Source organism: Phyllostomus discolor, chromosome 6, assembly GCF_004126475.2.
Source record: "Phyllostomus discolor isolate MPI-MPIP mPhyDis1 chromosome 6, mPhyDis1.pri.v3, whole genome shotgun sequence".
Taxonomy (NCBI): Eukaryota; Metazoa; Chordata; class Mammalia; order Chiroptera; family Phyllostomidae; genus Phyllostomus; species Phyllostomus discolor.
The window spans coordinates 131,957,781-132,101,959 of record NC_040908.2 but is presented as its reverse complement, the minus strand read 5'-3'; the positions used below and the strand labels follow the sequence as shown (position 1 = coordinate 132,101,959).

The 144,179-nt window shown below is 39.5% G+C and overlaps 1 protein-coding gene and 1 pseudogene across 3 annotated transcripts; both read right to left on the bottom strand.

Annotated features, from left to right (window-relative positions):
• Nucleotides 1-70,994: 70,994 nt before the first annotated feature.
• FAR1 (fatty acyl-CoA reductase 1) lies at nt 70,995-129,052 on the bottom strand. 3 transcript variants are annotated; one of them, XM_028517712.2, is made up of 13 exons: nt 128,875-129,052; nt 127,085-127,162; nt 108,979-109,174; nt 102,393-102,568; nt 97,099-97,278; nt 93,739-93,916; nt 92,587-92,631; nt 92,354-92,472; nt 91,141-91,208; nt 89,429-89,600; nt 82,510-82,639; nt 75,916-76,043; nt 70,995-74,396 (listed from the first exon to the last, which is right to left on the bottom strand). In XM_028517712.2, the coding sequence occupies exons 3-13, from the start codon at nt 109,165-109,167 to the stop codon at nt 74,234-74,236; spliced, it is 1,548 nt and encodes a 515-aa protein (XP_028373513.1). In that variant the 5' UTR covers nt 109,168-109,174; nt 127,085-127,162; nt 128,875-129,052; the 3' UTR covers nt 70,995-74,233. The 3 variants fall into 3 exon arrangements, with proteins under 3 accessions (XP_028373513.1, XP_028373512.1, XP_035884956.1); XM_028517711.2 differs by lacking the exon at nt 127,085-127,162 and having other exon boundaries at nt 128,875-129,020; XM_036029063.1 differs by lacking the exons at nt 127,085-127,162; nt 128,875-129,052 and having other exon boundaries at nt 92,345-92,472.
• Nucleotides 129,053-131,608: 2,556 nt separating this feature from the next.
• Nucleotides 131,609-132,418, bottom strand: LOC114498971 (annotated as a pseudogene).
• Between the last annotated feature and the right edge of the window lie 11,761 nt (nt 132,419-144,179).

Genomic DNA, 144,179 nt, shown 5'->3' with positions numbered 1-144,179 from the left:
TGTGTTATTTTGTAAGTGAATCAATCCAAACAAATATGTTTTAAATTCTAAAAAGACTCTGAAAGTCCTTAGTTCTCTAAGTGCAGCCTCAGGATGTACCCAGAACACACCAACACATCAACATCCTAGTGTGATGAGAGGTGGAAGATGGGTTTTTTAACTGTCAGAATTGTCATGCAATTGTCAAAGTACATGAAATTAGCTACATAAATATCACAGGCCTACCTTCCCTGTGACAGCATAAAACATCCAACCTTTTATCCAGTGAGGAAATAAAAATAAAGGAAGATTCTGCATGTATCTTCTCCTGGAGGGTCCGGCCACTTCCACATCCTGACGTCTGTAGTCCTTTCCCCAGACATTTTTTATAATGCCAAATGTATGTCTCCTTTTACTAAACAATTTCTCTCCTCTGGGTCCTCACTTAGTGCTAGAGTTTTGCCTTTTTGAAATGCTAAAGATGTGAAAAGAACAAATAATATATTTGAGGTGGAGTTGCATTGAAAGGCCAATATTCCTGCTGGAGCTTCTATAAGAAAAAATGACACGAACTTTGGTTCATTTCTTGGCAATGCTGAAACACTGTCCCTGGGGTTGATGGGGAGAGAGATCAGATCTTCTGAAATTCAATGTATTCAGCCCATGACCCTGCCCTGCCTCCTCTTGTGCAGTGAACCCAGACACCAGAGCATTGAGGGTGACCGCTGCATAATAACCTGGGACAGCTGTGGCTCTTAGGACTGGTATTTCTCAGAATGACAATAGGATCAGGTTGTTTGGGACAATTTCAGTTAAATCCAACAGATGTTTATTAAATACTTTGAACATGACAAGTTGCTGCCTCAGTTCTGTATCACCTCCTGCAGAGGTCGCTAAAATAAAGATTATTCAGGCTCTATCCTCAAGTGCTTAAGACCTAAAGAGGGAGATGAAACAAGTACACTGATACTCTTAATAAAATGCAGAAAAGGCAAAGTTTCTGTGGGGGTTGAGGAGAAATTTGATCACATGTGGTTGAAGAGTCTCCTGGTCCTGTTGTCTCTAAATCCTGCTTTTCCCACGAATCACCTCTGGTGTAGAACTCAGCATCTTTTCTCATTTCCTCCAACCTCATTCCCCCCCGCCTTGGCACTGGTGAGCAATGTTGAATGAAGATCCCCAAAAAAGATGGAGGGAGATCTCACATCCTGTATCTCCACTGTCCATTCTGGCCAGCAGTTTTATCTTTGATCTGTTTCTTCAGTTTGATGTAATTTGGTCGTTTTCTCTCTCTCTCTCATCCCCACTCAGTTCCTGGGTCCTTGCAGAATCTTAATTTTCGATCTCTTTTATTAAGTAGCTCTGCCCCATTTTTACTATAAAGTTTACATACTGACTCCATTACTGTGCTCTGGAAAAAATGGGTCCTCCGATTAATAGGCTCAACCCTCCCCACCCCCACCCAGAACACACTGTAGTGACCATCTTTTTTTTACTTTAAAATGGTCTAAGGGTCTCTTTTCTCTACTCAAACCCTCCCACATCCCACATCCCCCAATTCCCTTATTCCCCCACATCCCTATTGCCTTAATTCTTCCAAACAAATACAACTCTTCCCATGAAGAATTCCAGCAACAAAATGTCTCCATTTTATTATGTTATTTATATGCACACCCAGAACAAACCACTATTTTAAATTCATCAAAAGGTGTTTCCCATTTCTTAATTAGTAAAGGGGAACTCATCTGTGATAGGCAGAATAATGCTTCCCCCATCTCCCACTCCCACAAAGATGATCACATCCCAATCCCCAGAACCTGGGAATGTTACCTTACATGGCAAAAACAACTTTGTCAATGTGCTTGACAAAGGATCTTGAGATGGGAGATCATCCCAGTTTGCCTGGGTGGACCCACTGTAATCACAAGAATCCTTAACAATGGAAAGGAGGCAGGAAAGTCAGTGGCAAAAGTGGAAGAAATTCAACTGGACATTGCTGGCTTTGAAGATGGAAGGAGACAGCAAGCCAAGGAATGAAGCTGGAGGCCTCTAGAAACTGGAAAAGGCAAGAACTTAGATTCTATCCTAAAGCCTCCGAAAAAGAACTCAGCCCTGCCGACACCTTAATTTTAGCCCTGTGAGGCCCATTTCAGAGTTCTGGCCTCTAGAACTGGAAGATAATCAATTTATGTTGTTTTAAGCCACCAAGTTTGTGGCAATTTGTTATAGCAGCCATAGGAAACTAATATGTCATCTTTAAGGCAAGACGAAATTTTTGTTTGGGAAGGAGAAACACTTCAAGACAGCAATTTGATTAGGCAAAGATAAAGCCTTTTCTACCATTTTTGAATGTTGGCATGTGGAGACATTAAACCACTGTTTATTTAGTAAGAGCTGTTTTTGTGGGGAGAGGGGACACTGACACGGGGAGGAAATGGAACCAAGGCAGATAAAGCCTTTCCCACGCACCCCCCTGGTGGGCCCAAAGGATGTCAGGGGCCTGAACTAGGACGGAAGGGATGGCCATAGGCAGGTCTGTGTACGTGGGCTGACAGCCCCTAGGCTTGGAACAGGTGGCAGCAGGAAGCGGAGAGGAGGGTCGGCCTCTGTGGAAGAGCTAGGTTTTCTGGTAGTTAGGGGCAAAGGCCTGTGATCCCATTATGATTTATTCTCTATATGTCGAGGCTGTCACCAATAAACCTTTAATTAAGTTTTGTTGAAATTTGTGAGTTGAGTGTAGCTGTGTCCTAAACAAGGAGGGAAGGACCTGCGCCGAGGCAGAAGACTGGGAATCTGAAAGACCTGTAGACGGGTTATGAGATGGCAAGGGCTGACCCAGGTGTCAGGGGTGGGCTTTGCAGTGAGATGGCTGGCTGAGGTGACAAGCAATAGTCAAGGCCCATTTCTGACTAACACAAACATTCTTGGGAAATCTCAAAAATACTTCTTGAGGAAAATCCCATGCAAGACAAGAATTCCTATAACAACCAAGAAAGGAATCTTAAACCATTTTGGCTCAATATTTGAAGAAAAGGAGACTCTGTAGGGTAGAAAGTTTGGGGAAACCTGGGATACACATACAGACATATGTGTGTGTATTATTTAATAACCTAATATATATTATTTAAATACACAGGGTAGAGAATATGTAGGTTTACAGTCATGATTATGCAAAATGCTGAATTCATTCTTGTATTATTTATTATTGTGTTATTTTCTATAAGAACAAGTATAAACCTACTTTTGCACCACTCTGTATATATTTAAAGTCTTGTTTTTAGAAACAAGCATGAGCAAAAAAATGAAAGGACTGATGGACATGGACAACAGAGTGGTGATTGCAGGGGGGAGGGAGCGGGTGGAAGTAGAAGAAGGTATAAGGGGATAAATAGTGATGGAAAAATACAGTTAAAAATGCCTGTTTATTCAAAAAGTAAATAAAAACAAGCATGAATGAGAAGAATTTTCATGTGGATAACTCTGTACCTCAGTTGAGTTCCTAGACCAGATATAAATATATTTATTCACTCATTCTGCACATTTATTTAATATTATAAAAAATTAAAGCAGACATGATAGAGGCCCCCAGATTTCCTTGCTTCAACCCTTGTCCCCTCCTTTCCCCTTCCCCCTTCTCTCCCTTTTTCTCTTTCCTCTTTTTTTTTTTGTTACCTTCTCCTCCCCAAACCTTCACTAACAGACAAGCTGCAAAGTTTAAAAAAATAAAAATCAGCACTTGAAAGAACTGTCCTAGGGTTGCACCAGTGGTCCTAAACAAGAGGCACAGCTCCAAGCCCAAGCTTCATGGCAATCAGTGATGAGAATGACTATCTAAGCTAAACCACAAGGACATAGACGCCTCTCTTCTCTTCATCCCATAAAACCACAATCCTGCTTTGACTCAGAGAACCACCTGGCCTTCAGGTGCTCCCTGATGCACATCAGCTGAATAAAGCCTTTAACCTCTACTGAGTCACTTAAACTATCTTTTCCCTTGACCATATGTTGTGCAAGCTAGGTACTTCATTAGGTACTTTACATATACAATTCCGTTTAACCTTCACAAATAACTCTTGAAGCAGAAATATTATTCCCAGTGCACAGATGTCAATACTAAGGCTTAGGCAGATTGATAACCTGCCTAAAGTCAGTACATGGTCCAGCCATGGTTTGAATCCTGATCTGCCTGACCCTCATTATAGGTTCAGACTGAGATGTGGAAACCAGTAGACAGCGGACAGTGATGTCAGGAAGCTGATCAAGAGGGAGGGAAGGAAGGAGTGACTCTCCCCTATGTACTGGGCCCATCTCATTTCACCCTCACAAGCCAGTGAAGTGGGCCCTGTGATGTCCAGTTTACAAATAAAGGCAGGGAGGTTTTCAAGAGGGTGAATAACTTGTCTGAGTTCACACAACCAGGCCGTGCTCTTGACTCCTCTCCTACCCACTCCTTGGGGACCACGTGATACCAACTGCCCTACCTGCACCCACTTTCAGTCTCTCCTTCTCAACTTGTGGGCCACTTCCTCTCTGCCCTCAAACTCATGAATTCTCAAAGAAAATGCTCTCTGAAACTTATGCCCCTCCTTCCCTCAAGGAGGGAAGGAAGGAAGGAGTGACTGCCCCTGCGTACCAGGCCTCATACTATTGAGTTATATCCTTACATCCATTCTAGACAAAAGACCACCTTCACTTCCTCAGCTCTCATCAACTCATTTCAGCCTGGCCTCTGCCCCCACCACTCCTCTGACACTAATCTGAGGCCATGTATTAGCCAAGGTTCTTTAGGGCAACAGAATTAACAGGACTGAGGACCCAGCTCGCAGTCGGGCAGAGACCAAATTCCTCCTTCCTGTCCATTTTGTTCTATCCAGACCCCCAATAGATTGCGTGATGTTCACCCACTTGGGAAGGGCAAGATGCTTTACTCTGTCTACCAATTCACATGCTAATCTCATCCAGAAACACCCTCACAGATACAGCCAGAATGATGTTTAACCGAATATCTGGGCACTCTGTGGTCTGGTCAAGCTGACCCATATAGTTAACCACCAGGCCACTAGAAACTCTAAATGATCAGATTCGATGTTTGTTTTTCAGTGCCCATCGCTGCTAAGCCTCATGTGGATTTGAAAGTGTTTATGTAGAGTTTATATGTAAAACAGATGGAAATGGAACCACTCTGATTGTGGCAGGGGAATGAGGCCTGACTGCTTCTTAGTCTTCCTTTATTCTCCACTCACTCCCCCCCTCCAACACCCTTTCAGGGAAGCCCCAGAGTTCTGAGAGGCAGAGACTGAGTGCCACCCTGGAAAGAAAAATACTCAGGATCTGACAATAGTCTGACAGGCACAGACACTTAACAGCCCCAGATCCACCCCTGTAATCCTGAAGAGTAAAAGAAAGCCAGTGGTTAGACTGATCTAGAGGGGAGCTCTGGCTGGAAGGGAAGATGGGCAGTTCAAGGGAGTTGATTGATGGACAAAGGAAAGAGTCCTGAGGGGCGGACACCACCACAAACTTGGTTCTAGGAATGTGGGTTAAAAAACACCTGTAGGAAGAATGAACAAAAAGCATTAGGATTTGCCCTCCACCCCAAACCATTAAGAGAAAGAACACATATCAGAGTAACTTGTACCTCAATGGGCTGTGAGCTTTTTGAGAGCAAGGACCTGGTCATAGACTTTTCTGTGTCCCCACTGAACTCAGCACTGAGGTGAACTCTCAGGGGAAGCTCCATAAACGCTTGATGGGTAGTATAAAATTGAAGTCCACCCACGTGTCACGTGTATTTTCCTTCCCAGATGAAAGCATACTTAGCTTTGAGCCCACATCTCTCCATGTGTCCAAGGAGCAGCTAGTGGTGGTACTTCTATATTTACATTAGCCATTTCCAGCCAGTTGCCATGGATATCTAGAAGGTAAGCAAGGTACCAATGTGGAGTGATAGGCAAATGAGGCATTTCCTCTCCATTTTACAAATTTTTGACAACACCATCTATTTCCTGTCAAATTAGCACAATACCCTTTTCTACTAGCCTTCTGTTGTGTAAATCTATAGAAAATTTTAATTCTATTGTCCTTGTCTTTATTAAACCGATACCCTCTACTGGATTAAATTAGGTCATAAAAATTGTATCACGTTATTTTATGTTGCATAAATATAATGTCGAGTGTTCAGTGTACTGTCAAGTCTTAGTGGTAATGAATAATTGACTTTTGTTGCCTGCTGAGAATGCTTACTTTCCCTCCCACTTCACAGCTGTGGCTGATACTAGACTATTTTCAAGCTACACCATTTCTGCTATCCCCTGAGAATGACCTGGTGAGACAGTCACCTACTCTAGTCCAACCTATTGTATCATCTCTCCACTGGAAAAAATAAATAAATCCACAGCAGTTCCCCTCTTCCTTCATGACTCAGATTCCCTTGTGAGATTTTTCTTAGGCAATAAGAAATTAAATGCTCTAAGATTTGAGAAATATGTGATCTCCTTGTCAGTGACCTGGCTGATGGGACTTCTTTAATCCTTGGTGTCCTGTGAGGTCTTTTGAGGCCAGTGTCCTAGTAATCAGCCAGGGGCAGCTGCCCCTCACTTAATTCAGTCAGGATGGGGGCCAAATCATAATAAGACAGCGCCCCCAAAGGACAAGTTGGGAATGGCAGAATTTGGGAAAGTGATTCAGTCTGGAAAGGCAAACTGCCCAGGTGAGGCAAGAAATCTCCAATGCCCAGGCTGGGCTAGTCCTTTGGCTAGAGAGAAGCTTCCTAAAGGAGAGAAGTACCCCAATTTTCATTCCTAAACCAGGAGACAGTGGGAAGAGAAGGGAGCTGGTGAGCTCTACTTTCTGAAATAAAAATGGATGTTTGATAGCCACCAGGGTTTTTCTTATCCATCTCACCAGGCATCAGAAACCATAGACTTGAGACAAGGACTGTAAAGACTGCAGAGCTCTTATTTCTGTCACTCCCTCTCTGTGTCCCTGTAGAGACCTGCAGTGAAATCCTTAAAACAAACGTCTAAGTGCCTTTCTTGAGCAGGGAGGAAGCAGGGAACAGAATAAACGGCAGCTCATTGTGCATCCAAGGTTGGGGGCAGAAGACTAGGGCAGGGAGTGATGGAAGCTCCAGAGGTTAACAATTAAAATAAAAAGAAGCCGTTCCAAGTCGCTGGGGTTTGCATCAGGAGAGAGTGGGGAGCTGACCACACCTGAGAAAGCACCCTAGGCGGAGCAGTTGAAATGCCCAGCCTAGAGCTCCTGATAGCTCATGGCTGGCAGACTCCTCACTAGAGAGGGGAGGCCATCTAGGGCCAAAGAGTCCTGAAGTCAAGTCTCTGCCACCATTGGCTGTGTACACATGGACCAGGATCCTCATCTCCCCATGCCTTTGTAAAATGGGCATGATGGTAATTTCAGCCTCTAAAAGTTACAGTGACTTTTATCTCCATGTCTTTCCCCAGTTTTAGTACCAAAATTTCTAAGAAATTTTTAGTTCTCAAAACTCATTTGGGGAAAATATAGAAACAAAAAGCATTTGGAGCACCTAGAGATGGAGTCAGCTTGGTCCTGTCTCCTCTCTGAGCAGTCTGTTCCAAGGGCAGCAGTAATGCCCTGCCAAGCTTGGACCCCTGACCGGGAGGGGTCTTGGGGGCTCATAGCTCATGCTGTTAACTTCCAAGTTAACCTCTGTTTCATTAAACGCAACAAACTGTATCATTTGTCTTTAGACTGGATATGGTGGCATCTGGATTCTGAAGGTGCCATGTGTTCCCAGACACACCCCAACTAACTTAGGAAGGACCAGTTTCAGTGGTGATAATGAAAGAAGGCAGCTCCCAGGCAGAGGTGTCAGTGCCCTGAAAAAGTTTAGGGATCTGGCAGGATGGTGAAACAAGCTGCTGTGCACACAAAGCAGAAACTGAGCTCCCTTGGCCTGGGCAGGTGTGTGTGTGTGTGTGTGTGTGTGTGTGTGTGTGATGAAGATGGGCATGCACAGAGACACTGGGACATTCCTTTCCAATGCATTAGCTTTGCTCAGACCCTCCACCTCCCACCTGGGCTTTGGCAACAGTCTCCTGTAATAAAATGAAAGTAAAATGCAGAACCTCCCAAGTATGAGAAGGGTGGGGAGACTTTGGCAAGTAAAGGTGGCTGGCCGAGGAGCCCCCACCAAAGTCTCTTATTGCCCACCTGGATCACTCCTCCTGCTCTTCCTGTCACTGCCTCCATACAGTGGTTCTGCTAGTCCCATAGGAACTGAGATAGCCAGGTTTCTGGAGTCCCTGTTTCTCTAAGGCAGCAGGAAACCCCTGGCCCCCAGAGAGCTGGCAGGCCTCACCAGCCACGGCCACACCACTTCCTGCCCAACTCCCAGCCTGGCTCCTTCAACACTCACCATTTTGTTTTCTCTCATACAAATTGGGCTCTGATATATCCTATAATCTCTCCAGTTTCCTCCCCAGGTGGGACCAAAAGAGGCCAAGCACTCATCAGTCTTTGTGAGCCCATAGGAATCCTTCCCTCAAGATGTTCCTGAGGGACCTACTTCCTTTCTAGGTATTGACGCGTTTGGCATTGACTGAGATGTCATAATGGGAAAAAAAGAAAATGGCAAAAACGTGGAGAGACGAATCATGGATCAGGCTAAGTATCAGATTAGTGTTGACAATACCCAGGTGAGACTCGGTTGGCATGTCATCCCACAGTTGAAAGGTTGCAGGTTTGATTTCCAATCAGCGAAGACACCTGTGTTACAGCTGGATCCTTGAGCCCTGATCCCCAGTCTGCACAGGTATGATCCCCCATCTGGGCACATATAGGAGGCAACCAATCAATGCTTCTCTTGTGCATAGATGTTCCTTTCTCTCTCCCTTTCTCTCGGTCTAAAAGCAGTGAGAAAATGTCCTTGGTGAGGATAAAAAAAGTTTTCTTCTTCTAAAAAAAGGTTTGTATCAAGACAACAGAGTATCACATCACAGAATCACAAATAACTACTCTGTATGTCTTATCTTTATGCCAAAAGTGAACCATACTTGGTTTTCTGGGTGATGGTAAGAATTGGTGGGATGTAGAGCTTTTATTCATAGAGGCCAGAAGAATAAGTGATTATGCTTAAACAATTTTTGTTTGTTTGTTTAAATAATTTTTTAAAGATTTTATGTATTTATTTTTAGAGAGAAAGGAAGGGAAGGAGAAAGAGAGGGAGAGAAACATCAATATGTGGTTGCTTCTCACACACCCCCTACTAGGGACCTGGCCTGCAACCCAGGCATGTGCCCTGATGGGGAATTGAACCAGCAACCCTTTGGTTCACAGGCCCACGCTCAGTGCACTGAGCTATACCAGCCAAGGCTTCTTGGCCAAGTTAATCATTTCTTTATAATGTTTTACCTGACCTTTGCTCTTTTGTAATCTCAAAAGTTAGCTACCATAAATCCTTTCCATCCATGTACCTTCATAGCACTCCAGTTGTTAAGAAGTGAATTATTTTTCTCTTCCCCATGAATTGGTTCTGGTCTTGTGACCTATTTTGCCAATAGAGTATGGTGAACATGACATTCTTGGATTTTTAAGTCCAGGCCTGAGAATTAGTAGGTTCTGTGTCCTTCTTCTTAGAAGCTACCCAACAAAAGAAGACCACTACCCTGAGGCAGCCATACTACACACAAGTCCAGCAAGCCAGGTAGAAGTGACACATGGTAGGTGAGAGATGCCTGTCAGCACCCAGTTCTTATGGTCTTCCCAGGTGAATAAATCAGACATAAAAGTGAAGAAGCTGTCATAGACTTTCTGCCCAGCAGGCCACGTATAAAGGAGGCCAGTGTCCCAGCTAAGCCAAGATCAGATTATAGACACATGAGATATCATAAATTATTGTTGTTTCAAGCCACTAAATTTTGGGCAGTCCTGTTACATAGCAATAGAAAACTGAAACACCACCCTAGTCCAGAGTAAGTCATCATCACCTCTGTGCTATCTAGGTATTTTTGTATACGCTTTTTGCAGTTGCTGGTTTGCTAATTGGTTAGTCTTCTTTTCAAGTTCTTAAAGACAAGGACACTGTATTAAGCAGCTCTGATTTCCCAAAATAGCAGGTGCTTAATAATTAGCTATTGGATAGCTGACTGGCTAGATGGATGAATGCATGAGAGGTGGTGAATATAGGAATTTATTTTCCTTAAGGGGCCAAAAGGGATGGTTTAACTCAAGAGAAGAGTATCTCCCCAAAACCCTTTGTCTGAAGTTTGAAGGAAAATGAAAAATTTAACACAGATAGAGAGAATTTGGAAACTGAGGGTGTATGAGGGAACCTCCCCATATCAACCAGCTTCCATCTCATCAGTGATGAAGGATGTACATTTACTGAGGACAAAGATGAAACAGCTTCAAGACAGGGACTCAGACAGAGAAAAGTCCTGGGACAGATACTACCAGGTGTCAGAATGGCTACAAAGGGAAAAACATTTCTGAGAACGTCAGTTTTAGGCAAATGTTGAGAGAAACTCCCAAAAGGGAGGATTGCCTTCCTATCCAGGAAGCGATTTAGAAATTAATAGATCCAAGTAAATAAATAAAAGCCTTCACCTACCAAAGAGAGGTGATTAAGATTCAGATTTTAAAGAAATCAGTAGGTTGCCAGAAAGGTCAAATTGAAATTAGCATGATTAAATAATTGTACAATTTTTTTAAAGTAATCAGATTCGAGGTAATTATAGATGAGGTGAGGCATATGCCATCTGTAACAAAAATTGTCACCTGATGTTTTCACACATCCCAGTGTTTAAATGTGTCATGAGGTCAATAGGAGATGGGAGGGGCTTCTCACAAATTGGGACATGCTGCACCAATACAAGAGATTAGGGGAATGACATATTCTGACTGAGGAAGCTTGGGGGTGACCTGAATGGTGACAAGGAGGATGAACTTGACCCAAATCACCTGCCTCTGTCCTTGGGAGGCCCTGTTCAGAAACCCTAACCTTCTGAAAACAAAAGCTATGAAAGGGGGTTGCTATCATGAAATGGATGCTTTCCATTGCCAAACAAATCCCTCCTGAAACAAAAGGAAACAAAAGTCTGACATCTTTTGCTGTCTTGGGAGTGGGACCATGGAGGGAAAAATATAATGACAACAAAATATTAGTTACTCTCAATAGATTAACTTGCTCTGTACCTTAGTGGGTCTCTGATGACTCCTCAGTTTACACTTCCCTTCCAGACTTCCTCCTCCAACTCCATTCATAGCCAATTGCCTCTTGACATTTCTACTTTGATGTCTAATGGACATCTCAAATTAGACATATTCAGACCAAGATCCTGACTCCACAAACATACTCATGCTCCAAATCCAGCCCATTGAGAAATCATGCCAGCCCTTTCCCCAGCAGTCACCTAGAATCCCACCACTTTTCACAACGTCCTGTTGTGCCTGAGTCACCATCATCTCTCACCTCTACTACTGCCTCCAGCCCAGTTTCCCTTGCTTCCTAAGTCTATTTTCAGCACAGTAGACAGAAACTCCTCCTATGCTTTTGAGCACAGGAGGATTTTCTGCATAGGAGAACTTTCTGTCTACTGTGTGGTCCCCCTGAGTAAAAACCTAAATCCTTACAACAACCTAGAAGGTCTTACACAATCTTCTGACACCCAGACCCCCACCACCCCCAGATCTTCTTTTTTTACTCTGTTCTAGACACCCTGGACTTTACCCTCTAACATGCCAGGAAACTCCCCATGTTGGGCCTTAGCGCTGTGTTTCTTCCACGTACAAAGTCTTCCAGCCACCCACTTAGGTAATGACTTTAAGTCTTGGCTTAAATTCCACCTTCTCAATAAGGCCTACTTGCACAGCCCTATTTCAGATGAGAATTGTAGAGCCCCTTCCTGCCCTCCCAAGTTCCTCCTGCCCTATCATATTTTAATTTTTTCTAGCACTTATCATCTTCTATATAATTTACTTAATTATACTTATTGTTTACCATAGCCCCCTGTGCCACATATGTCCTACAAAAACAGGGATCTCTGTATGTCTTTTTCACTGCTGTATCCCAAAATGACTATTGTTCTATGGATTTGGAGCACAGAGTAGGTTCTCAGTAAGTATTTGCAGAGTAAATGAACAGCTGGCTGATGCTCACACCTGTCCCATGACATGAATGAAGCCTCTTTTTGCCCCCCATTGTGGAGTGGTTCAAGAACTTACTGGAGAAACATGATGAGAGGGTTAGGAGCTGGGATTAAAGCCCAGCCCACATTCCTCCCCACAGGAAAAGGCTATAATTAGACCCCTCCTCTTCCCTCAGCTATAACTTGGAGCTTAATTATGGAGATCTTGTTTTTTTAATCAGGGCAGATTTCATTAAGTTAAAGAAAATGTGAAAATTACGAAGATGGCCTGAGGCTAGGAATGCTATCACTGAAATGAGCCTCTTCACTTACGTGATTTGACATTTGGGAAATATATTTAGTAATCACTTTGTCTTGAAATATGCAACAGTGTCCCAAGAAAACATCTTCCTCTTGATTGCTTTCCTCTTTACCCAGGCTTACTAGATCTGTGCACACATGGAAGGAAGGAAGGAAGGAAGGAAGGAAGGAAGGAAGGGGACCAATAAATCTTTGTGTATATTTTTGAAACATTTGTGCTAAATGTTTCTGACCTTGCTCCTTCATTGACTAATCAATAGACAATAAGTGTTTCTATTTTGTCAGCAGAGGCCCAGGAACTTATGACACTCTGAGAAGAAACCTTACCCACTAGAGAAGACCAGTGAACCTGAAATTTGACCACAGTGAAATGTACCCAGGGTCAACTGACCTTCCTACCCCTTCCCACATCCCACCCCACTATCTACTTATTCCCTCCAGGACTACTCAAGACTGGTTCGCCCCACCCACGTATTCCACCCCTGGGGATGATCTGGAAATGAATAACTGGTAAAAACATGGAACCTATTCAAATTTATCCAAGGCAAGTGGAGTTTACATTTAGGTCTAACACGTACCTGAAAAAAAAACACACCAACTTTGATTTCTGGTATTATAATTCAAATAATATTGGGTAGCCCAGCTATGAACATTAATGAGCTCTAATAACTCCCCTAACACGTCATTTGACTCGCTTTGGAATTATAGCTCATTTCCTTGGCTCTATCTTCCTCTACAATAAAGTCCTGGAGAGCAGGACTTTCTCTGACTCATTTACCAATGTGACTATAACCCTTGTGCCCGATGCATAGCAGGCATTCCATAATTACTTTAATGCTTGTTGGATTGAATAAAAAGAATGAATTAATTAATAATGTAATAGAAGAACATTTATAAATAATGCATATAAAAGAAGAAATTGATTAGTAAGACTGCAGCAGAGTTGAATCAGCTGTTTCCATAAGAGAGACTCTGAATTCTGTTCACTAGAGAAGCACCCTGTGCCATATAACTGGCAGCCACTGACCTCATTGAACTGATTACAAATTCTGACAGGAATGCTACTAAAGAAGCTATTGGGATTTCAGTTCAACTAGCCTTAACATTCTATTTATTGAAAAAGACCAAAATGGAATGTCATGACTCTGGGCTGGTAAATGCTGTGTCACTTTGAAGTAGAATGCCATTTTCTGAAAGGCCTCTGCACTGGATAGGGAATTAGATTAAAAATGCTATAAGATCCCTTTAATCTGTCATTTTATAAGTATGGCCTTGAGAGGACTACACTTTAACTAGGAAGCATAATATGATTCTTCTAGAAGCTGCTGCAGAGCTCTGCACCTGGAGCAAGCCTAGAATCAGAAGGCAAGAGGCACTCAATGGCTTTCCCTGGGCAATAACCCATGTCTCAGGGAGCTGCTCCTGGCTGCCACTGCAAGGCAAGACCCCGACAACATTGGGCAATCCATCAGAGCAGCTATTGAAGAAAAATGAAATAACCATTTTTCTTTTGTTTTAGTATTTGGCTGCCAATACCCCAACCTTGCCCCAGGCTGGTATGACTTAGAGGAAACACCCATTACACTTGTTCCCCTTCCTCAGTACTAGCTCTTCAAACTGATGTTGAAACTCATCATATACTTTCTTTGCCCTCCCCTGCCACCAATAAAGTTTCTTTACCTCCTTCTTTCCTTCCTTTCCCCTTTCTATAATTGTCTGTCCTATGTCCTATGTAATCTAAATTATTACACCTAGAAAATGGTAATTTTAGGATTTGTAAGAAATTTCTTCTTTCTGGAACTTGCTCCCAGGGCGGACTTTCCCTTTTGTTTTGTTATCTTTTAATTGTGCAGAAGTCTGGCTGGTATCTACCCAAGAATCCATTCTAATGCAGATGATTTAGACTTTGGACGTTAAGTGTTCAGTTTAGTAAAGGAAATTCACTCATTCATTTACTCATTCATTCAACATATATTTAAATGCCTGTATATCAGGCTCTTATTGAGGGTTTGGTAGGACTTTTGAGGCAGCTAAGGCAATCTTCACAGGGCTGCCTTTTTGCCAACGTTGAAAACCTTCACATTTGTAAGACCACCCTCTTGAACCCTCTATACCTCGATCTTTGGAGTCAAAACAGAGCACCACAGGCTCAGTAGACAACTGACCCTCCAGAGGCCTCCAAACCTCCAGGGGGAGTTTCTGGAAGAAGCACCAGAGCTCAGAATCCTCCTGGATAAGATCCCCACCTTTCTGTCCTCCACAACACCTACAGCTTCACCACAACCATCCATCACACGTCCTTCATCTCCATTTTCATCAGTTATTGCAAGAAGCTTGGGTGCCCCAACTTAACCCTGACCCACAAGAACTAATCCCCAAAATATGCTGTACATTCTGACTCCATCTCATAACCCTCTCCACCTTCTAAAACCATTGACTCTGGAATTCATGGTCATATTAAGCCATGTCTCCCTAACTCCCAAGCCTTCTCTAGAAACTGCCTTTATCTGGCACTTCCCTGGGGACGCTGCTCCTCCTACAGCAGCGGTTAGATCTCCCAAACCCTCCTGTCACTGGAAGTGATGGGGGAGAGGTCCTTCCTGTTCCTTATTGTTGCTTCCTAGACATTCTCCTCTCACCTCCCAAAAAAGCCATAGCTTTGACTCTCACATCATCAGACTTTATCACTCACTATCCTTCAGTGTTGCCACCATCAATGAACCTTTAGTAATTCTTGTTTCTTCAATATTTGGAGTTCTCTCTCAAATGACCAATGTCCATCAATGTCTATTCCTCCAACCCTCTTCCTGCGGCAGGAAAATTAGCACAAGGAACAGAGGCCCTGGGCTCTAACCCTTCCTTTCCTTTCTAAATTAGAGCACTGTGGAAGGGACTTGTGGCTAGACACCTGTCCCCATGATCCCCCTCCCAAATTCCTGGGGTAAGAAACAGTGAGGACAAACAGAAACCAGTCTCAGCAGAATTGGCAGCCATTTCACCTCCATCCTAGTTTTGAAGCCTCACCGCCTTCCAGATCACCATGACAGTTCTGAGAAGACCAACGAAAGAGCCACCACCCAGAGAGGAGGGACTGAGATGAGCTACATTGACAACAGCCCTCCCCCAGCATCAGAGGCCATGGATCACCTGTATTCTCTCCCCTTACCCACAAATAATGAAAACCTCCACCCAGACCCCTCTGCATGACTCACTCTCTGAGTTGTACTCCCTCCCTTTTTGAGTGCCTACTATCACTTCAAAAGATCTGCTGTGCTTTGCTGAATCTCTTCATCTTGCTATTGAATTCTTCCCTTCATGATGACAAGAACCTGGACACTATCATTGGGCTTGATGACAAGAACCTTGACACTATCACAGGGTTGAGTCCTCCCTTGGCCTTCTCATGAGTCCTCAGCATCACTCCTGTCGTAATTCTAGGTGACTTTAATATCCATGCATTTAATCCTTCCACTATCCTGAGCTCCAGTTTCTTGACCTTCCTTCAAATGGTTTTGTCCCTGGAGAAATGAATGAAAAGCTTGAGCTTACTGTTTCTGTAGAGCCAAGGAGTTAGCCAGTGCATCAAAGGCGGGCAGGGAAGTGAGAAAGCTTTATAGAGAAAAATCAGGGAGGCTTCAGGTAATGCCCTGAGGTTGTTGGCATGGGGAAGCTGGAGGAAGGCTAATTAGAAGCAGGCCATCACATGTGATTGATTTGGAAAGGATACACAAAACTGGATATGTTAAAAGAAAGTTTGGCATAGGCAATTTATTGATCTAGTATGCTTTTATTCAGCAATTTGAATAGCATCAAATCCAGCAGGTAGAAAGGATCCCTGTAGAGCTGCACAAGGCATGAGATTTGTACAAACCAAAGTGAGTAGGAATAAGAAAATTACACTGGCATTTGCTGATTGGTTAAAGCAGGGTTACTTTCCTCATATGGAGCAAAGAGATGTCTTGAAACCTATGGGGTAACTTGTACTGAGCAAACCAGTGCTGATTGGTTGACCTAGGACTTCATTTTCTAGGAGAACCAAGCATAGAAACTTAGTAAAGGTTTGGTTTGTTGACATAAGTTTTAGCCTGAGTGACTCTATCTTGGGCCTAATCTGGTTACTTTGACAACTTTAAATGGTCCATGGAAACATTTTATTTTAAAATTAGAAGAAAAAATAAACATAATAATAATAGATTCACTCTAGATTATATTCACCTTAATATAAGGGTGGGCAAAAGTAGGTTTACATATATATGATTTTTTTTTTTTAATGGAGAAAGAGGACCATGTAGGCAAAATTGTGTAGGGCTTACAAAAGCCATAATATGGCCCTGAGTCTCATGGCTTTCACACCATCTAGGCATATGTGATATTGTGATTTATAATAAGAAATATATATTTCATCTTCATCCCTGTTTCTGATACAGAGCACATAAAGCCTTAGAATTTCCTAAGTAATTGGAGTGATAAAAATATCCCTTGTTATGTTAATGCTGTGGCTTTTGGAAAAATGCCTAAGGAGGAGGGCTGGTTGCCAGGAAAATCAACCAAGTGATTAGAGGGCTAGGATTTTTCCATCCCCTGACTTCCTTAAACTGATCACTAGTGGCCAACGATTTAATCAACTGTATCTATGCAATGAAGCCTCCATTAAAAACCTTGGAATTTGGAGAGCCCCCAGACTGGTGAACCAGATACATCTCTACACAGGGCCCCAAATTCCTCAGGGTCAGAAGCTTTTGCAATAGGGACCAAGCTCTATGTATCTCTCCATATGACTATTCACTTGTATCTTTTAATATCCTTTATAATAAACCAGTAATCGAGTAAGTAAACTAGTTTCCTGCATTCTGTGAGCCACTCTAGCTCATGAGAACCTCCCATTTAGAGCCAGCTGGTCAGAAGCACAGGTGACAACCTTAACTTAGGGGTTGGCCTCTGAAGTGGTGAGAGTCTTGTAGAACTGAGACCTTAACCTGTGGAATCTAACACTGGAGAATGTAGAAAATGTCAGAATTGAGTTAAATTTGTGGGGTACCAGGTCAGTGTCCCTGGATAATGTAATTAAATTGTCTGGGGGATATGGAAATAAGACATACATTGGAATATGAATTACATACCACTCACAAATTCATTTCTCCAATTTGAACCTCTGCTGTGAATTCCAAATTTGTGTGGAATTATACAAATTCCATATGTCTCTGCTTAATTTTATGGACATTCAGTTGGTTCATCAATCTCAAAATGCACAAATCAATCTGTTGATTTGTTATGGTAGGTAGTTAATTAGTTATTAACAAGAAGGAAGGGAGCAAACATCTGATTAAGCCAGATTTACTAGAAAGGGGCAGCTTCACGGTCACTCCAGGGAATAGCTGGCATTGTTCCGCCAATCAGATTACATTGAATTGACAGGGCTTTCCAGTCAGTCACCCCAGGGAACAACCAGCACCACCCCCAGAATAACAGGGGGAGGGAGAAGTGCCAGGGCGAACGCATGCGCACGCGCAGTAGGAGCCAAAAGGGGCCCATAGAGAAAGAGACTACCTTGGTGGGGAAAAGACCAATAGGACAAGGGCACAAATTGGGAAATCCCGAAAAGGGGTTGGGTAGGAAGAGGGCACTAGCACAGCCTTGGGAAAAGCCAAGAAAGAGACTGGGTACTTTGAAAGAAAGCTGTTTTCTCTCAAGCCCAAGAAAAGGTATGGAGACACAAACAAAGGTGGTAGGTTGGGGATGGGGAGGGTGGAGCAGCGCAGCTTTGGCGGCAGACGTATATGATGGGGAAATGAGGCACAGAAAGGTTAACTAACTTGCCCAGGGTTACACAGCCAAGAATTTTGATGCCAGCCAGGAGCAGAGATGGAGCTGGACCACTGGAGCCTTGGATGGCTTAGGGCAGGTAGAGGCGGTAGTGATGGTATGGCAACTCTGGGCCATGACCCTACTGGTTCTGGTGGGCACAAGTGCAACTTGTGCCCTGAAGCTAGACTACTTCCAGAGCAGGCTTAGTCCTGGATGAGACAGTGGTCATGGTTTACCTGGGGGCAGACTGGCACCAACAACTTCTGCTGCTGGTCCTGCTGGAAAGCACCTTGTGGAGGACAGTACCTTTTCAAGGCCCTCTGTGCCATGCATGCCCTTTCTTCTCTCTGCGTGTTTATGCCATAGTAAATCTTGCCACTATCACTCATGTCCTTCCCCAGGAGTGTCCCTGAAATTCTTTTCCCACAACACCACAAGAACCTATTTTCTCTGGTATCAGATTGATTACAGTAAATCCAAATCTGGAGGGCCTGAAATTTATACAATTTGTGGGGGATCTCTTTTTTCAAAAACTTCATTAAAAGTAAGCATAAAGTAAATATTTATTTAGAATGTTAAAAGATAAACTGAGGTCCATTAAAAATTCTAAGAGTTTATTTGAGAAAAATCCATTGGAACTGGTCATTGCCAAACTGGAAGTGGTTAGAAACATTCCACTGAAGGAGCTAGAGGAAACTCTTAGAGACAGAAGTGCAGGCCAAGAAAGGGAATTAGTTGATTGGCTATAGCTTAAAGCCAAGTTAACTGTGATTGGTTGTTTTTAAGTATCAACCCTCAGGCATTTACAGGTTTCGATCTGGGCCTGATTATTTAGGATGTCATGGCATTAGAGCCATTGCAGTCTAATGACTTTTTTTGTTTAATTAATTAAACAAAAATAAAGAAAAAATTACAACTAAATCCAAATTTTTAAAAGGTCTCCCTCCCAAAAGCCCACCATGAACATTATAAAGCTTCAGTAATGAGTATAATACCTGACACACCCTTTTCCTACCATTTTGGGGTGTGTATATACACTTTGATCAACTCTTTGCTTTCTATACCTAGAATAAAAAAAGACAACTAGGTTTTGTCCTCTAGCATGGTTAGTGAAAAGCAGGTTTTTAAAAAAGATTTTATTTGTTTTTTAGAGAGGGGAAGGGAAGGAGAAAGAGAGCTAGAGAAACATGAATGTGTGGTTGCCCCTCATGTACCCCCAACTGGGGGCCTGGCCCACAACCCAGGCATGTGCCCTGACTGGGAATCAAACTGGTGACCTTTTGGTTCGCAGGCCTGTACTCAATTCACTGAGCCACACCAGCCAGGGCAAAAGGTAGATTTTTTAATAGTGGTGTTTTAGAAAAGTTGCTTTCAGCTTCATGTTATTGGTAATATCTCATAAGTTTTCAGGATTGTTTCCAAATATGGAATGCCTTTTTAGTTTCATACATAAGCTGTGAAATTTCAGAATATTTTAAGCTTTATGTTCAGTAATCAAATACAAATACTTTTAGAATTGACAACACTCTTTAACCAGTTTTTGCTGATATCTTACTGTGTTGGCATATTTTGAGTTTCATATTATCTTCATTAATATCAACTTTTTTCAAATTGAGAACATGCTCATTAAATAACTTCTATTTGTTAATTAAATTATCAAATTAACTGAATTATCAAGTTTACAGCTTCTATTTTAAATTCATCTCTCTCAGTGAATTACTGCATTTAGTATAATATGAAAAATGTGTTACAACTCACTTCTCATTATCAAAACATTTTCTATTGATTTTATTGTTCACATTTATGGCTTTTGGTTCATATTCCATTAAATTTTATCTAACTGTTCTCTCCATTTTCTAAGAATACATTTAAAGATGACAAATGGTACCCTTCAAAAACATTTGAAACCATAGTCTATAATTTCTCACCCATTTTATTTAAACTCCAAAGCATCTTTCAAAATTGCAGGTATAGTAGTATATTCATGTATTGCCTCATATATTTTTTCCTCAAGAAAGAAGAAAATATCTATTGTGTAATTATATTTATGTCTTGACTTGGCATCAGTGAACAATGAATCCTGTGCTTACAATTGTATGTGTCTGATGACTACAGCTTTCCATAGACTATCTCTCACTCCACGTTTCTGATCTTGACCCTTATGTCTATTTCCAACAATTTAAACCTGTTAAAAAGCATTCAGATCATGTCTATCCTTTGTTCAAAATCATCCAATAGATTCTTGCCTCACTGTTAATAAAACCAGTGGCTTATAAGGCTCTACACAGTCTGGACCAATCACCTCTCTGACCTCACCTCTCTTGTTTTCCCCTTTCACTACGCTCCAGCTATCTGGACTCTGCTTTTCCTTGAATTCTCCCAGGATTCTATGCCTCTCAATCATTGTACATGGTATCCTCTTTTCCTAAAATGCTATTCTGTCAGATATACCCATGGCTCCCTTCCTCACCTCCTTTAGATCTTTACTTAAGCATCACCTCAGTGAGACCTTCCTTGATCAGTATTTATAACTGTCCCCCAATACTTCCTACCACTTGTCTTTATTTTCCCCTAGCTCTTATCATGAAAGGTACTACACAGATGCTCCTTGACTTAAAATTGGGTTAGATCTATAAAAACTCATTATAAGTTAAAAATATCTCAAGTTGAAAATACACTTAATACACCTAACCAGCTGAGCCTGGCCTACCCTAAACGTGTTTGGAACACTTACACTGTTAGCCTACAGTTGGGCAAAATCATCTAACACAATAAATACACGTCAGAGTGCTGTTTGTTTTCCCTCATGATTGTGTGGCTGCCCAATATTGTAAGAATGTGTTCTACCGCAAATCACTAGCCTGGGAAAAGATCAAAATTCAAGGTACAGTTTCCATTGAATGTATATTACTTTCCTACCACAAAAAAAGTCAAAGAATCATAAATTGAGGACCATCTCTCTATTCCTAAGGTCTACATAGGGGTTCAATAAAAATTAGTTGACTGAATGAAAGTCCTAAAGTCAGGGGCTTTTTTATTTTTATTTTTTTGTTTTAAGTACAACTTTGGATGGGACCATTCCAGAATATCATGGTTTATTCTAGGGAAGCGTGTGGTTCACCAAGTGTTTCCTCGTTCCTTTTCCTGATCAGCAAATAACCATATTTGGTGCTTTGTGCACACCCAACACTGCCCCAGGCACTGCATACGCATTGGTAAGGGAACAAGATGGCCCCTGCCCTCCTGAAGTTCATGGCTTCTCAAAAGAGAGAAAGGCTGTGAAAACAAGGTGGCTGGAGTCATAGCACATGACTACCTGAACGTGGATTTACTCATATCTGGCCAGGCTGAGCCCCTGAAAATTTACTTTTGGCGTATTCTGCAGAGGCATTAGTCCCAGACACACAATTAAACCACACAGCAACATCATATGCAATGCCTTTCAAGTCAGGAGGATCAGAAAAGAAAACTTTAAGGAACAATAAACGTCTGCTTAAGTTTCTTTTTAGTCTCATGTGCTATGTTAATAACTGTCATTATTGAGATTTGATGACATCTACATTCCTAAAGAAAGGAAGGGGAGTGGAACTACCACACTGGGGTTTTGGATAGTTTTCAAGCAATAAGATTTAGAACCTATTAAAACAAATATTCAGAGAATATGTGCAGCAACTCCCCAACTCAAGCTGCCACAGATTTTCCACAGCCTTTCTTGCCCTAATCTCAGATGGCCATGATATTTTTTTGAATACGTGCATCCTGTCTACTTTAATACAGAATATTTTGCAAGTTTTAATCATTCCAACTAGCATGTGGGCAAAGGTGGGGGTGGTGTGAGGAAAGAGACTCTCACTATGCAGATATTTGAGATGAGTAGCTATTCAAACTAAAATTGTCTGTATTTCCCCAGAACTCCATAAAAAACACAGCTCCAAGGAAAAGCACATCACAGCATCCAACACATGTGGGTTCCCCAAAACATGCTACTAAATGAATTAACATTTCAAAAATGTTTTAGGATCCATTAACAAATTACTGTAGTTAGTTATTTTAGTTAACTTGTTGTTGTTGTTCAAGTACAGTTGTCTCCATTTCCCCCCACCAACACTTTATGGATACACAATATAAAATAATTAACTAACAACTAACTAAATAAATAAATAAAAATCTATACCCCATCTATATACTGTGTATACTAGTTAATATACTAACTGATAGGTGGTAGAATTTTTGTGTATAAAAAAATATTTTAGGAGATTTGCAAGCAGGACCACACCCTTTCAGGTTAGTAAACAACTGAGAACAGTATGTTATTCCTAATCAACTTAATTATTCTTTCTTTGCTTAGTTCATTTGCTTGTAAATATAAGCAGATGGTCTTAAATCCACTAACCTTCTGGATTTGCTTTTTTCTTTTTTACTTTAAAAAATAATATGTATATGTGCACATATAAGAAATAAACACACATTCAGAAAAGTAAACAAAATAGGGGTATATGATGAATAATTTATCACAAAGTACACACTTTGTAACCAGCATCCAGGTCAAGAAATAGAAGACTGTCATTAAAAATACAGTAAAAACACACATAATGAGTAAACGGCTCCTATTCAGAATATAAACCAGCTCTCTTAAATATTCAATATTTGCATGATATGTCTTTTTTCAATTCTTTTTTTTTCCTCTGTGTCCTTATATTTTATATATATCTCACCTAAAACATGAATTAAGCTTTTAATCAAGTCTAGTAATCTTTGTGTTTACTCTATTTGTTTTTATTACAATTACCTATGTCTGAGGGTTTTAATTTACCATTAATATTTATTTTCTCTTAGTCCGACATATCCCACTTCCTTTTTTCTCTTTTCCTACTTTCTCTTGAAATTTTTTTAATTGCTCAGTTTTTCTTTTCTATTATCTGGAAACCCAAATGCTGCTTTGTAATTCCTTTAATGGTTACCCTAGAGATTATAATATAGTTTATCAATTTATCAAATCAAATATTAATTGGTACTTTTACCTTGTACTCAGATAATGTACAGGATTTTACATTTTGAGTCTCTTTACCTTCTGATTTATATGTGCTTTGTCACATAATTTATTTATATATTTTATTTAAATAGTACTATATAGTACATACTTTAAATGGTTTTATACAGTAAATGGTTTAAACAGCCTTATACAGTAAATATTGTTTATATTTACTGATCTTTATTGCTCTTTATTCCTTCCTATGTTACCAACTGTATATGTGTAATTTAGTATATCCTCTATTTTGGGTTTACTAGTTATGCAGTTCCTCCATTTAGATTAGATAAAGATGTTAGTAAATGTCTTTATTTAATATTTGCTCTTAAAGGGTGTTTTTGATTGGTGTAGAATTCTAAGGTTCAGTTATTTCCTTTTATCACTTTGAAGTTCTTGTTCCACTGTCTAATTATTGTGCCTTTGACAGCAATATATCTTTCTTCTGTTGCTGATTTTAAGATTATTTCCTTGTCTTTAGTTTTTATCATCTTCGCTATGGTGTGCTTAGATGTGGAACTGGTCCTTCAAGAAGTTTGTAGGGAATCTGAAAAGACTGGACTCATCATTCCCATTGGGCGTGAAAATTCTCAGCCACTGTCTCTTCAGATATTGCTTCTTCCCTGTCTCTGTGTCTCTGTCCCTGTTTTTGTCTCTCTCCTTCCCTTCCTCCTACCCTACTCTGCCTACTGAAATATCAGTAAAACTAGTACTGGAACTAGGTAGAATATTCTCATGCCCTTTTATCTCTTGTCTTCTATTCTGTGTTTTTCCTACTTCTGTCTGCCTGTGTTTCAGCCTGGACACTTTCTTTCAGTAAATCTTCTAACATATTAATTCTTTCATTAGTTGTTAAACTCAGCCACTGAATGTTTAATTTACTTTTGATATCTAGGTATTCAACTGTTTTTTTTTTAAATAATAACTTTCAGCTCTCTGCTCAAACTCTAGACTCTGTATTTTATCCCCTTGGATACTCACATGGCCATTATTTAAACTCTGTATCTGATCATTCTAATGATGAAACCCTATTGGCTCTGCCTCGGATGGGTTTCATTTTTGTTGTTTTAACACCTTGTGTTCCTGGCTAGTTTTGATCAAGTCCAGGACACTGTCTTCACTAAGTCACATGTGGAAGTAATTTATGACATACATGATCATATGTTATTCCTGAAGGATTGACATTTGTTACTGCCAGGTGTTTGGCACTGAGTATTCACTTTAATTTTGAAGGCTTATAATAAAGCAAAGCTGAGTTACAGTCCCTCTGATAGGTTTTCAAACTCCATTTCACACTTACTCCTAAAGAACAAAGTTTGGAAACCTAAACCTAAAGCAAGTAGGGCTCACTAAGCTTTCCTCATGCTCATGCCCAGCAAGTGAGCTGGTTATTAGGCTATTATTACCCAGCTTCAAACCCACCCTTTTGAACTCTGCTTTGTGATGCTGGAGCTGGAATTCTGCAAACCACATTGCAAACTGAAAAAAACTGTTATTCTGTGCTTATGACCTTATTATTTTTGTTTGTTAAAATAGCCTAAATCTGGTGTAATCATTGTGCTAATAAGTGAGTGGATGTGTACATTTAATATTCTTACTTGACAAAATAAAAAATGGGCAACCCTATGTTTCTCCTCATTGGGTTTTTTAAATTGTACTGGATCAAAAATGTAGTAGACGTTGTGAGTCTGGATTTCTGTTGGGTGTTTGGCAGGCTTTCACAATGCACTCGTGGCCAAAATGGATATGGGAATTGGATACAGAGCCTGCGGAGGCAGGGTGTCCTGATGGCAATGTTTTGTAACATGTCACCCTGACAACGACGCCTCACACATTTTGTGCCGCTTGTATTGCACTCCAAGTCCCTCCTCGCATGGCTCCTCATCTCCCAAACTCCATCTTACATCCCATTCTCTTTCTGACCCATCGTTTCATGTCCTGTTTACAATTCAGCACCTGTTTTTTTCCTTGGTGTTTGCATTTGAAAATTTGAACATGAATGAGCTACGTATTCAATTTAAAAGATTAGAACAAAACAAAATACACTAAAAGAAATATGAGTGAATTAATAAAGATAAAATGCTGAAAATAATGAATCGCAAAACAAAATGCCAGCAAAGTGATAGATAAGCCCAATACTCTATCAAGTTTGATTATGAAAAAAATGCCAGGAAAATATATATAGTAGGAATCAGAAAGGAGATAAAACCCTTGTTGTGAAAAAAAATAATTATGAAATATCATGTCAAATGTTATCAATAAATTTTCAAATCTAGATGAAATAGATGATTTTTCTAGAACAACATAAATTACTGAAATTGGTTTAAGAAAAAGTAGACTATCTGAATACATTAACCACCATGCAGTGCACTCATTACCAAGGTTTTTTATCAATCCTCCACTTGAAAAAGTCAACATACAAAAGAGCATTAGACCCTGGTTGTTTTAAAGGGGAGGTCTAACTAAACTATCCACCTAGGAACATATAAACCTACTTAAACTACTCAAACTTTTCCAAAATATGTAAGTGGAAAGTTTCCCAAGTCATTTTATAAATCTAACATAAGCTTAGTAACAAAACCTAATAAACAGCATCCAAAAGAAAATAAGCCATTCTTATGAATGTCTATACAAAACTTCTAAAGTAAATAATTGCAGCTGGTATATTAAAAGAATAATATGTATGATCGATGAGAATTTATACCTCAATGAAGCACTGTTAACATTATAGTATGGTTAGTAATATTTCACACACACACACATACACATATGCCTCTGCTGGCTATACTTTTTCCCATCAAGTTGAAATGTGTGTAGAACTATGGAGATGTGTATATTTGGAGTCTCTGCAAATGTCCTCAAAACATCCTACCTGGCCTGCACAAGCCTATTTCCCTGTCCAATCCCCGAAGGGTAGGCTGTGTTGTTAGAGTGTCCATGCCTAGGTCCAAACTGTGGTCAAGGATGGCTTCTTGCCAGAGGAATAAATGATGCTGAGTGCATGAACTACAATATGTGCCAGTTGGGAGGAAGATAAGGGGAGCAGGCCATGGGCCAGGGACTAGCTGTTTCCATACTATCACTTGTGGTCCTGGACTCCAAGGGATACAAAGTTCTAAATTTGAACCTGACCTTCCAGGTTAAAATGGAAATAAAATCATCAAGGTGAAAGGATAGGACACAATTTTTAAAACAGATTATTAGCTTGATTTATAGCTTTTAAATATTTAGTCATATGGTAAGTCAGCCTTCATTTTTACTCTTGCCTCAGGTCCCACAAATCTCAGCGTCAGCCAGCCTACCTCTTCCATGTTTGGCACAGGTGAAAAAAACAGTATCAGGCCAATAAATATAGCATGTATGTGTATATATACCTGTGTGCATGCATATATACACATACATGTGTATATACATCTGTCTATTGAGAGACAGAGAGAATACATATGTATACCTATGTGTGAACAGACACACAAATACACATACATCAGCATAAACATGGGAAAAATTGAAACATCCCGTTATAGGCGAGATAGAAAACTAAAAAGTGCTGCTGTACTCCTTCCTCCTTACCAAACTGGAAATGCCAGAAAAGATATAAGGAGACCAACAAAATACAGAGCCAGTCCCCAAAATCTCATTCTTCACAGATTGGAGGTAGTCATGTTTTAAGAGAGGAAGGGAAGGGCATCCTGAAATTAGTGGAGTCCAAAATCATGGATGAATGTTGAGGCAGATATAAAAGCACTGCACACTAGTAGAAGTTTCTAACTGCACATTCCAGTCCACACTGCCCTGGGCAATCCCAGCAGAAAACTGACTCATCAGGTCCTACCCCACAGCCCCAGTGTCGCTGCCTCTCCTCCAACATCTATGCACTCTCTGAGCAGATGTGACACCCAGGATGCCTAAACCTTTTGTATAGGGACTGTGTCAGGACAACTCCACAAGCACACTTACCAGGCTGACACCCTAACTGATGTCCACTGTCATTGTGCCAAGGGAAGAAAAGTAATGGCAGCCGCTGGAAGTGAGGGGACATAGGCCAGGCCAAGAGATCAGGGAAGCCTGTTGAAATACATACAGACCAGCTGGCTAGGCCTTGGGCATCCATTCAATCACCTGTCACAGAGAGTGGCTGTATCACTTAGTTCACATTGTATAATGAATTCTTCAACACTATCGGGGCCTTAAAACAATGATTTATTTTTTATCATAGATCTGGAGTTGACTAGACTTTTGGTGATTAAGACTAAGCTCTATCTACTCCCTGTGTTTTTCATTGGCCCCCCAAACCACCAGTCTATGCTGGCATGTTCTTTTCATGGGAATAATAAAAGTCTCCAGAAAGAAACTGGGAATATACAAGGCCTCTTGTGCCTACCACCTTGAAACTAGCATGCCATCATCTCTACCTCATTCTATTGGCCACTGCAAGTCACGTAGTCAACTCACAAGTCAAATGGTGGGCAAATGTATTCTATCTCTTTTGCGGGAAAAATGGTGGAGTCACATGGCAAGACCAAAAAATAATTAGTAATAAATATCAAAATACTAGAATCATACAGAGTATGGTCTGTGGCCAGAACAAACAACAAAACTGAATAGAAATCAACAACAATAAAATATCCAGGAAATTCCCCCAAATATTTGCAAATTAAATAACATACTTTGAATAATCCATGTGCCATGAAAGAAATCACAAGAGAAACTGGAAAATGTTTCAATGAATGAAAATGAAAACACAACACATTCAAATGTGTGGAATGCATCAAAAAATGATGCTTAGAATCAAAATTATAGCTTTAATAACTAAAGTAAAAGAGAGAAAAGGCTTAAAATCAAAGATCAGAATTTTCACCTAAGAAACTAAGAGGAAAAAAAAACAAACCCAAAGAAAGAAGAAGGAAAGATATAATAAAGATTAAAGCAGAAAAAAATGGAATAGAAAACAGGCAAATATTAGGAAAAACTCAAAAAGCCAAAAGTTGATTTTTCTAAATATTATCAAAATTGATAAATTTATATAAGAGTAAAATGGAAAGAGAAAGTATTCAAAGTGCCAATGAAAGAAAAAGGACTGATAGACATGGACAACAGGGTGATGATTGCTGGGGGAGGGGGACATAAAGGGACTAAGTGGTAATGGAAAAAATATAATACAGATTATATATACATATAAAATATATAATATAATAACAAAACATTATGAACACATTTATGACAACAAATTTAGTAGCCTAGATAACATGGACAAATTCCTACAAAACACAACATATTAAAAATGACTCAAGATGAAATAAAAAAATTTGAATGGCCACATTTCTCCTAAGGAAAAAGAATTTGTAATTTAAAATCTTCTAACAAAGAAAGTTCTCATTCCAGAGGCTTCACTTGGGACTTCTATCAAACATTGAAGGAAGACGTGTGTACTATCCATCTTGCACAAATTCTTCCAGAAAACAGAAGAGAACACTTCTTAACTCATCTTATGAGGACAGCATTATTCTGAGAACAAAACCAACAAAGATATTATAAGAAAAGAAGAAAAGAAAATAACACTATAACCCATAAACACAGACGTACAAACTCTTCAACTAAATATTAGCAAATTACATTCAGGAATACATAAAAGGATAATACATTATGACTGAATGGAGTGTATCCTAGGAATTCAAGGTGATTCAACATTTTAAAATCAATTAATATAATCCACTACATTAACCAAGTATATGGGAGAAATTACAATGATTGCAAAAGGTACACAAAAACATGGAAAAAAAATCCAACACTTTGGTAGAATGTACATTTGATGTGATGTGATGAGAATAGTAATTTATCTGTATGATCTTCTTCTCCAAAACACACAACCCTAATATCAGTCACATCCAATAGAGGCACTTCCACAAAATATCTGACCACTTCTCAAAACTTTCAAAGTCATAAAAAGCAAAGTAAGTTGAAGAAACTGTCATAGCCAAGAGGAGTCTAAGGAGATATGGTGACTAGATGTGCAGAGTATCCTGGATGGCATGCTGGAACAGTAAAAGCACACCAGGCAAAATGAAGGAAATCAGAAAAAAGTAGGGACTTTAGTTGGTAATAATGTGTCAGTATTGGTTCATTAACTATGACACATGCATGATACTAATATAAGATGTTAATAACAGAGGAAACTGTGTAATATATAGGAACTCTCTGTATTATCTGTATAATATTTCTGTATATCTAAAACTCTTGTCAAATAAAAAGTTTATTTGGAAAAGAGCTGTATCTGGATATTCATCTCAACTTTACTCATCATAGCAAAAACTGGAAACAACCCAAAGGTCCATCAACAAATTAATAGCTAAACAAATTATGGCATATTCATATGATAGCATGATATCCAACAATAAAAGACTGCACTACTGACACATAAAACATGGAGAATAGAAAGTCACATTTGAAAAGATCTATCAGAAGTCTCCAGAACCTTCTCACAGGAGATAACACACTGTCAAGAAGGACCATTATCTCAGTTGCTATCTCCCTCTCCTATCCTCAGGTGTCAAGCCACAGGCTGGGAGTATACAAAATAAGGTCCCTTCTCAGACACCCCCCCACCCACCGCCACCACCAGCAATGACCTTGGTTTCCTTCCTGAGTTGCTTCCTCAACACTTCAGCCCAGACACTTCTAGCTCCTTATGTGGAACAGAAGCAAACTTACTCTGTAAGTATTTTTCCAAACTTATTGTTGAAGTGCAAACTCAGCCTTTAAAACTGTAAAGCCAAAAACAAAACAGATTTATTTTTATTCGTTTTTGCATTTCTGCTGCAACCACCCAACAGTGAGAGTTGGGAATGTTATCTCAGGTCTAATCTGAGATAAGTTAGGAAATAAAACAGGATGAGACTTCGCAGGGGGGAGTACTGTTTGTTATTTTAAAATATAACGCACCCCATTTACTTCTTGGAATACAATGTTTCTTTAACAGAGGCTTACAAAATAAATAATCTATGTGAGAAAGGAAATGTCTTTCTAAATGCTTTCCATTTTATGGCCACACGTCAGTGGGAGATCCGTGGCTAGCGCTCTGTGGGTCCCTACACGGTGTTGTCAGCACTTCCTGTTGGATACATTTGCTTCTCTTTCCCCGAGAAATGCTGTAGCTCTGGGAACAGTCTCGTAGGCAGCCTCGTGCTAATAGAAAGACACAACAATGAAGTGTTGTTAATTGCTTCCCATAAACATCCCCCTGACCCCAAATATGTCAGACTTCTTAAGCGTCCTAAGCAGTAAGGTCCTGATGGGAAAGAAGGGTGATGAAATTTCAAAGAGTTCTCACTAAAAATCTGGAAATTATTCTAGAGCCAAAACAATCCAGCACCTGAAACTAATTTTTTTTGACATCCATGGGCTTTAATGACAGCTTCATTAATTGAATGGAGTCCCATGGGGACAAAATCATGTTTTCCTTAATGACCTGCCTGATGATGGATTTTGGGGGGTTACATACTTTACTCTGAAAAACTTCAGAGGAAGGAAGTTCATTTCACAACTGAGCTTGACCAAGAGACCTCCTGGGGTCTTGATGGTGAGACAACACGAAAACGATGAGGTGAGCTTGGCAGGATAGGGAAGCACTATGGTATCATTGTTAGGAGCCTTACTTCTTAAAGTGAGGTTCACAGGCCAGTAGCATCAGCATCACTGGGAAGCTTATTAGAAATGCAGCATCTCAGGCCCCACCCAATTTTACTGAATAGGAATCAGCATTTAACAGCATCCCTGGGTGATCCTCAGGGACATTAGAGTTTGAGAAACACTGGTTGGGAGCACAAGATTTGGAGTCCAATGAACTTAGGTGAGGATGCAAACTCCACTTAATGCTGACTGCGAATAGGGCTTATTATTTAGCTTGTCTCAGCCTCAATTTTTCATCTGTAAAATAGACGTAATGGTTTCTACCTCATAAAGTTGTGAGGATTAAACAAAATAAGCAATTAGCATATGAGGCCTGTCCAGGAAAAGTCCAGCCATTGTAAATATAACAAGAATAGTTTGTGCCACATTAATATAACCTGGCAGTCAACCCTGATAAAACAGAGAGTGGACTGGAATGCGCATGCGTGAACAATGATGACTTCCCTGTCCTAGTCGGTAGGGGTGGTAGATGACCTTGAGTGAGCATGTGTACTGTGTGGCTTTCACATTCAAAATGACTGAACAAGTGGGGCAAGGAATCTGCATCAAATTTTGCATTAAGCATGAACATTCCTCTGTGCAAACTGTTTGGATGATTCCAAAGACTGCAGCTGTGAGCAACTGGTGATTGGCAGCTTCATCATGACAACATGCCCACTCATGTATCACCTCTCCTGCAGAGTTTTTTGGCGAAACATCAAATAATCCAGGTGACTCAGCCCCCCTACAGCCCAGACTTCTGGCTTTTCCCAAAACTAAAATCACCTTTGAAAGGGAAGAGATCTCAGAGTATGTAATTTCTAGGTATGTAATACATGGTAAAAAGTGATAGGTAATAGTACTATTGTGGCTGTTTCTGTCCATTCCATTTTGGAGAAGAAGTATTTTGGAATCAGAACTGAGTTCAAATCCAAGTTTTACAACTTAATAGCTATGTGATCTGGGTCATGTTATCTAACTTTCTCAGCCTCAGATTCTCTGTCTGTAAAATGGGTATAATTTAATTGTCAGCTAGAGCCTCCCAAGTCGTAAGATATGGAGCAAACTGCACAGCCTAGAAAAGTCATAAAACTTCCCAAGATTTCTGCTACCAAAGGGCTTCCCTTCTCTTACATTTGTGCTGCATCAACAGATGCTGTCCTTGTTCCTCTCAGAGTCTCTCCTGGAGCAAAGTTTGTACCCTTCAGCAGTCTCTCTCTACAAGAAATCCACTTATTCCATATGTTTTGTGAGTTGGGTGGAATTTTCTAAAGATTGTGGGTGTGGGTCACAAGGAAGAATCATATCACATATAGTACAGCCTTATGCCACTTCCTGGCTTTTGCCTTTCTTCTCTCTTCTCTCCCCTCATCACTGCCCCCCTCAGGAATAAGAAAGGGCCTCCCCCTGTCATCCAGGAGAAAGCTTAGCTTCAGCAGTTGCAGTGGAACAGCCGTGAACACGAAGCAAGAAAATGTGTTCTCATCCCACTACCACAGGTTCTATTTACTCTTTCTGGGCCCCTATTCCTCATCCATAAAATAGGCCAAGAATTCCTTGATCACAAGGGTGGCACAAGAACTGAAGGAGATCTCATATTTGAAAATACAGAGTGCTATTTTAGTTATTATTAAGCCATGGTGTCTCGGCTCCAATTTTCCCCTACTCCCCACTGTACTTTCTGATGCTGGGGTTGAGCCTCTGCAAACAGCAATTTTCCTGTGCCAGATGGCTCCTTGTTAGGCTCTGCCTATCAGGGATGCCTCAGGAAGCTGAAAGGCTGGAGGAGGGGAGAGAGACTTCCTCCTTTGTTTGCTTTCTGTTCTGTCAGCATTGCGCCAGCAACATTCTTCACCTTGGCAGCTTCTGGTGGTTCCAGAAGTGCAGGTGGTTCTGGTTCACTGTCCTTCCACAATCTTAGAACCAATCTCACTGAGCCCTGCAGACACACAGCACCAGCCTCTGGTACCTCCTCCTCCCGGGAGCTCAGAGCCTCAGCTCCCAGGAGCCTCATCTCCAGGCTCCAAGCCCCCAGCACAAGTACCATTTGAGCAGCTCTTCCTCCTCAGAGGGCTGAGTCCCAGCTCTGCAGGCCCCTTCTCCATGCTTCTAAATTTCAGTAATCCTGACATCTTCCCTCTGTTCTCCCATCCCTAGGGGAGGCAGCTGCTTCCTGCTGCTAATACCTTTGTGATACCTTGGCACCCCTTTCTACCTGTTCAGTTCTATTTGGAAAACAGTTCTCCTGACAGTAAATTCTCTCTACTGAAGTAATAGCATGGTTTCTGGCCCCTGACAGAACTCTGACAGATATGAAAAGCATGTAAAAGATACTAGTGTCCTTCCAAAACAAAATAAAAATCTACCTTCTAAATAACAAGTTTTGCCACCAATAAGGAAATTGAAAAGAACATGCCAATGGCTTTGAAAGCGATTTCCAAAGAAAAATCTCCAAATTATTTTGGGCCCTGAGAGTCTTGTTGGAATAGAGCAGGAATCCTGAGCAGTTGGAATAAAGAATCAAAACATGTTTCTAGGGAAAGAAAGGCAGTCAGACACAACTGGTGGCAGAGCTGATGCCCAGTGTGGAGAGAAGCCACTGTGTAGAGCCCAGTGTAGGCAAGGAAAGGAGGGAGGGTGCAGGAGACAGGGAAGCACCCCCATGAACCAGGTACAGGATGTCACATGTCCAGAGATCAAGGTCTCGAACCACAGTTGAAATGAATGGGATTTCAAAGAACTCGGAAAGAGCAGTTTAGTTAATGGTGCTTTAAAAGTCTGAGCTTAGTTCTTAGCACTTAAAAAAATCTGAGTTGACCATGCTTTAATAAGAAGCTGTATGTTGAAGATGTTGGCCATGACTTAAATACAAATTGAAATGGAACTGAAAATAGTATTTTATTTAATTAGTAAAGATAAATTGAAAGTCATAGCCCTCGGGGTGGGTGATGTTGCTCCCAAAAAGGCACTATGTATATAGTTGCTGCAGTGTATATAAAACAAGAAAATAATAGCTCGAAGTAGTCATGGTGATATTCATCTCCTTTGACCCAGTCATTCCATTACTGAAAATTAATCCTAAGGAAGTCAAAAGAGTTTTTAAAAATCTATCTCTGTGAAAATATTCATTGAAGTGTTATGTACAAGTCAGAAAATAGCATCCTATAAAAGGAGAATAATTAATTTGTATTTATATTCACTTGTCGAAATATTGTTATAACAATTGTGAAGATCCTGTAAAAAATGAAAGATTTCTGTAGTGTGATAGTAATTGGGTTAAAATCAGAATGCATAATGCAGAGGAGACTGTAGAAAGGAGTGCAAGAAAGACGTTTGGTAATGTTACTTTCGTTAGCAAAGGGACGAGCATATGGAGCATTCTGGGAGTCTCACGCCAGCACAGTGTCAGTGAGAGATGGTTGGGGCAAGTCAGACAGGGTAAGGAGCCGTGAATGAGCCTTCACTGCCCTGTGGATTCTGGACTGGAATCGATACCTTGATCCTAAAATGAAGAACCATTTTAATAATCCTCAGGATTGCATGTGTGTTTGACTAAAGATTAGACAATTTTGTTACAGTCTGCAATCCTTCCGTTGTGTAATAAAGCAACAGAGTTTTAAGATCAGCACTGAGGATGGTTTTGCTCCAGAAGCAGGAGGAAGGAGAGAGGATGAAGGGCAGAATCGGAGCTAGACAGAGAAGACATCTGTGGAAGATTCGGTAGATCTGAAGTAGGGAAGGAAGAGATAGACCGCTGAGTTAACCAAACAGCTGGTCAGTGAGAAAAAACTGTAACTGTAACAGTTAGTGCAAGAGACAATTGGCTGCAGGTGGTAAGTTAAGAGCCCAGGCTGACCTCCAACCAAAGGGATTTTTCCAGGTCTTATTGCTTGACTTTCCAGGGGCCTTGGCTTGCTATAGAAAGGCTTGGAGGACTGACTTCCTGGGAGCCTTAAAGACTGCCGGAGTTGTAGAGGACATGTGTAGCTGGGTTGCTATATAAGCCATAGAAGGAGTTATTGCAGATAGAGGAAGGAATGAAGTGATGGTTTCCAAGTATAGAGAAAAGTACAGTTTCCCTGGGGTAGTTGCTATTACTGCAGAAAATCTATGGAAGTTGGTTTGTTCATTGAGATTATCCATCAGCCTGTATAGAGGGAGAATGACCAGGGTTGGAAGGCCCCATAGGAATGGGCTGGCTTTCTTGATTGCTGAGGGAATAAGAAAATGAAGAGACCCAAATGAGTGAGGGACCTGCCACAAAAAAACACCCATTTGTTCAGCAAGTATTTGCTGAACCTCTGTCCAACCTGAGGCCCACATTCCATTAGGGGAGATAAAAATTCCAATAAGAGGTCCAAATTCAATTAGGGGAGACAATTTCAATTGAAGGTAACTGCTTTTTATAATCACATTATCATGGCTTCAGAAAGAAAAGAAAGGCTAATTTTTTTAGCAAGGGTTTCTGGGGAAGATTCCTAGAAGAGGTACCATTTGAGCTGACTTTTGAAATAAGAATAGATACTTTCTCAACCAGTATTGAAGTTTTGTGTAGCTGAAATGTTCAGTGTGAGGAGAGTAGAAAAAGAGATGATGTCAGAGATGTGGTCCTGGCCAAGGCCATGAAGGCTCTTAACTGCAAAGTTAAGAATTTAGACTTTATCTAGATGTTGAGAAACACTAAAGAGTTTTAAGACAGTAAACAGGTGATTAGACTTGCATTTTAGAAAAAGGATTCTTGTCTGTTTGTAGGATGGAATAGAGTGGAACCAAGCCAGAGGCAGAAAAAGTAACTGGTGGACTCCTTCAAGAGTCAAGATAAGAGCTAAGGAGCACCTAAATTAGACGATGGACATGGCAAAGGAAAACCTGCCTCCCCCACCGCCTAACCTTCCTCCCCTGATGCAGCTGCTCCATACCTTCTTCCCAACTCTAGCAGTCACCCTGGGATCAGACACCTGCCTGCCTGCTCCAGGCTTGCTGCCCAGTGGTCTGGCCCTGGCTTAGGAGATAGATACCAACACATGGAGGGGTCATGTGATGAAACCAAGAGAGACAGGCTTGGGAGCGAGAGGAGAGGAAATCAGATCCCAGCACCAGCATGTTATAGACTGAATTGTGTCCCCTTCAGATTCATATGCTGAAATCCTAATTGCCAATGTGACTCTATTTGGAGATAGGACCTGTAGGGGAGTAATTAAATGAAGTGCCTTGAAAAGGAAAGGGTCATTGAAGAGACAATTGTGCTTATTCAATAAAGAAATCACATAGAAAGACAAAAGGAAGGGAGACATAAAAATAAAGGTTAGCTCTGGCTGGTTTGGCTCAGTGGATTGAGTGCCAGCCTGCAAACCAAAAGGTCGCTGGTTAGATTCCCAGTCACGGCACGTGTCTGGGTTATGGGCCAGGTCCCCAGCTGTGGGTGTGCAAGAGGCAACCAATCAGTGCATCTCTCACACATCAATGTTTCTCTCCCTTTCTTTCTCCCTTCCTTCCCCTCTCTCTAAAGATAATTAAATAAAATCTTTAAAAAAAAGTTAAATGAGGTTATAAGGGTGGGACCCTAGTCTGATAGAATTAGTGCCCTTATAAGAAGAGGAAGAGTCACCAGAGATCTGTTTTTCCCCACAAGTGCATAAAAGAAAGGCCATGTATGGATGCAGTGAGAAGGTGGCCATCTGCCAGCCAGGAAGAGCATCCTCACCAGATACCGACCTGATAGCACCTTGCTCTTGGGCTTCTAGCTCCCAGAGCTGTGAGAAGATAAATTTCTGTTGTTTAAGTCACTGTCAGGTGGAAGAATATGTCACCCCAAAATATGCCACTTTGGCATAAGAAGAGCTGAAGGCAATTGAGAAGAAGCAGATGTAAGACAAGATCTATATGCTACCCCTATTTGCCTAAAAATAGGACATACATTTCCTCCTCTCTCTACCAGGGAAAACAAAAGTTAATCACTGGAGACAGCTTTAGACCCTTATCAGCCTGGAAATGGCACCAGAGGAATCTATACAACATACTCAACTAACTAGTCTTTGTCTACCATTAATTTCCCATATATTTGCCTTCCTCTTGCTGCCCATAGAAACTCCATTTGTTTTCCTTTGTCTTGCCATTTCTCTAGAAATGTGTTGTTTTCCCTTTGCTGCAATGCTATGTAAGCCCACATTCTAATCAATACTTCGAGTTACTCATTTCTGAGTGCTCCCATGTGTAAGTGCAGTGCATGTGATAATAAACTTCTGTTTTTCTCTTGCTAACCTGCCTTCTGTCAGCCTGATTATAGTCCCCAGGGTAGAGGACTAGGAAGGCAAAGGGAAAAACATTTTCCCTTCCCTACACCACCCAGTCTACAGTAATTTGCTCTGGTCACCTGAGCTAATACACACAGTTTGCAGCTAAGTCTTGAACAAATCATTCAAACTGATGGAGCCTCGGTGCCCTCATCTCCTAAAGAAACAGTAAAATAATAATAATGCCTCCTTCACTGGGGCCTTGGTGAGGATCAAATAGGCTACATAATTAGCAAACAGAACTTGTTTGAATGTTGTTTTTAAATTTGCTTGTAAAGTAAAATAATAAATATTCCTTCCATGAATACCCTGGACTGATAAAAAGATAAAATATTTTCAACCACAACATTAGTTTAATTATTACACTTAACTATAATATCTGTCTCTTGGATATATTTGAATGTGTATAATTAGGCAATAATCAAAGGCTAATTGATCACAGATGTCTCAAGGGCTCTCAAATTCAGTTCAAATTCAATGTTGGCAACCAGTGCCAATAGAATCGTTTGGAGAATTTCTATGTTTTTATTTTTAAAAAACCCATAGAGTTCCAAATATATGAAGTACCCCAAATACAGCGTCTTTTAGAGACTTCTTTGAAATGTTTAATATCTGTAGACGTATTCAGAAAGACGAATCTTGAACATTAATTTAGTTTTACTAATATTTCTGTTACATGGAAATCTATTAGTCAGCATAGAAAGATAATCACATAGAAAGTATATTTGTAATCAATATGAATATTCCTTTTATCTTAGGATCATAAGAATATTTTTCAACCTTGTTTCATTATTTAAATAAGAAGCCTAAAAAGTAGCCTTTTAGTCAATTTTTTACAGATCCATGAAATTTTAATGCCATAGATATACTATAAAACACATAACCAAGAACTAATTTTCACCCCCTTGGGATGGCATTGCCCCTGTTGAGAATGACCTTAAGGTGATTCGTATAATAAAATATCTAATTTCTCCACAATAAAGCTGATGGAAAATGCATTCAATCTGAGAAATGAGCCTATTTCTCTGAGGGCATACCTGGACATACCGAAAGACGTGGCTGAAGGGGTCCAACTTGAGGCCCAGCTCTGGTTACCCTAGGACATGGCTAAACATAGAGGGACTGTCTACTGAGAACTTACTTGCATGAGAAGCCCAGGAGTCTTCTGGGAAGAAATCCACCCTGAAGGTAAAGAGCACAGGTTTGCTTCAGAGCCAGTGAGCCAGTGGGCAGGGCAAGCAGAGATCCGTCTATAGCAGGGGTTTCTTGTGTAAAAATTGTCCCCGTTCTCAATGAACTCAGGCAGATTGCCAAGGTAAAGTGCTGCAGTACTGCCAGAGAAAAGCTGAACTATCTTCTGTGCTGCCCACCTGCTATTCCCTGAGCTCACTGAGAAGCAAGTCACCAGCAGCAGCACTAGTGCAAGGACTGCACATGTGCGGGGAGGGCTCTCATGCTTCCTGCGGGTAGGCAAGTGTGACTTGCAACTGTTGTCCTCACATCAATCTCCAGCTCTTAGCTGTGTAGCCTGGGAGTGATGGGTCAGAACCATATTACAGTGGGTATTGTTATGCCTGCCCAATAGCCTGCAGACATTTTAGCACATCATTCAGGGCTCTTTATGAGAGGGGCCGAGCCTATCTTTTGAGCTCTGTTTTTAGAGCCAGTTAGACCCAGATATGACTCCTTTTTCTTCCATCACCAAGCAGGCACATTGCTTAGCCTGAGTTCAGCATTCACCTCTGTAAAATGGGGATAACAATAGTATGGAGGGGGTCACATTAGATCGGGCATGCAATGTGCCCTGCACGCAAGGCCCAGCACACAGTAAACACTCAACAAATGTTAGCCGTTTTCAACCCTTGACCATGATCATTCCACTCACGATTCCAGCTGCATGAAAATGGTGAAAAATTCTCAAATATGTTTCTGTGCCTTTATACATGTTTCTTCTGCCTGGAATGGTTTTTAATGACATTTATCTGTCTGGAGAGTGCCTACCCTCCCTTGAAGCCCCAACTCAAATGTCATCTCCTCTGGGAAGGAGATTTCAGAAAAATCAATGAAGCTCTCAGCAGCTCTTTACTAATCCTCGGTTAGAGCCCTAATCACACTGTAGGTTAATTCCCTTCCTCCCCTCCCCTTTACTGGACTATGAGGCCCTTGAGGGAGCGAGTCTGTCTCATTCACTTTCACATCTCCAGGGCCCAACACGAAGTCTGGACCAAGAAATAGTGCACAAGAATGCATGATGTTAATTCTATTTCTAGAGCAATACCTGACTCTGCTGCCCTCTCTTTGCATAGCCCACTTTTGGCTTCTCTCTGAAGCCTCATAAAGCCTAAGTCATTGGATTTTCTACTGACTTAAAGTCTTCTAGCCCATTTAAATGTTTCTCTTCTTTCAAACCAGGCTGCATGCTGCAGAAACAAGCCTGTGAATGTTAGACCGTGCCTTGACATCAACAGGGTGCAAATGCTGTATTTGATTTCCCAGACACTTATTAACTACCTGCTATAGTCCAGACTGGACACTGTGCCCTTTCAGGGTCCAGTTTTGGGCACTGAGGCTCAGAGAGATGAAGCAGCTTCCCCAAGATCACTCAGCAGCAGAGTGGAGATTCACACCCTAGATCCTCGCCCTTCTGTTACGTCACATTGGCTGGCTCTGACACTGAGGCTGATGTGAGGACTGAGGAATGGTTGTGCCTCACTGTTTTAGGAAGACCTCTGAGGGGAGGGTGGACATGTTTCCTGCTCACAGGACTGGTGTTACAGAGTGAACAAGTGATGATGGGGAGTTCCCTTCCACATACCTGGAGGGCTGCTATCCTTTCCATAGGCACAGGGGCTGAGGCCTCCTCTGATCTCTCCTCACCTGTATCCGCATCCTCCCCAGCCCCAGTGCCACACACACAAAATTCAGGTAAAATCAAAGAAAGAGTATACCTTTGAGCAAACATCCTCTGTAAACTCGAATAAAGCGGAACACACTTCCTAGCATAGGTCGTAAGGGTCCTGCTTCAGTGAAAAGACCAGGTTTGTGATGAACAAGGAACGCGTGTGTGATCAGGGGTGTCCTGAGAGTGAGGGAAGCTGTTTGGAAGCAGGAGGCTCTCTGAAGCAGATCAGAGACCTTCCCACTTACTTCTCCTAGCGTATTTAATCAGCCCAGCAGTACCTTTAGTTAGAAGACACACCCAGTGGAGAGCCACCCTCTCCTGGGCAGTAGAAGCCCACAGTGATGCCTCAGGTCAGGGTGTGCAGGCACCTCCCACAGCGATTCTGAAAGGGCCACTGTACTTGTGAGCTGTGCACCAGAGAGGACTTCTCACAAAGCAGGCAGAGTGAGGCTAGCTGCCCCCACCGGGGCCCCCTTTTAGGCAGCTTAGCTCACAGCCATATGCCTCTGGGAACTTTCATTTTGTGGGCCTCGGGTGGACTGCTGGTAAGACACGGAGTGGAGAACAGGCAGACCGAACCCCAAATCCTGGCAACGCTACTTACTAGCTGTGTGTCCTTGGCAAATGACTTTACCCTCTGAGTCAGTTTTTTCGTCTCTAGAATGGGGATATTAATAGTATCAACTACTTGTAGTTATTATGACAAGGGCATGCTATTTTATATGTGAAATTGCATAACACCCAGTGTGGCACATAGCAGCTGAAATTAAATAACATTAAAACCAGTACAGCACGCTGAGAACATCTCCCGACCTTCGTGACTCACCCACTCACCTCAGCCCACAGCTCAAGAAGGCTTCAGTCTCCTCTGCCTGTGTGTGACTGTCCCCACACCGACGCTGGAGGTCATCGTGCACAGGATTGGGATACATTTCCACGAGCAGCTGCTTTGTCCTGTGCTGTGGTTCAGGAGGGCTTGGCTTCCCCTGACTCCTCCACTTCCCTCTGAGGAATTAACACCAGACTCCATTGCAGCAGAAAAAACTGACGAGGGAGGAAGTGCCGCTGAGCCACACTAGGGCCCCTGGGGAAGCTGGCATCCCCTTGAGACAAAGGAGGCAGCACTGACCACCCAGCCCACCCATCCTAAGAACTCGTGCACCTACTGCTCACCACCTTCCAAGAAGAGCTGCCTCTCAGACCTCCTCATTGTTTGCAGAAAGCCTGGGAGGCGTTTCTGAACAGACTTCCCAGCTTATGATACATGCCTTCAGCAAACATCTATCCTGAGACGGGAGGGTGCTATGTTTGTTTGTTTGTTTGTTTGTTTAACTATGGTAAAATATACGTATCATAAAATGTACCACCTTAGCCATTTTGAAGCGCACCATGCAGCGACACTAAGTGCATCCCCATTGTTTGCAGCCATCACCACCACCCATCTCCAGAACTCATTCATCTTCCCGTTATGAAGCTCTGTGCCTGTTAAACAGCAACTCTCCACCCCCCCACCCCACCCCCACTCTCAGGACCCTGGCAACCACACTCCACTTTCTCTTGTCCCTAGGTACCTAGGATAAGTGAAATCATGTGGTATTTGTCCTTTGTGACAGGCTTATTTCACTCAGCATAGTGTTCTCAAGGTTTGTCCATGCTGGTGTGAGAACGTCCTTCCTTGCTAAGGTGGAAGTGTGCTCTGTCATGAGCACGGGCCACATTTTGTTCATCCAGCTGCCCATCACAGGACACCTGGGTTGTGTCCTCCTTTTGGCTATTGTGAATAACGCTGCTGTGAGCCTAGGTGGACAAATATCTGTTCAGATTTCTGCTTTCAGTTCAATTCCAGAAGTGGAATTTCTGGATCAAATGGTAAGTTTATGTTTAATTGTTTGAGGAACCACCATACTGTTTTCTGAGGTTACTTTTTTTCCTCTTGATTTAGAAATTGTACCCTTTTATGCCTCTACTCTCTATGCCTGTCTCCGACCTCAACGGGGCTCCTGGCAGTGTCTGCCAATACTCACAGGTGCATCCTCTCCACTTTGACCCAGACCCTTGCATTTCGAGGATCCTAATCCCTAAGCTAGTTTCTTTTCTGCCCTTGGGCCACACTGCCTACTTCATACAAGTGAGCCCCAGGACTTTGACCCTAGACTTTCTGCGAAGGCTAACACCCCAGTACCTTCAGACTGGTGAAGGGACAGTTTTGGGGAGGAATTGCTCAAATCCATGGCTCAAAACAAGGGCCCAATAAGAGCAGCTCCAAAAAAGCAGCCATCCTGTTTATCTCACTTGGGGAATGATGGGCAATGACTTTTGAGCTTCCCCATCGTGTAGTAAAACTGAATGCAAAGTAAACTTAGCCTATATATCTTTTTGTAAAATAACTAGGTTCATTTATAGTTGTTCTTTATCACGATGATCCTTTCACTTATCTTGGATTTTCAAATGCCTTGCCTTTTTCACACTGGTAGTGGCCCCACAACTGCCTCCATTCTGCCTCCATTCTAGAGCAGCGATTAATTAAGAATTGACATGAATTCAATGTCCAGGGAACTCAGCCTCTATTCCATTAAGTCAGACCAAAGCAAACCAAAAAGAGAAATGCACTTGGGGGAAGGAACTTCTGACTGAAAAAGAAAGCATATTTCTTAACAAATGTCACAAAATAATGACCCAAGGCATGGAGCGCTTGTGCAAAGTGCGTGTTTGGAGACTTTGTAGGAAATGCTGACACCGTTTTAATGCCAGCTGCAGGAGTCGAAGCCCAGCGGTATTTCCTCCTGGAACAATTATCTACTTTCTTTGGATTTGTAGGAGACAATTAAGCAAGAGCAGCAGAGGATGCAGTCCTCGGGCACCTCAGGATGGAAGAAATGGGGTCAAGGAAAGTCCCATGCGGAGTTTGTGTCAAAGGGGACCCCCACCCCTGGTGGGCACAGACTGGCTAGACTGCCACCCTCTGTAAGAGAGTAGATGCTTCTGTTTGCCCCTCCTGGGCACTCAGATTGTGATTCTGCAGAAAAATTGTGTTGCTCTTCTTACTGATACGTCTGCCAGTCATTGATTCAACAAGCACTTACCGAACATCTGCTCTGTGCCAGGGGGTTGAGGCAATTATGGCCCAGCTAGCACTATCGTTAAGTGCCAGGTCCTGTGTCTACACCTCACATTACCCAGTTAATCCTCAGTACAACGCTGATTGGTTATCATTGTCCCCATTTTACAGACAAGGTCCCTGAAACCTGGAGAGTCTATGTAATTTGCTCAAGGTCACCGTGGGAGTGGCAGAGAGAGAATTTAACCCAGGTACCCACCTGGAGAGCCCATGTTTTTAACCACTTCGCTAGCATGAAGACAACCATTTACCCTACCCCCTGCCAGGGCACTCAGGGTACCATCAGGAAGAATCAAGGCAGTAATATTTCAATACTACGTGGTTGTTCAAGATACATGGTAGACGCCAAAAGCACAACATAAGGAAAAAAAGCAATCAGTTGGACTTCATCTACATTTCAGACTTTTATACTTCAAAGGACACCATCAGGAAAGTAAATAGACAATCCATAGACTGGGAGAAAAAAATGCAAATAGTATATTTGGAACTCATATCTAGATTATAGGAAGAACTCTATACCCAGAGTCCATATAGCCTAATGATTAAAATCATATATCAAGTAATAACAAGACAACCCAAGCAAAGTAGCTGATTAGGCATTTCTCCAAAGAAGGCACATGAATAGCAAAATAAACACATGAAACGAAGCTCACCATCATTAGCCATCAAGGAAGTATGAACAAAACCCCAATGGGATACCACTTCACACCCACCAGTATGGCTGTAATAAAAAAGACAGAGACCCCCGACAGGCGTGGCTCTGTTGGTCGGGTGTCATCCTGCAAACTGAAAGGTCACTGGTTTGATTCCTGGTCAGGTCACAGGCCTGGGTTGCAGGTTTGGTCCCTGTTGGGGCATGTGTGAGAGGCGGCTGATTGATGTTTCTGTGTCACATCAATGTTTCTCTCCCTCTCTCTAAAAATGAATAAATAAAATCTTTAAAAAAAACATAAGCAATTGTGAGGATGTCAGGGAAACTGGAACCCTCACACCCCGCTGGCAGGAATGTGAAGTGCTGCTGCTGCTTCGGAAAGCAGTCTGGCAGTTTCTCGGAAGATGAAACTCAGGCCTGCCATCTGACCCGGTATTCAGGCACAGAAACACTTGAACACGGATGTGCATAGCATATGAACGTTCATATTTATATGTTAATCTTCTTGGAGCCAAAATGTGGGAACAACCTAAATTTCCATCAACTATCGGATAAATAAAATGTGTTTCATCCATAAAATGGAATATTATTTGGCAATAAAAAGAAATGAAGTACTGATACACGCTCCAGCATGGATGAGGCTTGAAAACATTATGCTAAGTAAAAGAAACCCGCCGTGCGTACTGTGTAATTCCACTTCCTGCGAGAGGAGCAGAAGAGGCGAGGCCACAGAGATGGAAGGCAGGCTAGCGGTGGCGAGAGCGGGAGACTGTTGGGAGGATTGGAGAGGCTGAGAATAAGTACAGTGTCCCTTTCTGGGGCGATGAAATGTTCTAAAATTAATTGTGGTGATGACTGCAAAACTCTGCGATATACTAAAACTGGTTGAGTTATACACTTTAATTAGGTACATGTATGGTTTGTGAATTATTTCTCAACCAAGCTGTCATTTTAAAACAGAAATGTTGGTGACAAATGGAAGAGAGCAATTGGGAGAAGACACATCCACTGGGAACATCTTCATTCAGCAAAATGTACTAAGGGGCGCCAGGGGCTGTGCTGGGCGGCACACAAAGGAATCAGATGCCGAGTCTGCCCTCTGGTTGGTCACATTCTGGCCAGAGGGCAAGGGGACTTCAGGGAACTGTGAGGAGGTTTGTATTTGGTGGGGCAAAGGGTGCATGAGGCCGTAGGGGCTCCTGGGAGAGGCAAACCTGAGCCTGAGAGTTTGGAGAGAGGAGTGCAAGGTTGCGTCCTGGGACTGAAACTGGAAATAGACAACCACATCGGAGAGCAGAGAGATGCCAAGTCACAGGGAGTGGGATGAGTCCATGCCCCCGAGCCTCAGCGGGAGCTCATTTCAATGCTTTGCCGTGTCCACAGCGGTGGTTCTCCAAGGGGGTGAACTGGCTGCCCAGGGCACATTTGGCAATGTCTGAAGACATTTTTGATTGTCACAACTCCAGAAGGAGGGAGGGGCAGAGTGCTACTGCCAGGTAGTGACAAGGCACACACAGGTCAGCCTCCCAGCAAAAATGAATTATCTGGTCCAAAATGTCACTGGTGTCAAGAGCTTTAGAATCCTGGTTGGATGCAAGTAAGCATGGATCAACAGGGAATGGTCAGCCATAGAAAAGCTTGGAAAACGGAGAAGAGCAGCAGCCACCTTCAGAGAGACCATGTATTACCGGTCGAATAGTTCCTCCCGCCAACCAGACATGTCGAAACCCTAATCCCCAATACTCCAGAATATAATCTAAGTCAGAAATACAATCATCACAAGTGCATTTAGTTACAATGAGGTCACAATCAAGTTGGGTGGGCCCCTGATGCAACCAGACCTGCATCCTTGTAAAAAGAACGTCATGTGAAGAGACATGTACAAAGGGGGGCGTCATGTAAAGATGACAGTGGATATCAGGGTGATGCATTGACGAGCCAGGGAAGGCTAAAGATGGCAGCAAACCACAGCAGCTAGACAAGAGCCATGGAATAGGGTTTTCTCATATCCTCAGGGACCGACACCTTGATCTCAGACTCCTAGCCTCCAGAACTGCGAGGTCATCAATTTCTGCTGTCTAAGCTACCGAGCATGTGGTGTTTGCTTATGGCAACCCCAGCCAACTGACACAGCGTCTGAGCACTGTTTATGGGACTCTGCCCATCCTGGGCCCCCGGGAGCATCATTCAGCCCCTAGATTCCCCTAATTCTGTTTCCAGGCTTACCAAGTTCTAGGTCATTATGATAGTCACTCCCTCCCCATCCCAGGGAAAGAACAGACTGATTGTTCAGCCCCACTGTGCCAGCCCCGATATCTCCTGAACATTGACTGACAGGAGGGAATCTCTGTGTCAGAGCAGAGAGCCAGGCTCAGCTGGCCTCGCCCTCGGCGGGTGGTTTGCCGTGTACACAGATTGTGCACAGCAAGGAAGGGACGAGACCACCCACTGCAATGCAGGAAGGAAATATTAGGCGTTATTTAAAATTTTTTTAAATTACAAATAAATTAAGGTCCAATAATATTTCATGAATGAACTGACAAGAAAATCTGTAAATAATTCATGAATACATTTTCATGTATCATGGGTTTGTGTTTTAAAAAATGTCAGCGGTGGTCACTGCCTTAGACATGGCCTTCGATAACATCATTGCCGTTTCTCTAACCTGCTCTTGCTTGAAACTGATTCATAAAAGACCTTATGAGAATTTGGTTTCTCTCCTGTGGGCTGTGAAGGCTCTCAGAAGGTTTTAAGTGGAAAAGAGAGTGTAGTAATTCTGGTGGGAGATTAACAGCACAGAAATTTTCGTGGATTCTGGAACCAGCTGCATAATTTACTAGCTGTAATACGTGTTTAACCTTGGGCAAGTTATTTGGCTTTTTTAAGCCTCTGTTTCCCAGAAGGGAGGGGAAAGGAGGATAATGGTGGAAAGACGGGGAAGGGACTAGTCAAAGAACATGTGTGAATGGCCCATCTGCGTGGACAGTGGTGTGGGGACCGACTGTGGGAGCTGGGGGAGGGGGTTGGACTGGGCAGAGGAGGGCAAACTGGGACAAATTGGGGCAGCCGTAATAGAATAAGAATAAAACAAATTTTTAAAGCCTCTGTTTCCTCACTTGTAGACCAAGGCTAATCAGAGTAACCACCTCTTGATACTGCAGTGAGGATTAAAGCAGACACTGCATTCAGGGCACCAAGTCCAAGGCACCTGGCACAAGGCAAGCCAGCGGTAAGTGTTTGTTGTGATTCTATTCTAGAATATCACTCTCTTAGACCCACATCTCAATGTCAGATTCAGACCTCAAACAGCCACATTCTAGAACCAGCTCTTCAAATATAGGTGGAAGCTGCCTAAACAGCAGTATTTGAGACACGGAAACTCTTTGGCTGCAAAAACTCCTGGTTTACTCAGTCCTGGGTATAATGGCTTTGGAGGCCTCCGATGACCTGCAAAGGCATGTCTAGGAGGTACAAGCCATCATATGTGGCCTTTGGGTACAAGATTTAAGTCCAGGCCTGCCACACTGCAGTGCTCCAAGCTGTCTTTTTTCTAATATGGTAGGCTTTAAATCTAGTTCCTCCTTAAATGCCTTATTTTTGTTTTTTACTTCAAAATAGTATTACTTCTTGGCTTAACATCACAGCCTTGGGGCTATACCTGCCTCCACCGCTAATCAGCATTAATTGGATTTTGAAAATCCAAATGAAAAAAAAATGGCAGGTGGTGTTATGTTCTTCACCACTCGACTTCTAGCTGGTTTGAAAATTGCATTCCTCTCCCGCTCAGAAAATCCAAGTCCTTTTCCCCTTTAGGAAGCAAGTTTGTGCAGGTGCTAAATTTGCTCTTGTAGCTGCGCCAAATTACATTCAAGATCGCCATCTCCTGGACAAAGTTGAAAATGAAAAGAAAAGGAAAGAATCAGCAGGTGCCTAAACGGTCTTGTGCATTTAATCAGGGGCTTAACTACTTAACCATGAAAATGAGCTTCCCAGGGTGAAAGAGAGTTGCCCGATTTGCAGAAACTGGGTGTTTATTTTTATAGCACAATCTTCCAGATGTCTGCATCCTGCGTCTTTTACGGTGTGTAGCATCTGCTTATATGGAGTTGCTGGTGCATATGATTTTGCTTAAAGACCCCTCCTGGATTCTGAGGGGTATGGCAGGAGCTAGGTCTCCCAGGTTTGAAAATTGGATTCAGGGATCTAGGAAAACTTCTGGGTTCAACCTATTAGGACCCAGGAATCAGATACAAGTATATTTTTATTTCAATAACATACACCCCCCCCAAAAAAAGACAATCATAAGAAGACAGGTTTAACTTTGATGATACCATATAAAAGCAAGAAAATGAGTGAAAACTGAAGTAATGTGGTCAGCACATCTATGGCCATCTATCACTCTGCTCTCTCTCCCCCTTTTTTTTGTAATGCCAGTGTTTCTGCAATAATGAGATGTATGTGTTCCTGGGAGACTGGGGAAAAACACATGTTCTGCAAAATGGAAAACTAAAAATAATAAGATTTATGGAGAAAGTATGATTTAGACAGACAATTCAAAGCATTGCAACTTTAACTACAGCACTAACAAAAGGAATAACAACCTTTGTTTAAAAATACCAGCAGAGTTTCAAAGGACTGCTCAGCTCCTAATAAATAAAAATTCTGCAGCAAACAAAAGCTTTGCTTTAACAAGGAAAAAGAAGGAAAGGCTCATTGATAAGAGGCAATGTAAGAGAATCTGTAGTCCTGACTTGTGCAGATAAGGAACCCAGGGCAGGTTGGGGAGCCCCGCCCAGGGGGAAGCACTCCTACAGGCACAGACACAGTTTACAGCTCAGCTGAGGCAGCAGGAAGAAAGTAAGCGCTGTGACCGCCCTGCCTCCCTCCTCAGCCTGCTGTGTTCCTGCACATCACCTTCACCTTTGGACAGGCCAGGCCGGGAGCATCACACTCCCAGCCAATGCAACTTCCAGCCAATGCAACTTCCACATCTCACTGACATCGTTCCCCCACTTTTCAACCACATCTGAGCTAATTTATGTTAAAAATCCCTTACAAACACACAAGTGTTATAGCAAAACAGACTGAGTGTGGGATTCGTCCCTGGCACACATTTAATGCTAACCCTTGCTGAAAGGAAGGATCTGTCAGCCCTGCTTCCTCCTCTGGCCCACCTCCCTGCAGCCTCAGGGTTGGATTCACAGACGTCCCCACCTCCCAGCCGCAGAGGCCCTGCAAGGCTCTGGGCTCCCAGGCTTCAGTTACGTCCAAGGTGCAACCAGGTAGTTAGCAAGACAGTATATATTTGCCAAGCTTATTTGGGTTACTAGTGAGTGAACCCATATCAAAATTGTCTTAAGAAAAGAAAATATTTTGCTAACCTGATAAAAAGGCCAGATATAGATGTGACTTCAGGCTTTGCTGGAGTCGGGGCTCTAATTCGTCCCTGTCTGTTTTTGACACCTTCACTCTCCCCACTCTCTGCTCCCCTGAGTAGTAATGTAGTTCTTTGCCAGGCCCTCTCCCACTGGCAGCACCTGGCTCCTCTCTCTGGCTAGCAATCCCAGAGGAAAAAGAGATTCTCTTTCCCAAGAATTTTTTAAAAACAAAAGACAAAAACACACACAAAAAAACCCACAACCCAGGAATTGTCTCCTTGGCATGGCTTGACACACATGCTCCTCACCCTCACCCTCGTCCACTGTGGTTGGAGGATGAAGCCTCTGACTGGCCAGGCCAGGGCTGTGGGCTGACCTTTGGATTCAGGGGCAGAGTCTGCTGCATCCAAATGCATGTAAGTGGAGAGAGAAGGCCCCAAAGGAGATTCCGGCCTGGTACCTGGAAGGAGGAGCAGAGCAACCCAGACACCTGTCTCTCATGGTGGTCCAGCCAGGCACCCATCTAGTAGCTTGTGGGGTTTAGAGAATCTGGTTTCTGATGAACACGACATCTGAGCAACACTGTTTACCTTGGACTTAAACAAAGGAACAGAAAAGGGTGGATCCAGCCTGCTTGTCTGTTTTGTTTGGCTCAACAGTGCCTTTTTTTTTTTTTTTTAAACTGGCTGCCAACAGCTTAGAACCTGCAAAATTCAGGGCTTCTCTGAAACTGGAGCCACTCTGTGTCCATACCCCACATGGCAACTACAGGCTGAGCTGAACAGCGGCTTCCCCTTCACTGAAGAGTCCTCTCCGGCTCCACTATTCCCTGCGCTCTTCCTCCCACCCCCAGTTCAGTCTTTTGTCCCCCACCTGGCCCCTGGAGCCGTTGAATTTGCAGTCTGCCATGTGAGTTTAGCTCCGGGCACCCAGGCTCTGCAGTGGCACTTCCTCTTGGCAAGTGTTCCCTGGTCAGGTGGAGCTGGGTGAGGTGCCTTCTGTCCTGCTGTGCTGTCCTATCATTATGGTGCTTCTCACATGCTTGAAAGAGAGTTGATGGTCAGGAAGTTAACTAGCAGGTAATTTATGGAGGTAGTCATTCTAGATATTCCCCCAGCGGTTGGCAAATGAAAAAGTGAATTTTTCTCTTCCTTATTCCTGGAAGAACAGCCAAGCGTTTGTGCCTGAGAGATCTAAGTGACCTTCTCTTGTGAGAGAATTAACAGGCTTTTGTTTTCAAGGACCTAGTCACATAGAACCTAGAGCTGGATTATTCCAGAAAGTATTCCAAGGGCTGCCAAGAGGGTCCATGCCCAAACCAGAAAATAATTACATTCTTTGAGACTCGAGGATAAAGGAGAGAAGCTGGATTCATAAATGACCTTGACCTTCACCTCACCTAAGTTTCCCCAAGAGGAGCAGGATTCAGTATCTGTTAGGATTCCTTCTACTGTGAAGGACAGAAGACACAGCCAAACAGGCTTAAGGTGGTGAAAAAAGATGAAGGAAGTTGGGTAATTAATTTATTGGTTAGTTACTAATCTCAGGTATGGTTTGATCTAGGGATCTAAAGTATATTCCGGGGACTATTTCTATCCATTTTCCACATTTCATGTCCCTCTCTCTGTTGGTTTCGCTGTCAGGAGCCGTGTACTCTTCCCGCAGCAGCTGTCTCGCACTACAACAAAACACCGTCGTGGCTTCGAGATAGAATGCACAGGGCGGGGCAAAAGTAGGTTTACAGTTATTCATATGGGAAATAATACAATAACTAATAAATAAGTAATACAAAAATAAGCTCTACATTTCACGTACTCACAACTGTAAACATACTCTTGCCCCGCCCTGTATGTCAAGTACTATCTGAGCCAGTCAGTCACTAAAGCCATGAGACACAGAACTTGACTTAGCCAGTCACATGCTTCTCTGAAACTGGGAGGGTCAGGCACTATAACTAGAAGAGGTGGGGACAGATGCTAAGTAGTAGAAACCTACTAGAAACTCCAAGGACACTGGGCACCAGGAACCAGGACTTAGGAATCTTGGCAAAGGTCTGTGTCTGAGCTTGTTATAACATGCCCAGGGCCACTGCTTCTAAATGGATGTGCAGACATGGACAAGGCCTGCCAAGAGCTGCATCCACCTGCAAGGAGCCTTCTCTGGGGGATGCCTTGCACAGTCAGTGGGCAGGAAAGGGGTGCATGCAGGCATCTGCACATGTACACATGTGTGCAATGCACAGGCACCCACAATGATAGTCTTTGCTTTTCTTATTAATTTTTGCAGATAAAGGACTAAGCCAAATCTCTTTGTTTGGGAAAGTGATCTTTGTAACACCCAAATGACCATAGTTGATTCATTTCGTCATACAGACTCTTTGCCTCTGATCTACTGTCTCCTTCCTGCAGTCTCTTAACACCCGCAACTGTATTCCATTACAATCTCCTCTGACTTCTTTCATCTGCTCTACGCCAACTCTCCCCAGGGCTCCTCCATCACCAGGCACTACATTTCACTGGCCACATCTGTCTTTGTTCTGCTGGCATTAAAGCTGGCACCCCGTGCAGTCCTGGCTGATTTACAGTCTCATCCTAACCGACAAAGTCAGAGGAGATAGTTACATCCCTTCAAAAGGCCTCTTCATTTAGGTTAGAAAGAATTATGTTCATATTATGTTCACTTATGTTGGCCCCCTAACCAATACTATTTCCAATCAGAGAATTTTAATATGATAATAAATATATATATGATAAGCTCTGCATGTGGCATTTAAGAACAGTATTTTTTAACCATTTTTAACTTCTTTCTTTTTTCCTAAACCCTCAAATCCCATGCCTTCTTGTTCTAAGTTAGTTTAAAATTTTAAACCAAATATTTTGCCCTAGCTGGTATGGCTCAGTGGATTGAGTGCCACCCTGTGAACCAAAGGGTTGCCTGTTGGATTCCCAGTCGGGGCACATGCCTGGGTCGCAGGCCAGATCCCCAGTAGGGGGCGTGCGAGAGGTAACCACACATTGGTGTTTCTCTCCTTCTCTTTCTCCCTCCTTTCCCCTCTCTAAAACCGAAAAAAAATCTTAAAAATAAATAAATAAACCAATATTTTGACAAAAATTAAACCAAAAAAAGGATACTTTTATATCACACTCTCCCCAGAAAGATTCTGTGCCAGTGGGCTGGGAGGACATGCCCAGCCCTTGCACTGTTTCAAAGCATCCCCTAGCTAGGAGGGAAATAGCACAGACTTCACACCAGCACACACAGAGGTTTTACGGGTTCAACACTTTTTTAAGTCCTTTATGTACTTCACTAAAATTCTGCTGGCCAATGTTACACTGGAAAAACAAGGGTGGACACCGATCAACTAAAGCCTCAACCTTGTGCATATCCACGTGTAGGTTGCATGTATGTCTGTAAATACACACCCACATGCATATGTACATATTCATACAATTTGTTCATTCATTCACTCAACAGGTATGTGCCCCACACCTACTTGTGTCTGACACTGCTGAGTCAAACAGCACAAACCTCTTAAATTAATCTCTTGGAAAGGAAGAAAAGAAAACACTCACTCTGCAAGTTTGCACTGGAATATTCCATCTCTTGCTTAGCCCAGCAACATTTTCTTCTTTGCTTACACTTGAATATCTGCAGGCTTTGTCCCCAGCTCCACAGGGCGGGGCTTCTGTCTAGAGCTTCAGACCCGGCAGGGAAGAGACCTGCAGGGTCCAGCGGAGGAAGTCAGTGAGCACAGAGTGGGGTGGGGAGGAACACGCTCGGGAGCATTTAGAAACAAACACGAGGGAGGCCAGCATGGTGTAGGAGAGTCAGTAATGGGAGACTCGTTTGTGGGGAGTTAAGTGGGATTAAGTGGGCTAAGCCTGGAAGAGAGGAGACCAGTTAGGTCATTAATTAGAGACCAGGAGTGCTGGTTGGAGGGATCTGGGCTACATTTTGCAAGCAGCAGGATGGAGATTGATCGATCTCCTGATTTCCAAGGTGAGCACACTGAGTGGGGAGCAGCGCCATTTGCTGAGATAAGCAATGCTCAGAGAAGAACAAATCGGGGTGAGAGGGAAACAAAAGCGTGTTGACTTGAAGCAGCTGATTTCGGTATTGGATTTCTATCTGCTCATGGTCGCAGTGTGTGCTGTCAGAGGAAAGTGAAAAGGCAGGAAGGAATTTCAACCCTGGCTCCACCACCTACTACTTGTTGACCTTGGGCAAAGTGAGTGACCTCTTGGTATAACACCTGCTTCATCTGCAGGATTAAATGAAACAAAGTGAACTGGATTGCTTGGCTGGGTCCACAGCCAGTACTTAGCAAGTGAAATTAGCTGACACTCTTCCCCAGTATTTGTCTGCTGGAATCAATCATCCTGAGAGGATGAGAGTGTAGGTGGGGTATGGAGGCCCCTAGGGGTGGGGAGCGAGGATGAGGAACAAGGTGAGAGAAGAAAATGCTGGCAGGTCCCCGGTCAGTTTAAGGGACAAGTTTTGAGATCCCCAACCAGGGGTGGAGGATGGAGGGTAGGAAGTGGTGGGGTGGGTAAGGGGCAATAGAGTCACCTTCAATGAGAAGTGGGGTGAGGGTGGGGAGAGGGAAAGGGTAGAATAAGAAGATGAGGACACTCTGTCCTTAAAGACCTGTGTGCTGCTTCAGGAGCCAGGTGACCCTACGTGATTCAGCGCTGGGGCGGGGGATATTCACACCACACTGAACCCCCACTGAGGGTGTAGGGCACCAGCAGCAGAGGACAGACAGCTGCACCTGAAAGAACAGTGTATTCAGCCAAGGGCACCATTAGCAGGGACAGGAGGGTTTGCAGGCACCACACTGTATCGGGGATTAGAAAATCATGAATGGACTCATCCTGAGCACAGGTGAGCAGAAGTACCTGGGGTGACTTTGAGACCATCTGGAACTCCTTGGTGAACAGATGGGACTCATAGCAATCAAGTGCGAGGTTCAGTGTTAATTCAGTTGTATTTTACACTCTCAGGCTGGCACAGCCAGGAGATCTGAGTGGCCAGCAAATGGTAGGTATGGCCTCTGTGGTTCCCCCACTCATTCCTTGGTCCTTTTTATAATACAAGCCCCTCTAGCCCAGATTCTAGAGTTTGTGCGCTTCAATAGGAGCCCTCATTATTTTGCCCATTGACGTTATCTTGCCTATAGCTCCCCCGTGTTACACTATGCATAATGTGCACATATGTTCTCTGTTGCCTGGCAACATGAGGAAAAGATGATATATGAGGCTGAGTGAGTGAGAAGGGATAATGATACGCATTCATTCATTCAGCAAATATTTGTCAAATATGTGCCAGGCATTGTGTTGGTTCCAAATCAAATGGTTTATTTATTTCAAAATAAACCTAATAGTAGAACTAGCACACCTAGAATACATTTTTCCTTCTGTATTATACTTTTTACCTTTCATATGAGATTTTACTGTTGGAATAACTAATATTTACCACTGACATCCAAGCACACGCCCCCGCAAACCTTAGCCACTGCTGGTAAAACATCATAATAGCATACTTTCCTACTTTCAAATGTCATTCACTCTTAAAATCATGGTTGGACAAGCTATCCCTCAAGTGGGTAACTGAGGAGCATGATCTAGGGTCAGACTCAATTCTGGGATGAAGTGTGCAAAAATAACTCTGTCCCAAGAGAGCTTTACCCCAGTCAGAAAGGTGAAAAACATTGAAATAACTACATTTCCCCAAGAGTCAGGCCCCTCCCAGGCACTCAGTAGGACTACTTTTCTGGCCCCCTTGTGGAGAGATGGGGCTTTGTGATAAGTTTGGTGTCATTTTCAAGCCAACCACCTAATTGTCCACACAAGCCCTTCCAAAACCCTCTTTCCCTTTGGCTCAATGACCAGCACTTTTGAGCTGTGGTAGCTCCACCACTTTGGGTCCCTGAGTGTTCACCACCAGCAGAGACCCTGCCAACCCATCATGGACACATAGCAGGAATGAGAAACAAGCCCGTTTTAGTTTAAGCCACTGAGTGTTGGAGGTTGTTTCTTACCACAGCACAACCTGGGTCATTCTGACTGAAACACTAAGGGGATGAAAGGGCCTAACCTCTAGAGCACATTAGCGCCTGGGGAGGATGTTAAAGAATGGAGACTAACAAATGCAGTGGTGTTGTTGTTGTTTTTTTTTAATGGCATTCCCCAGTCTATAGGCTGCCAAGCTTGACATTGACTCTCTACAAGAGTCTAAAAGGAATAGCTGAAGAGAGTGGTCTCTGAACACTTTAAAAAGAAAGAAGAGACCAGAAGGAGTCAGTGCGGTTCAATGACAATCACAACCAACTCATTTCAGTTGCTTTGCAGACAGGTTTTATATCAGTCAGGGTGTTGACAGGTAGCCGTGTACTCAAATTACAATGTCTTTCCAAGACAGCTTTATAGAGGGACTATGCACAAAGACTGTGCACAGGATGTAGGAAAACCACAGGGACTTGGACATGCCTGGGCTAGAGGAGTGGGGATGTCACCACTCCCTAAGCTTGAAGGGGCAAGAATGCAAACCTGGAGGTGGAGTGGCTGTATGCAAACCACACCCTCTTTGATGGAGGGACGGGGCCAGTCTGAAGTAATGTTGTATTAAGGGAGCTTGGAAAATAAATATCCAGCTGAGGATTGTAAGGGAAATTAAATATGCACAATGTACCTGGACTTGGGTGGGGTATTTGACAAAGATTGCTCGAAATTTCTTAAGAAAGCAATACAGGTCACGCCCTCTCCTGTGCTCCCAGGGCACCTGGTGCAGGTGCCCTGGACTGAGCGGTGGTCAGTGTAGTTTCCTCAGCACACTGCTCCACCTCGAGTCTGGCTACAGCACCGTCACTTTCTACAAGGAATGTGCTCCGCTCCCTGTGTTGGGGATGTGGTCAGTTGCCAGGCCTCATCTTCCCCCTAATTCCCAGCTCTGAAGGGTGGGCACCTGAGTTAGTCAGACCAGAGCCCTGGGAACAGTATTACTGAAACTAGTGAAAAGACGCTATTCTGCCTTTGGTTTAAAGTGCTGAAAAGATGCAAGACTGGAGCAGTGGACAGCCATCTCCCAGAGTCCAGCAGAAGAAGCTATTTACAGTAAGGGTGTTTGTGTTGCTCGTACAAAGGGGAGCAGAAACAAGAGAGATCTAAAAGATGAAGAAAGACTGGATAAGATTGTGAGTTTCTGGATTAAACTGTTCCTGAGGCCAATCACCTCTAAATTTCTCACTTACAGCACTAGCTTTTTCATATTTGCTAGTTAGAACCAGGTTTCTTTTGCTTACAATAGAGACCTCTGATTAATCTACCTGTATTATCGAGCTTCCAACATTAACCTCATAGTGTTACCAAAGGTTACTTGTTGTAATACATTTCGATCTGATTAATAAAGGCTAGTATAGGGATAATATCAACTACTGTTGTTGAGTGCTCAGTAAATGTCCATGAGATGAATGATTGTCACCAGAGTAAATGAGAGCCTCGTCAAAGGTAGAGCAGGGCTCAGCTGAGGCTACCTAGTCCTGTGTCCTTCTGTAGCAATTTCAGTTCCTGCCTCCCCCAGCCCCTCACGTAACATCTGCCGCAACAGGAGAAAGGACGGGAGGAACCCAAAGGTCATGTCCGTGTCTTCCCTTTGCCTTGCCCCATTGCCTCCTGCTCCTTCAAGCTGCAGTTTTGGGCTTTCCCCCAGGGTCCCATGCCAGGAGGAGCTACGGATATGAGGAAAAGTGCAAGGCTTTCCATACATGTTTTAATACAGCCTTAGGACCTTCTGGGTGGCAGGGACCAAAGAACTGGTTCTTCCTCTCATGGAGTACTTTTGTGGGTTTCTCAAAAAAAGAAAAGAAACCCTTCAGGGGGTCTCTCCCACTGCACACCCTCTGCTGTGAGTGATGCCGGCTCTGGCAGACTGCTCCCCCACGGCCCTCAGCCCCTGCTCCTTCGGTGTGTTTCATGCAACCTCTCTGTACCGGCACGAGGTCCTCTGGGTTGGCTCCTTCAGGGTGACAAATGTCCTTGGAGAATGTGCCCCTTGCCCTGCCCTAGGCACAACCCACCTTATTCGCACTGCGGCCCTCGCTCCTTGCTCTGTCTGACACCAGGCTCACTCCTTGGCTTCTGTGGGCGCCACGTAGTCCAGCATCACAAGCTACCCTTATGTTGGCTCAAACTGGAGGAAAGAGAGTACCCTCCTCTCCTCCATAGGTAGGGAAAGAATCACACAGCACTTCACTAACTCTTTTCCGAGAAATCCCCACCCCCAGTTCTCTCCCTCCAAACCCTACTTCCTCCTAAAAATGCTCTAGACATTGATGGCAGGTTAAGACTCACAAGCAGGTGGGAGACCCCCAGTTAGCAAGACCCACCTACATGGCCAAATTGCTGTTTGTAGAACCTCAGCACCCAATGGGGCGGCCATGGGCCACACGTGGCCCTGGAGCACACGAAGCATGTCTGGTCCAAGCTGACATGTCAACTTATTAGCATGAATAAAAGAACGTAGACTATCTCAGTAACACTGATATTTCCTCTTCTTCCTTGTTTTAAAATGTGACTATTAAAAAATGTAAATTGCACGTGTGACTCGTGTTCCATTTCTGTTGGACAGCACTGCATTAAACTGTGGGCACGCGGCCTGAGGGCCTGGCCCAAACTCTGAGACAGGAAAAGTCCACTCAGGAGTGTTGTGTAATGTTTGTAAATCCCTTGGGCCTCTGCCTGGAACATGTCAAGTCCTTAAGGGTTAAGCGAGAGACTGGAGGTGGAGGAAAAAGAGGCATTCTTTTGGGGGTAGTGGCCGGTGTTACTGATGTGATTCACCTCCCTTCGCCCATCCGCACAATAATGACAACTGCTGCTTTGCTGACATCACAAGGTTGCAATGCAGTTTAAGTGCATGAGTGTGATTTCGAAGCTCTTTAAACTGTAGAGAGCTGCATAAACAGCGATTGTCACGGTAGCAATAACCATGGTGGCTGCGGTAATATCCTTGGCTCATGCCAGGAATGCCGCCAAAACCGGCCTCAGGAGCCCGGGTATCACAGCCGAGCGCTGGGTCGCCGCCAGGTGGCAGTGGAAGCCAAGCTGCAGTCTCCGCCGGTCCCCGCAAAGCGCAAGCAGCCCCGCCCTGCCAAGGAAACGCTTTGCTTCCCCGAGGAGCTCTGGCGAAGCTCCTTTTGCATCTCAAGCTTGATGTTAGGCACTGGGATGCATACAAAAAAGCTTCTTAGACATGGTCCAGCCCTTCAGGAGCTGCAACTTAAGGGAAAAAATCGACCCCCAAACAACCTAATGATGGAGATCTCTGCTTGTCGGAGAGAGGGATGGCTGCCCCGCTGGGCCAGAGATGTTTGAGCTGGGTTTTCTTGATGGAGGTCTTCACATGGGAGAGTGGGAGTAGAGACGGGTATTCCAGGCAGAGACCCAGCAAGTGCAAAGAGCACCGGTGTGTTTAGAAATGGATGGTGAGGGGGCGCCTGCTGCAGGCATTTAGAGAGTGGGGGCCAGCGAGGTCCGATGTCCAGCAGTATGCAGGACAGAGCAGTCGTATGTGATGAAGAATTGTCCTGCCCTGAAATGGCAGTAGCAGTCCCACTGAGGACTGACAATCTGGGTGGGGCAGGGCAGGCGTGGATGTGAGATGCAAGGGGAAAGATAAAGTTGAGAAAGGCCTCATGGATAGACTATGGGCCTCGAACCCTCCTGCAAAAGACTCAGAGCCACTGAATGTCTTCCCATCTGCAGGGAAAGAGCTCACACTGTTTCTGAAGGCCAGCAGGCCCCCCTGTGGGGCTCTGGAGGGAGAAGCTGAGTGGATGTGCCCCTACGGTGCCCAGGTGTGCTCTTGAGGCTCACTGCTGCGACCCCTCGGCCAGGGGCTCTTGCTCAGACCCCAGCTGTCCTATCCCTGGCCACAGCATGATGCCATCCTCCTTGACAAACTCCAGACTAGGTGTGGACATAAGCAGGCACTTCCAAAACATGTGCCAAATTGTTTTCACTTCCAAGACCTGGTGCACTGGCTCCCTGAGGGCCACCCCTCATTCCATGGTGCTCTTGTATGTTAAGTAAAGGTGGGACCACTGGATTGTCAGAATCTTTGCTCTGAGTCTGGATGAGGGTCTTCACCCCAAGAGGGGACCGAAGACTTGCCTGTGAACGATCATAAGAGCTGGCATTTACAGTTGTCCCTCGCTATACCGCAGTTCACTTACAGTGGCTTCACTGTATTGCGGGTCTAAAAACCCCATGTTACAGTGAAGCTGCAATAAGTGGACCGTGATATAGCGAGGGATGACTGTATACTTCACTGGTGGGTACCCATATAGAATTATATACGTTGTTAAAATGACGTAGGTTTAAGAGTGTAGAAAGTGTTTAAGAGCATATGTAGTGTTTATAAGAGTGTGGGAAAGGTTTATAAGAGAGTGGGAAAGGTTTATAGGAGTGTGGGAAGGGTTTATAAAGCCTTAAAATACATATAAATAATAAAATAAATATAACGCTGCTGCTTCATGGATTTTCACCTATCACGGGGGTCTCTGGAATGTAGCTCCTGTGATAGGTGAGGGATCACTGTATTAATAAGCAAGCTACTTTGAGTCAGGCATTGTCCTGGACACTTTACATCCATGATTACACTTCATCTTCACAGTGAGTCATTTCACAGGTGAGAAAACTGAGTCTCACGGAGGGTAAATGAGTTGACTAACATGCCCCAGTAGCAGAGCCAGGCTTTCAACCCAGATCTGTCTGACTGTAAAGGCCTTTGCTCTTTCCCCTATACCAGCCTGTTCCTCTTAGTCACAACGGCATGGTGGTCTCTGGAAAGGGGCCCAAGGCCAGGTAACCCCCAAGCAATAAAGACGGCCACCTTCTTTCAGCAACCTAGGCAGGGTGTCATCTGCAGAGGGCTGCAGTGTGTTCCCTACAGATGGCGTTGGGGGCTCCCACTCACTGGTCTCTGGGCCTCACTCAGTTCAGATGGGGTCCGGGAGAGCTGTGCAAAGGACAGGAAGTGGAAGGGAGCTTGGGCAAAGTGTTGTCCTCCAGGGCTGCCCAAAGCTGCCTCTGGCCATTCCTAGCTTTGGGCTGGTGCCTTGGCTACACAAGAGTGCATCAATTTAGTGACCTTTCCATGGGGAAGAGGAGCTTGCACCTGTGGAGGGAGGCAGCACCTCAGAGAGCTACTCTTCTCTCCCAGGGTACCAAAGAGGCCCACAGCTCACAGCTGTCAGAACCATCGCATAAACCAGATCCATCACTGGTTGGTTGTGTGCGCATGCGTGCACGTGTGTGTGTGTGTGTGTGTGTGTGTGTGTTGTGTGTGTGTGTGTGTGTGGGTGAGGGTCAAGTCTTTCATTGTCAGAGGGCTATTACCCTGCATAAAGAAATGAGAGATCAATTGCTGTTGGGACTGGCCTGTGCAGGTCTGCTGTGGCCCCCCCAAATCCACTGGATGTGGGCCAAGGAATCTACCAGTCTTTTCATGCATCCACCCACCCACCCACCCATCCATCCATTTATCATCTGCTATGTCCAGGCACTGTGCTTAACCTCAGGGAGAAAAAAAGGAGTTAACAATAGTCTCAATTCTGAGATTTTGGGTTTCAGTTATGGGGAGACTGGAAATACAAACTCCATGTCCTCAGTCCTTAGCAGCTTGTGAATATAAATGGGGACTCATTAATTCAGTTAACTTACTCAGAACATTGTATTCCCTGCACTGAGGGCCTGCAGTGTCCCTCAAGTATTTCTTGAAGTTCCCAAGGAGTACTTGACATATAGTTATGAACCCATCCATCAGTTTAACCACCCGTGACCCCTGCTCTATAGCTCGCCCTGGTTGTCCCTCGTCATGTGTTCTGTTCTCGTAACTGAATGAGGGAGCCTCTACATGCCCAGCAACAATGGTGCCCTTTCTGAAAAAGCCATGGCCTCCAAAAAGCACTGCCATGAGACTATATGCCTTTTGTGCAAAGCAGAGACAACTCTCCCTTGCTTTGGGTGGACTCGAGCCCCACTCCCAGTCCTTTGTCCTGGTTCCCACGTGCAGGTCACAATCTGTGCAACCAGACATGGCAGGGTTGGTGCCAAGGAGGCCCCCCAAACTTCTAGGCCTCAGGGTGCCAGAGTGACACTGGGTTCCATGAGGACCCAGGAGGACAGAAAGAAATCTCCTCACATGTGCATTGGACTTTTGTCACCCAGGGGCCCTGAACTAGTGCTGCTTCAGCCCAGAGTCTCACAGTCTGTGACTCACAGCATTTCAAGGGGCTTTGCAGAGAATGAACAGATGCCTCCTATGAACAGCTGCAGTGTTCTCCCATCTCCCATTTTTCTGTCTTCTAACCTCGTGTTACTTCTCCCAAAACTACCAGCTCATGCAAATAGAATCGAAGAGGGCGCCCAGTCCACCAATTCTGACTCCCTTTCTAGGCTCAGCTAGAACACTCTGTTGTATAAGTAGCTACTGTGCAGCGGTGAAAAAGCTATCACACTTGCAAGCAGAGGAGGACATGTAAACCAGACAAGTGTGTCGTGGAGAAGGAACATCAGAATCGAGCCTCAAAGAGTGAGCAGGGAAAATTGAAGTATAGGGCTGACATTCTAGACATCAGAAACTGTACGAGCCAGGTTTCAGAGGTGTCAGCTTGATGCTGCTGGAGCGGGAAATGCAAGGCAGGCAGGGAGAGGGGGACCCAGAGGAGTTAGCAGGAACCAGACCAAAGGTGGTTTTACAGACTATGCTGAGAAGATCGTACTTTATTTTAAGGCAATGGGGAGCCATTGAAGGTGTCTAGCTGAGGAGTGAGATGATCGGCTGGGTGCTTTGGGAAGATTGTTCTGGTTACACAGAATGAATGCAAGGAGTCCCAGAAAGGAGGGAGTTAATCTACTCGAGCAAATGTTGGGGTGATCGGGTTAAGAGGTGAGAAGGACCAGAGTTGAGCAGTGGAAGAGGAGGAGGAGGAAGGGAGGGCAGACGTGAGAGGGAACCGAGGAGGAGAATTGGACGCCACTTCACAAGTAGAGGAGCAAGGATGGCCCCCAGGTTTCTGACTTGGGCAACCTCGTGTGTTAAGGTCATTAGCTAAGCCAGGAGAAGGAAAAATTGGAAGATGGGAAAGTGACCAGTTCCTTTTTTGAACTATGTATATCTTTGAGGGTTGGCAGGCAGACCTGGAGATAGGGGTCTGAAGCTCAGGGGAGGTGTCTGAGCTGAGGATGCAGATTTGGAATCAGAAGAGGGGAACCCATGCCTGCGGATGGGTCGCTGCCAGAGAGCACCTGAAGGAAAGGAGTGCCGGAACAGAGCTTATGTAAAGAGAAGACAAAGAAAGCACCAACCATAAAGGAGATCAGGAAAACCCGGGGCGTGATTGTTAGGGAAAACCAAGGGAGGGAGAGTGAAGGAGAATGAGCAGTCAACAGTGCCAACTGGTGTAGAGAGGTTAAGTGAGATAAGGACTTGCTGACAGGAATCTGTTGGCTGGAGTGCAACATGCTGATGTGTGGGTAACAAGGGAGGTCAATGAGAGAGACAAGGACTCCTCTTTCAAGACTGGAGGTGACAGGAGAGAAGAGAGAAGGCATTAGTGTGAGGAGCCGGTGAAGGGAGTTCCCGTCTCTGGATGGGGTGCATTTGAGCAGGTGACTAGGAGAAAGGGAAGGAGGCAGACAGAGCAAGAGGTCAGAGAGAATCACTGATAAATAGGCAACCTGGGACAGTCAAGGGGAGAAGGGGGTTGGCGAGGAGAGGTCCTTGCACGGGGGTTTGAGGGGGGGAGATGTAACTCCTGAGGCTCAGGGAAGGGGGGCAGCAGTGAGGGGGAGTCTGTAAGTGGAGGGCTTCCTGCCTGAGGCACCCCGTTATTTGGGGGGAAGGAGTCCAGACCAGACCGACGTAGGAGCATGTGGAGAGAGGAGAAGGCACCAGGTAACCACAGCAGAGCAGTTGTGCTTTGTTGTTGTTTTATTTTTCTCTGCAGCCTAAGTGCAAGAAACTTTGCTCCGGCAGAAATACACCAGCCTGAGCAATCGTACTAAGCCCTCCACTTTCTTTTTCCTTTCACTCTTCTCCAAAAGGCAAGTATCTTGATGAACCTTAGGCTGCCTTTTTCACATTCAGCAAGTGCCAGGGCTTTAATGGAAAACCTGCAATTAGCCAGAAATAATATTACTGCTGAGGCTTCTAAAAGACCTGCTCAAAGGCCACCTTCTGCTCCACCTCTCTAGGCCCCAGTCAGGCAATGCCTATTGGAATATTGGCTGGAGACACCAGGCTTTCCGATGACCGTCTTTCCTCACAGCATGACCAGATCCGCTTGCGTGAGGTGGTGGCATAAGCAGATATGTTTCAGAGATGGGAACTGTGTTCTGCAACAAGCAGAGAAAGTTATTTCCAGGTTGAAGAGCTCTGTAGAAGAGTTTAGGGCTTCCCTCAGCTCCCAAAATAGCAGAGGCCTAGAAAACCATGGCTGCAGCTGCTTGGAAGGTGTGGGGCACCTCCCTTCATTGGGAGCCAGTCCGTTGGCTCTGCCAGCCTCCCCTCTTTTGGCCAGACCACCTAGGTCAGAGCTGTTCAAGTGAGAGCCTCCAGGGCATATGCCGGTTTCTGCTGATCTCCCTCTTTCTCATTCAGTGTGATTTTCTCTCTTTGAAATACTGATGGGCAAGACCTCAAGTTGACCCCTTAGTGAAGCCTTCTCTTGGGTTGGTGGGGGGGGGGGGGCAGGCGGGGGGCCATAGGAGCACAAGGGAATAAGGAACCACGAAGCAAGCTCACCTAAGAACAGTTGAAACAGTGCCCCTGCACCCCAGGAGGAAGCCGATCTTCCCTCTCCACTGCCTGAATCCCTGCTCCTCCTGATCTGCCAGACGCCCTCACCCCACTCCACTCCTACCTCCGCGCAGCCTGTTTACTCACCCCACCCCCATTTCCGGATTCACTGCATTTTCTCCAGTCTCTCAAAGCTCCGCTGGAGCCTATACCCAGACATCTCAGGATTTGGGGCCAAAAGGATTCCCATAAAGCCCCTGGCCTCAGTCTCCTCTGCCCACCGTGAACGCACCCCAGGTCCAATCCCGGGACTCTTCCTTTGGCAGCTATTGCTAGCCCCAGCTTTGCCCATGGCCTCATAGCTGGTGCTTCCCCCAGGGGCTGACTTCTCAATGCCTCCCACTTGCCTGACATTGGTTCTGGGCCCAAAAGCAGTGGGAATGACTGGGCTGCTAGCGGAGGCCCTCTTGCTGTGGGTCCCATCACCTGCGTGAGTCACACTGAGGGCTGCTGTACCCCCTGGACGACAACCCCACTGATTCTAAGGTCTTTGAGGACAGAGGGTGTTGGAGCCAGTTATTTTCCCAACACCTAAGAGCCTAGTACAAGAAACATTTGGGAGTAGACACAAGGAGAGAGGTCAGATGGACAGATATATGGGTCAATGCCCTTCCTGCCCACTGGAGTCCCCCAGGTGAACCCTGCCTGGCTTGACTCCAGCAAGGCTCCATCAGTCTGGGCCCCACTACTCCCAGTTATTTCAAAAGAGGAGTCCAGTTTGGCTCCAGAATTTCTAACTAGGAGAAGCCTAGGAAGGTGTTTATGCAAATCCTTGAGGGGTAGCAGCTGTATACTCTTGAAATACGGATCTGAAGCTCAGGTGGTATCTGAATTGAGGATGGAGATTTGAGATCATCATAGGTAAACTTATGCTTGTGGATGGGTCACTGCCAGCGAGTGTCTCCTGACTTCTTACATGAGAAAAATCAGCGGCCACCCAGGTTTTGGGTATCTGCAAGTTGAAGGCATTCCTAATACAGACTTCATGCCTGAACTGAAATGTACAAGATGGGTGAGAGCAGACAGAGTTATGCAGGTAGAGGGACAGTTTGATAATGATGGTAGAAGAGTGAATGGCTGGGGCATGGGGAACAGGAGAAATGTGAGGGATGCGAAGCCATTGTCCAGACCCCCACAAGCCTTAAAAACTGTTACGCAGTATGGACTGGATCCTGGAGGCGGTGTACAAGTGCAAAGCCACTCAGGTATTTGAAGTGTGGGGGCCTCACAGAAGCAGGTGTGTGATTTAGGAAGGTCACTCTAGTTGCTGAGAAGGGCATGCTTTGGAGATTAACCAGACTGAAGCATGGGAATAAATCAGATGTCATCAAAATCCAGCCAAGAGTTGGTCTCCAGACCATAGTGGGAGCCAACGAGGATGGAATTTAGTATATCCCATTACTGATGGGATACAGGAAGAAAATTTGGAGGGGGGGGGTTGGTGAGAAAAGGGGGTGTAGAAATTAGGTAATTTCCATTTTGGACAGTGTTGAACATTCTTTTCCAGAACTGAGCTGGTCTTAGGGCATGGGTGCATTATATTAAAGTACCACAACTTTACTCCACTGTCTGACATACAACAGAACCATGAGTGAGTTTGGGGGTGGGATGTACAAATAGAGAAAGACAGACTGGGTAGAAATGAGTGGAGTTTTGGGAGGCAAAGAATTTGCCTTCTGGATGTTGGTGAGCTGATGAAACCCACGAATTGAACCACCTACTCCATGGTGCTACACGTGTGAAAAGGAAGGGATGATTCCTGTGGAATAACGGATTGTGCCCACACCAGGTACCAGTACAAGTAGCAGCCACCTTGCAGGAAAGGCATGTATATTTTTCCAGGACCAGTCAACAGGCTTTACTACACCACAGTTGGGGTTCTGAACTCTACCTGGGGAAGGTAGCACCTTGCCAAGCTCTAGATAAGGAGTTGTATCCAAGTTGAATTTCAGGAAGGGACCACAAAAGCATGAGCAAGGCTGCAGCAGCCAAGGGACAGTGAAGCCCAGGCACAAGCAACAGTGGAGAGCTCCAGGTGAGGGGAGCAGGCAGATGCGGGGGCTCAGAAAAACCTGAAGCTGTCAGAGCGAGACCACCTACAGAAGCAGTGCCATGTGGTAGATGGAAACCACTACCGTGCAACCAGAGCCCGGGACTGACAAATAAATGCAAAGCCTCATCCTCTCCCCTTTGGTCCTTGGTGCCTGCCGGTGCCTCTCATTGGCTGAACCCACCTGGAAGCCAGAGAGCATGGGAACCCAATGTGTCATCCACAAAGGTCAGCTTGCTGTGGCAAAGGGCAGTGTGGAGAAGAGAGGGGAGCGGGTCTGCAGGGGCAAAAGACTCATATTTAGCATAGGAACCTCCCTCTTAGGGGGAATGGGGAGGGGTACCTCCAAAAGGCAGGCAGAATTAGAAACTCAATTTAAATGGCACTAGGAATTTCTAGCCAAGGACAATTTTTAAAATATTTATTTTGTGAATGTATTGGTTTAAACTGCAATGGAAAAAAAAATAATTTAGGCCTGGGGGAAGGGGGGCTGGCAATTGAATGTGAAAACATTGTGTGTTCTTTGAAAATAAGGGGGATAAAGCTGTGTTCTGGAGCAGCAAAGACCCGAATCTAGAGCTAAGAACCTGTGATTTAACAATTTCCAAACACATGTAGTGTGTTTTCCAACTCTGCAGTTTCTAGTTGTAAGACTCTTCTGAAGATTTTTGATCGTAGGAGCCTCGTTCAAATAGGAAGACTTAAAATGTATTACATATGAGTGAAATGGCTTCCTTTCCATTTCAGTGAAGTGGGAGTTTGTTCCTGGGCAGTTTAAAGCTCTCATTACAGGCCACTCACCATCCTTGTGCCCTCACTTTGTAAGGGCTGAGAACTACAGCATAGGGCTAATGGAATGTGAAATGTTCTAGGAGTCAAGTTATACAGTTAGAAAAACCAAGTTATACACTCACCTCTTTTAAATACAAGCCAAGAGGAGGGAAAATTGCAAAATGTTCATGGAACCCCGGTCAAATGCTATAAATCTCTCAACCCCAGAAAGACAAACTAGTGTTTGTTTAACAACCAACTGAATACAGATCACTGGGGTAGAGAAAGAGGGTGAGTTGTCTCAAGATGTGACTACAAAAAAAGTCTGTAAGGATGGATAATTTTGGGAACTGACCATCTTTAAAGAATTCTGCCTATGGGTGAAGAGAGAAAGTGGGAATTTTGTTCTTGGATGGGGAAGGTCTGAAGAATCCTCATTCCATGCTGGTGAGTAGGAGCTGTTGGTTGCAGAAAGGCCACAGTGGAGATGATACTCAATTAAAGTGATAAATACTAGCATTGCAAGGGGAAAGAACTGATTTGTTTTATTCAAAATACTCAGAATTTGTACTTAATGATAGAAATGTGATAGAAATATTAGAAATGGGAAATCATAGTGTAAAATCAGAGAATATAAATTGAGTCACATTAATATAATTCTAACATAATTCATTGCATGGTTGGGGGCTTCTTACTGATTTTGAGGGCATAGTTGCTTAACATTTACTGTGTGCCACTCTTTGTATTCATTTGATCATTTAATCCTTAGAAGCACCCTCACAGGTAGGCATTTTTTACAGACATGGAATCTGAGGCTGAGAAGCTAACTGACTCATTCGTGGTCACACAGCTGGTTAAGTGGCAGTTCATGCCTAGTCTCACAGAAAAACTAATGTTCTGCTTCTCTGTCCTTATGGAAGAGTTTTGTTAAAATAGTATTTTTTTCATTTTAGAAGTGACCAGGTCCTTGGGCTCTACAGTTACCATGGCATAGTATGTCAGAGATGCAGATATGGAGTACTCATTGACAAAAACAATCAGAACATGCTTGTACTGAAATGTCAGTGGAATTTGCTGAAAATTGCTAAAGAATTGCAATTTTGCCCATTTCTGTCATCTACTTTTGTCTTACTGGGTAAAAATTCTAGGATGTTTTCTTCCAAGAGGTGCCCTGAGTTTGTCAGATCACCCATAAGGCTTGTTTATAAATACATGTGCCTGGTCCCCACCCCAGAACTCCTCTATTAAAAGGTCGTTGGGTGTGTGTATAGAGCTCCTCAGATGATCCAGCTGCATACTGCTGGCTTAGAGGAAGGAAAAGCAAACCTCGGGCATCATTAGAATCACTGGGGAGAGAATTTTCAAAATTCTCATCCCCAGTCTTCTCCTTAAATCTTAACTAATCAGAAACTCTGGGGTTTGGTCCTGGGAATCTCTGTGTTTAAAGTTACCCAGTTAATTCTGATCACAGGCCAGACATGGAAGGCCCTGGTTTGGAGGTTAGCAGAAATGAACTCTGCTGGTTGTTTGCCAAGGGATATGCATCATCCAGGGAGGAATAGGATTTTCAGTTTGCTCTTAATTGATTTATGACCTGATTCTTTGAAAACTCTAGCAAGACTCCAAAGAATGTGAGCTCACCTGAGAACTCATCTAATTTAAATAAGCATGTTTGACAATTTCTTCCTGATTACTTTTTTAACATTATTTATATTTCAGGTAAGGCTCTGGCTTCCCCCCAAATATTCTTTCTCTGGTAGCAATTTTTACTTGCTAAATTACCTGGCTATATATAAAAGGAAAACCAATTGAGATATTAGAGTACTTCCTATACACATCACTGTACGACATTTTTCTCTTAAGTTCAGCTCATTTAGGAAAAAATGTAAGAGGTCAGGTCATTTAAAGTTCAAAATCTACTCAAATTTAACAGGAATTGGGGGCACTTTTAGTTTCTGTTTCTGTTTTTTTTTTTTTTTTCCACTTTTAGTTTTTGACAAGTCACTCCACAGCCTATAGTGCACTCTGGGCATGGAAAGGCCCAACTGCCCCCCAAACCTCATCTTTCCTTAGTCATTTTAGCTTTGAGCACCACAACCTTTCCTTCCTTGGTGCTCCTCACACTTCTCAGCCCTCGCACGTCCTCTACAGGCTGGAACACTTCCCTACCCCCCTCATTTCTCCCAATCAGACTTAAAACCGCAACTCAGGCGTCATGTTCGCACAAGCCCTTTCCTGAAACACTAACCAGTAAATCAGTCCTCTCCGCTTTCAGTATTTTGGTTTTTAAAAATGTTTTATTAAAATTGTACTTCCTTACCTACATTAAGCCATAAAATCCTAGTGGGTAGGCAGTTTTATATTTGGTTCTGGACTACTGAGAAGCTTAGTGTGGTGAGTGGTAGAAACAAACAGATCACTGCCTTTTAAAACATAGTGCTTAACCCATAATAGGTAACTATTTGTTGAATGGATGAGTGCCGGATTTTAGAAAGAACCAATAAAGACATTTTAGCACATTTCAGAGAACAACTTGCAATAGTCCAGAAACAACTGTGTTCTCACGTGAAAAGCAGTATAGTGTGGTTGACAAGTGTAGCTTTGGAGCTAGGCTGAGTTCAAATCTTGACTCTACCACTGTACCATGGGGTAAGTTATATCATTTGCAGTTACCAAACTATTAAACATGGGTAATAGAAGTGCCATCCTCAAAAGATTGCTGTAAAGCCTGAATGAGTGAATACACATAAAATGCTTAGATGGTGCCTGGCACATAAGTGCTAAACAAAATGTTTGTTAATGTTATTTCTACAGTGTACAAGGTACAAGGCTGGTCCTCCTCTCAAGAAACCCAAAACCAAGTGTGGAGAAGTAACAGAAATCTGTGAAAGATGTAACATACAGCAGAAAATTAGGTATTAAATGTCAAACAATTAAATACTGATGAAATAAATACACAATCTCCTGGGACAACTATTTTAAATAAAAGTACATCCATCTGTATGTTTAAGTTCATGTGTTTGCTCAAAAATAAAGCTAAAAAAGCTGCTCTAGCCCTAACTGGTGTGGCTCAGTTGGTTGGAGCATCACCCAAAAGTTCACAGGGTCAATTCCCAGTCAGGGCACATACCCAGGTTGTGGGTTTGATCCCCTATCAGGACCCATAGGAGAAGGCACCCAATTGATGTTTCTCGCTCACATCGAAGTTTCTCTCTCCCTCTCTCTCTCCCCCTACCCACTTCCCCTCTAAAAGCAATGAAAAAAAAAATGTCCTCAGATGAGGATAAAAAATAAAAAACAAAGAAGCAACTTTAATACTAGGTTGAGTTATATGGAATTGTCTACAGGTCAAAGACTATCAAATATTAGCATTTTTATTTGGTTCAAACCTAACATTTTCTAATCACACCTTGCTCACAAAAACCAAAGGTAAACTCTCCAAAGATTTATGAGAGAAAGAGAGAGAGGAGGAGAGGGGCTTTGAGGGGAGGAGAGGGGAGAGGAGGTGGAGGGGAGGGGAGGGGAGGGAAATGTCTACCCCTCTCTTGTATAAAATTACAGTATTGTCTGTGATCTGTGACAAAAAAAAAAAGGAGGAGACACAGATTTATTCATTTGACTTCAAGCCTACAGTAAAGATATTAAACTCATATTTACCACTTTGTTTTTCTAAATAAATTTATTTGAGAGCCATCAACTTGCAAAGGAGCACGTCAAACTTAACTAATGTTACTCAAATTTTTCTTTAATTAAGAAAAACCAAAGAAATTAGTTAACAATTTTGCACAACTATGCTCAATTGACAAAGATGATTTGTTTAAGAATCTTAAGGATAGCAGAGATGTATTTTTAAAAAAGACAAATTCATTCTAAGACTAGAAAATACTTGAAGATAAAAATATTCAATAAGAAAATATTTCATATTTCTTTATCAGACTATTAATTTAATTAACCCATTTCTATATCAAATTATGCAGTACACATTTCTGTCTCTAGTCTCCCATGCAAAAAATTAGAGACTTTTTCTCAAAATAGAGCAAGTCAGTGCTACTGGCTTTAAGTCAGGGCTTGGAGTCAGCCCAAAAGAGCAATCTGGCCATTTACACTCACCTGAACCTCAGCCTGATGCTTTCTCCTTTTATATGGTCAAACTCTATTCCTAATGAATGATCCTTACACTTACTTAATAGATAAATTGCTATTAAGTGTATCTAAAAATTAAAATGATATCCAATGTGGAGGTGAGTAGCTGGAGCCTAACAACATCCTGGCATTCTCCTCATCTCAGCAAATACATAAAAATAATACTTTAACAAAAAGTATTCATCCTAACTATCTGTTTTCCCTAAAATGCTATGTAAGAAATTCGGGATTAAATGAAATTAGGATACAAGAAGTAATGAGTACACCTGAAAAGAGGTAAGAACTATAAGTGAGGACTGCTTCCTGTAATCCTAACCACATTATCTCACTGGTAATTTCCAGGATAATTATTGTAAAAACACAGTAAGTACTATAATGAAAATATAGGGATTCATTTATTACTTTTTGGTTTACAAACAAAGGCACCCAATAATGCTACTATTTACTTCTTATAGAATCAATTTACATATAAAACAAAAAGCAAAAAAAAGCCCTGAACCAGTTCCTATAGACAAAACAAAAACAAAAAAAGAGGGGAGAGGGAGAAGAAATAAGATTTTTTCCTCCCTGCTTCCAAGTTTTATTATACAGATTCAAAAAGCATTTATTTTATGCCGTCCTTAAGTCAAAGAATGCATTGCCATGCTTTTTTGTGCTGAGTTTTAGAACATATTAATGTTGCCAAGTCAAATTTAAATACAGTCACAATTAACAAATGCATGTGACAGAATTATGAGACTCAAAGTGAATGGGGGAAAAAAACCAATGTTTTACAACACAGCTTTGTCAAGTAAGTTATATGAAATATTGAATTTATTTAACTTAATAGGCTATATTGTTAAAAATTAAGTATGTATAGAAATTATAATCAAATTGAACTAAAAGCCATTTCTGGCAAATGACAGTCATAAATGATTCCCAAAATCTTTTTAAATTTGAGTTAAGCTTAACATCTACTTAACGGGGATTAACAACCTATGTGTGCTTTATACTAATTTTAGAACTTTAACTTTTGGAATGACATGTCAATTATTCATTAGCTTTTTCTGGACAACAGAATTCTGTTAAATACACACACAAAATTAATGCAGTGGCCTCAGCACCCTCCCAGATAGCATTTAAGTTAGACTATAAGAACCAGGACACAGTTCAAAAGACATACACCCCAAATGTATTATTTTACATGCCTGTCGAAGTTGTACCTGATTTTTTCAAGATATAAAGACAATTCATCTGATTCTCAGTATATTTGGCCAGAGTATAAAAATCATACAACTGTGAGCATGTATTCAACACATTATGGAAACGTATTTGGGAAAATGGAACACTCAATGTACAGAGCATTTATACATGGGACATTTTAAATCAAAGGCATTATCATTTATTCCATCTTTAGACACTGTCATGGTCTCTCACACCTTAAACAAGGTATGGTCCTAGACCAGAGATTTCAGTGTCATTCCAAAGAACTTATATATGTGTTTGTATGCGCACACACACACACACACACACACACCCATACTTCTTTTGAAATAATGCTCAGACGTTTTACTACAGAAAAGCTGGCTTCAACATGGAAGCATTTTTTCTTTTTAAGACTACACACCTGCATGTAAGAAGGTGATTTCCTTTACGCTTAGTTTTTTCACAATAACAAAATAAACTTCTTATACATTACATTTAAATTGACAAAAAAATTAAGATGTAAAGTTCTATATAACTTTTTGTATTGTGAACTGACCTCATTAAACACATTCAAGATATACTGTTGGTGATTTAAATATAGAACTACTTGATCAGCTAAATTAAAACATGTTATACTGACCAATCTGTTAAACTATATGTTAAAACAGTAAGGAGAGTTAACTACTATTAAGGTTTAAAGGGAATCATAATGTATCATTAAAATATACATTAATTTTCTTGCTATTACTTGTTTCTATAATGCATCTCTTTTAAAGCTAAAACCGCATGCAGAAAAAAAATAAATGATTATCTTCAAACTAATTCAACAGCTTGCTACTTTATGTGGTATGTAAATAAAATCCTTTATTTAATTTTATACATATTATTTTATGCATTTTATTTTTCTTGAATGAATTCAACTCTTCAGGTCAAAAGTTAGTATGTGTTTACACACATGTGAGAACATTTTCTTAACGCTATGTCTATCTGCAAATATAGTCTTCCATAATAATGCACTTTCAGTTTTCACTGGGAAGACAGCATAAGCCTTTTGAAAGTCTTACTAATAAAATTTATAAAGGAAGGAGAGTACAAGTATGGTGAATCCCTTCCCAACCCCTCATTTACCAAAGTCTCAAGAAACCCTCCAGCTTCAAAACATGAATGACATCTCACACAGGACTGATTTCTATTTGGTTAAAACGTGGACAAGCAAAATGTATTCTTATTTTTGGATGCTAATAGTCTTATTTAATTCATTTTCATTTTCCTTCAAAAAACACATAGCATATATTGTTATGGATTTACAAACCCATTTAGATCCAGCAGGATCTTTAGAATAATATATAGCCTTCTGATTATGAAAGCAACTGATTGCTTATAGAAAAATGATATGCATCAGACTTTTAATCACAGAAAGAAAAAATGGTAACATATCTTTCATGTCTAGACCACTCAGTAACTTACAGGATGATGTGAAAATAATTTGGCTATAATTTTAACAAAACTGCAACTAATGAAAAAAAAATTAAACACTGAAAAATCAAATACCTACCAACTTAGCTAGTATTCCTGTCCAAATAAATGCTTTCCATTGTACTAATTATTAAAATTAGAAGTTCACTATATGTTAAGGCATATTTTAATTAATGTGTTCCAGAATTGCACAGTTATACTGGTCAGTGTTCCCATATCCCCACTTCTACCCTCACCCCACCCCTTTCCCAAGGGATCAAAATATTAAGTAATGGTTTTTGGTGGCTATTGCAGATCTGAGCTGGCATACCACAGTGTGTTCACTAGATTTTTATGAGCATAAACATTAAAATGTTACATAAAATGTACTATAATTTACTCCACACTCTGATCTAAGATGGTTTAATGTCTTGACAAAAGGTGAGATGACTTAAGTACATTTTACATTTTGTGCATTTAGACCACCATATATGCATAGATGTTCTAATGCTAAATTCTTTTCTTCAGTATCTCATAGTGCTGGATGCTCGGAAGTATGACAGAAACTTGTAACACAGACTAACCACAAAGTACCAGATGTTTCTCGCCATTTGTGATCTTGCAATAAAAATGCGCCAGATCAGGATCACAAGGATAGTATTGAAACCATAACGTATGTTCCTCAACCTGAAAGCAAATCAAGAGATTAGGCAATATTTTCTAGAATAAAATATTGTTAAATGGCACATAATTAATGCTCCATTTTTAACATAAAGTTCAAATCCAAATTAATTTGAAATTTACTTAAAAACTATAAATCTTTAAGTTATAAAGTTAGCAAAAGTCACACCTGACTACCCATACTCTGGACTGCAGTCCATTAAACAATGTATTTCCCCTATTAACAATGAATAACAAGAGCTTTTTTATAACAGTATATGTGAGATGCAAATTTGTTCATTCAGCAAGTAATGAACATCCGTTTGTGTACCCAGTACTGTGCTAGGCAGCAAGCACACTGTAAGTAAAACAGACATGTCCCTTACATACTTGGAGCTTTTTCTTCCTAAAAAGGTTTGTTCATTACGTACATCCTACAGACAAAATAAACATCTTTGTAACACCTGCTTACAAGTTGTCAAACAAGTGAACTTAACTCCTCCTATTATAGCTGATAGTTACATGATCACAGACCAATCGGACAGGAACACATTCATGAATGAAACATGGCACTAGCTCTATATAAGACCACACTTCCATTCTCTAAGTAACATGTGCTTTATTGATCATACTCATGTTTCAAAACAAATTTATGTTTTTAACGGTGTTAGAAAAGAATGCAAACCTTCAGATATGCAGTAATGTTACATACAGTCCATTCACTTCAATAGGTGGTGTAAGATAGGACAATATATGAACAACAGGTATAGACAAAAGAGCATTGAATTACATGTCAAAGGTCACTATTCTGGTTTGTTTTGCCACTTAATACAATATGACCTAGGCAAACACAACTTCCCTAAACCTTGATTCCTCACCTATACACCTAAGTGCCCTACAAAATCTCATAGAGTTGCAGACACAAGAATAATAATGTGAAAGTCTTAAAACCTGTCATAAAAATTTATTACTAAACTACAAATAAAACAGATTAGTATTAAAATTTTAACAGCATTTCTGAATGATAAATTAACAATGATTTTGCCTCTTCTATTTTCTGTGTTTTTTTAAACAATCCACATGTGTTACTTTTATAAGATACGAAGGGAAATAATTATAACTTTTATAAACAAAGAAAAACCCCATATTAAATGATGTATTATTGTATCTCTTTTCCTTTCAATGATATATCAGATAGGGCAAAAAAACTTTTAAATAAATAAATTACCTCCAGTTTAAAATTTATTTTTATTTTCTCCTAATGTCTTTACTTCTTCAGGAGCAATATATCAGAAGATGATACTGATTTTTAAAACTGCATTATACCTACACGTTGTGCTAAGGAAGAGTGTAAGCTGATGAGGATATCAAGTTTCAATAATATTAGGCTAAATCAATACTACCAAAGTTCTAGTCCAAAGGTAAGCACTTTTCCCAAATGCAATAGATTATTAGCAGTATCTTTCATTCACTATAGCAGCTTACCAAAAAAACTCTACTATTTCATAGGGAAGAAAAGAGGAAATCAAATCCATGTAAAACTTACTTGTTCAGATGTTTTCTAGCTGCAGGGAGGCCAGACATTTCTTCATTCAAAACGTATTTCTTAGTTCCCATACAGTAGTTCTCTATATACTCTGCCCAATGTAACTGCCGTACATCAATATTAAAGGTCTACATAAACAAAAAAATTATTGGTTACTTGCTTAAATTTTTAACAGTAGTCAAAAATTTATGTTTTTTTCTAAAGGCTAATTCCAAAGGACATAATTACAAAATGTTTACCATATTAACTTTTAAAATCTTACTGCTATTTACAAAAATGTTATTCCTATTCCATACCTTCCATTAAACACAGAAACATCTGAGAAGATAATCTGAAAACTCATGTTAGCATTTAAAGAGCACATGAAGTGTGAGGAAAAAGAAGCCCGCACCATCCACGAAAAAAACAAATACAAAAGACAAAATCCCATTATCCAAATAGATCTATGTGTTCCTGACTACTTTATACATGTATTAATGCACTGATTTCCAGTTTGTGTCTGCAGTATCTCCTCTCTTCTTGAACATCCTGTGTACCTGATAGATTCATTTTCCTAGAGAATAGTACTGACATCAAAAGAAAGGATGTTATAAAGCTGGCTTAGAAGTTTAGACAACAGGAACCAGGCCATCTGCTGAAAAGGGTAGACAAATCTAGAAATAAAAAGCCTTAAAAAATGCTATTTCATGACAAAATAAGAGGGCTATGCACAACTCAGTGTTCCTCCATACACTTGGATAAACAAATTACTCACTATATACCATCACTTACATAAACACAGTAAGTTCTAGACACCTCCCCCCTAAAAAAGCTACCATAAATCACTCATTAAAGTAATATCACCTTAAAATGGAGACTTTAGAACATATGAGGAGAACATACATATGTATGATTGATCCCCACAGAAGAGTGAAAAAGAATGCAACAGAAGCGATATCTGATAAGACTGGCTGGAAATTTTCCAAAAATAATGAGACATCAAGGCACAGATTCAAAATTCACATATACTATATGCACATGCACACGTGCGCGTGCACACACACACACACACACACACACCCCTAAGCATATCAGAGTAAAACTGTTGAAAGTCAAAGAGAAAAATTTTAGAGGACTTCCAGCCAACACAGAGGCACAGGTAGATATACTGTGCCTCCTCGCACAACCAAAACAAGGACAACAGTAAATTTAAAAACAAAAAATAACCAGAACTGCCAGAAAATCGAACTGTATGGAAGTCCAACAACCAAAGAGTTGAAGAAGAAACATTCATCCAGACAGGTAGGAGGGGCAGAGACAGGCAGTGGGGGGTGGAGAGGACTCGAGACATGGTGGCAGCCAGAGGACCAAGCAAGGCTGTGGCTTGTGGACCAGGCAGTCCCACATTTGGGTGTGGATAAAACTGAAGAAACAACTGGGGAGCCAGACAGACCATGCGACCCGAGGTTCCAGCATGAGGAAATAAAGCCTCAAAGCCTCTGACCAAAAAAATCTGTGTGGGTTGAGGCAGCAGGAGAAACTTCCAGTCTCAGAGGAGAGTTCGTTGGAGAGACCCACAGGGTCCTAGAATGTACACAAACCCACCCACCCAGGGATCAGCACCAGAAGGGCCCAATTTGCTTGTGGGTAGCTGAGAAGTGACTGCAAGCCCACAGAGAGCTGAGTATTGTTCCCTCTCAGACCCCTCCCCTACATACAGGGCCACAGCACAGTGACAAGGGTTGTCCCACCCTGGAGAATATCTAAGGCTCTGCCCCTTACCATGTATCCAACAAAGCTATCATTTAAAATGGAAGGGCAGATAAAGTGCTTCCCAGATAAGGTAAAGCTAAAGGAGTTCATCATCACCAAGCCCTTATATGAAACATTAAAGGGACTTATCTAAGAAAAAGAAGATAAAAAATACAAAGAGTAAAATGTCAACAAACTCACAGCTATCAACCACGGAACCTAAAAAAACAAAAACAAAAATGAACTAAGCAAACAACTAGAATAGGAACAGACTCACAGAAATGGAGATCACATGGAGGGTTTTCAGTGAGGAGGGGGAGAGGGAAGAATGGGAGAAAAGGTAGAGGGAATAAGAAGCACAAATGGAGCCTTGACTGGCATAGCTCAGTGGATTGAGCTCAGGCTGTGAACCAAAGTGTCGCAGGTTTGATTCCCAGTCAGGGTACATGCCTGAGTTGCAGGCCATGGCCCCCAGCAACCGCACATTGATGTCTGTCTGTCTATCTGTCTGTCTCTCCCCGCCTTCCCTCTCTAAAAATAAATAATCTAAAAAATTAAAAAAAAAAAAAGAAGCACAAATGGTAGGTACAAAATAGACAGGGGTGGTTACAAATAGTATGGGAAATGGAGAAGCCAAAGAACTTGTATGCATGATCTACAACCACGAACTAAGTTGGGGGAATGATGGTGGAAGGGGGTGTGCAGGGGGGAGGAGAATAAAGGGGAGAAAAAAATGGGACAACTATAATAGTATAATCAATATATTTTTTAAGAAAACAAAAGTTTGGAAGTCATCAGAAAAATACCATATAGATTACCTCCAAAGGAACAATTAACAGTGGACTACTCAAAAAAAGCAATGGGAAGCCAAAGACTGTAAGATGCCTTCCCAGTACTCCAAGAAACCAGCTGACACAGAATTCTACACCAGCACAAGTATCTTGGAAGAGTACTGATGTTTCCAGAAGAATAAAAACTGAGACGATCTGACATCAGTGGAACACCCACACTAAAGAAATTATGCTGAAGGGCATTCTTTAGGCACAATGAAAATGATTCCAAATTAAAGTCTGAGATCGAGAAGGCAAAAAGAATAAAATGACAATTATGCAGGTAAATCTACATGAATAGTTATTGCATAGACTGCAATGAGAATAATAGTTATGAGGCATATAACACATACAGAATTAAATATGTAAAAACAACAGCAGATAGTTGGTAGCCCTTGTATTTTCCAGAAAAAGGTGGAATTATCAATATTATAATTGATGCTGATAAATTAAGGAAACATGGTATAATCTCTAGAGTAACCTACATATTTCTATGTAGCTAATACAGATGGGAAAATATGAAACTGTAAAACTAACCAAAGAAAGCAAAAAAAGAACTTAAAACAGGAGGGATCAATAGAAAGAACTGAGTCAGATTTAAATCCCAAATTATCAGGAATTATATTATGGATTAAATCCTCCAATTAAGAGTCAAAAGTTGTGAGACTGAAAAAATCCATATGCTATTTATAAGAGGAATAACTGAAAGAATACAGAAAAGTTGCAAATAAAAAAATGGGGAAAGATACACATTTCTAACAGCATTGTATGAAAATGTCCATTTGTCCAAGGCCCCACCAGAGTATGCTGACAGTCTGCATTTTTTGCAAATCTGCTAAACAGTAAATATCTCACTCTAGTCTTAATTTGTATTTCCCTTTTTATGAGTGATGTTGATATCTTTTCACATGGTTAAGAATCATTTATGAATTATTTTTCTGTAGACTGTTCATTTCTCTACCCCTTTTTCAATAGGATTATGGACACTTTGGTCATTTCTATACAACATTTTCATGTAATATGAAATGCATTGAGATACCATGACACACCACTAAAGTGGCTAAAATTAAAAATTAAAATGCCAAATGTTGGGGAGGATGCAGATTAACAGGAAGTCTCATACACTGCCACTGGGAAGGTAAATTAACACAACCACTTTTGAAAACTGGCATTATCTACTAAATTGAACATACAAACACCCTTTGATTCATCTATTCTATTCCTAGATATATATCCTACACAAATGTGTGCATATAGTTCACAGAAGAATTACCCGCAATAACCAAAAACTGAAAATAACTCAAATGTCTATCAACAAAAGAATTTTAAAAAATACTGCATACCATTTGTGTCAAGTCAAAAATGGATAAAACAGTATTAGAATTCAAGACAGATTAGGAAAGACAAGGTAATGATTGGAGGAGTTATGAGGGGATTCTTTTCTGCAGGTAATGTCTATTTTTCTAGGTATTAATTTTCTTCAGGTATTAATTTTCTAATCATCCATTGAGCAGTATACATTGTACAGTAAAATGCAGGATGGGAGGGCAAAGGGGTGGTGGAGGAAAGTATGGAATCAGCAGAAGCCATAAATCTTTCAACACAGAAATGGGTAGAGGAACAGCACACTTGAGAACTTCTGCTATGCAGAACCAGCAGAATGGTTACCTGCACTATCCAATACATTAGCCACAAGAAGCTCGTGGACACTTCAAATGTGGCTAGCCCCGGAACTGACATTGCTGTGAAGTGTAAAATGCACACTGACTTTTGAAGGTTCAGTGTGAAAACTACAAAGTCAAATATCCTTTAAATAATTTTTAAATTTTTATGTAACCTTTACATTTCTGCTCAAATTATACATTGTTATGGATATAATGGGTTAAATAAAACATATTATTTTAAAAATTTTTTAAGTGGGAAGAGAAAGGAAGCTGGTATTGAAAAGATTTTTTTTTTAAATCTTCTTTGAGACACTGTAATCATGAGCCAGCCCTAGAGTCTACTTAAGGCCTGTATTTACCTGAGTTATGCTAAAAATCTAATAGATATTTTAAAATCGTCTTGGCTTGTTAATACCATCTAACTTGTTACTGCTAACAGTCACTAGGCTATTGGTGGAAGCAAAGATAAATCCTTATTGGAAAACTGCAATTTCAATGTAGGCCTCAAAAAATTCCCATAAAAATCTTTAAGGAATATGAATTTACAAACACCAATAAAAAACAAAGAAACAAGGTGCCATGAGTAAGACCAGGCTTAAACAGATACAAGATCAGAGACTGCACTGCCTGTAGAAGTTTGAATGATCTGAAATCCAATTTAGAACAATGTTTAAGATGTTTCAAGAAAAGAATTCTAAAGATTATTTAAGAAATGTCTAAGATTTAAAATATAAGTTGAACTTCTAAAAATAAAAATAACTGAAACTGAAAATTCAACTGGGTGGTTTAGACACAGCTGACAGGCTGCCACAGAACTTTAATAAATAATCTAGATTTTGGGCCAGAAACAAAAAGATACAAAATATGAAATTAAAGGTATAAGACCCAGAGCAATGATCTAATATACACTAAAATTTCACAAGATAAGAAACAATGGTTAAGTATTCTCCTGAATTGCTAAAACACACCAAACTTCAGATCTAGGAAGACCAACCAAAACAAGATAAAAATTTTTAACAGTCTTTTCTTTTTCTTTTATGTTATTGTTGTTCAAGTACAGTTGTCTGTACTCCCCCCCTACCCCAGCCATCCCCACCTCCCTCCCCATTTCATTCCCCCCTTGGTTTTGTCCATGTGTCCTTTATGGTTGCAAATCAAGATTAATTTTTTAAAATTACACACACATTCATAGTAAAACTGCAGAACATTAAGCACAGAGAAAATCTCTTGAAAAAAAGCTAGGTTTGACAGATCACCTGAAAGGCAGCAGCAATTTAGACTGACTTCAACAGCAACAACATAAGACAGAGTATGAAAGAAAATTACCTTTAATGCTTAAATCATGTTACAAAAACAAGGGTAAAAACATGTCATACAATCAAAAACCTAAAGTTCACCATTAACAGACACCCTGCTAAATCATATTCTGTTACTCTGGGTATATACATATATATTTTAAGAATTTTTTTTTTATTTTTACAGAGAGGGGAAGGGAAGGAGAAAGGGAGAAAAACATCAATGTGTGGTTGCCTCTCAGGTACCTCCCACTGGCGACCTGGCCCAGAACCCAGGCATGTGTCCTGACTAGGAATTGAACCAGCCACCCTTTGGTTTGCAGGCCTGTGTGCAATTCACTGAGCTACACCAGCCAGTGCTACTCTGGGAATATTCTTAAGGCAGAAAGAAAATTATCCGAAAGAGAAGATCTGATAGCAAATACATTGGTAACCATATAGTTAAATCTAAATAAAACTGAACAAAAAGAATTATTTAATAGATAACTAATGTATAACCATATAACCTAATGGAGGTTGTAATCACAGCTAAAACATTTTAAGGTCCTGAATATCACTGAGGAAGACGCAACAGAAATTGCTTCATTTAGATTTTGTTAGATATGCACATTAAAATATCTAAGGTAAACTCAAAAAAGAACACACAAAAAGTTAAAGTTTCAAATTAACAGGAGAAATGTGGAATGATAAAAAGTGAAAGTGTATACAAAAAATAATTTCTGAGAAGAGGTTTTTCTCAAAACTCAAAACAAAGTATTTGGGGGTAAATGCTAAAGAGCTAACATTCTCTTTCAACCTGACATTAAAATAAATAAGAAAAAATGGACATTTCAATCATACTTTAAAAACAGCTCTGCCACAGCCAAATACTTGCACATTATAAATTCTAAGGTAAAGCAATTTTATTTCATCACCAACAATTATGACTGAAGTTCTTAATGAGAGACTATAAAAAGATCAATGACTTTCTTATTGCATAATGGTTGTGAAAAATATGCAATTACTTCTCAGCTTGCAGATGATGGTCTAATTAGTAAGCTACTTATTTACTAATATAAACCAGAAAATACTTGCCTTTTTATCTTCAGGATTTAGTTGATTCATTAACATAATGACATTGTCAGTATTCCAAACCCAAGAATTACTTGTGAAATATTCAAGAAACACCATAGCTTTGTGAAGACGAGTTATTGTTTTCATCATCCTGTATTATAAGAAAATGAGATTCATATTTTATATAGATTAGAAAAAAATGTCATCACCACCTGTGGCATCAGTTTCTAAACTGGAACATTAACAGTAAAATCATAATACATCATTCAACAAATGAACCAAACTGACAGGTAATGAGAATATTTCTGTATTTGGAAGAATATTTCATAAACACAAAATCTGAAAATATGTTTAAGCAATGGTAAATGAATTTAATACCACCTCAATACAGGTCTTTTGATATATGAAATTAATTTTGAAAGAAAATATAATGCTTTAAGATCAATTTTCTTAAACCACATTATACTAAAATTTTCTGTGAATTTATAACATTGTATTACATTATACAGAAATATTCATTCTTTCTATCTGTATACATATTAAGTAACTTTCTCTTTCACACTGACAAAGACGACTCTTGATACTCTGGTTGTGTCATGAAATCAATGACTCATGCTGAAAACTTTCTAAAATATTTATTCATTTTCCTAAATCCCCAATATTCATCCTTATAGATGAATAATAGAAATAAGGGCACCCGATACTATTTTGTTTCTTTTTGAAAGGGTGAAGGGTCCTAATCTTTCAATTTGTCATTTTATATATCGCTGCTCACTGTAAGACATTGATATCATAACACTAACCTGAGCAGTAATATCCATGTAATTATTACCTATGATAAGTAGCTAAAGAGGAGGAATTTTTTTTATAATGAAGCACACACCAGAAACTCCTCACCTCTGATAAAAAGAAAAGTAATTTGAAGAAATACTTCCCCCCAAACCCTCAATTTATAGTCCCCCAATATGGACTAGCATTATATGCAATTTATATATGTAATTTAGAGAGTCCCAAAATCAAGAACTTTAGAAATGGAGAAAAATCAGAACATTAGAAATGTGGGAGGGGGAGTCAAAATAATAACATAGTTAGCTAAGCAAGTCTTTTGACATATTCAGTGCATTTAGAAAGATACCCTGAATTCAGAATATTGAGAAAAATGAGGTAACATAGACTATGTAAAAAAAAAACCCTGTAGTTTATACAAGAAAGCAAGTACAAAACAAAACCCCCATTAACATGAAAAGAATTATTGGGTCTCAAAAGGCTTTATTTGAACAAAACAGTTCATATGGACAGAAAGCCTTGGTGGAAACAAATAAGACATGTTGCTTTTAGAAAAGAGATTAAACAATTTTTTCTAAAACAATGACAAAAAGATATAAGAAATTTGTGATTAAATCAATATCAAATGTCACAGCCAGTATAGTAGAAATTAATCACACATATACACATATTTGGCTAGCATGGCTTTCCAACATACATCTTACTTAAAAGTTTTTCTTTTTAACTCCTTTTTCACTGACAATTCTCACCTAGTCTTCAGATTCAGTCATGTGACAGAACTACCCTAAAACCAATCACTGTTTCAGCCATTCAAAAATAATTACAGTAAAAAATTAGAGTAGGAAAAGGAAATTTTAAAGGTCACATATGTGTCAAGTTCACAGACTATCAAGCCTAAGGAATATAAAAAGAAACAAAACTTTGCACTGTCATTCTTTGGTTAAACATGACATAAGAGCAAATGCCTGGGATGATATTGCCATATACTTGTATATTTAAGTATTTATTTATTCTTTATTTTGGCAACCCACAAAAATAATCAATCACAATCCTTTAAAGTAGGGCAAGATCTTGGTGGTCATCCAGTCCATGGTTTCTCAACCTCATCACCAGAGACATTTTGTGCCAGATAATTCTTCGTGGTGAGGGCTGTCCTGCTCATTTTAAGATACTTGGCAGCATTGTCGGTCTCTACTAACTCAATGCCAGTAGCATTTCCCCAAGTTGTTGTGATAACTAAAAATACTCCAAATATTGTCAAATGTCCCCTGACTAAGGGGGCCAAAATTGTCCCCTGTTGAGAACCACACAAATTAAAAAAATATTAGGGCCAAAGAATTTAAACTAGAAACAGTTAAGCTAAATAACTAAAAAAACAAAACCATGGAATGATTTTTTAATGTCATTTTTAACAGTGATGAAATATCTACTATATTTTAAGAACTGGAGTAATTTATACTGCTTCTACATGTACTATCATGCATCCTAGTCCCTAAAGAGTACTACCCAGGAATCTGTATGATGCATATGAGTTGTACTTACAAATTTACAATCATATCAAGATATAAAGCAAGTCAGATTTTTATCTAGCTGACACTCAGAATAAAGTAAATGAGTGAAATGGACACCATGAATGATTGACATTAGTTTAATGTAGAAGTAGGCATTATACTAAGACCCCAATATAAAGTATAAAGCCCAGTACCTTGCTCAGTAAATATATGAACAAATTAAATAATATAAATTGTACAACTTTGCTTTTAGACTATAAACTCCCAGAGGTCAAAGATAATTCCTGATTTGAAAACCTCACACAGAACAAACCTCAGATAAGATTCTTTATTTGATGTTTCCTATTTGGAGTATATTTTCATTTCAAAGGTGGCTGCAATATTACCTCCCATTCTACATGCTCCCCTATAACATCACCTTGACTATCTTTCCCATCAAAAAGTGAAAGTAACTTATACCCAATAGAATGAGGTAGAAATGACACTGTGATTTTCAAGGGTAGGTAAGAAAAAGTGAAAGAGCTTTCTGCTTTGCTTGCTGTAACACTCACCCTTGAAGCCTTCAGTAGCCATGTATGCTGTCCAACTCCCCTAGAGGGTGTAACATTGTGAGAAAGCCCAAACTAGGCCATGTGGAGAGAGCACATGGAGAGGCTCTGAGATGACATGAAGAGAAAAAGATACTGGGCCACCCCAGCTGCTCCCTTCTCCTTTTCCCCTCCCTCCAGTGTACTTTCTCCAGTTCCTATCTGACTACAAACACTTGAAAGACTCTGGGACAGAACCACACAACCAAATCCTTCTAGAATTCCTGACCCACAGAAATCATAAGAGATAAAGAAAATGATAGTTGTTTTAAGATATTAAGTTTGAGGTGATCTGCCATGCAGCACAGATAAAAGGAACAGATCCTAGTACTGGGAGTGTGGGGATGCTATAATAAAAATCTAAAACATGTAGTGTTGGCTTTAGGATCAGGTGGTAGACAGAATCTTAAAGGTTCTTGAGGAGACTACTGGTGAAACCTAGAAGGACCAAGGAAAGAATTTTAGTGGTATTCTTAAAGGGCTTTAATGAACCTGTTGGTACGGCCTTAAAGAAAATTGACAAAAATATTGTAGGGAGTTGGAAGAACAAAACTGTCACCTGTGGTAATATGAAAAATAGCAACTGCACTAACTTGATGATCTAGCCAAAAAGATTTCCTCAAAGAGGATGAAGATGATCTTTAAAAGTTGAACTATTTGTCTAAGTGGAATTTATAGACAATGTAAAACATCAGCCGGGAATTCTTTTAGAAAATGTCTTCTGTGCATAGGTCAAATCCATGACACAGATGTAAGATTTTTGGTCAAGACCTCAAAAAGATCTAAGGTAGTACCTGAGGAAAACAGAGAGAAGAAATAAAATGGAATCATTATAGTCAAGCTGCTAAATTACTAAAATCAACTATGCTGAGGCATGAGGAAACAACACTATTCCTGTTTTAACTAGTCTGGTAACTTCAACTTTGAACTTTTCAGTCCTGTGTCAATGCCTGGATATACATAAATTTATTGTGTGTAACTACATGGATATATACCAGACCTCCAGGCAACCCTCTGATAACCCCATAAAGGATTTACATACATCCAGAGCACAGGACATCCACCTGACATCCATTATCCATATGAATGGATATAACCAGACCTCCTGACATTCATCCTCCAGACTGCAGACCAACCAACGTCTGACAAATAACTGTCCTGGTCCAATCCCAGGACTGCAGGACCGATTCTTCTCAACAATGTACTTTTTACTATAAAATCTCTTAACTTCCCTTTCTTCTTCAGAATATTTTCGGGATTGCCTAGTTGTTTCCAATTTGCAAACCCTAAAACCCTTGAATAAGTCTTTATCATTTATTTCTAGCCAAAGTCTCCAGACTCTGAATTGTTTCAAAAAAAAAAACCTCACAGAATCTTTCAAACAAAAGGCTTACTCCAAATCCTAAAGAAATGTCTCACAGAAACCCTACTATTGCCCTGGCTGGTGTAGCTCAGTGGACTGAGCGCAGGCTGCAAATCAAAGGGTCTCCAGTTCAATTCCCAGTCAGGGCACATGCCTGGGTTGAAGGTCAGGTCCCCAGTGGGGGCCACGTGAGAGGCAACCACACACTGATGTTTCTCTCTTTCTTTCTTTCTCCCTTCCCCTCTCTCTAAAAATAAATAAACAAAATCTTTTAAAAATAAATTTTTTTTAAAAAGAAGCCAACTATTTAAGAGGCAGGATCTAAGAGTCTAGTCTAAGGATCTAAGAGACAAGAATCTAAGATCTAAGGGTGTTATCCCATAAGTAATTTCGTAAAGAGCCCAAGACAAAGAAGGACATGTCTCAAAGAGATCTATGGGTATGGCTCTGGTCTAATGGAAACTGTTTTAAAATGAATACCTGGGAAACCTAGAGTTTTAAAAGGAATCATATCAAGAAGTCCCAGTGGCCTAATGGATAAGGCACTGGCCTCCTAAAATGAATCATTTCAGCTTACACTTAAAGGGACAAGGACAGTACAAAATGAAAAGAGGCCTCTGGATCAAGGATTAACAAACCAGAGCCTTAGAGCCAATCCACCTGCTGGTGTAAATAAAGTTTTATTGGAACACAGTCATGCTTATTCAATCACATATTGTCTATGGATGTCAAGCTGAGTAATTGCAAGGTGAAGTCTACAATTAAGAGCAGAGTTAAGTAGTTGCAACAGAAACCATACAGCCCTTTAAAAAAGCTGATCCCTGCACCCTGGGGACTTCAGCCTTTTCTGGGCAGGAATTAGGTTAAGAAGGCTACTTAGTTACCAACACAAGTTGAGAGGAAATACATTCTGTTTTCCTTTTTTGATCTAGTTTTGACTTTTCTGTTCTAAGTTATAACTTTATTAATATCAAGAAAACATGTACTGCCATCACTCATAAATTTACAGCTGTTTTTCAGCCACAAAGAATGTTGCTAGGGACAAATATTGTACTTTTCAGATCATTCTAGAAAACCTGAAAATAACCTGCATATATTGGCGATCTTTTTTCCATTAAGCATTTCTTTACTAAAGTTCTTCAACACCCCTCACATTCAATACTACACATATAGAGTTAAGAAACATAATGCACAACTGAATCAATAGAAAATCCCTCCAAGTAACTCAGGTCCTGATACACTATAAATGGTAGATATCTGACTTTTTTTTTTTTAATTGTGGCTTCTTTTTTTTTAAAGATTTTTATTTATTTATTTTTAGAGAGGGAAGGAGGGGAGAGAAAGAGAGAGCGAGAGAGAGACATCAATGTGCGGTTGCTGGGGGTCATGGCCTGCAACCTAGGCATGTGCCCTGACTGGGAATCGAACCTGCGATGCCTGGGTCGCAGCCCACACTCAATCCACTGAGCTACGCCAGCCAGGGCTGACTTTTATTTTTTGAGCAGTTGATGGAAGTTCCAGAACCAGCATCTTCTTTATACATAAATATTCAAACCCTGAACTCCCCAATTAAAGAGCCCACTGTAATGTCAATGTAGTTAAAAACTATTTTATGAGACATTTCATTATAATTGTGGTAAAAACAGGAGGCCTTTATGTAAGTTTGTGGGGTTTTAATAAAAAATAAAAGAAAGCAGAAAGGCTATATCAACTGTAAGACAATAGAAAGTTTTGATTTGTTAACTTTTTAAAAAAATACTATATTTTCAACTTGGAAATTAGTCAAAAACTATAACATATTATAAGCTGAATGGGCAACTGAGATAATTCAAGCAATTAATTTTCTAGAAGCATCCTATGTTTTTCATATAAAATTGCAGAATCTACTTAAAGCAAAACATTTTACTCATAATCCCCTATAAAACTAGCCCTATATTTTTAAGGGGAAGTGGATAAGGGCTCAATTTCAGCTTATAATAACAATGACAACCTGATGTTGGACATTTCTAATTGGTATTTCGGAGGATCAATAAGCTGAGATCCACACTTAGTCCCCTCAAATATCCCCAATTTCTAAGAATGTCCTAGCATCCTGATTGTGATTAATCAGGTTAGTAATTCTAAAGGTAAAGCTCATGCTAGCGACTTTTTGTCTCTCCAGCAAGCTTCCACCACCTTACCAATACATAGTGTATTTATTTCTATTCTTCTTACCACGGTTCCTGACCTGTCAACCTGAGTGCAAGATCGAGCAATAATGCAGGTACTGTATGTGAGACACCCTTCCAATAATGAAGCAATAAGTTGTTGGAATAAAAGTTAACTTTGGGGCGCCTGAATACTCGGTTTTAAAGGATTCATCTTGAAGGAATGAGCTAGATAACATCCTGTAGGAAAATAAGCATCAAAGCATTTTGAATGTTATGTTATTCAGCAAAAAATACCTAAGTTAGACCTAGAATTCAGCACATGACAATAATTTATCATCCAAAATTTGCAATAAATTAAGAGCGAATCATAACACTACCTTTGCTTTTCTGACAAAGTCTTAAATTCAAGAGTCTTCTCATTCATAAAAGGCCATTAAGCCTTGTCATAAGCATAAACAAATAGAGAGTTAATATGCATTTTAGTGTAAGCACGGGTTGTTTAACAGTCAGAGGAACAGATAAGACAGAGCTAGTCACCATTACCTTGGGCTTCTTCCAGTCATCCTGAGGTAGGTATCATACAGGAATGCTGGGGCCTTATGGCTTACAGCAATCCAGTAATGATATAAAAGGTGATTGGAGGTTAGATTTACATTGGGCCGTCTGAAGGCCTGTTCGAGAGGATTCCTCTTGAAAGTGGAAATTACATGGTATTCTGAGGAAGAAAAGTTGTGCAACAGCTTTGATAATAACCATGTAATAAAGTTTTGAAAAAAATCATGTTTTTACAAAGCAAAATATTTTACCAAAGATGTCAGAGTTTGCTCATTTAAAAAAACTTTTCTACTCTCCATAGTAGCTAAAAGAATATGGGTATTAGACACTGAACTCAAGTGATTTTAGAACTGCCACTATTTACGAATTTTATTTAGATGAATTTTTGCTAAAATTCACTCTTAAAAATCCTTTTAATGTTTTACCTATGTCAGTTTACAATGTCACTTTCTATTTCACCCTCATGATAGCTTCTTTCTTTCTGTTCCTCTTTCCAGATTATTATTGTACTTACTTAAAAAAGAAAAGGAGAATCATCATCCTTTGCTTATGAATAATTAAGTTATACATAACTTAATTATGAAGCTCAAATTATGGAAGATCAATTAACATACATCAACAACTTAAAACAACCCAAATTAACTTCTGTTGTAATTTATTTAGGTTATGCAATGTCAACACAATCAAATCTATAATCACCTATTAATAATTTAATGGAAATGTATATTGAGATATTCACTAAAAATAATGTTCAACTTAATTTTTCCTGAACTTTACATCACAATGAACAATTACAAAAAACCCCTCTCATTTAAAGTGTTTTAAGATTATTAAGACTTTTAAATATTGTAATTATCATAAAAGTAAAATCTTCCTAGATTTTTTCCCTCATATGCTGTAAAGGTCATCCTTAAATTGAAATAAAAATGTCCCTGGAAAACCTTAGAATAAAGGACATAAAAGATTTACTTTAACATCAAAGTTGATCTATAATGGTAACAAAAATTGTTCAAGTAGAGGTAAAATAAGACTACTGCTAAATCAATGTCACAAATATATTTTACTTTAAATCTGAAAACATAAACCAACAACTTACAAAAGAATTTCAGTAGGCTTTAAGTTATACTATTCCCATTTTAGAGCAAGTAACACAGCATACATACTACCCGATGAGAATTTTAAATTTAAATTGATTAATTAACAGAAACTATTCTAGCAAAATGTATCCTATAGGCTAACTGTTTCATTTATTACTCTTTGGACCACTAACTATTTCCTGTGAAATACCAACTCTTGTAGTTGGAAGTGCTATTGTCTAAGGATAGGTAACAATAGCACTGAAAGTGCCCATAACAGAAAAATAGCACTGTTTCCATGCCACAGGTATTACGAGGGCTGCTACAAATGGCAGCAGAAAAATAGTAAGGGTCAGACAAGTACAGCAGGATATTTTTAAATTTGTAAAACAGTACTAAGTATAAGGCAGTAGTGGTAGATATTCCTATTGGGACAATGCTCTAACCAACTAAGCTACCCAGCCAAGGCCTAGTAGATATTCTTAAGATAGCAAATAAAATAAGAATAAATTGGGAACTCGGTGGCCTTAATGTCTCATGGATTCTTCTGACATAAAAACTCAGAGAATATTTTAAATTCTTTAAGATTTATTCTAACATTCAAAATCACAGGTAAAATCATACCAACTTCACCCCAGTGGAAAGGATTAGTGCTGCCTGTTGTGCAATTATACACCATGATGTTCCTTGGTCTGGAAAAAAAAAAAATCAAAGCAATGAAACATAAAAAGAGGCCAAGCTTGTCTAATCTAAATCTTATATGCTATTCAAGTAGGAAAAATGAGGATGGGTACCTTTGCTACATTATTTTTAAAATTTTCTTTAAAAAATTGATTTTTGCCATCTAAATAATTATTTACAACCTTTTTCCCTCTCCTACCAACAGTATTACTTATTTAAAAAATACAGACTTTTTTCTTTTCATATTTTTCTTTGTATAAGTAGAAGTATCAGTCTTTAAATGTAAGAAAAACAACAAATATTTTCAGCTCTTCCTGTCTCCTTTCCAGATTCAGAGACTCTAGTTGAAAATATTATGGACCAAATTCCCTCTTACCAGAAACCATAGTCATATAATCATATTCTTCCTTTTTTAAAATATAAAAAATACTGACTTCAAAAATAAGGGCAGTTTTTGTCATGTTATTACCAGTTTTTACCAGTTATTACCATGTTTTTTTGGATCATAAGACACACCTAGGTTTCAGAGGAGGAAAATAGGGAAAAAAATTTTGAAGCAAAAAATGCAGTAAAATATTTAATAACATAAATAACATAATATTTCACCAATGTAAATGTAAACAGAACTCAACAACAGTATTAACAACCATTATTCCTCCTAAATGGGGGGGAAGTGCATCTTATAGTCCGAGGAATACAGGTTATTAGAAAACAAAAGTCACTGAGAAGCTTAAAGTTTAGGTTGTTACCTGTAAACAATACTATCCCCTTTTAAAAGGAGGCCCTTGAGTTGATTAAAGCTGCTCTAGTGTGACATCTGATATATGTAAGTCATTCTCTGTGAATGTTTAGCTCTTTATGCCAAGTTCATACCAAGCTTTAGTCTGGATTAAAAAATCATCAGGAGTAGGGGTTCATTTTCACTGCCTAATAAACCTGTCTATCCTATAGGTAGTACATGAGAATTAGTATTAACTCTTAATTACTACACTTGATATTACTGTCTATAATAAGCCAACTCATATAGTTGGAAGTGATAATGCCTATACATATTAGCATGGGAATATCAGGACTGAGGGATTAACATTAGTCAATAGCTCTGTTTTCCCTTCTCAGTTACCATATATTTACCAAGCAACACTGTCACCTCATATACCTATTAATTCCGGAGTACCAGGCTGCCGCAAGACTTGTGTTGACAACTACATCTACAGGAACAAGATCTGCAAGGGCATTGTTGGAGGCACGCATTGTTCGAAGAATTCCTTTCCCTGCCTTTGTTAAAATTAAAAACAACACCTTAAGATATATAAGCCAGAGTACATATATAATACAAAGATATACAGAAAAAATATATAGAACATTAAATAAATCAAAAGGTTTACTTACCGCAATAAAAAGACCACTCGGTCCATTAAAGTTATCAATCCATCCCTAATACCAAAAATAAAAAAAGGTAGACAGTTTATGAATATTATGAAACTAGAGATTTATTATGTGACATCTACAATTTCACATATATACTTGGTAATTTCTTTTAAAGACTAAGAATTAGACTATATTCTGGCCAGACTATTTCTCCTCATCCCAAATAGAAGCACACCTTCCCTGGGATTGCAAATAGCTAAGTAAAATGATTTTCAGGGGTTACCTACTTGAAACTTCTATTAACTCTCTGCAAGGAGAATTTTACAAAAAGGAATTTATACCTGTCAAAAATTTTTGCTAAATGAAGCCTGTTCAAGTTTGCTTTTATGTGATTTACTGATACAGTATCCTGATTGGGTGAAATGGTAAATTACCCTCAAAATTACTGAATAAAACAGAGGAAAATAGAATTGTCAAAGCTATACAAGGCATGCTACCACATACTACCATTATAGAAACCTAGATTTTTCCTAAATCAATTTATCTGTTAGCTTGTATCTATGTTTCCTCTTACTCCAGGGAACCACAATGCCTTCCTTTTCTAGAGCAAATTCTCATAGAAATCTCCTATCTTCCTTAGCTTGTGACCTACACAGGGAAGTCTACAACTTGGAAGACTTGCATCTTTTTGGTAGTAAAAAGCAAATGAAATAAGATCCTAAATATTCTCATCTCTATTCCCTTCACTTCTGCAAGGGAAGATAATCAGCAAATAATTTTAAAAGTCAACACATGGTAGAGTGTCAAAAGACCAAGCTTGGCAATTACAATGAAAAATATTCACATCACAACTATGATGCTGATCAAGACAACATCATAGTCTTCAGCTTTCAAATAAGATTTTTAAAATGTTAATGGTGAGATCATATGGTATTTGCCTTTCACTGCCTGGCTTATTTCACTTAGCATAATGCTCTCCATTCCTAAACACAGAGCATTAAATTAGAAATAAAAGTATCAAAGAAAGTGTCTCAGTCTATGAATGGAAACAGCTTTGTCATCTTATACCATACTCAGTGAATAATATCTGCTCTTAACTGCCAACTCTTTAAATACGGAGTTATGACTTTAAATTTTCAATTCCAATTGTTTAAAAGATTTCTAACAACTTACTGGAAAAGGTTCTTTCCAACTGGCACCAACAATTGATGGCCTTACAATTGCCACATTTAGCTTTGCTCCTTCTTGTTGTATAACATATTCTGCCAATGCTTTCGTGTATATGTATGTATTAGGTCTGTCGCCTATTAATTTGGGCGTGATATCATTTACTAGGCCATCATCCATCCACCTGGTAAACAAAGAAATTACATGCAAAAAATTTTCAGATATTTTACTATTAAAAAAACCCACTTACTTTGCACAAACATATGTGTTGCTGACTCTGATTTAACAACTTTTATTAAAGATATGGAAGTTAATCTTCCTTCCGTTATATATCAACTTTAAGTCCATATCTCTTTTACCAATCTCTATATCCAGAAAGGTATGAAAACTTAAGTGTTCTTTTCATAAATCATATGATAGGAAGCAAAGCTGATCTGGACTTGTGAAAATTTTTTAATACCACCTTGTGTGAATATTCATATAGGTCATATGTACTGGATCAGGGTTGCTACCCCAGACCTAATTACATTTATTTTATATGATACAGTACATTGATTCTATTCTTTCCTAAAGTCGAAAAAATCCCAAAAGTACATCTGGCCCAATAGGTTTCAGATTAGAAATTGTAGTTCTACATATACCCACTGAACACCATAACATATTAATTATATACCTTTGCAATGAACATACATACAATTAATAGAAAAGGTCTAGTGACCTCAATATTTAAGGTGAAGCACTGGAAACTGTATGCTCTCACTGGCAAGACTACCAAAAACTAGGGTAAACAATGAAAATAAATTGCACCATGCTATAAAAATTCAATTAGAGGATCATCTCCATCTGCGGTTATTCCTCTGGAACGTTCTCAGTAGTTTACATACCTGTGGTATTATGTGCAATATTTTGGTTGACACTTGTAGTCACCTTCCTCCACCCCAAACAAACCTGCCAAGTGGAGTCTAAGGGATTTGGCTATTTTTATTCCACTGCTAAGAAAACTTCCTTTCTATGTTCCCAGCCTTGTCACTCTTTTGTGCTGGAATTATCCCATCCCACTCACCCCTCCCTTTATACTTAACAGCAGCAGTCCAAAAGTTCCTGAGCAATTCCTATATGAAGTAGAAAGTCCACCTGTGGGCTGGTTCTGCTGGTTACGTAATTACAAACAGAGGAGAAAAGGGGCTTTTCAGTATCATTTGCTTTCAGAAACCGGGAATTTCTATTCTGAGGCCTTGAACTGATTTTTCCCCCTCATAAAATAGTTTGGTAAGCTAATTTTTAAAAAGAAATGCCATTAAGTATATTGCATTGCAGTTTAAAATTACCAATGAAACAAAAAATATTTCATTTTGAGTGTTACATGTTTTTAAAAATCAGATGTGATTGGGCACAAAGTATGAATATTTTGTTTCTTTAGGGAGAACATACGGAAAGGGTTTGAGGATTTGGGATAGGAGAAGTATTTTGCAGAGCTATCAATATCCAAATAATTTTTTAAAAAATAATAAAGGTATTTAAGCAGTAAAAAATTTCAATTAGTAACCTACTATCAAATCATAAAATTCCTCCAATTTTCTCAGTCTCTTAAAAAAAGGTCTATACTGATAATCTGTGAAAGGAAGGTTATATATTAGGTGACATCTATGGTCTTTCCCAGTCTGAGCATCTGATTCCAATATATTATGTACTTGTTTTCAGATACTTTTCCTTTACTGTCTATAAGGCTACGTGTACATAATTGTATACTCAGTGAATTGTCACTCTAATGACAGCCATATTAATTGATGAGAAACATAAAAGAGATTATCAAGAATTTTTCTGTATGTGGAAGAACTTTTCGTGTGTGAAAGGAAAAGAATACTTATAAAACTGAAGAGCAGTTGCTAATCAACTTAGGAAAAACTCCATAATGGAGACAACTTTGAGAAATGGAAGAGATGTTGCTACATTAAAAGAAAAACAATGAACTACCTAAATGGAAGGAAGACTTTAGCCAGTAAGCCTCATCACTAAAGTGTATTTATAGACCCAATCCATGAGTTATCCTAAAATTATCTGTTAGCTAGATTTCTTTGAAAGGAAAGAAGAAATAAAATTCTAAGGTTACATACTCTCTCTCTTAGCAACTTAAATATTTGGATATCCTAGCCATCAATAAAAGAAAAAATAAAAAGCTTCATTAACTTCTACTCAACTATTTCTAAAGATATTAAAAACTTCTGCCTACTAACCTGTGAAGAAAATGAAGTATTCAGAACCATCTAAGAAATGGAGTCAGAAAACAGTAACCAGGAAATTATCCTAAGAATTATCTTAGTAAACTCATAAACTTATTTTATTATTATAATCTGTCTACTTCCTCATGATTCACAGGAAAATCGTAAAGGAAAGGGCCTACATGCTTATTTTAGGAGAAAACTTGAAGGAGGAGCTAAGAACACTCTGTAGCACCCTTAGGAAAAGAATTGGGCTGAGAAGCCAGAGAATGATAACTAAGGAGATTAAAGTGGACAGAATCTTTGGGAAGAAAGAAGACCTGAGGGGAAACAGGTAAGAATAAAGGGGTAAAAAGACTACAGGAATATTATATGAGGATTAACAAATCCTCATATGAAGATATGATGGATACTGAAAGGTTTTTATAATTGCAGTCTATAAAAGTAGAAAGATTGCTTTTGCTGATTCTTAGTTGTTTCACTTAACAAGAAAGCACAGGCTGAATGAAGCACATGAAATCCTGGCCATGATATAAGCGTACTTCACTCACTCCATATCCATATATGTCTCATGCAATTAATTGTTAACAGGATCCGAGTCCTTGGAAAGATGACAAACAAGTAACACTCAAAGTATCAAAGGATCATGACTCCTCTGATTCTCTAATAATTAAAGATATCTCTACAGGTATATTCCACTGGACAAAATAAAAAAGATAATCTTTTAATAAATTACAATCTTTCTAATCAATAGGTAGTCATTAGTCCCCCTGGGTATCAAGTACTTAGTCACTAGGATTGATTGCCTGGAAAACAGAGTCCCTAATATTATGAATAAGTATGTTCAAAGGCCTTATTCCAACCATCACACCTGGTCAAAAGTGAAAGCTCCACGTTAAATGACACCAACAGTTGTTGAGATACAAATCTTTTATCAAAAAAACTGCAACTTAATAGATATGTAATAATTTTGTTGAATGAGATAAATGTGTATATATACATATGCATATATAGAGATATATACATGTGTATATGGGTAGAAAGGGGTGAAGAGGGAGAAACTGAAATTGACCAACAGATACATATCTATATAAACTTGGATCCAAAGTTTTAAGATCAAAACAAAATAAATTTCAAACAAACATACTCTAGAGAATCAATTAGTTTCTTGGGATCCACAGGAGGTGGATAGACTACTTCATCAATATGCTTTCGATTGCAGTAGGCATACGCTGTTGACACATGCATGAACACTTCCAGATTCTTCATTTGTTGTGCAAGGAGAATAAGCTCTTGTGTAGCAATCACATTTAACTGAACAGCATCTCTGTAAAAAAAAAAAGACAACAAAAAATTGGGAAGCTATGCCATTTATTTCTCCTGCTTAAAACAAAATCTTATTTCCATTAAAGATTTAGAGACAAGGGACAGACATTTGTTTCTTTACAACTAATCCCTTAGCTCAGATTTTGTGTATTTTATTTCAACATAATGTACACCATTCTATCAGAAATGCTTAAAAAGAAATATCTTCTGATTATAAAATAAATCTCATTAGAATTTTTAAAATAAAAGTACAAATTAAGTTTTTTTAATTACCCACAAATAAACATAGATCATTTCTGCATCTTTGGCTTTTCTGTATCCATTCTAAAGTCATGTTAAAATTCTTTTGCATCTTGATTTCATGATATGGATGCATTAGAATGTTCAAGTAATTTTAAAATGCTAATGCAGAGTCACCAATAAGCAAAACAAAAAGAACTCAGAAACATTAAATTATAATAACATATAACCAAATAAGAGCATGTTTATTTTCTTCTTTATAGCAATTAATCCAAACATCTTTTTAACACTAGTTAAAAAGAGGTGTCATAATAAAACGGGTCACATGTTGAGAGTTACATGCAAGAATCCAAAGTGATCTATATATTCCTTTCCTGAAATTTATTAGAAATGCTTCCACAAATACAAAAGTAAGCACACAGGAAAAATATCAATGAAGCATCATCTTGTAATAGCAATAGCCTAGAGAGCCCAAATACTCACTATGAATAAAATGATTTAATACAGTTGGTATTTTATCACAATGAAAGAATATAGCCATTAAAATACTTATGACAACTATAAAACATGGAAAACCTATATGAATATTTTAAAAATACATACATTACTAAGTGAAGCAAGATTAAGAATAAGACTCTGGAATAAGACCTGGGTTCAAATCCTAGCTTGGCCTACCTATCAGCTAGGATCAGGTGACCTGGTAAATTCACTCAAGTACCAAAGCCTCAATTTCCTCATCCTTAAATGGGAACAATAATGGAATCTGTCTAATAGGATTTGTATAAAATTAAATGAAATAAATAATTTGCATGTATTTAGCATTATTCCTAATAGAGTCCCCAAACAGGCATTCAATACATATTATATAAGGTAAAGAGATGGTGAGTACATTTTGCTTTCTATTAAACTTTTGTTTACAGCTTGATATTTGAAGGGGAAAAAAGCTGAAATATGCAATACCAGCAACACTACCATAAAACTAGCATGGTAGTATATTGTTACTGACACTGTATCTGATGATATAACTGATCCAAAAGAGACTAGGACAGAGTACTAGATGTTACAGAAATGATAGTTTTTAATCTAGTTAACATACTAAAATTAACTCAGAAGAAAAACTTGTTCTAACCCAAATTTTTCAAACAAATTAAAATTACCTAAATTTGCTGTACTAAGTGAACCTTACATAAATTACGCTATATCAACATGATGGATTATCATCACATTATGAAAACTGTAACAGGAAAAAATTAAAATAGGGACGTTATTTCTACAAGTAAAGTTGAAATTCTGTGTTTACATTTTATATAAAACCATATATGTTCAAAGATGGATCACAAGAAAAATTTTTTAAAAATAAAGTGTTTAGTACTTTCTAAAATTCTTACATTTACTTAACAAAAACATCAAGCCATTCTTTTAAATGGCCAGGATATATCACAGATACAATCTGGTCCACTTGACTATAAAGCAGTGCTTTGAAGTCTACTGTATTTGCAAAACAATGTTTTGGAAGAGGTATACAGAGAATATTCTGTTACAGGTTCCTAAGGACAGGACAGCAAGTTCTGGGTCACCAGGAAAAAGAAATAATTCACAAAAGGAAAAATTCCTGTGTCTTATTTTTCTCATAATTTAACAGTATCCAAGAGCTTATGAAAACATACCAGAAGGAAATTTTTTAAAAATAAAGTAATTGGGTTAGGATCTTACAATCATGAATGTATCTTTTTTCTTTCTTATCTCAACTGAGAAGGAAAAGCTGTTCAAATGGAAATGCAGCAGAAAAGACATTTGACAGAGAGGATACTATCCACTAGAATGCAAGGCAAAGTGTTGCTTTCTCTTTCATTTGCAAAACAATAGGGGTAAGGACAGTAATGTTTTAGGATCAGAACACAAAGGATATTCTGTTCCTGAGGATGGTGACAGAGTTTCTGGGTCACTGAAAATAAGGAATAACTTGAGAGAGGAAACACTCCAGAGCCTTTCTACCCCTCCACTCCTGCTTTCCCCCTCCCATCTGTACCTGAGAGCCCAAACCTGAAGGCATTTTGTGCCAACACAAGTAACTCTTAGTATCACTGCCAGGCTAATCACCTCACTATTTTACCATCATCCAATTTCTACTCTACTGAAATTCAGGCTAAGACCCTGACATATCAGACCAGAAAGCACTTAGTACTAAACAGAAATAATATTTTCATTATGTTTGGTTACCTGGAGTCATAAATGCATACTCCATAACCGTGGCTCTGGGGTAGGGGTGGGGATAAATGAACACATTTTTGTAATTATGGTCCATCATGAACACAGAAGAAACTACTTTTAGATAGACAGAGAGGGAGGAGGGGAGGGGAGGGGAGAGGAGGGGAGGGGAGGGGAGCAAAGAATGGGAAGGAAAGAAAGGAAAACTTGAGCTGCCAGTAAATTTTCTTGTTCACCTGTCTTCCAGAGACATGCTGGGTTGTTCAAAATCTATGTTAACAATACTTCTAAGACTTTTAAATTGGAGATCTCCCACTTTGCATGACACTCACTTGACAGTTTATTAAAAATGCAGATTGTTGGACCTCATTTTTAAAGTCTGAGGTGAAACCTGTGAAAATGCATTTTCAGTAAGTTCCCCAGGCCATTCTGATCTCCTTCCCCTCTTCCCTACCTCAAAAAATACTACCTAGATGAGACTTCATCAATAACTGCTGATTTTTAAAAACTTAACAAAGATATAGATAGATACAGATGCCTAGGGACCAATTAATCTTAGGATAGGGGACTCACACACCTGTAATTTAAACCATGCCCAAGGCTCTTGCTAAAAAAGTTATTTTTCAGTAATTCCTTATTTTCTATTCTATATTATGGTTATTTAAATATATTCTATTTCCTCTATTAGATTGTACAGATTTGCAAATAGAATCTGTGGGTAATTTATCTTGGTTTTTCCCAAAATATTGGGTATAATGTGCCATTTCTTATTTATGGGTTAACTTAAAAAAGTGGTTATAAAGAGTAACTGTTTTATAAGTAGTTATTACATGCCAATCTACATACAGTATTTTAGACTGTCTAGCCCAAATCTAATGCTGTAGTATCACCAGTAAAACTGCTTCATAGCAAACAATAATTTCAATGATGAGGCTTTGGTCAGCAAACATATATGCCTTGATAAGAAACAGAGAATAATAAATTTTATTTACTTGGCTACCCAATCCTCTATGGTATCTCTAGTAAAAGAAGAAAGAATAATCATGAAAAGATTTCCCTTTCATTAATAGTAGCCTTGCTTATCCCAGGAGAACAAAAAGAGAGAAAGAAGGTACCCTGAAAGTACTGTAGTTTGGTCTTCCTCATAAAGGCTAGTTTGATGAGTTTCACACCAATTAATGTTGTCTATTCCAGTGAAGACTATATATACCACAATTATCTAGTATCTATATACTTTTTTCCCTTGAAAACAATTTCTAAAGGCTGTGTGAACTCTTTCTTTTGGTTATGAAAAAAATTAAAAATCATAAAAGGCAGAACTGTGGGGGAAAAAACACCTGTTGGATTGACTATTTCATACTAAAAGCCTACCTGGAATTACACTACCCAAAGATAACTGGCAAGTATAGAAAGACATGTCTATAAACATATACACACACACACACGCATACACTTCATGAAAATATGATTGTACAATAGTTCTTATAAGATTCTTTTGTCACTTTTCAATCATGAATATGTAACAGCTGCATAAAAAGAACTAAAAAATAAATAATGAAGATTACTAAATAATAAAGATCAAAATTAAGGTATGTGATTCCAAAGCTCACCACCTTTCCATTACACAATGCTGCCTCAGTTTCCATAAGCATCATATAGATTTGCTTATACTATTACAGTTGGTAACAGCATTGAATAAAATAATGGATGAGAAAATATCAAATACCCTAAAAACTATAAAGCACTATTACAGAAACATAAGGGACTATTTTGCAGTACCCTCACCTGGAATATAGGCAAAACACATTGTAATGCTTTGGCATTTGAACTATTACATTGTATAATGTCAATTAAGGTTTATACTTCTATATTAAAGACAATGTAGGAGATAATCTCAATTTAACTAATCAGAATTTAATTGAAAAGCACTTTAAGAAAAAGGCCTTCAAGTAATTGTGAAACCTAAAGAAGTCTGCATCAATTTAACTGGCATAAGATCATACAATTTGATTAACATCATAACACTATATTTTTTAACATACCATCAAAAAGAATGCTCTGAATTAAACACCACTCTTTAAAATGCATATTTGTTAAATGTTTTCAAAATAATAAGCATTTAGAGTGTTTTTTCTTAAAACAGATATCTTGAAGGAAGTCCAAATTATTTTTTAAATTATGTTCAATTTACCTTGCCCCTAACACTGCTGACAGAGTTTTAAAACAAAAACAAGGTATGACTTAAATTTATAAGCTGTTTTACCTTACTCTACAAACCTGAGCCTAATTTTTAAAAATTTTCAGATGGACATATGTGGAGTAGAAAAATAAAGGTGCTGAAAGAATGGAGGGAAGAGGAAACAAACACTATTAGCTGTTCAGGCCAACACTCCCATCCAAGGGGAACTTTTCTTTCTTCTACTCCATAACTCCCATTTCTTGCCTTCCCCTGTCCCATAATTACATGGATGATAACTTCTAATAAATATACACTAGCTATCCAATATTTTTAAACTGATAACAAGAGAAAGGAAATTCTTTTCTCACCATGTAGGACACTGAAAGCTACACGTGACAGTATCAAAACAACTTGACTGAAAAATAGAGTTCTGATTAAATCTTTTAACCATGCAGAAGTTCAAATATCAGAGAAATACCTTTACTTACCTTAAATTTTCATTAAACCTTACTGTGGCTGCACAGTGGAATATAATATTGGTAGACTCTATGATGATCTCTTTATCTTCTTCACTAAGAGCCAGTTTAGGTTGGGTAAGTTCACTGTTGATTGCTACAATTTTCTCCCTAAAATCTGGATTTTCATCTCTCAACCTGTCAAAGAGCTATCAAAGGGGAAAAAGCAGTTTAGGGCAGCATTTTTGAACCTTCTAAAACCCACTATCATCTCCCTTTTCCCCATTGAGTATCACTAGTTTTAAAACTTCAACTATACAACCCCTAAAGTTCCTATTCTTATCATTCTGTATCAAAAACACCCTATGAGACCCACATTACTATCCCCATTTCATAGATAAGGAATCTGAGGAATCAGAGAGGTTAAGTAACTTGCTCAAGATACAGAGCTGGTAATTTGCAGAGATAAATTTGAACTGTCTACACCTTTGTTGATTATATTATCCCTCAGAACAGACCTAAGCAGTACAAACATCAGGACAGTGTTTAAAATGCTCATTCGGATTTCTAAAATTCAGACTTTACAAGGTAAAACTAAACAAGTAAATAAACAATTAAATACAATTTTAAGTAATAAAATAGGGGTAAATATTACAGTGCTATGGGACTGCCTAGGAGATAGCACTAACCCAACTTGGTAAAGACCTGAGATTATGAAGTACAAGATTAGTGTTTCCGGCAGAGGAAGTACCATGTACAACCACTGAGATAGGATTGATATATTTGAGAAATTAAAAACAATTCAGTAGGTTTGGCCAATGACTGGATATGAAGGATAGGGATGCAAACTCCAGCAGGACTGGGACAATATCTATTTGCTTAGCATGCAGGCCCTAAATAGCAAGACATAAATATTTGTTAAGGAAATAAATTCACTAGGTGGAACACACTGAAAGTAAAAGAAGTACAGTTATAAAGATTCAAATTTTTGAAGGTTTTTCAAAAACTGTTTTGTGAATGTTGAATATAAAGTGCTTATATGACACCCCGGAAGACAAATCCCCGGAAGACAAATCTAGTACAGGTAACTGGTTCTGTCAGTCTAGAGTTCAGGGAAGAGAGAGCCAGACTGATACAGATTTACTAACCACACACAGGTAGCTGATAGGTACAGACTATATAAAGCTTTTTCCAAATCTAATTTAAAACCATTCAGCCCTGGCTCGCGTAGCTCAGTGGATTGAGCGCGGGCTGGGAACCAAAGTGTCCCAGGTTCGATTCCCAGACAAGGTACATTCCCAGGTTGCAGGCCATAATCCCCAGCAACTGCACATTGATGCTTCTCTCTCTCTCTCTCTCTCTCTCTCTCTCTCTCTCTTTCTCCCCCTCTCTCCCCTCTCCAGAAATAAATAAATAAAATATTAAAAAAAAAAACAAAAAACACAACTATTCATCTAACATAAAACAGTGCTCAGTAATCACCGAACTGGACCTACTCTGAAGAAATCAAGGCCCAGAACGAAACTTTGAAGAATATCAATATTTAAGGGACAAGCAGAGAAAAAAGAACCCGAGGAACGACCAGAAAAGTACTTTTAACACCCTGAATACACACTTTTTATTTCATTTTTTTTTCATTCTCCCAGATTGCCAATGACCTTAAATTCCCCTTCCTATCACGTATCTCCACCAAGACATGATCATGCTGCTTCACAAGTTACATCACAACTTGATACTCTTCCCTTTCCTAGTCACCCTCTCTTTAATCAATACCATTTTCCCCCACTGGTACCCCAATTAGTCCCTACTTTATTAAGTTCACTGATGCCCTCTTTTATATACTTTATTCCCCTTCCAGAATTTATTTCAGGTCAACTATTTTAATTTAATCCTCACTATCCAATGTAGTTTCTTTTCCCAGAGACATTCCTATGAATCAGTAGCTCTCAACCTGGTGTAATTTTTGCTTCCAGGGAACATTTGGTGATGTCTGAAGACATTTTTGGTTCTCACAACTGGGAGGGTGGCGGAAGGAAGAAGCTGGCATGTAGTGAGTAGATGCCAGGAATGCTGCTGTCACCCTACAAAGCACAAAACAGCTTCCCATAACAAAGAATTATCTGGCTCAAAATGTCATTAGTGCTGAAATTGAGAAACTCTACCATAAAACAATGTCCCACTATGGTATATACTCTTTACCTATACTCTTCATTCCTCGGTCAAAATCACTGCAGGCTTCCCTAGAAGTTTCTTACTAACTTGAAGTGTATATTCCCTGATACTTGATATAAAAAGGACACATTTTACTGATTCATTAGCAGAGCAATACATAATGGAGAATGAGTGGCCCTGGGATTAAATGGCAGGATGTGGTAGACAGGAATTAAACACATAAGAAAAATAATATAATTTATGGGCTATTCTAGTGAAATATTTATTTAGACAAATATTTTTGGACAATGCATTTTTATATTCAATATAATGGCCATATGTTTAGACTAAACCAAAAAGTTCAAAGAAATTTTAGGCTTTAAGTAGAAGATACTTATTTTCCTTACAAATCACTGTGGAGATAAAGTTTTAGAAGCACTGCCCTGAGAACCCACAGTGGAGGCCCAAGTATTTCACATTATACTCAGGCCCTTAATTTCAACCAAGACATCAGCTTCAATAACTGCTCCTATCCAGTTACACTTGACACCTTTACCTTTACTCGTCCCTCTTAAAACCTCTCTAGACTACAGGCTCCATTTAAGTAGGGACTCTTTCTTATTTTTCCCCCGAAGCCAAACCCCTGCATCAAGTCAAATACCTAGCACTAAGGAGGCACAACAAATATTTTCTGAAAAATAAAAAATGAGTAAAAATAAATACTGTAATCAAAATTCCTTTTGGGGATGTGCCTACAGAATAAGATTCTTTACATGTACCAAATTTGAGCTTAAAGCATTCTAATAAGTTTTGTTTCTAACCCCAACTTCATTTTCTAAATCTTTTCTTTACTGCCAAGCTCAGGTTCAAATTAATTTTGGATGTCCGTAAAAGTCAACTAACTCTCTTCTAAAATACGAACATTTGCCCTTATTAGGTATATCCATAAAAATGTACCAGCAGACTGTCCCCAAATGGTCTAAACACCACTGTACACTCTTACTCAACAGCAGTTCTCAAGTACAGTCTAAGGATCCTAGGAGTCCCCAAGACTATTTTAGGTAATTTACAAGGTCAAAACTATTTTCACACTAACACTAAGACATTATTTGCATTTTTCACTTTCGTTCTCTCGCAAGTGTAGACAGGAATTTTCCAAAGGCTACATGTGTCATGACAACCTTACTTTGATGGCTAATGGAATGTGTGCTTGTATATTCTTTAAAATTTTGTTTTAATTTCTACTAGGATAAATATCAATAAAATATTTGAAGCAAAACTTCACAAAACAAAGCCTCTTTGAAGTCCCCAATAATTTTTAAGAGTGCTAAGGGGTCCAGAAACCTAAGGTTTGAGAATCACACTGCCTTCAATAAATAAACAGAATCTGTTAACCTATTTGGTCAATATAAAAAAGTAGCCATAAGGTAATGATATCAATCTGCACTAAGCTGAGGTCAATTTACCAATTCAATGTTCTCAAGAGTTATAATTAAAAGTCCCTGGAAAATAAGCTAAAAATTATATCACGTTTTTAAAACATGTTCTTACACTACTTTACCAAACAGTTTTCATTTTAAAATAATAGGGAACAGAGATCAGTCCATCTTCTCACCTAACTCCCATCTTACTTTTAAAAATAAGAACCTGGAAACTTCATGTGATAATTCTTTGAGTTTAAAGTTAATATCAGCTACACTTTCCTCATGTGTTAAGTATAAATATTTGTTTGAAGCCCTCTATCTCAAGTTAAACAAGCAAAAATTTTAAAAGAATAATAAACTAGCAATTTTATATTTTAGGAGGCAGAAAGCTCACCTGGAGAGGAGTGTTGGTAGGGAATATCCTAGTACTTAATAGTTACTTTACATGCTTTATACAGTCCCAGTAAAATAAAAATCAGCGTTTGTCCTGATGCTCTTTCCACCTATCAAGTAGTTCCCATCTCAGAGCCTTTGCCCCTACCATTTCCTCTGCCTTGAACAATCTTCCTCCACATTCCCACAAGGATTCTTCCTCACTTCATTCAGGTCTCTGCCCAAATGTCACCTCAGAGAACTTTTCTGATCATCAAATCTAAAGTAGCACCTCTATCACTTTCTATCCCCTTTACCTGCTTTCCTTTTCTGCATAGCACATATCACTACTCAACATGTTATTTATTTGTTAACCTGTCTCTCAAACTAGGAAGTAAATTCCCCAAATGCTGGGACTTTATTTTGTTCACTGCTATAGCTCTGGTAACCTGAACAACCCCTGATACATAGCAGGACTCCACATATCTTTGTGACAGGATGGAGGAACACAAGTGCATGAGAGTGTGTGGGGCAATGGGGAAGAATGTTATAATGTGTTACTAGCTATTTGAGTTATACTATCACTGAGTAACACTCAAAAAAGTAGATCATTTAAAAAAAAATCCAGAGAAAATTTGTTTTTCCAGAAGTAAGAATTATTTATAAAGTTTTCATGTGGGGACAAATAGGATTAATAAAGAGTGGAGACAAAGGTAAATACTTTTATTAGTTAATTCCATATTAATAGCATCAAATAATTTATTTCTATACTTCACAGTTAAAACCATGTGGTTTTAAGATTACCTCTTTATGAGAAAATAAAAATATAAGCAAGAAAAACAGATGCTCTAAACATAAGTGAAGTTTACCTTTCTGAACCGGTTATATTTGAATGGAAATCATTCCCAAACAAATACCTCAGTAAACATTCTAAATATAGTTTAGTCTTTTAACTTATTCCAAGTCACCATGTTAGTATTTTTTATATTTTATTATAATGCTGTGATATTAAGATCATTAAAAAGTTATATTTAAACACCCCCAAATTTCTATACGGGTCTGATTTTTTTCTTCCTTTTTTCTCATAGTTGTTCTTCCATTATCATACTTTATCACTCTTAGGAAATATGCTTCCCATTAATGCCCTAACCCATAACTTGACTCTTCTTCCTGCTGTGTTACTTCTGTTATTCCCTGCCCTTCACACTCTTTTCTGCTCTTTGTCATCTTCTCTTCTAATTTTTGTCAACTTGGATATCAACTACCATTAGCTTTGGGAAATTAAGTTAATATCACTCAGTGTACCAACTACTCTTGCAACTAGTAAGCTATGCAACTCTGAAGACTACTTCTCCCATTGTACCACAAAGCCTTCTTCCATCATCTTTCCCTTCATTTCTTACCTTTTGGGGAATGTTACATAGTTGTAAAGTAATAGGGATTTGTTACCAAGTCATCTGTGTTCTCTCCAACATCTATAAGCTACGTAACTTCAAATAAAATTATAACCTCTGAGACTCACTATCCATATTTGTAAAATGGGATCTATCAATATCTGCCAGAGTTCAGACACTGGCCCAAACACTAACTATATGTATGACCTTATAAATGGGAGTAACACCAGACCTACCTTAGAGTTATTGTGATAAATACATGAGGTGCTTTGCACACAGCTCCTGACACAAGTATTCAATAGTCACTATTAACTACTTTATAGATTTCTACTAAAAGATCAAAACACTGAAAAATAAATCTTGTCTAACAAATTATTTATTAACTATAAAGAATTGTTCATCTATAATTCATTATCGTATCTTTTGACACTTTTCAGTAATCTTTCATTGATTCAGAGGTCTCTGATATTGTTTTTATTTTTTAAACATAAGTCACTGAATGTTAAAAGGTACCACATATCTACCCAATAACTAAAATATTACATAGCTAACTACACTAAACTTACTATGAATCAATGTCAGATAAATTAATTCATTCTGAGAGAATTTAAAAGCTTATGATTGTAAAATAACTTTACTCCAGCTCATTTCCATTTCTTCTTAGCAATATAGGGATAAGCAAAAGTAGGTGTGCAGTTATTTGTATGGAAAATAATACAATTAATAAATAATAATGCAAGAATAAACTGTTCCACGTACTCACTAATGTAAACCTACTTTTGCCCACCCTTGTATTTTCTAGTTTCAAAATGTATGACATATTCTTGTATCATATTTGACCCCTCTGTCATCATGTTCTTGTTTGTCAAATGGGAATAGGTGACTTTGCTACCCTCTAATACTGTTCTAGGGAACAATCGGTGCTAACAAATTTTTAAGTGTTATGAAAGCACAGAGTCTCATAGCACAGGAGGTCACTAGAAACTATCTCTTAATTATTATATTCTGAAGTCTACTTGAAATACTTAGTAATCACAAATAATTTGCCTCACATTTTCTAAAAACACAGTCTATATCTACCATAAAAGCAATGTGGAACTTGTTATAAAATTTTTCCCATCATAAAGAAAAGTTTTTTTCTCCTACTGATCACATCATATCCAGTTCACTGCCATTCTGTAGGGTACCTTTTATTAACTTTTTTCAGGATACTGAAGAAATATACACACAAACACCACACTTTTTTTTCTTCTCCAAATGATTATTTTCCACACTTACCTTGCCACTAATGACTTCTTCTACTCGCTCTTGCGATGTCTGTCCAGCTTTCTGCCTCACCAAAACATACACTAAATTCACCTTAGGACAAGACCTCAGCAACTTTTCCAGAAGTACTTTCCCTAGGAAACCGGTAGCTCCAGTAAGGAGAACATTCTTGCCTTCATAGTATTCTGGGATTGAAACCATTCTGATCCTAAGGAAAACACAACAAGTAAACATCAATTCAAAGATTTACACTCATCCTTATGTATAAAATCTCCTGGTATTCAAATAAATATTTTAAAGGACAGGCAAAAATCAAAGTTCAGTGTTAACAAAAAGGAGACTTTATCCTTGGTTTGCTGCAGTAGAGTAGAAAATAAGGAACTATAACAACAGTTTCCAATTTGTGTGTTTTCCCCCTGGATCATCTCAGACAAGTCACTCACCTTCTCTGGGCCTGGGTTTCTCTAGTACAGTTTGTACTAAATGGCGCATAAAAAGCCCTTCTAGCATTAAGAACTCAAACCCTTATTTAAACCTCAGTTAAACCCGAAAACGAATGAATGGTGGCTTTCTGTTTCCAAAAGGATTTATAACAGCAAATAGAGGTCAGGAGCAAGACTCAATTGCCTAGCTTGTATGACACAGCAAGGTGTCATATTCACCTATCATCATCAGTTGAAACAAGAAGAGGTAACACTGCATCCTTTCTCCTACGTGTTAATAGTGACATATCCAAAAGGTGCTTCAATCTCCCTTTTAAAAAAGCCATACTAGAAATACATGGGCTGACTTCTCCTCCCTCCTCAAATTCCACTGCAATAACAGAAAGTATGCTAAGAGAATGAACAAACAAAAGAACCATGATAAGTGGAAAAAAACAAGATGCAGAAATATTCATGCAGTATGTCACTATGCAAAGCTCAAACACATTCAAAACAATGCTCTTCATTGTTTAGAAATACACACAGTATCAATAGATGCATAAAAAAGGAGTGCAATACAATCAGAAAAGAATAAAGAACTTCAATTATATTTGTTTTATTTAAGCTGTGGAGTAGATACATGTGTTTTATGTCCAAATTTTTCATATTATAAGAATAAATTGATGACAATTGAAAAATAAGAAATAGCCCATCATCAAGCAGGGAAGGGAAGGAAGAATTTCTAAAAGAAATAGATGAGACTAATTGGATAAAAAAGCCATAGCAGAAGAAATAACAATCCAATCAAAACAAGCATAGGCAAGGACTATAAGGAGGCAGGAGCTGTCCCAACTTCCTAAATAGAAAACACCAAACCCAGGAAAATAAGGCGAATTAAGGGAAATCAAAGTAATTAAAAGACTGCTCACAGAAGAGGAGAGCCACTCTTGACAGTCTTACTTCCTGTATAAACTTTGGTTCCCCAGGCTCAGTATCCAGATCTGGGAAGAAGAGCATTCAGCATGGGGGTGTGCTAGGTATAAAAGAGATAAAAGAAAAGTATGGCTGAGCCTAAGGGTGTTCCAAACATAAACAAATGGAGGTAGCAGAAGTGGGGGATCAGGAGGAAGGAAACAAAAACAACTAAAAGAAAAAAGTCTTCACAGCACTGGAACCCCAGAATAGGTTTTAGGTCCCCAGCCTAACTGGCTGCTACTGGCCCTGAAACTCATGCAGAGCTCTCAATCTCCATTTGGAGAAAAGTTCCTTGGGAAAAACAGACCTCAAAATGCTAAGAAGCCAAAGTCAACTACCAAAACCAAACCATCTTAGTCCTTTGTAAACATGAACAGATAACCAAAGATCACTAGATATCTCTGAAATACTTACCAAATAAGAGGGACCAAAGTGAAAAGCGACAGAATTGACCACAAAGGAAACTAAGGTAATGAAAAATTTTAAAAGAATTTAAATTCTAATAAATATCCTCCAAGCCATTCATAAGAATATTGCATCCATAAAATAACCAACTACTATGAAAAAAAATATATAAGATAGCACTTGGAAATCAGAAATTCAGATGTACATAGGAAATTTGATAAATACACAAACTATTAGAATTATCAAGTGAATCTGAGGCCACTAGATACAAAATTTACATAGAAAAAAACATATTTCTGTATTCCAGCAACACACAGAAAACAAAGTAAAAAAAATTATACCACCTATAATACCATTTAGAATATCAAGAAATTATGAAAAATAGCAAGTACTGATATGAATGTGGAAAAATTTGGAATCCATGGACATTGCTGGTGAAAATGAATATAAAATGGTTCCACTGCTGTGGGAATTTGGTGGCTTCTCAAAACATTAAACACAATTATCATATAACCCTGCAATTCTACTCCTAGGTTCATATCCCAAAAGAACTGCAAAGAGGTACTCAAACAAGTATATATACGTAATACTTATAGTAGCACTGTTCACAACAGACATCTATCTTGGGTTGAACCTACTTACCTATTTGGTTCTGTGGTTTCCTCATCTGTAACACATAAGTAGCATACCCACCTGCTCCCCATGCTTTAATAGTGTTTGTGTGAGAACTAAAGGTATTAACGCACACAATTACATTTCCTTATTCTTTTTCCCCTTACATCTTTGACAGTGATTATCAGTATGATCCCTAGGTAGTCAGTCTAATTTGTAATATTTCAGTCTAAAAATCTGTAATTGTCCTTTTTTCATCTAGAATCATTTACTTATAATTTTTAGAATAGAAAAAAAATGTATTACCAAAGACTAATAGCTATTTTGTCTTTGGATATATATTGCTATCTTTACATGGATATATACTCATTTTTTAATTTTGGGGGAAAATTAATGATTTTAGTAACAGCAGGCTTAAACCAAACTTCTGAATAGTTGACAAAACAACTGATAAGCAATACTTACTAACTAGCTGAAAGAAGGGTTAACAAGCCTTTGAATGCTTCCTAACATAAAATGCAATATTCCAAAATACTCCAATTGACCAGAAAATAAAGTACATTATATCAAAGAGAAAGGGCCAACTCCTGTTAATATATAAATAGCATCCACAATCTCATTTTTTAAAAAAGACCAACAATTAATTAGATGGGTGAAAGATATAAATGGAAATTAAACAGAAAAATTACTAATGGCTCTTAATCACTGGTAAAGATGATCAACCTGACTCATGCAGAAAAATGCAAATTAAATTGCCAAGATTCCTTTTTTTCACTTAAAGAGACAAAGACTAAAAAACAACTGATAAATATACATAGGGAATAAAGACTCATATTGTTGGTGGGGCTATAAATCAGTACATCTATGGGGATGGGGTGGAGAGGATCTGGCAACATCTATCAAATTCTAAATGCCCATTACATTTGACCATGCAATTCTATTTCTAAAAATTTATCCTGAAGCTAACTTTCACATGTGCAAAATGATGTCTTCATTGTGACACTGATAGCAAAACACAGAAAACCTAAATGTCCACCAACAGGAGACTGGGAAAACAAACTCTGCTTCTTTAAAAAAAAAAAAAAAAGCCCTGGCTGGCGTAGCTCGGTGGATTGAGCTCAGGCTGCGAACCAAAGCATCGCAGGTTTGATTCCAGTCAGGCCACATACCTGGGTTGCAGGCCACAGCCCCCAGCAACTACACATTGATGTTTCTCTCTCTCTCTCTCTCTCTCTCTCTCTCTCTCTCTTTCTCCCTCCCTTCCCTCTCTAAAAATAAATAAATAAATAAATAAATAAATCTTTTTAAAAAAATTTTAAAAATTAAGTGGTTTAACATATATTGTTATGGAAGAGTATTCATGATAGATCTTTTTAAAGATTTAATTATTTTATTTTATACAGAAGGGAAGGGAGGAAGAGAAGAAAAGAAACATCAATGTGTGGCTGCCTCTCACACACCCCCTACTGGGGACAGGGCCTGCAACCCAGGCATGTGCCTTGACTGGGAATCAAACCGGCAACCCTTTGGTTCTGCAGGCTAGTACTCAATCCAATGAGCCACACCAGCCAGGACACATTCATGATAAATTTTTTAAAGTGACATGTAATAATGTCTGATAATACCACCTATGGAAAAGGAATAAAAAAGATAGTAAGAAAAATAAGTATGCTTATAAATACATTGATTATTTCTGGCAAAAAAAAAAAAAAAAGGCCAAACAATTGGTAATTTGGTTGCCTCTAGAAGGGAGAAATGAATAATGAAGGAACAAAAATGAGGGGCAGGTACTCTTCAATATATACCCTTTTGTACATTTTAAAATTATGTACTATATGCATGTTTTATACACTTTTTTAAATCACTATATTTGTAAAATACAAAAATCAGAGGACTCCAAAAGAATATTTAAAAGGACAAATGTTCCCCTCAATTAGCCAGTCTCCATTGTCTTCTGTATTCTAACAATTTACAAACTCATTTTCATCTGTTACTAGGGAAATAAAAAAGTCATACCTTTTTTAAAGTGAAAATAAGACTAGCATTGTGTTAAGGATGCTAATCTTTACATTCAATTTTCATTCCATTTCTTCATTAGATGGAAAATCTATTAGATTAAAAACCAGATGATTACTTAACTATGAAATTGTTGATGAACAGGATGCTAAGAGGCTGGATTTCCTCAATGGAATGTGAGAAATTCATCCATCCCCTCCACCCTGCCAAGATAATGTTGATCTTGAGGTCGGACGCCCTTCCTTCCTGAGAGATCAGCTATGTTCACCAGTCAAGTACACAGACCTATCAAATACAATTCTGCAGTGAAGTCTATCTAGACTTGCTCTACCTGTGTTTCTTTCTGTACCAGTATACACTGAACACAAACAGTAAAACCTAACTAATGGCATTTCTAAGGAATCTTAGTTCCTTGTTTTAGCCGCTACAAAATTTCCACCACCTACAGCTACAGGTCCATTTAGTTGTCTTCCTATTAAAAAACAGGTTCCTCTGTGCCTTCAGTGTGTAAACAAACCCAAACTCAAATTGAGATAAACGGTCTTTTATATTCCTTAGATTCTATGTCTGAAAGGATTTTTTAAAACTTCAAATATCCTTAAAAGAAAGAATTCCAACATCTTCTAAACCAAAATTTGGCAAAAACTTTCTGTAAAGGGTCAGGTAGTAAGTACTTTCAACTTTGTGGGCCATACTCTGTTCTGCCATTTGAGGCACAAAATCAGCCATAGATATTAACTGAATGGGAACAGTTATGTTTCAATAAAACTTTATTCATAATAGGAAGATACTTTGTTGGACATAACTTGCCTTCCTTGTCTAAATAATGATTTCCAATATTCTACATTTAGAAAATGAACTACAAATGAGAAAGGCATCAATGGGAAACCAGTATGGTCTAAAAGTTCATTGCCTATGATTTCAGTATTACTAGAGTTAACTGTGCATACCATTATAAAATGGACAGTAAATACCTGTTTGAATAAATAGCTTCAAAAACAAGCTAGCAAATGAACTCCAGGCCTCAGAAATATAGATATACCACAGACTAGATACAAAATAAAGACATGACCTATAGCCTTTTCAAGGCATGTATAAAAATCTGTTTTCAAAGAAAAGCCCATTAAGATGTTCAGGAGTAAGACGTGGAAAATATTTTGGAGAAAAGGATATAAGTAAAGAAGAGCACGGAATATAATCCTCTCGCAGACTCAGAAACCCTGAACCACTACCCTGTTCAAAAAAATTTTTGATACAATAACCAAAAGATAACAGAATTTAAAGGGGTCAATTTATAAAGGTCTGTTTATATACTGCATACAGGTCTAAAAGAACCTATATTATTCTTCTCTACTGAACAGTATGTTATTTACAATTCTGTAAATTATAAATTTATATTTACAAAGATTATATATGGGAGATGGGGTGGGAATAGATATAATGCATAGTAAATATCACATAAATATGAAAATCACCAAGAAAACTGCATTGAATTATAGCAACCATGAAGGAATTCTATGTACGAGGTCTGTCTAGAAGGTATCCAGATATATAATATGAAAAATAAAGACATTTACGGAAGAATATACAAGATATAAGAAACACTGGACATAGGACAATGATGCCTCAGTCCCCTTCAAAGTAGGCACCTTAGGACCTCACACACAGTTCTCCCAATCGCCATCACCTGCCCCTTCATATTTTCCTCAATCTCATCCCTTTCAAAAGTGATTTTAGTTTTGGGAAAAGCCAGAAGTTGCAGGGCGCCAAATCTGGGAAACTGAGTCACCTGCATGATTTGATGTTTGGCCAAAAAACTCTGCTCAAGACATGATGCAGGACTGACTGTGTTCTCGTGATGAAACTGCCAATCACCAGTTGTCTATAGCTATGGACTTCCGAATCACCTGAATAGTTTCCGCATAGGAATGTTCAAGCTTAACGCAAAATCTGATGCAGACTTGCTGCTCTCCTCACTCTGTCATTTTGAATATGACAGGCACACAGTATACATGTTCATTCAATGGCATCTACCAACCCCACTGACTAGTATAGTGAAGTCATCACTGTTTATACATGTGCATTCCAATCCACTCTCTGGTTGCCAGGTTACATCAATGTCGCATAAACTGTTCTCATTACATTAACAATAGCTGGACCTTTTCCAGACAGACCTCATGTATATACCTCTCCTTCCTCCTTCCTCTCCCATCTTTTGTATGTCTTTCCACTGCAAGGGAAATGGGGATTAGGTATCTCAAACCCATGGCAAATAATAACTGTCTAATCCAGAAGTTCATGAACAGGTGGGGTGTGTCTCTAAGAACATGTTAAAACTCCATCCAAAATATTATTGAAAGTTTGTATGCATATATTTATAATCTGTATGTACATGTGTCCCTACCCAGGCCTGTAGCTCACCCTTATTCTAGGGAGAGAATTCACTGCTTTTATCAGATTCTCAAAGGGGTCAATGAGCCTAAACACTTTAAAACTACTATCAAATTTTTATGTATATTGTGTGTGTATGCTAGAGGGAAGGGGGACAACATGAAGAGAAGAGCGCATCATGGGCACTGATTAAAAACCCCATTTGCCTCTAATTTGGAGTAAAAATGTGTAAATGGTTAAAACACAATTATATCCACTTCCCTTGAGGCCTGTTATGGGTGGAACTGTTGTCCCCCAGAAAGAGATATTGAAATTCTAACCCCCTACACCTCAGAATGTGAGGTTTTTGAAGATGTAATTAACGTAAATAATGTCACACTAGAGTAGGTGTCCTTATAAGAGGGTCATATGAAGACACAGAGATGCAAGAGGGGAACTCCATGTCACAACAAAAGCACACACTGGAGGTAGATATTGGAGTTACGCATCTAGAGGCCAAAGAATGCCAAATTTGCCTACAAAAAAAGGTAGGAAGAAACAAGGAAGGATTCCCTTACAGGTTTCAGAGGGAGCATGGGTTTTTTACTTCTAGCCTCCAGAACTGTGAAACAATGTATTTCTGTTGTTTTTAGCTACCCATTTTGTGGTGCTTTGCTACAGCAGCCCTAGGGAACTAATAGAGGGCCAAATAGCACAGTAACTAAAAGTAAGGCACTGAGTAAAAGGCCTTCTAAGCATGATGCCTATGCTCTCATGCCATAGTAAATATATCATGGACACTTTCCAATATACATGACACAGTTTCAGTTACCAAAAGGCCCTCTTACTAAATACCTAAGATGGAATGGCTTTTCCAAATGAATATAAGAAAGAAGGTAGAAAAAAGTTGATATATAAAGGTAGAAGATCAAAATAAGGTTAATGTTCAGATCCCAGAACAGGTCATTCAGGTTTATTCCTGACTGTAGTATCTGTACATTGTCAAATCTCAATAGTTACAGATTCAGAGGGAAAAAGGGGGGTGGAGGGGTTCTGATTATCTTATTGCTATGTACCAAAAATCACTCTAAAATTCAGTATCTTAAAACAACAGTAATCATTTTATTCTCTTTCACAATATCTATAAATTAGAATTTGGGAAGAACTTGACTAAACAGTTCTAGCTGAAGTTTCTAGCTCCTGATCCTAGATCCACATGAGGTGGTTTTTGGATTTCCCTAGAGAATGATGATCTCAAGCTAGATTGCTTACAAGCTGCTAGAAGTTTCAAGACCAGTATTCTAGTGAGCTATGTAGGTCTTTTTTCTTTCCTGATCCCACTTTGAAAGTCACACAGTATAGCTTCTGCCTCATTCTAGTGGTTATAAATGATTCAAAAGACCATCCAAATTCAAGGAAAGGGGACATAAAATTCACCTCAGGGTGAGAGTCAAGAAGACCCTGAGAGAACGTGTGAAATGGGAGATATTGTTATAGTCATCTTTAGAAACTACAATCTGCCACTAAAGGCATGGTGAAGTATTATTCTTGAAACTGTCAACTATTTAATCCATGAGTCTAGGGAATAAGTTCTTCCTGACCACATATTTTTAGCTACCAAAAATGTCTTTTTAAAAAATAAGGACCCATGGGTCTCACACCTGGAAATATTTTGCCTACCAAATCATCTCATTTACAGAATAAAAATGTAATCTTCTCATGTTCACTGAGAAGTAATTATGAGCTTCTAACCAGTAAGTTACCACTTGGAATTGACATACTTCTAGACAAAAGAAAACCAACTCATTTTAGACTATGAAGAGTTTTCACTTTCTACATAAGTATATACTATCTTTTTTTTAAAGATTTTTATTTATTTATTTTTAGAAAGGGGAAGGGAGGGAGAAAGAAAGGGAGAGAAACAATGTGTGGTTGCCTCTCACACAAACCCCACTGGGGACCTGGCCTGCAACCCAGGCATGTGCCCTGAGAATCGAACCAGTGACCTTTTGGTTCATAGGCCAGTGCTCAATCCAGAGCCACAGCAGCCAGGACAATATATACTTTCTTTTTAAGATTTTTGATGGACTCCCATCTGGAAGCATATTGGGAACCACAGGTCTAGTGGTTCTAATAACTCTGGAAGCTTTAGTATTTTGATTAAGACTTAACGTAAAAGAAAACATGTTCTGCAAGTATGTTGTAAGCAGCAAATAAAGGGCCAAAATACAAATGCAAAATGTACAAACTAACTACTGTTGTCAGTCAAATAAGAATAGAACCATTCCTTTTTCAAAAGTTAAGGCTTATAAAGCATTTTTCCACAAACAAAAGAATAGCTGTAGAATCTTAGTTAACATTTCTTTCTCAATAAAAAATGCTAGTGTTCAACCCTGTTGTAAGCACTCATTGAAGTAGATATAATGGCCACTCTGTTTGCCTACACAGACCCTGATACCAGTATTTAACTCTCTGTATCCTATTTCCCCAATGTTGAGATACTTCTTGATAAGAAGGAATCTCAATAGGTTCATTAGTTCTTAGGGCACTATACAAGTATTTTGTACACTGATATTGTGCCATAAAAATGGCACTTTGACACGAGTTAAAAATGTCCCTACAGTCTCATTTTTCTGGAAAATATCAAGACACTCAGAATTCCTGTGAGTGATATAAAAATCAAATACAAAGACATCTTAAGAAGCCAAGTTCTCCAAAGAGGAAATGTCTATTCTACAGCATTCAAATTATCTGCTGACAAGAAAACAAATTTTTCAGAAATACCCATTTTTCTTTGTTTCTCTCCTCAAGGCCTAACCAATAAGGTAGCTTCTCTACTTTAAAACCTACAGAAGGGCTATGCTCTTGTTAACACAGTTTGGTAATAAACTGCGCCACTGCTTGCAAAACATATACAATGACATTTTAAGAGAAAACAATTTTTACATGTAATTTCCATAAGTCACACATCATTCTTTTTTAGACAAACTATTATACTATAGTCTCTCCTTAACATAATAAAAATGTTTTCATGCTAAGACATGAAATTGTATCCTAATACTTTCAATCTCAGAACACTAAAATATAATATTCCAAAATACATTGGATTACCTCCTAAGATAATGATCTGAAAATGGACCAGACCACACATGGACTACAAATTATTTATTGTGCAAAGCATGATCTTCCTTTGATACACAAAGCTCCTATGAATAAACTGAAGTCAGGTTACAAAAATGGGCATGTTATCAGATGTACCAAAGACTTTCATTTATATACAATTAATAACTGGTTGCTGCAACCCACAATGCTGCAAAGCTCCTACCCCACACATGCACACTTAAAAGCTTGAATTCTTTAATTTTCAAAAGGGACACTCACTGCCAGTTGTATTGTCTTTAGCAGGTCATGATTTTCAATTACCATTATTCTTACTTTTTAAAAATTACCATTAGTCAAACTATTAACATTTTAGTTGTTTTATTCAAACTGCAGAACAACACAATTATATCACTAGGATTTGAGGCCTAGTTTTCTAACTAGTCTAGACTTTAAGAGAGGTAGCATATTTTTTGTGTGATTCAGTTAGGAGCCATCCATACCCCTAATTGCTAAAGAAAATCCTTCTCCCCTCAAAATGCTTGTACCTTGACAATTAGTTGTTAATATTCTAGTAGAAAGTTGGAATTATTGAGCTGAAGAATGATCCAGCTAAAGGACCAGGATTAAAACAGCTTGAGAGTCACTGTTTTAAGGGTCCTTACCCTGGCTATGGGGTAAGGTCACTAACTGTAGGGGCAGGTATTCTCCCTGGCCACCAGGTCTATACTAACTAAATGTGACATAAGGACTTGGAATCAGGGCCTTTCATAGAAGTACTAACTTCTCTACACTTGCAATAAGCCCTCCAGTCTCTAGTTCTGAGTGAGAAGCTTCCAGAAATGTCTTTAAATGACTAAATCTTATAGCAAACCCTCTCCTCAAAAATCATTTCCTGGCTTATCTTTAAAACATTGCCAGTTTCATAGATACAGCTTTAAACAAAATGCTGCCAGGCAAGAATCATCAGCCCAGAAAGGTATAGAAAATGTAAGGAAAGTGTTTGATGGCTTTTTGGTTTCTTAGTATGTTTCCAGCTGTGAAACCCACTTAGGCTCACTCCCTAAGAAGCCTACCCCAATAAATCTTGTAACCATGCGTTATTGTGCTAAAGGTGGGATGAGAACATGCATAACAAAGTAAAAACATTACAGTATAAACATTCATCGAATTCTTAGTCAATTTAGCAATTGAGAAAGTCACAATGCTAAAAACCCTAGAGTTAAGATACTTCTCCAGAAACTGAGATCCAAACTGAAAAGACAGCCAAAATACATAACCACAACAGACTTGAAAAAACCAGGTAGGGTAATGAATTAACTACACTATTGGGAATGCCACTGATCACCTGACCTTGGACAAGTCCATTAACTGCTCTGATCATTTGTAAAATTCACTGAAAGGGAAAACAAATCACTGGTGGTTAAGTCCTCTTCTAGCTCTTAAAGTCTATATATCTATTACTTATTAGATATAAGTTTGTTCCTAATAGTGCACTAGATACTCAGGGAATTACTAAGTCTGATAGGTCACAAGGGTTTTCACTTTAAAGTAATACACCTAATATTCACTGATCTTCAAACAGCCTATGTACCACTCTGCAGAGTTAAATGCCCCAATAGCAGCTAATTCATTTGTTCCTATCTCCTGAGGATTCTGCATATGCTAATATTCATTATTTTGCTTATATTTTAGGTACAGTCCACAAGTTTTTAAAACAACATATTTCTAGGAAACTTATTTGGGACCATCCTTGAAACTAGATGGATGTTAAACACTCAAGCTCTCTGGGATCCACTGAGAATCAACCCTTTGTTGGCCCCCCAACACATGTTTCTAAACCCCTGTATCACACCCAGGGGTTATTTCAATGCATATGTGAACCTCAAAATATTTTAACAGATCCTTTCCTCCACAGATCCTAACTATATAAGGACAAGACGGGCAAAGAAGTTTTTCCCTTTACCTCTGAACAAATGGTATTTATATACTTATTCATTCTTATGTCATATATTCCACTTTCTGTTAATTCACAATAAATGGCAGCATTATATAAAGTACCATCCACTTATTCCAAAATCTTTGGTAAAATCATTCCAATATACTCATTAAACTGGCTATAGTATGTTTTTCCATAAGAATCCAATTAAGAAGTGGTATATTTTTTGCCCTGGCTGGTGTGGCTCAGTGGACTGAGTGCTGGTCTGAGAAGAGTAATTGGTTCAACTCCCAGTCACGGCACATTAATGGGTTGCAGGCCAGGTTCCCAGTAGGGGGTGTGTGAGAGGCAACCACACACTGATGTTTTTCTCCCTTTCTCCCTTCCTTCCCCTCTCTCTAAAAATAAAGTCTTCTTTTTTAAAAAAAAAAGTGATATATTTTTTAAAATTAAGCATTTGCGTAATGAGTTTTAGAATTTTATGGCTCAATAATAAAATAAAAACAAAAACTGTAAAAGGTGAGCAAGTACACCCAGAAATAAATTTGAGATGAATTTTAGCAGTAGGCTTTCTGTCTATACATTAAAGAATGGCTTATTAAACCAGAATCCATATGTGCTCAAAGATATTTGAGTAGGTGCTGAGAGTCTTATTAACGCCCTGAAATGATGAAAAACTAAGTGTGTATGTACATTTTTCTGAAGAGATAGCACAAAGCTTTGAGGAGATACTCAAAACAGGTTCATGACCTTTGACTAAGAATCTCTGCATTATGCATATACTTTAAGATTTTATTTCCAGGTAATATTTCAAAGTATTTCAGTCAATACTCGAAAATAATAAGATATAATAGTAAGAATTCCTTAAATTCCAGAAGGATGGCTCACATGACTAACAAGAATTCCATACAAAGTAATAATATAAACTAGATATTTTAAAGTAATTCTAAAACTGTCAAATGGTTAGCATTTAAATACACACGTCACCATTTAAAATCTCAAAATGACATACTGAAAGCTGATGACACACACACACAAGTATTCTTGACAAAATGAATCCATTAATACATGTGGTACTAAGATATTTAGAAGGCTTTTTAATAGAATGTGTCACATAATTCACCACAGACAGTGACACATTCACAAAATAGTGTATCCTAATTTGTAATACAGCAATTGGCTTCTTTCACAGCAATTGGCTCCTTTCAAGTATTGATGTAAGATCTACAGTATGTCAATAACATCTTGCAGGGGTCTAAAAGATATAGAGAAATATAGATTTAGCTATAACTTATTCTATAAAGCTAAAATCAGATTTTTCTAATTGCTTTCTCCATGTGATTACCCTCACCTCCCCCCTTAAATGTTCTTTCTCCCTGTCTAAATCCTACTTTCATTCAGAAATAATGTCATTTCCCACTTGGAATCTCTATAACCGATTCTGGGATATGATCTCACTACATTCTATTTTATATATATACATTCAGTCTCTCCAATTACATTATCCCCACCCTATAGATTATGACGTCTAATTTCTCTTGCCGAACAGAATATAACCCATATTCTTTCATGTACATTTAAAAATTTCCACTTCACTTAGATTAGCATGTCTATTGTCACATTTACCATGCTATCTAGTAATAATTGGTAAAAATGTCTAGAGCTTTGCTTCAAAATAAAATAATGGGGAAATGGGTGGAGGTACAGATGAACCCAGATTGACCACAAGTTAGTAGTTGTTCAAGTTGATGATATAGCCCTGACTGGTGTGGCTCAGTTGGCTGGGTGTCATCCTGCAAAGCAAAGGGTCACAGATTGGATTCCCAGTCAGAGCACATGCCTGGGTTGCGGGTTTGGTCCCCATTTATGAGAGGCAACTAATCAATGTTTCTCTCATGTCTGTTTCTCTCTCTCTCTCTCTCTCTCTCTCGCTCTCGCTCTCTCTCCCTCCCTCCATCCCTCCCTTCCCTTCTCTTCTCTCTAAAAATAAATAAAGTCTTTAAAATAAATAGCACTGGTGATATTAATATTATGTGTATTATTGTATTTTTATGTTGGCAATTTCCCACAATACAAAGTTTAAAGTAGTTTGCCTCTTCTACCAGAACAGAGAACTTAGAGACAGGCCCAGTAGTTTTCTTCTGTGTACACCTAGAGAGCAGATAAATTTACTTTACAAAACACATTTCACTATTTAGGCAGAATTACCTTTCAGTGAAAGTTCAACAGCTTTTTGGATGGCATTCTATTTATAGATTCTTTTGTTAACTCAAATAAAACATATTTATTCATTCATTAACTATTTATTAACTACCTACTTTCTCAGTATCCTGTCCTGATAAATGTAGTATATCAAAAATAATTCACCATTCTAATAGATTAAAAATCTAACAATACCCTCAAGGGTTCACAGATAAAAGGGGCAAGGAGGGAAGACAGGGAGATAAAGAGAATGAAAAAATAATAAAAAGCAATAAATACAATTTTTAAGAAAGTGATCACTTTTTAAGGCATCCACATTTTTCATTAGAAAGAGGGCATACAGTTCGTTCAAGCTAGACAGGTCTAAAAGTTTCCCCTACCCACTCCATTTTACAGATGAGGAAACTAAAGTTCTGAGAGGGAAGTGACTTGCCTCAAGTAACACATCAAGTTGCTAACAAAACCAAAATTAAAACTCAGATCTGCTGATTCACAGTGCAATGTGAATTTTCTACATCAAAGTATTTTCTTCTACACTATAATATTCAATAGCTAAAGAAAATAACTATTTTATTATTAATATATACTTCAGTTCTATATTATACCATACTAAAAAAGAAAGTATTTGGCTAAGTAAAGAGAGGAGGTGGGGAAGGGGGGGGGATGCACACAACAAATTACTTAGACAGTTGTACAAAACTATATGCATATACCATACTACCTCAATTCTGAGACACATTAACCTTTAAGACATAGTATGCATTTCATAAACATTTTAAAATAAATATAGCACAGTAGATTCATTTTCATTTCAAAAACACTAAAATGTGCAAACACACCTTTAAAGGTACTGAGTTGGCCAAAAAGTTCATTTAGTTTTCTCCGTACGATGGCTCTAGTAGTGCTTAGCTGTCTTTAACTTCATTCAAAACAATTTTGTTAGATTGTATTGTGACAGCTGTCATATCTGCATGCATTTAAAAAAAACTTAGCAAAATTGGTGAATTTTTGTGCAGCCATTTTAATATTAAAGATGAAAGAAGAAAACATTTTTGGCGTATTATGGTTTCTTATTTTAAGAAAGGTAAAAGCCCAACTGAAATGCAAAAAAAGATTTGTGCAGTGTATGGAGAAAGTGCTGTGGCTTAATGGAACATGTCAAAAGTGGTTTGTGAAGTGTCTTGGTACTATTAACATTTTGGCTAAATAATTCTTTGCTTTGGGGCTGTCTTACGCATTGGAAGATGTTTAGCAGCACCCCTGCCCTCTACACACTTAGAAGCCAATAGCAGGAGATAGCAGACATACTCACAATATCCAAATCAATAGTTATTGGTGAAAATGAAAAATGTGTCTTTTATTTCCCAGAAAAAAAAAAATGAACTTTTTGGCCAACCCATTAATATAATGCACTATATGAGACACAAAAATCACTATTATTTAAGAGCCAGTATCACAAGGCACAAACACACAAGGCAAGAATCCCCAACTTCTAAGGCACAGGTAGCAAACAGAAGGCCCGTGGGCCAATTCCAGCCCTCCACTTGTGTCCGCTTGTTTTATCCAGCAGGCACACTGTTCCTTGTTTCTACCCAGCAGCTGGGAGCTCTGGATTAACTGTTAAGGAGTAGTTACATTTACACAGCCCTAAATTACATTTGGCCCTTTGAAGGCAACTTACCAGGCTGATGTGGCTGAAGCTGAAATAGCCCCAGGTGAAAATGAGTGTGACACCTCTGCTCTAAGGTAACAAATAGTTACTAAATACCTAAGGCTCTGTAGCATTTCTTTCTATTGTGGGCATTCATATAAACAAGTTCTTCCTGCCATTTGTCTTATATGCATGAGTTTTGAAATTTGACAAAACAAGGTTTGAATCTCAGCTTTGTTCCTTAGCTCTTCAATCTTTGCAAAGTTACTACTGAGTCTCACTCTCTTCATCTTTAAAATAGGAGAGCCACCTTAGAGAACTGTATGAAAATTAAATGTGATAATTTAAGGAAAAAAGTACAGTACCAAGATGAAATACTATTTTCTCTCACAATTCCTATAGCCAAATGAAATTAAACTAAAAACCAGAGCCTATTCCTGACTTATACAATTCCTCTTCCTCTCCTTTAGAGATTGGAATAAATCCATACTATGTTCTAAGGGCAAATCCTACTGGTCTCCTTTGGAAAATTTTGGTTAAGAAAAAGCTTATTTTCTTGAAATTTGTCTCTTCTTCAAATTGGGAACAGAAACAATGACAAATGTTAAGTGTTTCAGTTAGTATTGTGTAAAATCAGCACTTTCATATCACCACACAGAACTGTGAAACTCGAAGCCCATTAAAAACTCACTGAAGAGAGGAACCATAGAACCAATGTGTGGGGAGAGGGAAGAGTAAAAGACCAAAAGACAAAGTTAAAATGACTCAAGTGTATGGGTGGCTTGGCTTCTTTTCACCCTTAAATTCATTTATTAAATGAAAAGAAAATAATGTTCAGAATAGCCAAGACTGTATCTTCATGACTCAGGGTGTTTTAGTAACCTGATCCCTCAGATGAAGCACATGTCATCTTTTAACATGTAGTTTCAGGATGTTTCTACCTGTAACAACCCAGTCATTCCAAGGTGAGAATGTGTACCTACCAAAGTGGCTCATATGCAGTAGGCACAGTAGCAAGACCATCCTTTCTCTGATCCCAAACATAGTTCAGATTAGCATTAACCTACCCACCTATTAGCTCATTTCAGTTGAATGATTTTTTTTCCTCACTAATTATTAAAATAATAAGGCTTGTCTCAGGCTGGTGTGGCTCAGTGGATTGAGTGCTGGTTGCAAAGCAACTGGTCACTGGTTCAATCCCCAGTCAGGGCACATACCTGGGTTGCCTTCCAGGTCCCCCGTGGAGGGCACGTAAGAGGCAATCACACACTGATGTTTCTCTCCCTCTCTTTCTCCCTCCCATCCCCTCTAAAAATAAATAAATATTTTTAAAAATAATAATAATGCTTTTTTTAATTTGAAAAATATAAAAAGCACAAGTACTTTTAAACCACCCATGATCTGACCAGTCACAGATTAAAATATTGCACAGGGACATGCCAACATCTTTTTCTATGAATTTAACCATATCTGTGATCATACCAAATTTTAAATTTATATAGAGCATTTGCCACTAAACATGATAAACTATTGTCCTGTATTTTAATATCTTCATTCTGGCTTTCTTGAGACTAATTTCCCATTAACTTTTTTCCTTACTTAACATAATGGTTTCTTCTCAAATTTTATTCTTCTGAGTCTCTCAGCTATATATTTTGCTGCTGACTACTTCCTCTTTCCTAAGTCTTTCTATTCTTAGTTTCCCTAAACAGTATATTCCTCAGTGTCTACAAAAATCCTTCCAACTAATCTTTTTCTCTTTCCTCACTGGCTCTCTTCTGTTAACTTGTGACAATCTCTAAAAAAACGGCTCAGACTTGATCAATGGATTTTCTCTCAACTTTGAATCTCCAGCACTTAACACAGTGCCTGGAATGAAACAGATACTCAATTAACGTTTACTGACTTTGCCAATCCTGACCTTATTAGCCGTGTGTCCTTAGGCAAATTAAATTACTCTGAATCTCAGTTCCCTCATCTATAAAATAGGGATAATCAAAAGAAGATGATGCTTAAAAAGCTCAAAACAGTGTTTGGCACAAAGTAGCATCCAAAAAATTATACTATTACTATTAATATTATCTAGCACAGGACACCAAATGTTTGAACACCAAATCTACGTCTCAACAACCCAACTTACTTTCACCATATCCCCTTATAACTATCAAAAATATTTTTTGTGCTCTTTCCCTTACTGCCTATCTCCAATCCATCATCAACTACTCTAAATCTCTCATAGTCACCATACAGAATCATCATTTATCAGCTAAGCTGAAACTGACTTAGTTGATGGCCACACCCTTAAACCTTCATTCAAACTGTCAATCCTCCTTTAAAGCCATTTTTTAATCTGTTACTCATTATAATCCTCATGTGTTCCAACAGTCCATACCCAACTCCTAATTCAAAAGATGACTCGTAACTCACCTCTTCCCCGAAACCTTCTCTGATTAACTCCACACCACTTGAATTACTTCTCTGTTCTGAGTCGCCTCAGCACCTCAGCTGTTATATTAAGAGTAAAATGTGATCAGTGAGTAGCATTACCAAGAAATTATTTCTACAAAATTATTTCTATATCTTATAGAATAGTCCATTAGCTATAATGCTTTGTTGATCTAGTTAACAAGGAAACATACTATACAATGAATGTCCTCTTTGGTTTCTGTCCTTGACCCTATACTATTTTATACTTGTCAAAAGTGATGAACACTTCACAATCTTTTTGTCTTATCTTCAAGCAGAAATTACACCTCGGTTCCTACCACCTCCTCCCATTTAAATCCACCAAAAATTTGGTAGTGGGCCACTTTCTTTTCCACTATCTCTTCTCTGCCCCCAACCTCTGTTCTCAACCCACAAATAAAAATTCCAAAAGCTTGAAACAGAAAGGCAGCAGCAGTGATACCCACATACCATATCTGTCTTTCCTCTACATGAAAAGAAATTGAACTTGACTTATAAAATTTCCCAAGGCTGAAAGTTTTCCCAGCAAGCATGATATATAACCAAATTCTACAAAAACAAAATAGACGATCCTATATAACAGGATTGTACTCATATGTTAACTTTCACTTGTGTTACTGCAAGAGATCTTACATAATTTTTATGCTATATTACACATGCCTAACAAGATACTTGAGAAATTCCCCTACAGGGCAGATTTTCTAAGAGCATCTTCTGATACTGCCTTTCTACTTTGTTTTTTAATATAAAAAATTAAGCGATTCTTCACTGCCATCCAATCAAAAGCAAACACTTGTGCCATTACTTCTGAGAGACGAACTCTTCGGGGGAGGAAGGTCGATCAGCTTCAGTAGCGCGAGTTACAAAGTCTCAGTGTTTAAGCCCTCGCTGCACACAGTGAATGAACCTGTGAACCTGTCTGACTCCTTCATGAGATGTCAGGAGGTTCTCTTGCCTCTGCCAAAATCGACAGTTATTATTACTCACTCACAAAAGATCCACACCCTTCAGCTACCATACATAAATCTATCTTGTTTGCTCCCCGTATACTTTCCCCTTAACTGGTCACCTGACGCCTTCTAGTTAAACAGCCTCCATCCACATCTCACTCACATAAAACCTTCTCCTCTCAAGTCACCTTCCGGTTTCAGTAGGTGCCTCTTACTCCAGACCCACGTGTCCTCATTTGTTCAGATCTGTTAACCTTCAAAACCCAAGCCTGCCCTCCTTTCGCTGCCAGCTAATTTCCCCCACCCTCTATCAAGATCTACTTGCAAGAAGCCAACACTCCACCGTCTCCTCCGGCACCTTTTTCTGAGCATCACCCTTCTCCCAGCACTGTTTTCCTCCCCAGACCTGCAATCCTTCAATCACAGGCCTCCTTTTCCTGCTAACCTCGAGCGCACCAGCCCGCTCCTCCGGTAACTAACCCACACCGCCTTCGCCACCCCTTCGCGGCCTCCCCATCCCAGGCAGCGACCCCAGGCTCGGCTGCCGCAACCCAGGCCCCTCCCTACATCCCTGTTAGCGGTCCCCGCCCTCCGCAGGGCGGCGGCGCGGCCAACCTGACTGGAGACCCTACAGAGGAGGCGCACCCAGCTCAGGGAGTCCAGGGCCGAGGGCGTGGGCGGGATGGCGGGTGTAACCCCCGTCTCCAATCGGCCTGCGGTCCTGGTGCCCGCAGCTGCGGCCCAGGCCAGGCAAACAAGGGCCTGCAGCTGGCCTCTCCCACCCGGCGTCCAGCTTCTCACCTAGACGCAGAGGCTCGGGCCTCGCTTTCCCCGGGGCCGTCCAGCGAAGGCTCCGCCGCCGTCGCGCTCTCTTCACAGTCTCTTCCACCGCCTCCGCCCGGCTGCTGAGGAGCGGACGGGTAGCGGCAAGCCCATTGGCTGGGATCCGCCCTAGCGTCAGCCGGCCCCTATCCGGACTGCAGGTCTGACTGGCTAGCGCGGCGCCTCTTTTCCACGTCTTGTCCTGATTGGCCGTCTCGGGACCCCTCACCGAGAAGACCGCTCACCCGCCTCAGAGCTCCGGCCTCCCACCCCCAACCCCTTTTTTATCCTGCTTGGAGGGGGACGGAGCAGGCGCGTGTAGAACACGAATAGCCAATGGGAGAACCGAAAGAGGGCCTGGGGGCGGGGGGTGGTGCAGCGGCCCGCAGGCCCGCGGGGAAAGTTCAGCCAATGGGCGAGCCTCCACATCCCTGGCTCCGGAGCGCCCCCGCTGGCCACTTGCTGTTCCGACGGGTCGCGCCCAGAGCCACACCCGGCTCCTGGGCGCGCGGGAGGGGCGCCCACTGGAATGGTGGGGAGGCTGCGGCGAGGCTGGCTTGGGAGACGGCGAAAGGCTATTGTGGCGTGCTCTGACACTACCTACGTGGGTCCCGGAGTACTCTCTGGTGGGGCTGGTTCCGGTCAGTAAGAGCAGAGCCGTCGCATGGTGGATCCCTTGGAACCTCAGGATGCCCTTCAGGGAGGGAGCCGACCGTGCGTCTCGTCCAGCCCCGTGGAGCTGTGGGCCAATTTCCACTTCCTCCAGAATAATTTCGTACAAAACTTGTATGTAGTGTAAGAATTTAGAATAATGGTTACCTCTGGAAGGGAGGTTTGAAAGGGGCACAAGGGAACCTGATAAGAGCTTAAAAAGCTGTCTTGATCTCGGAGGTAGTTGCAGAGGTGTATACATATGTAAAAATTCATCGAGCCTTACACTTAATATTAGTGCACTCAACGCACTTTGTGTATATCTCAATTTTTAAATAATAAAGGGTTGTGAAAATAGCATTACCATAACCTTAGCCTCCATGGGACCCCCATGGTATAAACAATCCCACTAGGATTTACCTATCATTCCAAAACGACAAACTGGGAAGAAAAAATGAATTGTGAGAATTTAAAATGAGTGAAAGCTCTTGGCACGGTGAATAACAGACGCAAGTTGGTACTTTAAATATGAACTAAAATGATACAAAGTGATTTTTCTTAGTTTCAGTGTGTGGCTCTGTTAGCACAGAAGCCTGCAGGGTGTCACACCCAGTTGGAATCTGCATCAAGTTTACTGAGCTTCCTAGTTTGTGGCGACATAAGTCTGAACACCAGAAACTTTTGTTTTAATACAATGGCTTTTGTCCAGTACCAAGCTCACAGTCCAGTACCAAGTATAGCTATTCCGGGAGGAAACAAAGCACCACTTAGGCAAGATGTGTGCCTGGAAACCAGTCCAGTAGCTATTCTGAAATAGCCAGGGTCAGGTGAAACACTCTTAGAAATGGGTCAGTAATATTCTTCCCAGAACAGACATAAGAACTCTGAACCAAATTCTAATAGGACACCAACAACAAAACAGTTCAAGATGATGGGATTCATATTTAGTAATTTTGTCATTAAGTTGTTCAATTCAGATAAATACCTTCATTTAAAGTACTTGTCCCTGAACTAGGCACATAAAATTAGAACAATATTTTCCATAAAGCAAAGGGTATAGTAGGGAGACAGATATAAACAGATAACTCCAACACAATGCAGGATGAGGCAATACATACAAAAAGTATTTAATCCAGTTTAGGGAATGTAGGGGCATCTTCTTAGAATACGCTTCTAAGGTTTATCCACATAATGTGTAACGAGGCACTATTTCTGGAGAATACTTTCTCCAGAAATACTTTTCATGCAGATATCTTGATTTTTTCAATGGCTATAAATACAAAAACAAATTAATACTCAGTTCTGAAGAAACCACATTAAGAAATTAAGTAATTGCTTAGTGAATTCATTGTGATTTTAAAAAATAACTTTAGAGTTGAGAGCATAAAGTCATCTCATTTGATTCATCAGTGTGTATGTAGCATGCACCTCCAGCAGAGACCCTCACAGATGGACAGCTAGTCCATCTAGCATGCTGTCTAGAGGAGGACTTAATGGTTCACTCTTAAGGGTGGTCCAGTCTCTTGGGGAGAGCAGGTTGTATGGCCAATGTCCCTCATAATGCACCACCATTCTTAAGTGAATTCAAAGAATTCATATATCTACAAAATATGAGCAATGAATAGTCTTTACAAAAGGCAATGAAGAATTTTGCCCAGAGTCTAACCTATAAAATGTTAGTAATACCAAATAAGCAATCATTCATTCAAATGCTTTTCCCATTTTTCTTAAACAAGAGCCCTAAAAATTGGGCAGCAATATATTGGAATCAATTTCATTGTAATTTCACTCAAATATAAAGCACTCCTATATGATTTTGATTATTGCTATAGAAACACAGTTCTGTAAGTAAAGGTAAATTACACTGAACCAAAAATGTGCTATTATAGTTTACACCCTAAGGAGAGATCTATATTACTGAGAAAATACATAGGAATAAGCAGTAAAACATATATACTGCATGTAATGTAGTTATAACTATTAATCCCTCAGAATTTTCTTATATTATGAGTTTATTCTTCATTTAACTTTTAAAACACTGGTTGAATATTAAAACAAAAACAATAGCAAATAGTGAGCATATTATGATTATACTCCTTCACTCATTCAGTACTGTATAAAAAATGCCAGCAGTAAGTGTTATTCACTGACACCATTAAGAGACCTGACCCTGAACAGGATGATGTCCATCATCCTTATATGCCTCTCCATGTAATGGCACTGTCTTTCTTGATTTGGATCAAAGTCCACGAGTTCTACCTGGTCCATTTCATCAGTCTCTTCTACAATACTTCCTTCCTTTCACATAGTTTTTCCAGCAAAGAAAGTTTATCAGGAGAGAGAAAGCCATTCTCAGGAAAGTTTACATTAAATTCAATGATTAGGTGAGCCTTTTCATAAGGTCTACTATAAATGGGCATGCCTTCATTTAGCACACACTTGAAATTTCCATGTTTGACAATCTGACCTGATGATAGGTGATTACTGTGGTTTGGTTGTCAAAAGTAGCTATGGGCCTTTGGAAGCCACATGATGCTTCTTCAACCAGCTGTGTATCCATACACATGAAAAGGTCTTCTCATCAAGTGTAAACAGTATGGTCCTTCTGATCTAAAACAATGATAATATCTCCTGTCCCAGTCCTGGTTCTTGGTCTCCTTTTACTATGGAATGTTATCTTATGGCCATCGTTCATGCCTTGGTCAAATGAACTTCTAGAATCTTCTTCTCTCAAACTATCTTCCTACCATTGCAACTTTTGCCTCTATCTTTAGGACTGATCCATTCCCCGTGACCCTGACACTCATGCACACAGACTGAATTTGCTGAACCATTCCAGGTCCTAGCTGATGAATTCTTATTTGCATCCCAGTGCCTCTGAAACTGGGACAGCAATCCACTGCTCCTTTCTTACCACCTTGGACTTCACATTTGTCACAAATCACATTCTTCTGCAGAGCTAGTTTTCTTGTTGTATCATTATACAAATGAATCTTCCAAGGTTACTGAGAGCTGATGGCACAATATTTTTACCTCCCCTTTCTCTCTGTATCCTTCCTCCTCCTCCAAAAAGCATATCAAAGATGTCCATGGGGAAGCCAAAACTGCCACCTGCTCCACCTTCTTTAATTGCCTGTTCTCCTCTTTGTCATATAATTCCCTTTTCTTTGCATCAGAGAGCACTTCCTGAGAAATCTGTTTGAGCTTCTTTCCTTCCTTTGGATACTTATCAGGGTGATGCTTCAAGGCCAGCTTCCTATAAGCCTTTTATTCAATTTTTCTTGAGTGGCATTGGGTTTGACCACCAAAACATAGTAAGTGCTTTCTTGCTTTCTTTCACCATTTTTGACAGCCAGTGGGCGGGTGCGGGGGGTGGGGGCGGCAAGGCAGGTATGGAGGAGCAGCAAAGAGTGTGTTGCTAAGTGTAGCTCGAAAAGCCCCACTCCTCAGCCTCTCACTGTGTGTTCTGGAAAGTTCTTGAATCCCTCAGAATTTTATAACATCTTTAAAAACAAATACTATCTCTTCCTTCTCTAAGAAAACACATTTCTTGTATCATTTTCTAATTCATATTTTTCTGTTAATATCTTATTAAACACAGTCCTGATGAGGTTCTTCACTCTGCTAAAAAAGAGACAACAGGCCCTTGATGAGGTCACTTTTGCTAAACCCTCATCACCAAACTGATATTTAATACCAAACCTAAATGTAATCTCAGCCTTCCCCAGGAATGTTACTTTTAACCAGTTAAACTGTAATTTCATTGTCAGCACTAGTGAGGTAATCCATCTGACAGACACCCAAAAGAAAGTGCCTTGCCTGAAATGATGCACTCTTTGCTAAAAACTTCCATTTGCCTGCCCCCTCCTCCCTATAAAAAAAGCCTGTCATTTGGTATAGGTTCTTGGAGCTCCTTCTTGGAGCTTTGCTAGATGGGAGGTTGCCTATATCATTAGATAATGCTAATTAGATCCTTAAATTTACTCAGTTGAATTTTTTAACAGCTCTATCTTCACAACAACAACACAATGGAAGTATTTATCTATATCTGAATTTCATAGAAGAGAAAACCTGCCTAAAGTCACACAACTGTTAGATGGCAGAAGTATGATTGAAACCTAGTTCTCTTTGATGGCAAATTCCCTCATCTTTTTACTATGCCACATCTGCCTCCTCTAGAATAAGGTCAAGTCATTTTGACTGGCCCTTTTACATCTTTTTCTTCCCCACAACAAATCTCACATATGTGTCAGGGAACTCACAGAATTAATTATTTTCACCATACTTCTCTTTACATTTACTGATTTCATGACAATGGATAGTATGAACTATAAAAAGCAACCATTTTGCATTAAAAATGTTTGTTTTGACAAAACTCAATGCATCAAAGATGCTCACTTTCATGGTGTATAAAGAGTTTCAGAAGAGGGGATAGGAGGGATAAATGGTGATGGAAGGAGACTTAATTTAGGGTGGTGAATGCACAATACAATATACAGATGATGTAGTACAGAACTGTACACATGAAACCTATATAATTTTATTAAACAATGTTACCCCAATAAATCAGTTCAGAAAAAGAGTTTCAAGTAACTCAAGAGAGCCAAATTTCTAGTAAGGGCAGTTCTCCTCTGCAGTTCATTTGGTGATCTCTTTCTTGCCCTGTACTCAATTATGACATCCAGAATTGATCTGCTTTAAACATATTTTTAAAGCTTGTTATTAGGAAAACCAAAAAATTCTACCAAGTTTCTAACATTTCTACTGATACATCAGTTGACAGTCTGAGCAAGAACTCACAGGCCCCTGGGGCTAAATTTCCTTATCTCTAAAAGGAAGGTGAAAGTTCCTGCCCAGTATCTATCTGATCTGAGTGTTTCAGAGATCTGTGAAACAAGTTTGATTTTCACCTGAAAGTGAATAATCTGACCCTCAGTTATTCAACAGCTTTAATCTATGTGGAACAAAGATGGAGCTGTTACAGTCTTGGCTGATCTAAATCATTCCTTGTGTCCTAGCCATTGTCTTTCTGGTTCTTGAAGGGTGACAGAATATACCACCTCAGAATATGCCACCTCAAGATATGCCACTTTGGCACAAGGATTATTTAGAGCTAAAGACACTTAAAAAACAGCAGGTGCAAAAAGAGTATTCTAATCCCCATTTTTCTTCCTGAAAAGAGGAGATAAAAACAACTCCCACGTAAAGATGTCCTCCTTATACTAGGAAAAGAGAAACATTTGACAAAGAAAAAATTCTGAGATATCCTAAATTAAATTACAGCAGACCAGAGGGTAGGAGGAAGAGACTAAAAGGGTTAATGAGTTAAAAACCTCAAGGAGAAAGCAACAAGACTGCTTATTTTCCTAAATGTATGTTGAAATTTTGAATTAATTTCCAGGTGGCTGTTTCCAAGGTTCTTTAGATGGAACCAGTGCATGAACTTTCCAGACTGATGTCCACAACCAATTCCAAAAGAGCAAATATTTCCTTACAGACTATACACCTATCCCAGGACTAGTCTGCTTTGCTTTTTCATGCCCCCTCTATCTATAGCCAATGTAAATTCTTTTGAAAGAATTTACATCTTTCTTCCTTAAACTCATTGCAAGTAAGAGCCCCATCAACCTCAGGACGTCAGCCATGTTTGTCTTCTCCACCTAGCTCTGCCATTGGCAGTTTAGACTGCATACCCCAGGGCCCGGTCCTTTTTCTGGCTAACATATAGTTCAATATGCCCTTGCTTTCAGGAAAACCTTTGGCCTCAAAAGTTTTTGTTTAATGCATGCTTCAATGGGGTATCAAAGGCAAGAGGATCTTGTATTAAATAGACCTTGTTAAAGTAATTCTTATCTTCCTTTAGCGTCCTCATAAAGTTTAATGACTTTTCCACAATTACCTCTCTTTGTTCAATCTAATATACAGGCCTGTAGATTTTGCTATTTTTAGGGCTTCATTTTTTTTATAAGGGTTCTTGTGTCATGTAAAACATGTAATTTGTATACTCTTCTCCTGTCTTGTATCAGTTTAATTCTCAGGCCCAGCTCAAAAAGCCTAAGAAGATGGAGATAAAATTTTGCCTCCCCTACATTCTTAACAGTCTCCTTTAGAACCTGTTTATAGGTTAAAGTGCCCTGTTGTTACCTAGCTCACAGGTGTTAAGAGGAAGATGAACAGTATTTGTAACATTTCTTTAAATACCATCTGTTGTTTATTTCCCAAGCATCATTGTGAAAAGAAGAAACCATCTTACTGGCCAATTTCTTCCCACATCTGATTAGATGGTCATTTTGCCTATGTTTTTTGAGTGGTATTGTCATTGTTTAGACCTCATTGTTAGGCAACAGTAACTCAACAGAACCCTGAGACCTACAGATTATTCTTTTCTTTTTCCTGTCCCCTTTCCTTTTTTTCTTTTCTTTCTTTTTTTTTTTAAATTTACTCTCTTTGTACAAGAGTGAGAACAGGGTTGCTGCAGACACCCAGAAACGGGAATTGCTAGTGCATCATCTGTATTCAAATATCACAGCGTGTTTAAGGTGTAAGCCACAGACACTAACCCACCGGTCTCCTGCTCTTTGGGTGGTATTCTTTGAGAACTGTGCCTAAAGTCTCTACGATCAGTGTCATCACACCTTTGAATTTCTAGGGAAAGACTACATCCTGGAAATATTTGCAAACAAAGGCCCCGAAGGGAGAGAACTTGAGGCAGCAAACCACACCGTATATATAAAATTGTCAGTAGATGCAAAAACATGATTCTTTAAGGAAGTAAAATTTATACTTCACCCAGTTCCTAATCTCTTACTTTCAAGAGCAGAGAACAGGACACAAATTAGAGTTTTTCCATGATCAAAGTCATTTAATTACTGTAACGATATTTACTAATTATAGGGTATTTTTTTAATGAATTAGGCAATGTTTGGCTTGAGAAAGAGAATATGGTAATTAACAGTCCTAACTCTAGAACTGAACTCCTGGGTGTAGAATCTGTCAATTTAAGAAACATCCAAACCTGTAAGAATTTTTATGAGTTTGTATGAGTCAAACTGACAATTGCCAGGAAGCAAAACCTCAAAGGATTGAGAAAATGCTCTGAAAAATGGCAGCTTTTCACCTTATATTATACATTACAATCAAAAGAGGAGGCATAAGTGGGTTATGCAAAAGCCATTGGTGATACATCAGGGAGGCAGGAGAAGGCAAAGCAGAGAAACCTCTGGGACTGGATGAAAAATAAAATGATACACACATACTTCTTTTACACAGGTGGGTAAAGGATAGTTAATAGTCAACAATTTCCATGATAACAATAACAATGAGGGGATTTGTGGGCTTTGAGGGGTCAGGAAAAAGGACATTTGACACTCCAAATGTATGTTATCATAGATGCAGAAAGACAATAAACGGGCCCAATTAAGGTAAAGATTGACTTTTGTCAGGGAAGATTCCAACCTAGAACATGACTACCCGCCATGACCTGCTCTTAGTGAGAACGTTTTTAATTTCAGCCCATCCTATGTGGTTACTGTAGGTCTCTGAGTTTGTATAGCTGCCATGCAGGCCTCCCCTGAGCTTGTCAGGTTTAGTACGTGGCCCTTTTTTGTCCACAAATTTGAGAACTGCCACTTATTGTCTCTGTGACCTAGGGCAAGTTATTTATCCTTGAGCCTCAGTTTCCCAGGCATAAAATGGAAGCGTCAATAATACCACCTACCTCACAAAGATACAATGAACCTTAATGAGGTTATAATATTTTAAAGCACTTAGCATAGTTTCTGGCCCATTTAATCCCAATCTTAAAGGCTTGCTTCTAAGGTTGTTAAATCTTAAGGAAAAATAATAAAGTGAAAGACTGCCCAGAACCAATAATAATACCTACCTTCTAATTTTGAAGATATACTAATATGCCAAACACTTTATAGATATTATTTTCACACCTGACAACAAGATAGATATTAATGTCTCCATTTTACAGATGAGGAAGTGAAAGATTGAGGAATTTAATTAAATTTCCTAAGAACACATAACTGAGTAATGGAGTTGGGAATTCTAATCCAGTGTGTCTAATTCCAAAACATGCCCTTCCACTGTGCAACATTATTTCCTAAATCTTCTTATTCATCCTCTATGTTTATATCCACACTACTTTACAACAGGACTTAAGAATCATTTGGCTTAAGTGATCTTGTCCTTTGGACTAAGATCAAACGTAGTATCTATTCTTCTCAGTGCTGCTGTGGAAGGACAGTACGTTCATGGACAGACCTAGAGGGTATTGTGCTAAATGAAATAAGTCAGACAAAGACAAATACCATATGATTTCATTTGCATGTGGAATCTAAATGAACAAAACAGAAACTCATAGATGCAGAGAACAAACTGATAAAAGTTGCCAGATGGAAGGGGTGGATGGAGGCTATGTGAAAAAGCTGAAGGGATTAAAAAGTACAAACTGGAAGTTACAAAGTATTCATGGGGGTGTAAAGCATCAGGAATATAGTCAATAATATTGTAATAACTATGTATGATGTAATAATTATGTATGGATAGTAGACTTATGGGGGAGGAATCACTTCATAAGTTATATAGATATCTAACTATAACAGGGTGGGTTTGGCCAGATCACTGGGGAGCAGAGGAGAGGGACCCCAGAACTGCTACAAGAGTCAGCACCTGACCCTCAGAAGGGAGGGTGTTGCAGGAATTACTGAAGGCAGGGATAGATACTGGAGCTGAGGTGTGATAGGCTTCCATGTACCTAGGCAACTGTAAACAAAACCAACATGGCTGAGCAGCTCTTGACACAGGCTGCCCAGGGCCTGTGCAGGCTGTCGGGGACAGATACCCCACCTTGGGCTGAGAGACTTGGGCCCCTGTGCATGGCTGGGAAACTCCTGCCCCCTTCTAGAAAATGATGGCTGGAACACAGGCAAAACACTGTGTGATTGACAAACTTGGCAGACATTAGCCCACATTGGTTGAAAAGCCAGATGCCCTATCATGCCTGGGCCGAGATTTTAAAAACAAAATGCAGGGGAAAACATGCTCTTTCCACTCCCCTCACTAGCTGCTCAGCCTCAGGGGGCCCAAGTTGATGGGCAAGTGGGCCCTGGAGACCACATGGTCTGGGAGCATTCCTGGAGCCTCTCCCTTACAGAAAGCGTGGCAGTGCTGGCTGTGCTGCAATGACCCAGCTTGGCCAACGTACACACAGATGTGTGAAAGATGCCTGAGACCAGACCTTGACTGGGACCCACATGGGCCACCTGAATGATCATACTGCAGACATCTGTGTTTCTTAAAGGATGGTACTTTTAATTGAGAGAAAGGATTTCAGGGGTTTCCTTGGACTGATCTGGTCTGGCAGAGGGTGGCAGGGTTATTTGCTGTTGGGTGTTTTAAGGGGACCACAGCTGTAAGGCAGAAACTTGCCATTATTCCAAAACTGTATAGCCTTTAAATAAACAACCCCTTTTCTTTTTCACCAAACTTTTGTTTCCAGACTTTGTATATTAGGCAGCAAGCAGTAGAGTCCCACTAACTGTTCTGTAATATAACCACTATGCTGTATAGCTGAAATGGATATAAAATTTATAGCCAGCTGTATTAAAATGTTTTTAATTTAACAAAAATAAAACAAAAAGAGACTCATAGAAACAGAGACTGAAGAAATAGTTACCAGAAGGGAGGGATGGGGATGGGTGAAAAAGAAAACAGAAATATAGTCAATGCTGTATTTTGCCATGTATAATGCACACCCATGTTTTGTGTGCATTAGACATGGGATTAAAATACCCATTATTATACCCATGGCATGTAATCATTATACCCATGTATAATGTGCATCCTTATTTTTCCCTCAAAAATTTGGGCTAAAAAGTGTGCATTATACACAGGAAAATATGGTAAAATAGTGATAACTATATACAGTGACAGACGATTACTAGAATTAGTGGGTTGATCACATTGTAAGATATAAAAATGTTGAATCACTATATTATACACCCAAAATTAATATAATTAATGTAAAATTATATACCAACTATACTTAAAATAAATAAATAAATAATGAAATAAGGATAAAGGATAGAAAAAGAAAAAAATAAAGCTTCTAGCTGGAAAAAAAGTTACTTTGCCCAACCCCTCTGTCCTTTCAAAAATAGGTAAACTGAGATCATTAGAAGTTAAGTGACTTTCCCAAGACTACCTAACTACTTAATGACTGTTCAGTAGCTATTGAATGCCAACCAACCATTTGAGGGTAGGGAAAGAAATAAAGTTATGTATATTGCTTATCATAATGTCTTTCACATGTTAAGTAACCAATGCTAGCTATTTTTATCATTGTTTGTTTATTAATTTGTTCACTTAACATTCATTTACTGGGCATTTTTTACAAGTTTGCCACCCGGGAATACAAAAATGAACAAGATATGAACCCTTCTGAAGCTTACACAAGCTATCCGATATGAAAGCCACTCACCACATGTGGCAATTGAGCCTTTGACATATGACATATTGTAATGTACTATAAGTATAAAAAATACATAGGATTTTGAAAACTTACAAAAAATAAGATAAATGTTATATTAGTTACATATTGAAAGGACAATATTTGGGATATATTGCGTTAAATAAAAGTGTTAAAATTCTTTTTCTCTGTTTCATTTTACTTTATTAAATGTGGCTACCAAAAACGTCAAAATTACATGCAGCTTTTATTTCTATTGGATGGTATTGGTTGAGATGAATGCAATAAAATATAAGTGCTATGAGAAAAGTCAACAGAATGTTTCATGGGAGCACAGAGACAAACTTCATATGGGAATCCAAAAAGGCTTCACAGAGGAAGAAATATTTGAATCCTCAAAAATGAGTAAGAATATTGTCAGGTGAGTATTTTCCAGCCAGAAGATGAGCATGTAGAATGTGTCAGTAAAGATGAAAATAACCAACAAGTTGAAATGTGGTAGCTTGACTCTTCTCACGTCAAAGAGGGCCAGGGTGTGTGATGAGAAGTAGTAAGAGATGAAGTTGGAAACACATTGAAGAAAGATTATGAAAAGCTTTGTAAGCCATGTACTATTGAAATTTTTGATAAAGAGGACTGGCGTTATTTTATTTGAGCTTTAGAAAGGTAAATCTAGTGGCCATATGGAGGTTGGACTGGAAGTAGGAAAAAAACTTGGGATGGAAAATGGGAAACAAAGACAGGATATTTCAATGGCCATAATTTGGTCAATGGTAGTGGGAATTCAGAAGAAGCGAGGGCCGCAAAAGTTATCTCAGTACAGCAGAACTGATTAAACCCAGCAACTTACGTTGGGCAAACAAAGAAAAGAGGGCGATTAAAAAATGCACCCAGATGTATTTGTACACGGCTAATAATGACATTTGTTTCTGTTAAACAAATATTTATTGAAGGCCTACTTATGTGCCAGGTAGTAGGTAGTAGTGCTTAATGGGCTTCTGGTGACAATGTCTTAACATTATCTGATTACGTTTAAAACATTTATTAGGGATCAGAAAAGAATAAGTGATTAAATCTATATTTAATTATAGGCCCACTAATAAAACTTATATTTTACTTCTGTGGAACTGTATCTTATTCTCAGGGAACTTCAAGTGTCAAAATTCTTGTGCCAAGGTGAGAGTGGGGGCTCCTCATCTAATGAGATAGCCAGTTAGAGCAGGAATCTGATCCCTAAGAGGAGAGGTCAACCCACAAACTGACAGATCCAAAGTCTGCTGCTGTTAAGTTTAGGAAAGGGTGTGAAGAAACATGAACTCCTTCGTAAAGTGCTTGTAAATTAGTACACTGCATTTTGGAAAGCAATTTGGCAGTTTGTAGTAAAATTGAAAATGTGCATTTCATGGGGCTCAGTCATTGGATTTCTGTAACCCCGAACAGTGCCCTGTAAAGCAGGCACTAAGTCCAGACTTCTCTGTAGCAGGAAGACAAAAATTTTAACAGCCAAAATTTCTTTTAAGTCAAGTGTTTATTTACTATAACAATCACCAAAAAATTAAAATTATGTTAGTAATGTTTGAGCAATGAAGAGGAAACAAATATAAAGCAACCTTAGTTTTCTTTCTGGCTCAGAAGAACATGCTCTGCGTGCATTATGCTTGACTCACTAAGCCATTGTTGTTTTTAATATGGGGTTTGGTGAACTTTGAGTGGCAAAGGAAGGCTGTCAGTTACAAAAGTTACTAAGAATTATTGACAACCAGGTTAGAGTTGTGTCAGCCAGAAGAACTTGAAGTTCAAGCCAAAGTTTTAGAAACTATAAAAAGTGAGAAAGGGGAAGGACCTAAGACTTAAAATGCAAATGACAGGAGTATTTCTCTCTTTATTTCTGAAAAGAAAAGTGGCAATTCAGGTTACGCAGGCTTCAAACATAGAATGATAAGGAATGTACACAAAGGTTAAAGAAAAATTAGTGTAGCAGGAGGGAGAGAATCAAGTTCTTTTCTTTCAACACAGTAAAAACCTGGTAGAAGCTAGATTCTAGAGCCATTGTTTATTGGTATTGTGCCCTATTTTTCCAGAACACAGTCACAATTTTTACTTTAATAAAAACATCAAGGGGGCTGAAGGAGTATCACTTTTGAATCTCGTATTCATATTATTACCAATTTTTCCACTAATGTCCTTTTTCTATTCAAGGATCCAACCTAAGGTACCATATTGAATTTAGTCATCATGTTTCCTTACTCCCGTCCAACCTTTGACAATTTCTCAGTCTCTCCTTTTTTTTCACAACCTTGACAGTTTTGAGGAGTGCTGGTCAGATATTTTTTACACTATCCTTCTGTTTGGGTTGCTCTCAGGATTACACCAAAGTTACCGGTTTGGGGGGCACTTGCTGCAAAGGTGAATTGCCTTTTCCTCACATATTATCAGAGGGTATATGGTGTCAACAGAACTTATCACTGGTGATGTCAACCCTATCCGTTTGGTTAAGGGAGTGCCTGCCAATTTTCTCCTATTTTTCTTTCCTATACTCTGTTCTTTAGAAGCAAGTTACTGAATACAGCCCACACTCAAGGAGAGGGGGATTAAGCTCTACCTCCTGGAGTGGGAAGTATCAAAATATTGTTCTGAATTCTTCCATAGGGAAAATTTGTTCTTTGTTCTTTCTCCAGCACTTATCTGTTGACAGGTTAAAGAAACATTAAGAATCCTCCCTGTTTATGCCCAAGCTGTAACCTTTTATTGTAAGATTGAAATGTAGGGGTGCTGTCTCCCAGAGGGAACAGTTAGTCAGTCAAGTCATGAAAGGTCCTTGGTATATAGTCACTTCTGTCTAAAACATATTTAAGCAGAGCCCCCAAAGTGGGACTTTGGAATCCTACCCAAGGGATGGACGCTTTGCTCAGAACTGTTCCCAGACAAACCCTGGATACGGCTGCCTGGATTCCCCAGTGTCTGTGTTCGGGTGTTGGTGTTTTTCCCATCTGGTGATGTACGCTCTTGATTCTTGCTTTCTCTTTGCTCTTGCTTAATAAATTGCTTTACTATTCACCTTTGACTTGGGGTTTTTATTGTCTGCGAATCCAAACCTCCAAATTAAATGGCCACGATCTCATATGTGCCCCTTCACTGCACATCTGTCTACTTATTCGACTGTTTCTATCAGTGTGGCCTCATGGATATTTATTTTATTCTTTGGGTTATATTTGTTTTTCAAATTGCTCCAGCTTTGGTCAAATTTTTCCAGCTTTGAGGCCTCTTTCTGGTTAACTCCTTTGTCCCTTATTAGGATTTCTTCTAGCCTTCTCTCCTTGATTAGTTTTTAACTTTATTCTCTGACAGTGAAGCAATTTCAAAAATTCTCACGCATACCAAGTAGAGTATAAAGTATATATATGTTGTTTTTTGTCTTTAGCCTTGAAGTATCCAGTCCAAATATGGTTTCCACAGTTACTTAGGTTAGCTCCTGTTTTCCCCACTTCCTTTAGTGAAGTTGTATCATACATTTGTAATATAATTAAATTCATCTGTCACTGTCTGCGTTCCATCCTGGGAACATCTTGGTTGATATTTTTTAAATTTATATGCAGAAAAGCTTGTTATTTGTGATGCATAATTCTATGGGTTTTAACAAGTATCATATAGAATATTTTTATCACCCTAGCAATTACTCTGTCTAGCCCCTTTATATTCTGAACTCCTTTATAATACTAGTTCCCCCTAAAAAATTGATTCATTCACTTTAACTATAGCTGTTCTGAGGGCCTAGGTCCATCCCTGGGAAACATTTTGCTGGCTTCTCATATGTGCTGAGTTGTTAAGTCTAGAGTTCAGAGTACAGTATTCTTTCTCATTTCCAAGGTTTTGGAAGGCTCCTCACTGCTGCTCACTCCACTGCCACATAATAACTAAATAGCTTGCCCACAAAATTATGACCAAAAACATGCATCTGAAAGATTCATTGAGGACAGCATTATGCAACTGTTGCATCTCCTTCATTGTATCCTGTCAGAGTAAGACATGAAAAATTTTGCTGGGCCCTGGCTGGTGTGGCTCAGTGGACTGAGTGCTGGCCTGCAAACCACGAGGTCGCAGGGTTGATTCCCAATCAGGGCACATGCCTGTGTTTCTGGCCAAGTCCCCAGTTGGGGGC

Bases quoted from the DNA above. Each gene is read 5' to 3' on its own strand.
- FAR1 (XM_036029063.1), bottom strand. From the start codon at position 109,167: ATGGTTTCAATCCCAGAATACTATGAAGGCAAGAATGTTCTCCTTACT. The intron at 92,473-92,586 runs GTAAGTAAACCT...ATTTTAACAAAG, and splicing joins CGAGTGGTCTTTTTATTGCG to GCAGGGAAAGGAATTCTTCG. The intron at 76,044-82,509 runs GCAAGTATTTTC...TTGTTTATGTAG, and splicing joins TAAATCCTGAAGATAAAAAG to ACCTTTAATATTGATGTACG.